Consider the following 112,175-nt stretch of genomic DNA (forward strand, 5'->3'; position numbering starts at 1 on the left):
ATGACGGTTTTCTCCTCTATAAATATGCATTTTCTAACACTCAACACCTGCTCTGTCAAGCGAGGACGAGTAGGCAAAACTTGCAAAAATTATTTCTAAGGCAAGTAAAGGCTAAATAGGCTCGAAGCCTGTCGAGATGATACAAGTTAAAAGTTTGCCTTAACCTGCTCTGCTAGGCAAGAATGAGCAGGCAAAGTTTACCAAAATTATTCCAGGGCAAATGAGGGCTTAAAAGACTCACAACCTTCTCGAGGCAGAGCAGGCAAAAAATTGGTAAAAAATCTATTCTATCAAACGAAGATGAGCGGACAAAGCCCATGAAATAATCATTAGGGCCAACAATAAGTTTTAGAATATCGGAGTTGGTAAAGAAGTTAAACATTCAGAAGACAAAACAACAATTCATACAAGTCTTCTTGAGCAAAGTATTAAAATGAAAAGTAGAAAACAGAATTTATAAATGTTTCAAAATATGTGAACAAATGAAAGTTTGCAGTTCAAACATGAAATAAAATTCATGGATTTTGGGAGGAAGGCTCAACTACTTCTGCAAGGGAGGAATCAACAATCATAGCCGAGGAAGGATTAGTGATCCCAACAAGGGCAAGGGCTACCTCCACAGCTGCATCTGGCGTTTTGTCCCTTATTCCTTTTTCCTACTCTCAGCACCCGGAGGAGTCCCATCTTGGCCTTTGTTTGGTTGATTTTGCTAAGCCATATACTTGTTTACACTTGCTTCAAGCTTGTCTATCTTCAGCTTTGGATATTCCTTCTTAAGGACAGACATAATGCAGTTATAGCTAAAAGCAAGCCTAGAGTCGTACTCCTCATCCATCCGGTCCTCCATGTTATTGACCTTATCTTTCAACTTAGTTATAAGCAATTTCAAAGATTTAATTTGCTCTTCATGCGCTGATTTCTGAGTATCTCACTCACTTCATGCAATGTCAAGATCAGATTCCATCTCTACAACCTCACGATCGAGTTGAATGGACTTGGACTCAGTGAGAGCAATTTTCTCCTCAAGGTCTAGAATCTGCTTATGCAGTTCAAGCAATCGCTCCTTTGAACGATCAGTTGCCTCAACTTTTTTTCTTCAAGTCTTAAATCTCTACTTGTCATCTCTTCTTATGGCGAGAAGCCTTGAACTTATAATAAGAGGCTGTTGTAGCGGGCTAAAAGGTAGTTTTTTGGATGGAGCCTCCCATCTCAGTAAGGGTTATACCCTCAAACTCTTTTACAAACGTGAACCCCATCACCCTGGCATATTCCCTTTGGTATATGGCCAAGTAATTGTTTTGGTCTCGGGATAGAGGTGACGAAGTTCGGTTGGTAGAAGGGGTAGCACTCTCGGGGTCTTCTAGCGAGATTTTTCACCACCACCCTTTTAGGCCGGAGAGGGCGGCAGAGTTGGTGGAGGAGCGCTGGTCGGGGTGACGTTGCTCTTCTTTTGTGGGGTAGGGGCAAAGTCGCCTGAACCACGAGCATGTTTCCTTGCCATGGCACCAAGGATCTTGTTATCTATCCCCGTAGCTATATCGATTAGGTGGGACTCGATGAGACTTGTTGACGTCAAAAGGCTTTTGCACGTACAAGCGTTGACTAGGGCAGTCTGAACTTTGAGTAACAATTCCTCCTTGATGTTGTAAATCATGCTCCAATAATCTAAAAAACACAGTAAATGGTAAGAATGAAGGCATGAGGCGTGAAAAATAATAAATGACCTGGGGTGCAAAAACGCGTGGGGACATGAATACTACCGCCACCCAATTGAATCACCTGACCCTAGTTTCCCTCATCAAAGAAGAATTTGGTCTTCCATTTTTTACATGAGGTAGGAAAGTCTGTGATGGATTTTCTCTTTGTAGAGCTCGACATGAAATAATACCAGCCCACGTCTTTTGGGTTGTTTCTTAGTTGATGTAAATTCTTTATTTCATCAGTGGTAAGCTTTCAAGGTTCACACCTAGCCCACAGCACAAACAAGCCTGAAAGTACCCTCCATCTGTTTGGGTTTAATTGACTAGGAGCCAAATGTAGGTCACTCAATAACTTCGCAAAATAAGGTTGGAGGGGCAATTTAACTCATAACTTGAAACACTTCAAGTATAAGGTCACGTAGCCTTGAGGAAGTTGACTAGGGACATCACTTTTTCGGGAATAACGAGATGGATGTTGTTGGGAATACGATAAAGGTTTTTCAATTTGTATAGATCATTTTGTGTGGTGCTGTACTTTATAAAATCGATGGGATAAGAATTAGCTTCTATCCTGTGGCCAAGGTTTTTTTTTTTAGCTGGTTAGATCGGCTCGGTGCCACTTTCCACATTATCACTCTCTTCATCATGACTTTCTACCCCACTCGAGCTAGGACTTTCGTCGAAGCTCGACGTTTGTCCACTTTTATTCCCACTAGGTTCGTGACCAGAAGGTGGTGGAGTAACCTCTAACGATGGTTACCTAAGAGTGCTCTTAGTATTAGAGGGGTCTACATCACTCGGGGAAATCTAGGGGTCGAGGAGAGTCTCTCTTAGCATATAGAGGTATGAATCTATTTCTTCATCATCTTAATATAGATAATTTTTCCTTTTCATTTTAACATGGAGAAAACTAAAAACAAATCCAAATACTCGAACAAGAAAGCACAATACAAGACAAAATAATAACAACCAGAAGTTAGTTCAGAGGGCAATACCTGGGATGGTTTAAGGTTAATAGAGTCACTGTCACAGCGAAAACAGCAGAAGAAAGAGAGTCTCCGGCGTAAAAAGGGTGCTTGATTTCAAGTTAAAAATCTCAGTAGAAAGTGGAAGAACAAGTTTAATGAAGTCCTCGATTTATGGATTTTATGAAGGAAAGAGAAAAGAAGCGTTTAAGTAACGCATGTGTCAGTTTAATCGAGAGCAAAGAAATCACCATTTCAAATTTTAAATACATGGTGTAGGAAGTGCCACGTCGCAAGCATTTAAAATGATATGACAAGAAGTCAGATTGGTAGTGTACTTGAGAACATAGGTGTCTGCTCTATACACATTGCTCTTGCAGCTATATACCACCCGGGCAACCAAATAATTTGAGAACGCCACCTCGACTTCGCCAGATCATGATTAGAGCTAGATAACTTAACCTGCATTATTACCATAATTGTCTCCTAGTTTCTAGTCTTAGCTCGCTCCACTCACAATACTAGAAACTAGGGGGACTGATGTTTAGGTGATTAAAAGAGCACCAGTCGTACATGATTCATTTGGTTGGGTGGAATCTCCTCTACTATGTTTTGATGAGTAGATACAATGGCACCATAGCCCTCTTCGGTGTAAGCTATAGGTCAACAAGACAAATGTACTTAAAAATTGGGCATGATGCCATATTAAGGCGGCAGCTTCGCCACGTCCAAACCATTCGAGGGAGGCACGATAACCCATGCACGATTTTCGCAATCCATTTGATCTATGATGGCTCGAATATGGAGGACTTGGGGGGATGTTCAAGACACAAAGGGTCGTTGCCTATAAAACCCCAAAAAAAGACAGGAAAGGGAAAAAGACAAGAAAAAAATAAGGGGAAACTCTGCTATTTTGGATTCAGAACTCATTTTCATAAAGCCTTTAAAAAAATTTTCCTTCATTTAACAATTGTTAGCTTGCATAGATTTATAATCCAACGTTTTTCCTGAAACCCTACATACTGACTTAAGCATCGGAGGGTTTTCGCCGAAAAAACTACTGGCGCTTCTGATCAATTTCTATAAGTATAGGTCATAAGAGAAGGAACGAGGTTGGTTGTGGTCGCAAAATTCGCTCGTCAGGGGAAGGAACGAGCAACATAGTGCCCCAACCAGAGCTAACTTGATCGTTGAAGAGACAACCTGATCAGCCCTACAACATGACCAGATTTCTGCATCAACAAATATATAGTTATATTTCACTATAGCCATGTTTGTGTGAATGTGGCTTTTGATTGTGATATGCTGATTAATGATATAATTGCTTGATTTCTTGAGTGTTTGATATCTATTATTGCTTGTTTGTCATGACTGTAATGATTGAGTTGGATTTTACATTTTATTATTATAGATGAAGAACAATAATATTGCCAACTCTACTGAAACTTCCAGTAATGCACAACTTATTAAGGCACATTGGGATGCAAATACTCTAGTTATATTTTGTGATTTGTGTATTTCGGAATTAGAGGTAGGACGTTGCCTTGGAACTCATTTTACTAGTGTTGGAAATTATGGAAAGATTTTATGGGGAAAGAAAATGGTCTAGGATGGAATCCCATATTAAAGACTATTGATGCTTCTGAAGAGTGGTGGCAAAAGAAAATAAAGGTGAATGCTGATTATTTTGCCACAATATTTTTTTACTATATATAAAATTAGTGTTTAACTTCATACAATGTACATATACAGATGTATCCCAAGGCAAGCAAGTTTCGTAAAAGAGGCATTGATTAATAATTAGAAGGGAAGTTGGACAGGATGTTCATGAACACTGCCGCCACCGGAGAGCATGCTTGGCCACTTTCAGCTGACATCCTTCCATATGAAAATAATGAAGAGTTAGACAAAAATGTCATTCCATTAGAAAGTAATGGTGATTCATATGAGTTCACTGATCAATTGGAATTTGACAAAGGTATTGAAAATTTTGAGAAATTGGTGGATAAAAGAAATGTTGAAATACGTAAGATAACAGATAAAAGGGTGAAGAAAGTTAAAAAGGTTGGATTAGGAGGGGCAAAGGTAGGAGACGATACGAAATTATCACAACATATTGACTGCCTTATAAATGTTGTTGAGGATAAAAAAAATGATACCGTCTGCTGTAGTACTCTTGAAGTGATGCAAATGGTTGAATCTTTACCTGGAGTGGAAGTTGGAAGCGACTTATGGTTATTTACCACTCTACTCTTTTTATCTAAAGAGAAGAGAGAGATGTTTTCTGTCACGAAAGACAGAGACGATGCTTAAATGGCTTCATTTTGAGAAATCACCGACTTATAATCTTTGAAACATGTTATTGTAGTAATCTTATTAGATAATGCTAGATTTTCCTTTAGGCTTTTAGATTTTAGTTTCTTTTAGGAATAAGGTGCTTTATGAACAATTAATTTTATGATACTGTTTTCATACTACTTTTCATCAGACATTAGTTATAATAATAATTATGAATGATTTTTGTAATTGTTTATAACATCATTTTATCTTTACTTTTAAAAAAAAAAAATTGTTGCATGTTTAGTGATACTTTTTAAATAATTGTTTATAGGTTTATTTTAGAAATTGATACATCTGATGATGAGGTGTTCGACCAAATTGTATGCGTATCTGCACTTCTTATAGAAGACTATTATCTCAAATATATTTATAAACAACCATGTATGAAATCTATACAAACTGGAAATATGTGGTTGAAGGAAGTATTAGAAGGAAATGATAATCGATGCTACAGGATGTTTAAAATGGAAAAGGCTGTATTTTTTAAAATTATTTGCTGATCTGGAAACAAATTATGGGCCACAAGGTTCAAGAAGAATGGGCGCTGCTGAGAGTTTAGGAATGTTTTTGCACACTTTGGGACATGGGGTTGGAAACAGGTTAGCACAAGAACGATTTCAACACTCAGGTGAAACTATCAGTAGATATTTTAGCCAAGCATTAGATGTTGTATGTATAACGGCAATTGATATAATAAAGGCAGAAGATCCTGAGTTTAAGGAAGTTCCTAAAGAAATACTGAGAGATTCAAGATACATGCCCCACTTTGAGGTAATTAAAAAAATGTATTTAATTTTTGTTTTACAAAGTTACATATTAGCAATGAATATGTTTTCATGCTATTATCAAGATTGTACTGGTTCTATAGATGGTGTGCATGTTCTTGCCACAATATTCCTAGAAGATCAAGTACCATATATTGGTAGAAAAGGAATACCGACTCAAAAAATAATGGTTGCATGTAGTTTGATATGCAATTTATTTTTGCACTTGTAGGTCGGGAAGGTAGTGCACATGATGCAAGGATTTTTCTAACAACCCTACAATGAATTTTCCAAAGCCTCCCAAAGGTGTTTTGCTTTTTTTTTTTTTAAATTTTATTTCTTAAATATTTAATATTTTCTTTACAAAGTATTTAAGTTGAATTAAAATTTAATCTTTTAAAATATTATTATACAAATTCACATGTTTTTTATTCAACAGGAAAATATTACTTAGTGGATGTGGGGTACCCCCAAATTAGTGGTTTTTTAGGTCCATATAAAGGTGAAATATACCACCTTCCAGAGTTTCGCCAAGATACTAAACCCATAGGTTATCAAGAAATATTTAATCATGCTCACTTATCACTTAGAAGCATTATTGAACTCGCATTTGGAGTATGGAAGAAAAGATGGAAGATTTTAAGAGATATGCCCAGCTATTCGTTTTCCAAACAAGTGAAAATAGTCATTGCAACCATGACATTGCACAATTATATAAGGAGACATGTGCAACGTGATCTTCATTTTGACAATATTGAAAATTATCCTACTTCAATCTTTGATGAACGAATAAAAAGAGGCAATAATACTTACGAAGAGCATCACAATACTAATGGCTCTGGATCCCAAGAAATGAAAAATTTGAGAAACTTTATTGCAAAAAAATTATTGTAAATGTAATACATATTGCTTTTGGTTTTATTTGGATTATGTATAAGTATGAATTTTTATCATATTTATGTAACAGATTATGAAGTTCTTTAGATTTTTTAATTGAGTTTTTTTTAATGTAATTTTATATGTTTATGAAAAAAAAAGATATGTCTAAACAATTTATTAAACATACTCTAAAAATAATAAGTAATTAAAATTTATGTCTATTTTAGTCATTATATAATAAAACAACACGTTTGTAATAAAATTTACTAAACGCATATATTTTACTTTTCAAACTCACAACAACCGCAACAATACAGTTTACTAAACACTAAGCTAATCAGCAATTGATTTTAACTGCACAACACAAGCAGGTTATTTCATCATTCTCCGCAATCTCAAACTAGCCCTTAAATCCACATGAAAATAAGGACTAATAATCCCAATAGATTTGGACTTATTTACTAATTCTAATAGCCAAACATGACATAGGATAAGATTAATTTTTTAGTCCCAAAATTAAATCCAACCCCGCAACTTATCCATGTTTTTGGGAGAACTTTTTTTTTATATAAGCTCTGAAGATGTTATTTTTTCCCCCCTTTTATTGCTCTTTGCCACGTGGTGTATTAGCATGACACACGAGTTCACTCAAAAATCAAAGAATCAGAGCCAATTAGAAATGAAAAAAAGGAGCAAAAATAAGAAATTGAGGTTGAGAGAAATAAAGGAAAATAACTAAAAAAGAAAAAGAAAAATTAAAATGGATAAGGAAGAAAGGCCGAGGAGAGGGAGAATTAAAAAAATAAAAATAAAAAATGGTGGGTTTTTAACTTTTTCATACTAAAAAAGGAATACTCTTAACATCTTTATTTAACTTAAAACAAAAAAAGTTATTGAACACCCTTTTTTAATTAAAAAGAAAAGTAATTACGGATAATTTATATTGAGAAAATATTTGGGGTTAACTTTAGTTTACCCCAATAATTATTTTTCTTATTGTTAGATTTCATTGATATGGGTATAGATTAATTATAAGAAAAGGAAATGTGCACAAGAGAATGATATCATATTGGTTGCTATAAGGTCCACTGGGTTACACATAAGATATTCGAATCTGATTAATATAGAATAGTAGAATTGAAACGTAGTTATTATGACCACGCCTTTTCCCTTCCGGCAAGAAATTTCGGTGCCAAATCCTTTAAATTTGGTTCAAGTATCAGTGTCATTGACTGCTCAGTGGACTTGTAGCAGTCTGCATTATTAGGCATTTGTCACTAAGGGTGCGTTTGGGATTGAGGTTGGTCAGCTGTAGCTTAAAAGCTATAGCACTAAAGTGTTTGGTAAACACTAACTGCTGTAGCTTTTAATCTATGTTGATATGATTTTTCACTTGTATAATATAAAATTTATTATATTTTTAATAATTTTATCAAAATTATTATTTAAAATTTATATTTACTATATATTATTAACTTTTGTTTCATAATTACAATTTTTTTTTCACAGCAGCTGTAGCTTAAAAGCTATAGCACCTCAATCCCAAACACACCCTAAAATACTTAATGTAAGCCCTACGGAAGGAAAATGGACTCAGTTGCCTGCTTCATGCAAATAATTGTTGACATGTTTGCTTGTTTGATTAGGTGAAAAAGATAAATTTGTATCATTTTAGCAAAGCACTACTCACGAATCGAGAGACTGGAAGAAACAAAGGCCGATGATAGAGAGAGACCCAAAAAAAAAAAAAAATTAGAGAACAAAAATGTATTGGATATCTAAAATGAAATACTATAACTTAGAGGGTAACAAAATTTTCTGAAGTTTGAGAATTTATGTTTTAATTAGATATGTGTTAATTTTTGTATCACTCATAGCCGATAATTTTTGAACCCTTAAGAGATGTTTCCAAAACAAAGAATCCATGTGAGTCAAAATTGAACCGCAGTTAATTTTGGATATATGAGTTGGATTGCTTTAAATTTGCACAGGAAAGATATAATATATTATTCTAAATACATTGATTAACTTATTTATTTACCTGATGATGGTTGAAAATAATCAAAATGACGTAAGTAGTACATTAATATTTATTTTATACGGATCTTATTTTTCCTTACCTTACTATCATCCTTAATTAGGGGTGGCAATATGGGTCAAAATTCGTTTATTCGATTCAATTCAATGCGAATTAAGTGGGTTTGGGTTTGAAAAAATTGATTCGTTTAATAAATGGGTGAATTCGATTCGATTCGCTAATTAAACGAATTGAATGCGGGTTTGAAGATTTTGATTCGTTTATTCGTTCAGGATTCGTTTAATAAATGGGTCATAAACGAATCGACCTGTTTGTTATTCGTTTAATTAAATTACCTTTTTATCTTTAAATTTATTTGAAAACTTTTTAAAATATGAAGGTTAATATTGTAATTTTAAGCATAACACATAAAGCCAAAAGACCAACCCTAATTTTACACTTCACACGCACTTTTCCCTCATCTCCTAGCAACTCAGGCGCCACAACTACATTTTGCAATCTCTTTCCCTTCATTTCCTTCTCCAAATCCTTTTCTTTTTCTTTTTAATTTTTACATCCAGCAAGTGCTACGTTTTGCCACTGCTCCAAATCCTTGGATTTGTGTGAGTGTGATAGGTAAAGTTTTGTCTTATTTAATTAGTATTTCCTTAAAAATACTACAAATTTGTATATATTTGATATTTTGAAATTTTGAAATTTTACAATGATTATTATCAATATTGCAATATGTTAAATTGTTAATAACATTTTTATTTACTTTTTGGTGTAGGATTTTTGTTTTCAAGGTGAAAAAAACAAATGAAGAGAATTAAAGAAATTACCTTATTTTATCATATGAATTTTAATTATTGTTATTTGTATTATTAGGGATTTGTAATTTGGTATTTAGATGACTGCATAATATGGTTTGAGTTACTTGTATTTTGTTGTGGGATGTTAAAATTGTGATTTTTTATATTTTATTTTGCTTAATTTTGTTTATTAATTATATTTTTCTAAACGAATCCTGATTCGATTTGATTCGGTTCGACTCGTTAAGGATAAACGAATAATAAACGAATCAAACCGAATATTCGTTTAATAAACGAATCGAATCCGAATCCTGAAATTTCAATTCGTTTAATAAACGAATTGAATCCGAATCTGTAGAATTTTAACCCAATTCATTTACAATTCGACTCGAATTCGATTCGTTTATTCGTTTTGCCACCCTTATCCTTAATGCCATCGGCCACAACACCAAAGTCCTTGACGTTGAAAACTCAGTTGGTTGCATCGATACCTTTTACCGAAGTAATGAACAAAACTAGTATTGAAAATGCTTGCTAGGAGTAGGAGCTGAAGCCCATTTTATGACTGATTGAAGTGAAAGTGATTGTATATTCTTATAAATTTGAGCAAACTTTTTTATTTTTTTTAATGGTAGATCGATCATTGTAGAGAAATTTATAAGGCAGTGCGAATGCAGTTCCTTCACTAATTTTGAATCTTCTATTTAGGATTTTAGGCTTTTAAAAAAAAAGGAAGAAATAAATAAACATGTCTTGTTTTAGTATTACTTTTGTAACGACCCGCCCCAAAGCTCACCCGGGCAAGTCAATCTAGTCTTATGAAAACGAACTTGATAATAATCTAATTAGTGAGAATTCTGCTGAAAATTCAATAGAGTTTCCTTTATAAATATAACACTCTCAATCTGCAAATATGAATATAACACTGCCCAAAAAAATTCAATATACAACCAAGTTCAATGATCAACATCCTCAACAAAAATACTGAATTTTACTCCAAATATCTCCAAAGTGTCAAAAGATTATATTATAACTAATATTAATATACATCAGTTTATTCTTAATCCCAAAAGAATAATATAACAAAATTGTACAATCCCAAAAGAGTGAGATGATCAGGATGTCCTAACAAAAATCATCTATATCTTTTAACACCATCACATATGGGCAAGACTCAAAATATATTTACACTTGATGGGTGGGTTGGGTGTACTTGCAACCTCCTGGTGGGGGAAAATATAATAAAAACTGGATAAGTATAAAACTCAATGAGCTTAGTGAGTGGATAGTAATTTTTGAAAATAAACTCATACTTTAAAAGAAATAATCATATCATTTCCAAACACAATTTCATCAAACCATATGCGAGAAACCAATAATAAATAATTTAACATTTAAATCATATTACTAACCTTGAAAAACATATATAATATCGTACCTAATAACCACGGAATCATATCACAATATCATATAGAATATATAAATCTAAAAATCGTCACCAAACAAGTACCCAAGGGAATAATCTCGTCGTATCTAGACCTCAACGGACGAGCAATGATGTATTATTTAGGTACCGTCATGCCTCGGAGCTACACGAATAGACAAGGAAATACCATTTCATATCTCATCATACATGTGCATGCATAATCTAGTCCCCAAATGACAAAAGCGCCAAGCACACGGCCTAAAGCCTCTGTGTGTACTCAAACAGGCCCCAAAGGCCTATATCTCATATGTCTCATCTGTATGTCAGTATCTATCTGTATCTCAATATCTATCTGTATCTCAATATCCGTATCTCTGTAATCATCATACTGCATGCATAAGCCCCCAAAAAGCAAAAGCTCCCAAACACACCACCCAAAACCTCTATGTGTGTTCAGATGGGCCCCAAAGGCCTCTCATCTCATCTGTATCACAGATTCACAGTATTTAGAGGGAAGGGTATTGTCCAATGATTTTAAAAACAATCTCTATACTCATATTTATATACATTCTAATCAATACTTTAAATCATACCTTTCTTTTCATTGTCACATCTAAATCCACTTTTCTCATCTTTAAGATACTATCATATTTTATTCAAGTTGATACAGAAAACCATTAACCAAACATTTTAATATAATATCAATGCGTGAATAAAATCCATTTCGAGAAAATTATTAAATCAAAACATTTAAAATACTTATTTCGCAAACATGCTTTACTATCATAATTAACTATGAAAATATGTTTTGTATATTCAACTCACAGTGACGATGCTCACACTCGGTTATCGTCCACGCCCGCGGACTGGTTCTCGCTCACGGATCCTCCCAAATCAAAGAAACAATATAATTATTTTCCATAAATCGAAATTATGACTAAATTTATGCAATAAAACCGAAACGAACATCTACCCATAATTTACAACTCCTGCGTCGATAAAATTACTAAAATACCCTCGAGTCTGTAAATCATTAAAATACTCTAAAATCATAAATCACCAAATTACTCTCGGAATCGTAATTACACCTGATCCTCAATTTTAGGAATTACTAAAATATCTACAGGTTCAGAAATTACAAAATCACCCTCAAAATGTGAAATTACCGAATTACCCTCGTGGGTCAACGGTGACTGGAATTCAGTCAACGTTGGCCAAGAAGCACATGTTAGACACTTTTGGCCACGCTGAGTTCAGTGGTACCTGCAGTGAACTCTAACGCGCGGTGACGGCATCAGAACTTAGCTCAACAACCGCGAAACTCTAACAATTGGCTGGCGGCGAAACAATGACTCCCGGTGGTTGTGGATGGTCGGGAATTAAAGAAGGCGTCATGAGGAACAAAACTGAGGTGGTGGCGTGGTCAAATTCCGGTAGAATCAACGGCGGTGGTGACGAGTTTTGGCTGCGATTTCTCAAACTTGAAACGGCGGCGATAAGCGGTAATGACGGCTTGGGTATGATCAGCGTCTCACGGGCTTCCGATTGATAGCTTGCTAGACCGGTGAGGTGGCCGGAATCGTGAGATGCAATCGGGTCAGGTTCGTGGGTCGGGTCGGGTTTCAGGTCGGTTTACAGCTTCTTTCACTCTCTCACACGTGTATATATGTTCCTCTGTTTCCAGCTGCATCTTTTACTTTTATTTACTTTTTAACCGCCTCACCCTTTTTTTTTCCCCACACATCTTACAACTTTGGGTCCTTTTTTTTTTCCCACAAATGTTACAACTTTGGGAGTAACTTCCTTATAATATAATGGTGGCTGTAAATTGTTTCTTTGGTCCATAACTTACATATTTCACAATCCAATTCTCGCTTTATACGGTTGCCATTTCAGGGACAATAATATCTTTGATCATATATCTCTAGCTAGTTGGGTCTCCTAATTTTTCTTCGTGAAATAAGTGAACCGAGAGCCGCTAGCTACTCCAATTTCTATAAGGATTTTGTTCAATCAAGTAACAATTTATCTATTCGAAAATAATCTTTCATGTATTATAACTAAAATTACAACTAAAAATATAAAAAAATAATTATAGAATTGAAACGGATTTGTAGTATTTGTCAATTAGCTGAGACAAGGCTTTTACAATCTTTTATCACACGTGTGTTTATAGATAAAAAGAATTTAATTACATATAATTTTTATTTTTAAAACCTTGGAATTCAACGTAGTTAGGATTTTGTATTTTGTACTTTCCCAACTTGGGTTCGGGCAACTTAATATCCGGAGTCCCAGTAGCACTAGCACAAAGTAGTCATTCATAATCATTAACATAAGTAAGTCGGATCCACACATATCGTTATACTGATCATCGTCTAAAGTTCTAGCTAAATTATATATTTAATTAACTCCCTCTCTAGATACTTCGATTTTGGTATACTGGATTTTGATTTCGATTGATCTTGAAGATGGCGGATGAACAATCAACAGCAACCAGCACTAATGCATTGAGGATCAACTTTATATCAGAAGAACAATTGGATGAAGCCAAAAAGACAAGAGGCGAAAGAGTTGAAGAGGGACAGCACAGAGAGACAGGCCTCTTCACGAGATACTGAACGAGAACAAAGCCAAAAAGAAAAAGGATCTCGAGGACCGCCGGAAGCACAAGCCTCCGAAATTCTTGGACGAAGACGAGGCCCAGTTTCTTGACGGATGGGAGTCGTATAAGAAGGAAAAAGAGCGGCGGCTTGCTGACGAAGAGGCCCTGGAGCTTCGGCGTTTTAGGGCAGCCGTGGCAGCACAATGTGTTGCTTCCAAGGAAACATTAATAAGCCATGACGATGATCATCATCAACAAAGAGTAATTATTGGGAAGAAGAATCCAGCGTCTCGTCCCTTGAGCTCGATTATGAAAGTGATGCCGCTGGCAAAGAAACCGAAGAAAGATGTTCAGATTGTGGCAGCAGAATCGTCTTCAGATACGATGAAAAAAATTGATGCGGCAGAAAAATCTCCGGAACCTGCAGTGCTGAAAAGAAATAGGGGTGATGCTGATCATAATAAATGCCCTGTAACAGTAAGTCTGGTTTCATACGGTTCTGATAGCGAAGATAATCATTGATTAGCATAATATTTGTTTATATTGTTGCTAATATTCTGGAAAGCTTTTCCTTCGTTGTTCTTCCCGTAATCAATTAGAAATATTAATACATAATATTTTTCTTTACTGATTTTTTTTTTTGATATTAATCACAAAGTATCCTGGGGAGGGCCCCAACTGTGGAAGTCACCTTTAAGCCTGTACCACAATCTAGATTAGAAGTCTCCTCTCGAACTGAGAGGCACAAGTTCTCTCAACAAATGAGACTTCCCTGTGACTCGAACTGGGTAGCAAACTCAGTCAAACCACTTAAAGGGACTCCATTGCCAGTGGAGCCAACACTTTGTTGGTATTTTTTTTTCGTTACTGATATTACAATCAGATTCTACATAAAATCTATGAATCACAACTTAGATTTTCAACCCACATTAATATTTGAGAAATACGTATTGTACTTACATTTTATAAAGGAAAGAACTGTCTCTACTCAATTTGTTCTTTAATTAACTCAATCAAGTAGTTGGTTTTTTTTTTTTTTTTTCTGTTGCAACTTGCAAGTGACAAGAAAGTCCACATGGCTTATATTTACCATCTTGATGCATTTTCTTTTATTTATATTGTAAGAGGTGGTTAATTTTGGATTACTCTTTTGTGAAATAATAATTTTCGAAATATTCTCAAATTTATTGTAAATCTCAACTTTCCTCCTATTTTTCTAAAGAAAGCAAAAACAATTTCGTTAACCCACTCTCATTTTTCACTTATCAGTTTGGGAGTGTTTTAAAGATTGTTATTTCACAAGAGAATATTTGAAAACTTAACCATATTAAAATTATTAATACAATACTTTCTAGTTTATAATATCCCTAAAGATTTCATTCTAAGTAATATGGTGGTATTCTAAGTAAAGGTAAAATAAAATTTCTCATTCTAATAGATAAATGACATATGACTTAATAAATAGGTTAATTATAAAGATGAATAAAATAAAAAAAATTATAAAAGGTTATTCACATTTTTCTCACTTTTGTTGAAATATTACACCATGGTGCAAACTGACATAAATTGTCACAAAGTTATAAGAATCATAAAATTACAAACCAACATGTGGGAATTTATTAATTTGGAGAGTTTATGACTGTACAAGTTCAAATGTTGATTGAGAACTTATATGGTATTATTGATATTAAGTGAACCTCACGGATTCCCATGAAATTATCCCTCACAATTAATTATATGAATAGAAAAATAGCGAGCGGCCGGCGGTGCTGGTGCTCGACAGGAGAATGCGATGACGCCTCTTTTGTTCCAAACCATTCTCCATCAAACCAGAGTGGGGCTTAGCCAAGCAACAAGCCAGAAAGTCCCAACAAAAATGGAGGCTCTCTCAAGAATTAGCTTCTTAACAAACTACACTCACTCTCATTTCCCAATATTCTCTCCACTTCCTCATACCCAGAAGCCGCTTTCCAAGAAAACATCACCAACATTCTCTTCTTCTCTCTTAAGAACAAGCAGTCGTCCAGGTCAGTCACCACCCCTTTTTTGTGACGCTTCTAATGCTACCCAGTCAATTCCCATTCCAGTTTTTATGTTTTTATTACTTCTCAGTGTGTGAAGTTGCTGAAGAGGATGTTCTGCAAATGTTCTTTAAAGATAGAGAATTGAATGGTGACTTTATTTCCAAAACTTCTGATATGTTTTGGCTGATGGGGGCTCTGAAATTTGTTGACTTTGATGCTGATGCTGGGAAATTTGCTGACAATTCTGAACAAGCTCACCAGGGCTTACTTGATTCTGATTCATAAGAATGTATCGTATTCTTCTTTCTTTCTGTTTTTTTTTTTTTTTTTGGGATATGCAATTGCCAATTAGAATTTCGCTTCGTGTTCTCTGTAGTGGTATAGAAGTATGATAATTTCAAACAATTCTGGTTTATAGAGCATCTTTCTCGGTACTTTTTGTGGTTCTTAGAGTCTCTTAAGTTCTGACTTTGGAGTATGGACTCTGGAATGGTTCTGTCACTAATAATGCAGCAATTTAGCTGTTTCAATGAGAAATCTTCCGAAATTATTTATTTATTTAGTTTCATGAGTGTCAAATAAGAAGTTACTGAATAATGTAGTTATGCCAAGTTGGGGGGAAAAAAACAAATTGATTCATTCAATATCTTGAAGGATTTTCAAACTTCGCCAAGCCTGTGTTCTGTTAGAATTAGCAGTAGCTTGTATACTCTCCTTTCTAGGCTTTTATGAGAAATAAATTACCGCCCAAGGTGCAGCTCCTTATTACAATTGAGGCTTAGACTGGGGTAGAACTGGTGTTTATAGAAGGAGGACTCATTCGGTCCCAGTGTTGTTAAAAAGCTCCATTGAAATTTCAAGCAGTTGACGATGCAGATGCTTTATTCTGATCTCTCATATATCACCTCTTCAGCATTAAACTGTGGCATCAACTCCACTCTTGACGCATTTATGAATTAAAGTGTGTACATATTTCCATACTGGTTTTAGCTACTCTCTGCTTTAAGGCTCCTCAATTTAATTGCTAAGTGTATGACATTCTGTTTGTTTTATTCTGGTGTCTTAGGTGATTTAGTTTGCTTGTGCTTTTATTGATGGTACTAATATTTGTAGGTCATAGAAAGTGACAATGATGATGGATTTTTGAAATTACTGAAAACCCATGAGTGGCTATTAGGTGACAACTCCGCACCAATAAATAAGAAACCTTCTGCTAAGGTATGCTTTTTCTTGGCTATCATTTTATTATAATGGGCTTGCTTGTAAACACTCTTTCCCATCTCTTCATCCTTCTTCCCTCCCTTTCTCCCAATTTCAGCAAAGTATGGGAATTTGTTTTAAGTTTTATATCTGCAATTTCATACTGCTAACCAATGCATGTAAATACAGGCTTTGCAGGATGACAGTGAAAGAAGGAAGAGACTGAACCTTCTTAAATATGAAGCTGTATGATACCTTTCTTCAAATCGGTATTTCTCATGGTTAATTGGTTGTTGATGTGATGTCAATGCCTGAAATTGGGATCTTTCTGTTCAGTTCTAGCTCCATTATTTCTTTTAAAGTTAGATTCTCTTTACATTTGAAATATAAATTGTTTGTAGTTATCTAACTAACTTTGAAAAAACTGATTAATAAATGAACATATTGTATAAATATGTGCAAGGGCGGACTGGTTTCTCTCCTTTTGGTTCTAGGCCTATGATTTCATTATATTTAAATCTGTAACTTTAATCTTGTGAGCTGAATGAGCTGATGCTCACCATGTGAATGTATTTTGGTTAAAGGTTGTTCATATTTTTCTGTTGGCAAATGGCATTTCAAGAGATGTCTGTTTTCAAATGAAGCTGCAAATTTGGTTACCTAAGCTTCTGTTTTGAAACCAATATTTCTCCAATTGGATCTCCAAGTAACCAGGATAGGACCTAAGGGATTCAGTTTTATGTTAAAGTCAGTAATAGAACTAAGGGTTCGCAGACTGGGTATGTTCCAGGATGCTTTTATTTTTATATTTATATTTGTTGGTTTTGAAAACTACTGTTGGAGTCCTACCTATCTGCTTAACTTTTAGTGGAGCTAGTTTGATCAAGCTGTCTTGTATTTGGATTTTCTGATGTGTTACTTTCATTATTAGAACATTGAGTTTGCTTCTTGTTATAGCAATGTTCCTGTTATGTTTGATTTACATGCCTTGCATGCGAGGTACGTGTTAGATTCTGTAGTCTTAGGCTCTTATCTCTCAGCTTGAACTTTTAGGTTGTGTTATTACCTAAAAGCTAGCTTCTGCAACATAGTACCACAAAAGCTGTTTACGATGCTGATTTTCGTACTTTGATCTTGCAGCTGAAGAGGGAACTGATGCTCTTGTCAGTTGGCATTGGAACTGCCTGGAGTGGGTATTGTTTGATAACGCTCTCAGTCCAGGTAATATCTCACAGAAAAGTAAAGCACCAGTATTTCAAGTTTAAAAAATGTTTTATATCAGACCTTTCTCTAGCCTCTTTAACGGAAGTATGGATTAGAAATGAATATGAGGATTTGGTGACAATGGTTCAAACCTACTTTTTATTATATTTTTATATATTTTCAGTATTTGACTTTACAAATTGCAACAGAGTAGGCAAATTTTTTTTTTCTTCCCTACTCTATTGGAAGGATTCACTTTTTTTTTTTTTTTTTTAAATGTAAAGTAAGATATTCATGAAATATTGTAAATTTTGGGCTTACATAGAAATGACCTTGTTAATTTTACAGGCGGCTTTAGCTATGTGGTTGGAGTTCTTTTCAGGTAAGCTGATGTTTTTATTTTTCATATATTTATTTATGGTGTTTTTTGATGGGAAACATAAAACTTTTTATTAAAAAGAAAAACATTACAGAAAGTGAACAAGGAGTCCACAAAGAAAGAACCCCTAAAGATCACAAAAAGTCTATACAGTTCAATGCTGATAATATGACCAAATAATTATAGGATCTATATGACTAAATGATCTCATAACAAAAACAAATCCAAAGCACTGAGCTAAGTGAACACCGCTTCCAGTTTAGACAAATGAAGAAGAAAGAAGAATCTCGAAATTCCTTTCTAATGACGCCCAAAGAAAAGCTAGTAATCCTACTCTTTCCCACAAAAAGATGATGTCTTCCTCAGAATCTTCAAAGCGTCCTTCAATTTCTTTCAAGCCAATTCACCAAATAAGTGGACATAACTGAACATTTCTGTAACACTCTAGCTTCTCCCACCCCCCACCACCCCTCCTCCCAAAAGCATAAATAATCTCTGAAAGCTGAAAAATGCTAGAAGCTGGAATAACTTAAGAAATTCTAGCTGCCTGAAAAAATGACCACCATTGTGACAATGCAAAAACAGATGATTTGTACTTTTGCCATTTCTTTGCCCCAGATAAGCACACATTAGGATTCGTCTTTGAATAATATAGTTTACCTGAAGCCAAGGACCAGACAGAAAGTGGAACTTTTATTAGGGTCTTTAGCATTCCGAATCACTGGGTAAGTTGATCTATTTTCACTAAGGTTAATATCTGTTTTTTATTTTTTTAGAAGAAGGTTAATATCTGTTAAATTAATATGTTGGTGAGTCGGTTGTCAAATTGTAAGCTCGGTGCTGAGTCCTAGTTTTTGAGCTATGATTCAAATGAAAGGTCTATGAATAATAGCAATAGTAAATAGTGCAATCAGTTATCTAAAAGAATGGTAGATTCTGCTGCCAATAATACCAATATACCTGGTGATTTGGACGGAACTTTTTGATCCAACCTTTTACCTGCCAATAATGTAAAAATAAGTGTATAGAGATATTATAATGCAAGGAAGCCATGATAATGTAAGATGTAAAGTTTCCACCAAAAATTACTGTTAGTCGTCCACAGGATTTTTTGGCCTAAAAAATCAATAGCTGGAGAAATGGTCCATGGGGATAGATATCTTCTATAAAGTATTCTCAACTTAGTAGACTCCCTTGAGTGTTTTCTTTGTGGAGGAGTTATCTTTATTTGGTCTAATTGGGACTCCAAAGCGCTCAAAGAATTTAAAGATATAACTCATTTTCTAGTTTAGGGAAGCGAAAAACTCCGAGAACTCGAGCAGTGCTTTTAGCAACTTTTTTGACAGAAAACTGAAAAAAAGGTTTATTAACAGCAGGAGACCATCTGTTCTTATTACTGATCCTAATTCTGGTAGTTTAACAAACCTCATTTCCAGTGCAGTTGCTTGTACCTTCAGCTCTTATTCCAACATGCAGACCGTCTGTCCAAGGAAATGGTTCCTCAGATTTTCATGCAAAAGAAGTCCAAGGAGTACAGATTAAATCTTCTGCCCCCCTTTTTTTTTAAATTTAATGGCATCTTTGTAGCTAAGTTGTTTTCTGTCTCCTCCTTGCATAAGCAAACATTTCTTTTTCTTTGGTAGAATTGGAATAAGAAGCGAGGACCTTAAGTACTTCTTAGAGAGATCATTCAAGGGAAGTAGCCTTGCTCTTTCATCTCCAAGGCTTGTAATCCCGGCTACAATATATGGTTTGTGGGTTCTGTCTCATCGGTATTTTGCCAATGCCTTCTTTGATTTCCAGGTAGCAATTAAAATAATTTTTAGTGTTGTCTGCGGCTGTTTGTATAAGTTTTCAAATTGATCATGAAGCCCTAAAATTGCTAACATAAATTGTGTTTATTAATTTTCCCATTATCGCAGATTGTTGCAGCCATGTTTGGCATGCTTGTATATAAGGCTGCCGCACTTGTTCAAGTTTACAGAGACAATGAAGACTTGCAATTGGTATTTCCAGAAAATGAGGAAACTTCAAGTGACTGAAATTATCCATATTAGTATTCTCTTGGAGTATTTCATCTTGATTCTGAAATATTTTCAAGCAGAAAGTACTTCCCAAAGACTAATTTGTATGGGCTACCATCAAGCTTCTAGTGGAAAAAGCGCCCAAAAAATCTAAGTGGAATGATTCAGTTTCTCGAATAGCTCTATGGGCCAATTTGACTGGTTAAATTTGAACTTCAGAGACTTGTAGGCTACTATCAGGCACGTCTTCCAAACTCCTACAACTTTTATGCCAATCTTTTAATTGCCATGAGATGATGACTGCTTGAAAAAAAAAAAAAATTGTTGTTATGATAGATGATATGGAACCATCCGAGTTTGTAATACTTGCACAGTTTAGGGCCTTTTAGCAAGATAAGGTTGATAAATTTGAGTTATCAGTAATCATTTGTAATGGGATGTCAGTCCTCAAAATTGTTTGCGAGAGTATGGGTAAACTATTAGCATGTATGCGGCAATAATTTGAATTACAAATTTTGTGGCTCAACTGTGATTTTAGTGACTCAACTGTGATTCCTCTTGAAAGCATCCTTCACCTTGATCTAGTCTTCATTAGATTCAGCTCTATGTTTCTCTGATTGCACGAACAAATTAGCAATGCAGGATGAAGTTTATCTGATGAAAGAACAATTTTCTTTAAGAGGAAGAAACATAAATTTTATATAAAAGACTGAACTATCAAATCAACAGCTCTCCCATTTAGTTCTATTACTTTTGCATTTAATTCAAAAATCTGGACCCTTGCTAAGTTGAGCTAATTTGTGAAACTTGGTTTGAAAATTTGTAAAATTTTAGAGGCCGCCAATGTAAAATCCTTCCCCTCTATTGTATAACACTTCATTTCTTATCTGCAGTATATAGAACAATAATTTTAAAAAATTACATAAAATAACACAAGGGAAAACATGAAAAAATCTAGTAACATTTTCTTACAAAGTAGCAAAATCTATCCACAAAGCCATCCAAGAAATGACCGTACTTGTATCTCCATCTCCTGTTGACAAGTAGAGGGCCAATGAAACACCAAAAACCCACCACAAATCCAAGTGCCATGCTTGCGTACAACAACCAATCCACTTCATCTGCATCTTCATCTTCGTTTCCATTTCCATTCGGAACTTCAGGTGCAAAAGTATTCTTCTCTGTACAATCAGGAAGTGGCGCTCCACAGAGATCATTACCGGAAAAACAAGATGCACCAAAGCTTTGCAACTGAGTGCTTGAAGGAATTTGCCCAGACAAGTCATTTTCTGACAGGTTCAAGTGATTAAGAAATGATAAACTTGACATACTTTGAGGAATCCTACCAAAAAGTCGATTTGTTGAGAAATCAAGGGATTCAATTGATCTCATATTTCCAATATTCTCTGGAATTTTTCCTACGAAAAAGTTGTGTGATAAATTCAAGGTTTGCAATCCTTCAAGATTTGTCAATTGCATAGGTATTTCTCCTGAGAAATTATTCTTGGAAATATCAATGCTTCTTACCAAATTAAGAATGGAGTTGTATTCAACCAAAAGCCCTTTTGTCACAACGGATGCGTCCTCAAAGACAATATTGCCTCTCGTAACAAAGTAATATATAGCGTTTTTCTGATTAGATGAGTTTATTGTCGCCATAGCGGTGAAGTTGTTGATACATCTCGGTATGGTCCCTGAGAGATTGTTATGTGCAACATCTAAAATCTGTAGAAAAGTTAGATGACAAAGTTGAACTGGCAAAGATCCATGAAAGTTGTTTGATCGAAGATTGAGAGTCAACAATCTTGGAAATCTTTCTCCCACCCATGTCGGAATGCTGCCGAAAAAGTCATTTTCTCCAATGTCAAGAGATATCAAACTCGAACAATTCTTAAGTGACACGGGAAATATTCCAGCCAATCGATTATTGCGAAGGTGCAGTGACCTAAGAGAACTTAAAGTTCCAATTGAGATTGGAAGGTTACCAGTAAAGTAATTGTCATCTAAATTCAGCACCTGCAAATGAGGCCAATTCATCCAACAATCTGGTATGTCTCCAGAAAAGTAATTTTTTGAGAGTTTGAGAGAAATGATCACCGACTTATTATCCCCATTACATATTAAATGAATAATAGACCCCGATAAAGCATTATTAGAAAGATCAAGTAAACCAAACTCGAAAGGTTGATAAGGCAATGGACGGTGATCAAAATATGGAATAACACCGTAGATTTGATTGTTTGAGAGATTCAGCTCCTGATAATGGGAAGAATTCCAAAACCAACGAGGAATAGTATCTGTAATTCTTGTGTTGGATATGTCTAAGAAAGACAAATACTTTTGTGAATGAAGCCACGATGGAAAATGAGGCCCTAAATGACATGACCTCAATTGCAATGTTTCGAGTTGAAAAGGAGGAACCCAATTTGGATTGAATTTCAAAATTAGAGAGTTTCCAGATGCAGAAAACCAAGTCAATTTTGTTAGATTGACAAAGTGAATTTCAGAAAGACTCGCATTCAACTTGTTGTTAGACAAGTCTAGATATTCTAAGTGTGAAAGTTTTCCCAAAGACAATGGAATAAAACCGTTCAACATGTTATTAGAAAGATCTAGTTTTTTCAAAGAGGAAAGCTCTCCTAGAGCAGGTGGAAGTGGACCGAAAAGAGAGTTGTGTCCCAATTCAAGAGTGTGCAGACTTTTAAATTGCAGGAGTTGATTTGTCAAGTGACCAGAAATTTGACAAATGCTCAAATCCAGTGACTCTAGTGCATATGCACCGCAGGAAGAGAAAGTATCTAAGACTTGTGAGAAGTCTTGACTCAAATCGATTAACGAGAGGTCGACTGATGTCAACTTACAAAGTCTTGCAAATGAGGTTGGAATCTTCCCTCCAAGTTTAGAGTTTCCAGAAAGGTCGAGTGTTTCGATAGAAGTCAAGTTTTCTAGACCAACTGATGAAATCGTACCTTGCAAGGAATTCCATGCAACAGAGAGGAACTCGAGATCATTGAACTTAGACAACCAGCCTGGTGTTGTAGAATTGAAATAGTTGAAACGTAAATCAAGATGTCGAAGAGATGTCAAGTTTCTTAGTCCGATGGGGATTTGACCTTGAAACTGATTAGAGCTCAGATCAATAAAGACTAAATTACGGAGACCGAAAACCCAGCTGCCATATTGAAACAAAGAATTATCAAAATTGTTGATTGCAAGATGAAGGGCTTTAAGGGAGGAAAAATTTGCGGATAACAGCGGAGGAAAGTGACAGAGTTGGCATTTGGTCAGCTTTAATACTTTTAAAGAAGGGAGTGAATTTGTGACAAGTAACCAATCAGAGGCTTTACTAAGGTTCATTTGACTCAGATCGAGATGCTCTAGCATATAAAGACCAGATAGCCATGAAAGACTGTCAACGTGTAAATCATAATTACTCAAAAATGTCCCACTGAGATCAAGATATTGCAGATTAGAGAGATTTCCAAGTTGGAGAGGAATCATTCCGGCAAATTTGGCTCCAGAGAGATTGAGGTATCTTAGGTTCTCAAGAGAACCAAGATATTTGGGAATTTGGATCCCTTCAAAATCATTACCGCTCAAGTCCAAGTGAATCAAATGCTTTAAATCAACCAGAGATGGATTTACCTTACCACCCAGCTTTGACCTCTCGTAATTAGATCCAGCTTTGACCTCTCGTAAGTCACCTCCAAGATAACTAAAAGGATTTTGGAGGCTGAGCTGAAGGACATGACCGGTGATGTTGCTACAAAAAACACCAGCCCATTTACAGCAATCTCCATCACCAGTATTCCAAGAGGCAAGACGGTTGGAAGGATCTATGAGATCTTGTTTCAACTTTAGAAGCGCTTCTCTCTCACTGTCTATGCAACCCACGTAAGAGTTGCCGTTGCAGAAGCTGATGTTGATCATGGCAGCTACAACAAATAACTCAAGGAAAAGAATGGCAACCGAAACACTCATGATAGTTGATTTCATTTCTGTCGATAGAAGTTATATTAATTAATTATAAGAAAAGGAAGTTTGCTTTGCAAGAATATGTTATAATATTGCTTGATATTTATATTGTCATCCTCTGTTTGCCCATATATAATCAACTTGGAATAGTATATTTGAAAATTATTAATGACCTCACTTTCTCTGCAAGAAATCTCCGTGCTCATCACTTTCAAACATCAAATCTTCAAAGTCATTAATTAACTGCTTGGGGTTGGTCCCCCAGGCAGGTGGACTTTCAAATTGCATTATTAGATTGAAAGATTGTGTCACATTTAACATAAGCTCCGCGGACTCCTGGAAAATTTTCGAGGAAAATCAATTTAGCTGTCTACGTCGTGCAGATTGATAAACTGTTTGCTTGTTTGACTGATAATCATATCCGGTAAATAAATTAGAGGATAATAGATTTATAAAGTTTGAGAATGATTCACCATTTTTTTTTTTAAACATTCTACTCTTTTATAATGGCAAACGAGTGGAATTATTAAGACCCTCTAAAATTATTCTAAAACTCTTATTTTATTATAATTACATTTAGGAAAAAGGCACCTACTCGTTTAAGATTTTAAGAAATGGTCATACTAACCTTCATATTTTCAATAAGGATACCAAGACTTCATTTTGACTAAGGTGCTCTATTAACTCAAAAAAATTAACTCCAATGTTTCATTATAAATTGAAGAATAATATTAAAGTAAATGTATAATATATACATTTAAAATAATTTCAATATTTAAAAAATATTTGAATACTTTACAATCTTATAATATATTAAGCCAAATAAATAGAAGCATAATATTAAAATAAATAAATCAAAATTTAAGTTATTTTCAATATTTTATAAAATAATTTTAATATTGTTAATAAATTAGATACATTTTATTAATTGTAAAATTTATTTAACCAAAGATATATTTAGAACTTCTATAATAAATACAAATTATGATTCAAATATATCATAATTTATATGTTGAAAATTATTTTGTATATTAAAAAATTTTAATATTATTTGACTAATAGACAAGTTAAACTATTTAAATTATATTTATATTTATTAAAAAAATTAAAGCTAATTTTTTTAATTACTATTTACTAATGGTATTATAGTCAAAAGAAAGATTTGCCAAGGTTGAATCATTTGCTGCAACTCAAGAAAAGCCAATAAAATTCAGTTTTAGTTCCCTTACTAGCACAAAACCAATTGAATCAAATTTGTTTCTCTCTCTCTCTCTCTTGTAGTCTCATCTATACAGTTAATTTGCTCAAACTTGTTTTCTTTTTTAAATTTGATTATTTTTAATTTTGGAAGCTAGTGTTTTTTATTTTTGTTGAGAGAGCATATTTGAAAAAGGAGATTATTTAAAAAAAAATGTATTTTTGGCATTAAAGGCAATATAATTGGAAAAAAATTTTAAGATGATTTTGGAGGGGCCATATATTATATACAACATAGTACAAGGGTGGGATATTTCCACCCAATTATTTGTATAAACCCATCCCACTTCTAAAAAATATTTATAATAAATACACATTTTTCTAATAAATAAAAATCAACAAAAAAAATAATGTAATTAATCAATTAAATCGTTCTTATATTTTTTTTCTTAGTTGTTTTTTACCATTAAAGGAGCTTTAATATAAGTTCTATTTAATTATTTTGCTTTATGACATAAAATGACCCATTGGGCCAAAAAAAAATTTGTTCTTGTATCTAATACTTTAGATACTTAATTTTGTGACTTATAATCTAGCTTCTTAAATGAAGCCTAATAATTTTCAACATTTTACATGTAAATGACATAAATTTGACAGCCTAATAATTTAATGAGTATTTTCTCATAAAGACATTATGCCAGTTTAATTAAAAATAGTCAATTTAAATTTAGGTTTAAGTAATCTTATTAGTCCCATATAAAAAAAACTAAGTTACAACAAAATAAATTAAGATAGATTTAATTGATTAATTCTTTTGAATTCTTCTTTATTTGAAATTTTTAAAAATAATGAAAACTTTTTGTAATTATTTTCTAAAAGTGGGGTGGACATCATCACCCATAATACACATGTCCATATAAAGAGAGTTAACACATAAAAGTCGTATAAATAAGTTCAAATAGCGCCCAACACAGAAAATTAAACTAATCCAAGCTTCTTTTTTTTGAATTAAAGTAATCAGGGGGTTGAAAAAAGAAACTTGGTTGAAAAAAAGAAACTTTGCATAAATACGCACAAACTATAAAGTGATGTGGTATGAAAATTGTGATTGAATAAAGCAAACGGGCAATGTTATAACTATTAATTTTTTTGTACCAAACTACCAATTGATGTGACATTATATGAGTGGTTAAATGAATACATCACCAAACTTATTTTTATTATTTTATATTTTTATTATTTTATATTTTTATTTAACTAATTCTTATGTCAAAGATTTACAAATGGGTAATTTCTTGATTTTGGCATGATATGGCAAAGCAGCAAACATGCATAAGAAAACGAAATGTGCATAAGAGAATGATATCATATTGGTTGCTATAAGGTCCGCTGTTTATTCATACGATATTTCCAATCTAATTAATTTAAAATTGAAATGTATTTATGACCACACCTTTTGCCTTTTGGCAATTTTTCCGTGCCCGATCATTTCGAATTCTGGACCATCATTTGAAATTTCCGTGTCATTGACTGCTATGGTTCCGTAAGTGGACTTGCAATTAGCCTGAAGTACTAGGCATTTATCACTAAATCACATAACGTGACTTAGTTGCCTGCTTCATGGGAAGAGTTGGTGACCTGTTTGCTTGTTTGATTGAGTGGGAAAAAAAAACAAAAATTTGTTTCATTTTATCAATCATTCAAGAATCCAGGGACTGAGAGCAAACTCGGAACTGTAGAAAACGAAGAATATAGAAATTGAGGTCCCGAGAAATAGAGAGTAAAATAGATAAAGAAGAATCGGAAAAGAACAAGCTAGAAAAATTAAAATGGAAGAAAAAAAGGCCGAGAAAAGAGATAAAAATAAATAAAAAGACTAGAGAACAAAAATGCATTAGAGGATTAAAATGAAATAATGTAAATTAGAGGGTAAAAATATTTTTTGACGTTCGAGAATTTATGTTTTAGCCTTGAGTGGAGTTATTTAAACTCACCAATTTCTTCTCTTTGCCTTCTTGTTTAATTAAAATATTAATTATCAAATTAATTTTGATAAAATTACCTAATTAACCTCTATTCTCTCTCTCTCTCTCTCAGCTCTAATCAATTCTTTCGATTTTCTCGTCTACAAATGAATGTGAAATCTCATAAATAATTGAAATTAATTTTCCTATAGGCTATAACCAATGTCAAATCAAGGCTTAGTGGCTCGAACCGCTTCAAGACTAGGGTTCTCAGGGCCAAAGGGGTTTGCATGCTTCGCTTAGAAATTTTAGAGGCTGAATTACTAAACTCAGCAAACCATTTGGCTCACTGATCTTATTCAAAAGCTCTTTGACCAACAGCTTAATAATAATAAGTTAATAACTACTCTTTCTTCAATTTATAGGAACAAATCCACCATCCAAAAATGAGTATCAAGAATTTTAAGTAACCACGAAAGCAACAAATTTTTTGTTTTCCTATAAATCTGTGTAAAGTTACAAATCTTTGCTTCAAATTGAAAATAAAATTAAAAAATCGCAATTCAAATGCCACAAATAAAATGTAGTGGAATTTATGAAAAAAAAAAATCCATGGCCAAAGAGAGTGAAACCATAAGTTTTTAATTTGCAAAAAGTGATGTTGAGGGAGAACAAGCACTGTAAGAAAGAGAAGAAAATTAATGGGCAATTTTAAGATTTTAAAATTTTAATAATTATTATATTTTTATGATGGGTGTAAAAAACAATTTAGTGGTTTCAAATAATCTCATCTTTAGCTTTTAGTACAGACATAAGTTCTTTTATCACTCCTAACTGTTAATCTTTTAACCATACAATTAAGAAAAGTTTGCAAAGCAAAGAATCCATGGAAGAGTCAGAATCAAACGAGTGGAGACTCTCAAGATTTTTTTTTCCCCAAGTTAATCATAAAAATATCATCGGAACTTTCAATTTGCATTATTAGATTGGAAGATTGTGACACATTAATATAAGTCGAACTCGTGGATAATTTTGGAGGAAAATAAATTTAGCTACCTACTTCATGCGAATTGACGACCTGTTTTCCTGTTTGATTGCGTATCAAAAAAATGGAAATTTATTTCATTTTCAAGCATTCAAAAGAATCGAGAGACTGAGAGCAACTTAGAAAAGATAAAAGAGGAAGAAAGTAGAAATTGAGGTCGACAGAAATTATAAAGAGTAAAATAGATAGAGAAGGAAAGGAAAAAATTAAAATGAAAGAAATAAAGACCGAGAGACAAAGAGGAAAAAAAGAAGTTATCAAAATATGTATTGGATGGTTATAATAACATCGTAAATTAGAGGGTAATAGATTTATAAATTTTGAAAATTTAGTTGTTATAGTTCTCACTGTTAAATTTTGAACTCTATGGAGAAGTTTTAAAACAATCAATCCGTGATTATTCAAGATTCGGTTGCAAGAGCGATACACTTTTTATTTTTTATTTTTTCATTTTGAGTAGCACTATTGGGCCTTCAATAATCCTTATTAAGACCCCTGTTTTTTTTGGTTCTTACAACTTAAACCACATATGAAATTACTTTAAAAGACAAATAAAATTCTAATGAAAATCATGTAGACTGCACAATTCTCTTCTATGAGCCCATTTAAAATAACGGGGAAAAATATTCAAAATGAAAGAGAGAAAAAAAATTAAGTAACAAAGATTTGTTTATGTAAAACATAAAATGGTCCACGAAATTATTTTCATTAAAGTGGGGTTATTTAAGCCCACAAAATTTCTTTAAACACCCATATTTTTGTAGAAAATTTTATATTAAATTATCGGTTAACAAAATTATTAATAAATAGGTAATACTGAAATGATTTTTTATTTATATTTTTAGTCTTTAATTTTAGCTGTCAATTTTTTTTTTCTGATAACAGAAATATGCCAGGATAATTATGAGAAATTAGATTCAACGTAATTAATTCATAATTGTAGAACTAAAAAAGTATATAAGACAACACCTATCCCTTTCGGCAAGAAACTAACCTCGGGAGGAAAATGGAGAGCCTGAGAGCAAACTAGAAATGATAGAAGAGGGAAATAAATAGAAATTGAGGTCGAGAGAAATTATAGAGAGGCAAAATAGATAAAGAAGAATAGAAAAAGAAATAGAAAAAAAAAAAAGTGGAAGAAAGAAAGGACGAGAGCAGTGGTTAAAAAAAAAAAAAATTGTTAGATGGTTAAAATGAAATACTGTAAATTAGGGGGTAACAAAATTTTCTGATAAATAAAACGTAACAGTTCTAATAAAAAGAAACTTCATACAACTATATATTAAATGTCAGAGATCCAATAGCAAGTTGTAAGTATCTTAATTAGCTAAATTACACTTTCCACTTCTCTTTTTTTTACATTTTAAAAAATATGTTAAAATCCACAGGCCAAAGTATCTTCATTCTAGATTTAATTTTTTTAATGCCTGTCTGAAAATTTTTCTCTATAAAAAAATTTCTTTATAGTTTTCACGACGCCTAAAATACTTTGTGCAAGGACAACAAATTACGTTTCTTCACTTTCCATTTATTTAATTTGAAATTGAGTTATTCGTTTTGCGAATCAAAGATATTGTACAAAAAAATTGTGCTGCTGGTCCAGCAGAGACTTTCTGATCCAGCAGAGACTTTCTTATTTTGTTGGTCAAGAGATTTCATTGGCCCATGCGATTAACTTTGGTCTAATTGGTAGGCTAAGTAGACAATGAATAGAAATTGTCAAGACATGAAGCCCTCAAACTACTAACAGTACTAGTGTTTATTCATTTGTATGCATATTGGTTCCTCTTATTCCCAGCTTGTTCCCGCCAGGTTTGTGCATAAGGCTGCTGCTCTTGTTCAAAAGTTCAGTCACGAAACGAAAACGTTATTGAACTTGCTTGAAAGAAAAAATTAGGAATTTTTTAATTATAAATAGAGGAATCCCTCACTATGTGCATATGCGAACTACAGCATCCTGAGAATATATTGAAGGGTAAAATGGGTAGGATCACATACTACACTAACTTAACAAGATTTTCAAGTGCAACCAAGTATAACTCCAAATACTGTAAGAAACAATAAAGGAAAGAATTCTTAAAAACCAAATTAATGCGGACACTTTGTAAATACTGTCACCATCTCATGCAAGAAGTTCATGTGCGTCTTATACTTAACTCAAATTCAGTCAAATTGAGGTTAAAGCTTAAACCAGTCGCAAAACAGCAGATCCGATGGGTGAGCTGCGTGCTGCGTCGATGACAATGGTTGTGGCTGCATTGGTGACTATGGGCTGCCTCTATGTCTACCGTGCCGTCTTCGATCATTAGTGCTGTCAGCTACCACTTTTCTTTTGCATTGTGTGTGTGAAAGAAGAAGAGATTTGTTCGTAGTCGTGTGTGCTGTGCGTGTTTCAATTTGATTGTTTTTTGTTATATTTTGGAATGGCTAATTACAAGAACTAACTCAACACTTCAACATTTAATTAATCAAGATGGAATTGAAACAAGATTGATAAAGATCGGAGTAAAGAGCAGAAAAACAGAACAAGATTTCAGAGAACTAGATAACAGATTTGAAGGAAAAATTCACACTCTTTCATTCATTAAAACTGAGTACAAAGTCAATCATAAATGAAGAGAAGATTACAAGAATTATGTGTGTAGAATAATTATTCTAATTGGAGAAGAAATGAGTGAGAAAGAGCTTATATATAAGATGCTACAAGCCAGCTTCACCTGGAAAATTTCCAGAAACCATATAACGAACTTTAACAATCAGGCCACGTCAGCAGATATTTACAAACACATCCTTCAACTGAATGCAATCTGCACAATGAACCACACAACTCTCACTTGATTTCACTTTAGTCCCCAAAATCAGTTAATCACATCTCCACACCCAGTGGCGGATTTAGAAAAATAATTCACCAATGGCTAAATTAAATAACAGCAAAATATAAAAACTGAAACTTGAATATATAAAATTTTTGATAACACATTTACAATTGTTCTCTACGCGATTTCATATTCTGAAAACGTTGTGCAATAGACTCATTATCAACACTATTAAATACATATTTTTCTACATAAACAATCGAATTATCATTTATCCATTCATCTCCCATCCGATTCCGAAGTTCATTCTTCACAAATTTCATTGCTGAAAATGTTCTCTCTACTGTGGCTGTAGAAACTGGAAGAATGAGGCTATTTGATAATTTGACATGGATTATTTAAAAAATTATTAATTTTTCTTTTAAACAAAAAGGGGTAATTCTTTTTTCTTTTTTTTTCAGTGGGGGCTTGAGCCCTCGTTGGTCCTACACTGCATCCCCTCTGTCCACACCTTTTTTTTTTTAAAGTTCTAGTGAAATGATGCCATTTCATATTGTGAAACGATGTCGTTTCACTGATCTAGAAACGACATGTCCTTTTTATCGTTCTACATAGGATGACATATTGTTTTATATGGGATGACATGTAGTTTTATATAGAACAACATGTCATTCTTTATAGGAGTTTCTTTTATCTTAAAAGATTAGATTACCCTTATGATGTCAGCACTTACAAACGGCAACTAACGGATTAATGGTTGACAGATAATTTTTGTCAACTTAAAGTGGACGATTGATACACCCTTAAAGTGTTATAATATTTTTAATAATATAATAAATTTAAGACATATGAATGATAATTTCTAAAAAAAAGAAAAAAGACACTTCATTGATCTACTGTGATCCTACTGAACTCTTAAAGAGAAGAAAGTGCAGTAGAGATGCCTGGGCTTAACTTCATCAAATGCTGATGTGCAATTAACCCGTGCGAGCTATATAATAAATTAACTCTTTTGAATTATCTCCCTCAATTATATTTGGTACTTCCAACAAATACAATAACAGATAACTTGTAAAATCGAGCAATACGAAAGCCCTTTAGAGCCAAAATCTTCAGTTCCCCTTGTTTGGACATTGGACCTTCTTCACTTTGAGGCGTTTTTCGCAACAAGTCCACAACGTAACGCCCACTAGATCACCCGTATACTGTAAAATTTAAATAAATAAAATGAAGTGTGAATCCAACGAACAAGTGACGTCTCCAAATTAACGTGAGAAAATTATAGAGCAACAAGCATCGGAATCTCAGTAAGAGTGAGTCGCACTGTTATTAACCAAACAAAACAAAAAGGAAACAAAACACTCTCTGTCAAGTGTCTCTCTGATCGCAATTAATTTTCTATTTTAATTATTATAATCACCAGATCAAATCGAAAGGAGCCATAATATTTATTCACCGATTTAAGAAACAATCTCGTTACCTTTTATTAACCCTAGATCAAAATTCACAAATGGCTCATCGAAAAGCTCGAGAGCGCGACATGCTGGACTCCGTCTACTCGATGCTAGCCCTCGTCTTCATACTTGTCGCTTGCGTCGAGCTCTGTGACGCCGCCACCGTTGTCGACGTCTATCGTCTCATTCAATACGACATCTCCGGCGTCCCGTTTGGATCTCGGCTGGCGAGCCTCAATCACCACGCCGGCTCATTTTCTGCAACCCTGGAGAAGACGGGATCGTTTCTGTAGTAAAGATCCACGGCCGAGATTATCTCTTCGGTGACAAGTAAGGAATCATCATCATGAATGCGTTTTGCGGGTTGTTTTTGGCAATCAAGAAGCGGGAATGAGTGAGAGAAAAAAGACCGGTGACCACCTCCGGGGTAAGAGGAGACGAGGTTTCGTACACGTGGGTCGTTAGAGGAAGGCCACGTGGAGGAGCAGATATGTTGCCAGAGTTTTTCTTGTGCACATAGAGAGTGTAGATGAGATGAAGTGCAAGCTGCGGCAGCAAGAGTTTGGCCGTCGAGTCGGGTTAAGATATGAGTCTCGATGATGTCGGGAAGCAACGTTGTGATGCCTTGATGGCTTGTAAATTTTGTGGGACAAGGAGAAGAAGCCATTGCTTCTTAATTTGTTACCTCAAAATGGAGTTTGAATGTTGGGTTCATTTATAAGCAAAAGCGTTAGGCCTAATTGGTCTAATAAAAATGTTGAAACAAATATGTGTATATGACAAAAGATGGATCAGTTTTAGAAAATGTTATTCTTTGGTTAATCCAATCATAGGATAAGTTGTTGATTCGCTTTAATGTAATGAGCAAGATTTATGAATTAAATTCTAAAAGTCAAGGTTGGTAGGCTATAGACAAATGCATAAAAGATAGAAAAGGGGAATTTCCAGGCGGTGGATGAAAACAGTCGACGTTTTTCTTCTTCTTTTTTTCTCTCTCAATCTTTTAGATTTAAAAAAGAAAAGATTTATGAGCCTTGAGGCGTGTGGTCTGAGTGTTTTTTAAGTAGATTTATTTACCTAATCACTTGAATTCAAGTAATGAGAAAGTAGAGGGCTAAACATTGACTTAGGTTTTGTTCCACCCCCTAAAAAAAGTAGAGAATCAAAAAACGATATGAGATTTTTCATACTGTCTACCTCTTAAAAGATGCAAAAAAGAGATATTGCAGTTTATCAAAAATTTCGTGTTGTTTTAAATTTTTTTCCATAAATACAAAGTACAATCATAAGATTAGAGCACTCTTTGAATAATTTTCAAGTAGTTTTTCTGTGATGGGGAGATAAAAGCCTAAAAAAGTCATGAATCTATAGACTTTTTTATTTTTCTTTTAAAAATATCTGTCAGGGATCTACTTTTCTTGTCAATAAATAATAAAATGAAAACTTAGAATAAAACCTTTTTTCAAAATTATAAAAAAAAAAAAACTACTTTCATTTTTTTTTTTCTGGTTTGGAAATTGGAAGTCTAATGAAGTCATCGTGATTGATTGTCACTACCTGTAAGACATCATAACGTGTGAGTTGTAATAATTCCATTAAAAAAGAAACAATGAGAAATATAGTGTTGTTTTTCTTTCAGTACTCTGGTGCAAGGTATTCATTGCCATGACGTGGCTTAAATTTAGTGAATAAACAATTCTATGCAAGAGTGATGCCACAGTTACATAATTGGGATAAAAGCCGTTAATACATTGTTCGTATTCAAATGGCGCGATTAACATACTGTATTATAATATTTTGTATTATATTATTTTTAATGTAAGTATATTGTATTATTCTACATTACATTAGCACTGTATTATAATAATATTGTACAACGTTTTGTGCTATACTGTATTATATTAATTTTTTTTGTAATTAATTTAAATTATAGAAGTCTCAAATTTTAAAAATTTAACATTATTTTTTAGTATAATGTTAAAAAATATCATAATTTTCATAAAGATTAAAACTTATAGCCTTACATTTTCCGCAACATAACATTTATTTTTTAGTATTTTCTAAATATATAACATGTGAAACAAAGATTGAAGTAAATAATTTAATCAAATAATATCTAAATAATATCATAACGTAATAATATTTAATAATAATATTATTTTATTAGTATTAGTTTTAAATTAATATTATTTAAATTTATTCATATACAAATATTTATTATTAGTTATATTAAATTGTTAAATAATAATCAATTTTTATATATTCATTATTATCATATAATTAAATAATGTAATATTATGTTATATTTTTATTTTTATATATTATTTAAATACTTATTATTAGTTATATTAACTTATTAAATATTAATCAATTTTATATATTAATTATTATATAATTAAATAATACATTATTTGGTCATATTTTTAATATAATAAAAATTAAAATATGAATAATAAATAATAAATTTATTAATTTATGTTAATATTTATGATTTAAAAATAAAAGAAAATAAAAATTAATATTATATAATATTATATTAAATGAAAAAAATTATATTTATTTATTAAAAAAAGTAAAAGCAAAACAGTAATGCAACAACTGCTGCATTCACTAAACCTCGACTTTGCATTAGCACACCCCCTTTAACCCATTACAATTTCTTTTCAAATATAGTCTTGCTATTAAGTTAATATGTACAGTCTTTTAATTACCCCATAATCCTATAATTCAAACACATCCAAAGTGATGAACTGAGACAAGCAAAGCAAAACCAAATGATTTCAACATAATTGGTATGATAAAACAATTATGTTCTACATAAAGTTGTGGTTCTGGCTTATTGACAATCATTCGAGCAAATTTACTTCCGAGAAACGTGTAACACGAGGGTGATTCCCACATTGATGATACATACAATTGAGGTCTTGGCCACTGTGAAATTGCAGCACATAGCAACAATGGCAAGCAATAAATTGCAACCCAGGCTAGCATTCCATTAAAGTCCAGAGATGGCTGGACTCGAGAAGCAAAATGGGATGCTAAGCATCAGAAACCCTTTGAAAAGAAAAGCAAGTTTCACCGTCAAAACTTACCTGAGTACACCTGAGAGTTAAGCTTCTCAAAGAATAGTTATCAGACTCAATAAGAGATGAAGAGTAGCTCAACTGAAAGAGTTTCAAATAATTCACGCAGCTCCATCACAGTATAATCAATCACTCATCACCCCAAGTTGATGGTCCACCCAATCCAACTTCAGGTTCCTGAGACAATTGAACTGTCAGACCCATACCCCTGTTTTTAGATTTCTTCTTCTTACCAGAAGAGGTAACTAAGCCATCAACTGAGTTGAATTTAGAAGCTTCATTAACCATATTGTTGTCACCATCAAATCCGGGATTTCCTGCAATATTGGCAGAGAAGAGCTCCGAGAAAGCGGTTTCTCCATTGTCAATAATGTCAAGTTCTCCTTGTTTCTCCTTTGACCGTTTCTTCTGTTTCTTCCTAAATCTCTTATCATCATCGTGAACTTGAATGCCTTTGTTTGAGAGATTTTCACTAGTTTTTCTTCCCTTCCGCTTCAGATCTTTCTCCATTTCAACATCTCCAGAACCATTTAGATTGGCATCTTTGTTTTGACCAGGCACAACGCCTCCAGAGTTCTTTGCATCGTCAATAGCATCAAGCTCCCCTTCTTTCTCTTTGGACTTCTTTTTCAATTTCTTCCCTGCTGCTGAATCACTTTTGCTCCACTGAATTTCTTCATTTGAGAGTTTGTCATTTGTTTCTCTTGTGCCACCTCTTTTCTTTCCCATACGAACTTTTATCGTGTCATCAGAATTATTTGAGGAATCATTAACTTTATCAACTATATTGTCCTTTTCATTTTTGGTGATTCTATCTATTGGTCTAGCATTGAAAATACACAAGTTTGGCAATAGAGTTTTGACCTGCAACAATATTGGACATAGATTAATCCAGCTAGAAGCAGAATTCTGAAAGAGTATTAACATGATAAAATGATTGCAATATTACCTTCTTTGCCAATTTATCATATTCAGCTACAGGGTTTCCTTGTAGATTGAGGTTATTCAGGCTAACCAATGACTTTAGCACCTGCTATTCAAGCATGTTGCCATTAAGCATGGTGAGAAAGTATATAGAAAAAACTTGATGAAAACAAATATAAAAGAAGCAAATATTTCAATGCCTCACCTTCAATTCTGACCATCTCGTGATCAAGTTCTTTCCTAAGTCTAAATTTTGAAGCTTCTTATTAAAAGCCAACTCGGCTGGAAGTGTCTAGGCAATTAAGAGAGCGAGACAGAGAAAGACAACATAAGAAATGAACAAGATATCAATCACAATACTAACAAACCAAAAATAATAATAATAATAATAATGAATTTGAGGACAGCGTGCTATCATAATACGACCAGTGGGTACATGATTTACCTTAATGTCATTGTGAGCAAGTCGGAGTTCTTTCAATTCTGTGCAAGACTTGAGCGAAGAACCAATAATCTGAACTTGGCAGTTTGACACAGAGAGAGCTGGAGCCAGTTTTGATTAACAGCCTTAGCAGCAGTCTATATTAGCTAAAGGCAATTAATGACCAAAGCATTGCTTGCCTTTGTAATAGCTTTCATATTGAGCAGAGAATCACCAATTTTGCGAATTGGATTTCGAGAAAGAACTGCAGGACAATCCCCAACGCCAAAGAGCATGATTCAGGTTCTACGGTCTTAATGGTAAAACAAACTTTTATCCAAGAATCAACTTAAATTCCAATATTGACTTGATCTGAACAAAGTATCATCAATCATGAACATGTAAAATCAAAAGGAATTGCACACGAGTTTGCTATCCCCTCAAAATCACACAGGCTTTCTCTCTACTGAAAAGTCCTAGAATAGATGTTCAACCATGCCTTCACCACTCCTTTAAACCAAATCCTAGAACAGGTAAAATTAATAGAATTAAAGAATATTGGCTCTAAGAAAAATGTAATTTGTTACTTCTCAAAGAATTACAGCTCTTATTCCTCTCCCATTTTCACCAAAGTTCTATATAGACAACAACACTTGAATAAACATAGGCTAGAGCATGTAATGTCAATCTACCAACAACGACCAGCCAAATGAATAAATTTTATCAAATACAACGAAGTGTGAACTTGAAGAAATAAGAATCCATACCAAGAGTGTTCAATTCCTTCATCTGATCAAGCTTGCATATTGAAACAATCTCATTGTCTGCACAACTCCAAAAAAGAGAAAAAAAAAAGGTTAAAAAAATAAATGATTTCCATATATTCATATCATCAACTTACAAAGAGGGTGCTGCACTTAGGGTCTAAATCTCACCATTCAGAATTAAAGCACGTAAGCTCACAACAGACGTCACGTCATCCATCGATCTAAGCTTATTTTTGCCCACATTCAACACCTGAACTTCAAAGACAGAACAAGGTGAATTTAAATAATCCAATTAGCTCATCATTTCCAAACCTAAACGACTTCAAACAACTAGTTTAGTTCCAGCAAGTGTCCCAATGGACAATCATAACAAACGGATAAAAGATTTCGACCAAATCGCCAGTAACAATAAGCATTGAAACCTTCTCATGGGAAAACAAGAATCTCTCATAAGCAAACATTTAAAAGTGTAAAAAATGTAAAATATCATGAACAAAGCAAGGGAATGACACTTACAGTGGGCTTAGAGAGTCCTTCGATTCCTTTTAAGCTTTGCAATTTGTTTTGCACAAGTGATAGCCACTTCAAATTCACGCAATGCTTCAACCCCTACAAATAAAATTAAAAAAAAAAAGAAATTTCAAGCCAAAAATGATAAAGGCGTAAATTTGTTACTGGGGTGTCGGAGAAATGAATGAATGGTAGGTACCTCAAGAGAAGTGAGGTTGTTGGAGCTAAGGTCGAGTCTCTCCAAGTTGTTGAAATCGGTCAAGCAAGAGACGTCGGAGAGAGCTTTGTGAGTGAGACTCAGAGATTTTATGGAATTGGGATCGCAAGTCTTGTTGTCCTTCAAAATTTGCTGGGTGCTCAATCGTGTCATGATTTGGCTTCTTCTGTTTAGTCTTTGAGAATTCGCTAAACCCTTGCTTTCAAAACCTCTTGCTGCAGTGCAAGGTTTATCCCTAAACTCTCAATCAGTGTATGTACCGTTCTCGTTTGACGTCAACCGACACGTCGTTTCTATGTAATTCTTTTGTCGAAACCAAATGGAGTTCATTTTAGTAAAATTTACAAATATGATCCAATTCTTAGGCCAATTCACAAAAAATAGCTCAACATTTTTCTCTCTTTTTTTTTGGTCCGGATCACAATGCCCAAAAATATATTTTGTTAGACATTTTTTTTTTATTAAGTTTGAATGGAAACAAGAAGTCTCCCCATTAAATATCATACTCTTAACCCTGCTATTATTAATTGAACTTGAGTCATTGTGAGCACAAAAGACATTCATGGGCAATCGAACTTCGCCCAAAGGTATGTATGTTATATTAACTCTAGACATCCTACATGTCTAAAACTATCTAAAACTGTTCTTTATTAGCAATGTAGGATGAACTAATGAAGGGACATTCATGGGCAATCGAACTAATGAAGGGACAACAATATGTCATTCTAAAACTGTTCTAAAATTGCGTAATTTTAGAGGGCTCAAATGTCCACTCCCCCCTTTTATTGTAATGATCGAGTGACATTACATCTTCGGTCCTAAAGTACATAATATAACAAACATTCAGACACGGAAAAGTCTAGTAACATCTTCTTACAAAGCAGCAAAATTCATCCATAAAGCCTTCCAAAAAATGACAGTACTTGAACCTCCATTTTCTGCTGACAAGTAGAGGACCTATGAAACACCAGAAACCCACTACAAATCCAAGTGCCAAGCTTACATACAACAACCAGTCCACTTCATCTTCATCTTCATCTTCGTTTCCATTTCCATTTGGATCTTCAGGTACAAGAGGATTCTTCTCAGTACAATTAGGAAGTGGCGCTCCGCATAGATTGTTGCCGGCAAAAGAGTATGCATCGAAGCTTTGCAATTGAGTACTTGAAGGAATTTTCCCTGTCAAGTGATTGTTGGACAAGTTCAGGTGACTTAAAAATGACAAACTTGACATACTTCGGGGAATTTCACCAGAAAGTTGGTTCGCTGAGAAATCGAGGGACTCAATTGATTTCATATCACCAATTTTCTCAGGGATTTTTCTGGTGAAAAAATTGTAGGACAAATTCAGTGATTGTAATCCTTTAAGATTTGTCAGTTCCATAGGTATTTCCCCTGAGAAATTATTTTTCGAAATGTCTATGCTTTTTACCAAATTCAGAATGGAGCTATATTCAACCAAAACCCCCTTCGTCACAACGGATGCATCCATCTCAATCAGTATTGAAGATGGGTCCGTCGTCGCCATAACAGTGAAGTTACTGATGCATCTGGGTATGGCCCCTGAGAGATTGTTATGTGCAACATCTAAAATTTGTAAAGAAGTTAGACCACAAAGTTGAATTGGCAAATAGCCGTGAAACTTGTTTGACCGAAGAATGAGAATTGACAATCCAGAAAATCTTTCTCCCATCCATGTTGGGATGTTCCCGACAAACTCATTTTCACCCATGTCAAGAGTTACCAAACTTGAAAAATTTTGAAATGACTCGGGAATGAATCCAGACAATCTATTATTGCGCAGGTTCAATGACCGAAGAGAACGTGAAGTTCCAATTGAGGTCGGAATACTACCGGTAAGGTTATTATTACCTAAATTCAGCATCTCCAATTCAGGCCAATTCATCCAACAATCAGGTATATCCCCAGAAAAGTAATTTTTCGAGAGTTGCAGATGAGAAATGCTCTTTAACCCATTACATATTAAAGGAAAAATGGACCCCGAAAAACTATTATTAGAAAAATCAAGTAAGTCAGGTGAGTTAGGTAGAAGAGGCGATTGACGGTAAGAAAGATTTGGAATCTCACCGTAAATTTGGTTGTGAGAGAGATTCAAGTACGTATACTGGGAGATGGAATTCCAAAACCAACGAGGAATAGTATCAGAAATTCTTGTGTAGGATATGTCCAAAACAGACAAATGCTTTTGCGAATGAAGCCACGATGGAAAATGAGGCCCTAAATGACATGAGCTCAATAGCAATGCATCGAGTTGAAAAGGAGGAACCCAGTTCGGATTTACTTGCAAGATTAGAGAGTTTTTAGATATATAAAATGAGGTCAATTTTGTTAGATTGACGAAGTGAATTTCAGAAAGAGTTCCATTCAACGTGTTGTTCGACAAATCCAGAAGTTTTAAGTGTGATAATTGTCCCAAAGACATTGGAATAGCACCATTCAACAAGTTGCTGGACAAATCTAGATGTTCTAAGTTCAAAATTTGTCCTAGAGACAATGGAATAGAGCCATTCAGCCTGTTTTCGGAAAGATCTAGATCTGTCAAAAATGTAAGTTCTCCTAAAGCAGATGGAAGTGGACCTGAAAGAGAGTTATCTTTCAATTCAAGAGTATGCAGACTTTTGAATTGCCCGAGTTGATTTGTCATCTGACCAGAAATGTGACAACTGCTCAAAACCAGTGACTCTAGTGCATATGCACCACATGAAGAGAAGATATCTAAGATTTGTGATAAATCTTGACCCAATTTGACATATGAGACGTCTATTGATGTTAACTTACAAAGTCTTACAAATGATGTTGGAATCTGCCCTCCAAGTTCTGTATTGGAAGAAAGGTCGAGTGTTTTGATAGAAGTCAAGTGTTCAAGACCCATCGATGAAATCGCACCTCGCAAGCTATTACCTCTAAGAGAAAGGAACTCAAGATCATTAAGCTTAGACAACCAGCCAGGTATTGCAGAATTGAATTCATTAGAAGATAAATCAAGATGCCTAAGAAACGTCAAGTTTCCCAGTCCAATGGGGATTCTACCTTGAAATTCATTATCGCTAAGATCGAAAAAGTCTAAATTACGAAGACCAAAAACCCAACTACTATATTGAAACAGAGAGTTATTAAAATGGTTTCCAGAAAGATCGAGGGCCTTAAGGGAGGAAAAATTAGCAGAGGATGACAAAGGAAAGTGATGGAGTTCACAGGAGGACAACTTTAATACTTTTAAAGAAGGGAGTGAGTTTACCTTCAGTAAACCGTCAGAGGATTTACTAAGGTCAACCTGACTCAGATCGAGGTGCTCTAACAAGAAAAGACCAGATAGCCATGAAAGACTTTCAACTTGTAACTCATTATAATTCTTACTGAGATCAAGATATTGAAGATTGGAGAGATTTCCAAGTTGGTAAGGAATCACTCCTGCAAATTCGGCTCCAGATAGATTTAGATATCTAAGGTTCTTAAGAGAACCAAGATATTTGGGAATCTGAATTCCCAGGAAATCATTATCGCTTAAGTCCAAGTGAATCAAATGCTTTAAGTCAACCAAAGAGGGGTTTATCTTACCAACCAGCGTTGACCCCGTGCCAAAATTAGGATCAGGATTAGGGTTTCTGAGGTTGAGCTGAAGGACATGGCCGGTGAAGTTGTTACAAACAACACCATCCCAAGCACAACAATCTTCATCCCTAATATTCCAAGAGGCAAGACGGCTGGAAGGATCTTCGAGATCTTGTTTCAACTTTAAAAGTGCTTCTCTTTCACCGTCTAAGCAACCCACGTAAGAGTTGCCATTGCAGAAGCTGATGTTGATCATGGTAGCCATAACAAACAACTCAAGGAAAACAAGGGCAAAAGAAACACTCATGATGGTTGATTTCATTACAGTGGATAGTGATGAATTAATTATGGGGAAAGGAAGTGTGCTCCTGAGAATGTTAATATATGCTTGATATTTATAATGTCCTCCATTTGCCCATATGATACGTTCATGATTGTCCTCTGTTTGCCCATCTGATGCGTTCGTGACGTCCTCTATTTGCCCATATGATACGTTCATGATTGTCCTCTGTTTGCCCATCTGATGCGTTCGTGACGTCCTCTGTTTGCCCATCTGATACGTTCGTGACGTCCTTTGTTTGCCCATTTGATACGTTCGGTTCAATCTAATTTGGAATATTATGTTTGAAAAGTATCCATGACTTCGATTTTCTGCAAACAATTTACATGCTCATTACTAGGATCATTAAGTCTTTGAGAAAAACTGGAGTTTTTAAGGTCGTTAATTAAGATTTACTAACTCAATTAATTTGCAGCCATGTAATGTGAATGATAATGAACTAATTTGTCCCACTTCTTTTTTTTTTCTTTTTTACATGCTAACTCTGGTTTGTATCATTGAATGAATATAATCGATCTCACAGTTTTCTTTTAACTGGGGTATTTTAAAGTAATCTATGCGTAAAACAGATTGGACGTCCTCAGGACTTGCTAATATTTAGAAGTAATGGTATTGAGGGGGAAAAAAAAGTAATTTACACGTCGAAGTCAAGCGCAGGCACCCACAATTTTTTCATTGTTCATTTCAAGTGACTAATTTTATCCCAATGAATATTGAATTGAATATATTTATATTAATCAATGGGACAAGTTAAGCAGCCTCAATTTTATAGACAATTTTAACACTAATTTTGAACCTTTCGATTAAGAAAGAATGAATGGTGAGGATTACAATTCAAATGGTGAGGATTGCAATTCAACTAGTTTCATTAATAATAATGTTCACTCTCCTTTAATAGATCCTTCGAACGGGTTAACAATGCATTTTTCTCCCTCACTATTTTTTCTTCTATTTTCTATCTTTTTGAAGTGTTGAATGCAAGTTGGTGTCGAATTTGGGGAATCGATAATGAACAAACCTACCATCATTTTAAGTTTATAAGGCTACATTATTAAAGTGTTGGATAAAAGTTTAGTTAATTTTATTTCACATTTATATGATGAAAAATTTAGTTATCTTCACTATTTTTATTAAAATTATTTATTTTAACCATATACTATTCACTTTTATTTTATAATTATAATTTTTTTTACACCGTCGTAATACCAAACAAAACCTCGATAGATATGCATTATTCACAAGCTATAAAACTTTACCCACTGTAGCATACGATTTTGCATTCTAAAAGTAGCTGTCTAATTTTATTAAGAATCATGATTCTTAAAAAAGAAAACTCCATGATCAACATCTCTAGAATCATTTGGATTTTGGATGACCATCTTTGTTTTGACGAGGCACGGGCCTCCAGAGTTCTTTGCATCACCAATAGCATCAAGCTCCCCTTCCTTCTCTTTTGATTTTCACTCACCAATTTCTTCCAGCTGCAAATCAATTCCGCTCTGCAGAATTTCTTTCATTGAGAGTTTGTCATTTGATTTTCACTTACTATTTGAGGAATCACTAACCTTATCAACAACATCGTCCTTCTCATTTTTGGTGTTTTATGATAGGCCTCGACGCTCATCAAGGGTACCTAAGCCTAATACCCTGTATCAAGGATACACATGAGCTGCTGCATGAGATCTTGGTAGCTGAAGGGACACATGTGCACTCCACTAGTTTTGCGGATGGACTTGGTCTCCAAAGAATCTTCACTTGCTGATTTTATGTTATTTGATTTCTTATTATTTGAATTATTGTTATTTGATTTAGCTGTTAGTTCAAGAGAATAAGTCAGCCTAGAATCAGCCAACAATCACGATCAGTTGAGATTGTTCTGGCTTAATATTGTTCTGAGTATAAATAAGCTCGAACAGCAAGAATAAAATTGTTCAGTATCAATTAAATTCAATTACTTGTGGTTATTCTCACCCTAAGAGAAATCTATCTTAATTAGCTTTGACTGGGACCACATCATTTTATCTATTGGTCTAACATTGAATATATGCAAGAGTGGCTTTCTTTACCTGCTATAATATTGATTGATTCCAGATTAGTCCTGTTAGGAGCAAAAATCTACAATTGAAGAACCATCATTACCTTCTCTGCCAATTTTTGATATTTAGCTACAGTGTTCCTTGTAGATTGAGGATTAACTAATGAATTTAGCACCTGCCATTCAAGCATGTTGCCGTTATACATGGCAAGAAAGTATGTATATATATAATAAAATAAAAACTTAATGAAGAAATATAAAAGAAAAAATTTTCATGCTTCACTTTCATTTCTGAGATCTTGTGATCAAATTATTTCCCAAGTCCAAATTTGAAGCTTCTAATAATAAGGAAACTCGGCTAGGAGAGTCTAGGCAAGCCAGAGAGTGAGATGGAGAAAGACAACATAAGAAATGAACAAGATATCAATGACAATATTAACAAATAAAAAGAATATATATAATGAATTTGAGGACAGCTGGCTATCAATAAAATGACCCCTGGGAACATCATTTACCTTTTTGTCACTATAAGCAAGTCGGGGTTCTTTTAATTCAGTGCACTACTTCAGTGAGGAACCAATAATCTGAACTTGGCAACTTAAGAGAGAGAGTTGGGTCCAATTTAGATTAACAGCCTTAGCAACAGTCTTTCAAAATATTAGGTAAAGACAATTGATGATCAAAGCATTGCTTACCTTTATAATAGATTTCATATTGAGCAGAGAATCGCCGATTTCGCGAATTGGATTTCGAGAAAGAACTGCAGAAGAATTCAAAATGCCGAAGAGCATGATTCAAGTACACCATGGTCTAAATGGTAAAACAAACATTTATCCCAAGAACTGACTTAGATTCCACTAATGACTTCTTTTACTGGTCTGAGAGCAAAGTATCATCAATGAGAAAATGTAAAATCAAAAGGAATCGCACACAAGCTTACAATATCCTCAATCAAACGTATAGCACTAGTAGAGCAGTAAAGTCAATGTCATTGTCAGACTATATATATATATATCATTTTCAAGTGCAAGCTCCCTCATTTTTTTTTTAGTATGGACATGTTGTTAAATCATGCGGTTAATACTATGTTTGCACCGATTTTATTCAACTGTACGATTTAACAGCATACCAGCATGAAAAAAATGAGGATGCCCACACTAGAAAAGGAATATAATATGTATGTGTGCAGAATCGAAATGGGTTGGAATAAGAATGAGTTAGAATCGGAATGGGAAATGGTAATTCGAATAAATTGTTTACATTAACTGTAGGAATCGGAATCGAAATGAGTTGTATTATTATTGATGTGATTACTTAATTTGGAATCGAAACAAATTATTTAATAAATTATTAAAATACCCTTAGTTTATTATTGTAAATATTATTATTTATTACAATATTGGTTATATTATTAAAAAAAAAGAATAATAACAAAAATAATATTATCATCATTGTTTGTTCTGTTATTATTATTCAAAAACTTATTGTTAATAACAATAAGAAATAATAAAAATGTTATTTCAATAATGATAATGATAAAATTAATAAAAATGTTATTTCAATAATGATAATGATAAAATTAATAACAATTTCAACAATTGACATGTCAATTGTTATTAATTTTATCACTATCATTATTGAAATAACATTTTTATTATTTCTTATTGTTATTAGCAATAAGTTTTTGAATAATAATAACAGAACAAACAATGATGATAATATTATTTTTGTTATTATTCTTTTTTTTGATAATATAACCAATATTGTAATAAATAATAATATTTACAATAATAAACTAAGGGTATTTTAATATTTTATTAAATAATTCGTTTCGATTCCAAATTAAGTAAGCACATTAATAATAATGCAACTCATTTCGATTCTGATTCCTACAGTTAATGTAAACAATTTATTCGAATTATCATTTCCCATTCCGATTCTAACTCATTCTTATTCCAACCCATTTCGATTATTGATTAGTAAACACACCGTAAGTGCATACACCACTAAGTAAGCAGCATCAAAGGGGCATGTGTGTTATACTTCTGTACAGTTCAAACAATTTATCACACGCACTCATCAAACACCAATTTTATCACTCATTCAAGTCTAAATCGTTATCAAACAGCAAACTTTTTAGGTATATTTGGAATGTTATGAGATTTTTTCGTATATTAAGAGTAATTTTCTAATCATATTTCATTCTTCTTATTGCATATGTACATGCTTTACTCTACATGCTTCCAAAGAGCCATATAATAAAGTTTGAAAAAAGCATGTCGTACATTAAAAAATAGAAGGAAGACGAGCCGTACGTTGATGGCAAAGTGGAAAAGAACAACAATTCATCTATTTTCAAGTAAAGCAAGTACAAGTGAAGTCATTAATCTCAATGGAGACCCTCGTTTGGTATATGCGGGATATGATATTTAATATGTACTCACTCCTAAATTTAGTATACAGTAATGAAAAATAACAAAATGTGTATATATAAAAGATGAAGAGTCTGGAGATCTAGACGCAAGTAGCTGGGATTTGCTTTCCGAAGAGAGTTGGTTTAACATTGGAACACAAAGATGTCGTTTCAGGACCCTCAACCTTAACATTAACGCCATTATACACCCAGTTTATATTCCCAATCCCAATATTTTGGCATGGAATCTATTGGCTACACACAAGACTAAACGACAACCTTGTTAGCTGAAGTGCCACGGATGTTATTGAATCTCACATTGCTGGTCTTCACTTGCGAAGGAACCTGTAAAATATCAACGGCAGGGCATGTAATCATTAGCTGTCAAGTTATAACTGAGCGGTCTGCTTTAAAAATTAAGCTGAAGCATAATAGTTTGAGAGATGAAAACTTAACCATATTAAAATTATTAATACAATACTTTCTAGTTTGTAATATCCCTAAAGATTTCATTCTAAGTAATATGGTGGCATTCTAAGTAAAGGTGAAATAAAATTTCTCATTCTAATAGATAAATGACATTTGACTTAATAAATAGGCTAATTATAAAGATGAATAAAATAAAAGAAATTATAAAAGGTTAACTTTTATTGAAATATTACACCATGGCGCAAACTGACATAAATTGTCACAAAGTTATAAGAATCATAAAATTACAAACCAACATGTGGGAATTTATTAATTTGGAGAGTTTATGACTGTACAAGTTCAAATGTTGATTGAGAACTCATATGGTATTATTGATATTAAGTGAACCTCACGAATTCCCATGAAATTATCCCTCACAATTAATTATTATGAATGTTCATGTACCTTTATGTTACATTTATTATATGGGCAATACAGTTGATCTATGACGATGGGATTTTCCACATTGTTCGTGACAATGTCTTCAAAAGCGAAGTTGGAAGCGATTCCAACGTGAGAATCAGGTCATGTTTTAACTCTAACCCCGTTACTTGTGCCTGTGAAGGTACAGTTCCTCACAGTCAATCCAACAACTTCTTCATCGTTTATACCCTTTCCCAGGCTACCAACACTGATACCATGTCCTGGTCCGCAAAAGACGTCAGACACCAAAATATTTTTACTGCTTGACCAAGAGAGACACAGTCATCACCGGTGGCTATAACTGAATGTGATATCTCACTCCCATTTGAACTTCCAATATGAATTCCTTCAGTATTAGGACTATCCGCGTGTGCTGTGATTTTAAGGTCATTTAGCTTCAGATTGTAGCAACCCAAAATGTTAATGTGGAAGTATCTGCTATCAACAGATTTTATTCCAGTAATTGTTGAGTCGTTCAAGAAATTGAATCGTATAGACTGTCAATTAGACACCAAAGTAATATTAACTAATTATTTCATCTTGTTTTCATTAGCAGGGTTAAAAAAAGAAGAAGGAAGGAACAGAGCATTGTTAACGAGACTTACTGTGGGAAGCTGGCAATCGGAGTTTTTGTGGCATTGATTTAGTGGACATGCAGTTTCGCCTTGGCCGTGGAATGTTCCTTCGCCAGAGAGAGTGAAGTGTCTGAGATATTGAAAAGAAATCCAGCTTTGTTTATCTGGTAGTTTTGCTAGGCCAGCGGGTGCCTGGGCAAACCCTTGAAGTAGAAAGGAAATTGGAGCTTTGCAGGGGCCTTCAAATTCGGCAAAACTCACTAAGTACTTTCCCGGTGGAACCAATACTGCGCTTTTTATTCCATCCCAGTTGCAGGCTTCTCTCCAAGCAGTTTCAAAAGCCTATATTAAACAAACAAGAACCAAATACTTACTATTTAATTAGTAAAGCGACGACGTTCTCAAATAAGGCTTTCATTTCATGCTGTTGTTTAGCAGCTGTGGCTACTAACTACTAAGCTGCGGATCTTATTTTTCTTACCTTACTGTCATCCTTAATGCCATCGGCCACGGCACCAAAGTCCTTGACGTTGAAAACTCTGTTTTAGCATTATTTTGGGAGTAACTTCCTTATAATATAATGGTGGCTGTAAATTATTTCTTTGGTCCATTGATTTCTTCGTTATAGTAACTTTCACTATCCTGTTTTTAGCAAATTCTACAACTTACATATATCACAATCCAATTCTCGCTTTATACGGTTACCATCTCAGGGACAATAATATCTTTGATCATATATCTCTAGTCGGGTCTCCGAATTTTTCTTTATGAAATAAGTGAACCGAGAGCCGCTAGCTACTCCAATTTCTATAAGGATTTTGTTCAATCTAGTAACAATTTATCTATTCGAAAATAATCTTTCATGTACTAAAATTACAACTAAAAATATAAAAAAAATTATAGAATTGAAACGGATTTGTAGTATTCATCAATTAGCTGTGACGAGACTTTTACAATCTTTTATCACACCTGTGTTTATAGATAAGAAGAATTTAATTACTTATAATTTTTATTTTTGAAACCTTGTCATTCAACTTAATTAGGATTTTGTATTTTGTATTGTTCAAACTTGGGCTCGGGGAACTTAATTTTCGGAGTCCCAGTAGCACAAAGTATTCATTCATAATCATTAACATAAGTAAGTCCACACATATCGTTATACTGGTGATCGTCTAAAGTTCTAGCTAAATTATATTGTTGGAGGGAAAAACAGGAAAGATAGGAAAATGCCACATGTCGACGAATGGAATAATTTTAGTGTAATCCGAGATACCCCGCATGATTAAAGGTACCCGACGTAATTAGAGGTACCCAAGATAATTAGAGTTACCCAGCACGATCAGAGGTACCCTGCATAGATTAGGGTACCCCATATAATTAAAGGTACCTCATTTAACTCTAGAGTAACTCGAGGTACCCTACATGGATCAGGATACCCCATATAATTCGAGGTACTCGATAGATTGGATGCAAGAGAACCCTTCGAAAAAGTCTGTCATGAGAAACGTCTCCACCTCTTAAAAGATAATATTCGATTTTGTCAGAATTAGGAATCAAAAACGTCGTACTAAGAGGGGGGGACAGTCGCCTGTCACCTCTGCCAAAAGTGAAGGACAATGGTCCTCAGCTGCCTACCCGACAGCCCCTGCAGACGTACCCTGGACCACTTTCCAGAGCGCGCCACGTTTTCAAAGGATGAGTGACACCGCGAACATGCACATAACGACCCAAAAATCATAAAAAGGTAAAAAGACATTAGCCAAAAAGGATACGCCACGTGGCAACTGAGGTACTCCATATATAAAGATATCTAGGTTTTATTCTCCCTGATGTTTTTATCATTCACTTACACTCCACAAAATAAGCTTTCTTCAACCTTAAACTTTGATTTACAGAGGGCTGGCAAGCTTTCTTTGCCATTAAAAAAGCTTGAGTTTGCTAACTTGAGCATCGGAGTGTGAACGCCAGGGTACCCCGGCTTCACCTCTAACCTTTATTTCACTGTTTTGCAGGCGTGGAGCTCATTTGGAAGGAATTTTTTCTTAGTTCTGACATTTCTCCATTGTTACCACTCCCTCTTCCCTTCTCACCTCCCCCAAATTCCAGATACACCGCACACAACAAACCAGTGAGGTACCCCGTCAACCCTAAAAATACAAATTCATTGTTATAGATAGGTTTAGCTTTTCCTGTTAAGAATGAATCCATGTCAGCAGCTGAGTCAGCAAAGATTGCTGAGTCATTCACCATATCAGCAATTAGTTACATGTGCAGCACAACTCTTAGAAGTTGTTAATGATTCCCGCCAATAGTTTGTTACAAGCTGTTAAGATAATTTCCATACGTTTGTTGCTGTAGAATCTTCTAGGCTCGATTATATAAAGCACGTAATTCCTCATTTCAGTTTAATAATAATAAATGAATTCAGTCTGATAATATTTTCTCTCTCGAGCTTTAGAATTTTCCTTTCAACCAAACACTTTCTTTTCTTTAACTTGGTATCAGAGCCATTCTGTTTACAAAGTGATGGCTTTTTCGAGCTCGAATCCTTCAGCTCATATCCTTTCTGGAACTTCCTTTACCTTTACCACACCAATCAAACTTGATCGCACAAATTATACAATCTGGAAACAACAAGTTCTCTCTTCAATTCGTGGAAATGGTCTTGAGAATTACATTGATGAATCTAAGCTCTGTCCAGATCAATTTCTTCCTAATAGATCTAGATCTGGTGAAGCAAGTGGAGAAGGTTGTGAAAATCCAGATTATGTTGCATGGAAACGTCAGGATCAGCTTCTACTCAGCTGGATCATGTCCTCAATGAGTCTTGAGATTCTTAGTCTCGTGGTAAGCTCTCAAACTTCTCTTGAGCTATGGAAGAAACTTGAAAAACAGTTCGGATCAGAATCAATGGCTAAGAAAGTTCATCTTAAAATGCTTCTTAGTAACCTAAGAAAAGGATCTGTGTCTATGACTGAATATTTCACAAAACTTAAAACTATCTCTGATGGTCTTGCTTTAGCTGGAAGTCCTCTCAGCAACACTGGTCTAATTACTCATCTTATCACTGGATTAGATCATTCATATTATCTTGTAGTTGTTTACATTGAAGCAAATATGTTGACCATGGATCTGAGTGAAGCCTATGCTACGTTGTTGACACATGAGGCTAGGCTTGATAATAGTAAGAATGTTGACAGTAAAGAAGTTAAAAACAACTTTATGGCTAATGTAGCTCAAACTGAGAATTTTCAAAAGAAAGGGAATGGTAATAATCAAAATAACTGGAACAAAAATGGTGGAGGTAACTGGAATCAGAATTCTGGTGGTAGAGGTGGATATCAAGGCGGATATCAAGGTCAAGGAAGAGGTAATTGGAATGGTAACTGGAATCAGAATTTTAATGCTGGCAGAGGCTTTGCTGGTGGTTTTAACACTGGTGGAAATTTTAATAATGGAGGTTTTGCTGGTAACTTTAACAATGGAAATGCTAATGCTGGTGGTTTTGGCAGAGGTGGTTTTGGGGGTAATAGAAAGAACTTTGCCCAGGGAGGTGTTATGTGTCAGATTTGTTTTAGGTTTAACCACACTGTTGCTGAGTGTAGAGACAGGTTTAACAAAAATTTTGCTCCAAGCTTTCCAGTTCAAGGCTATCATCGAAATCAGGGACCAAAGTCAGCTTATATGGCTACATCTGAGGGAGTTGCTGATCAAGGCTGGTACCTTGACAGTGGAGCTACCCATCACCTTACCAACTCAGTTCAGAACTTAACTGATGGTAAGACTTATTTTGGTACCAATTCTCTACTTGTAGGAAATGGCCAAGGTCTTCAAATCACACATATTGGTAATGCATGTTTGTATACCTCTTTTGGTGCATGCATTCATCTTCGTGATATTCTATGTGTTCCTAAAATTACCAAAAATCTTATAAGTATCTCTAAGCTTCTTTCTGACAGTGATATAACAATTGAATTCTCATTTGATGCCTGTTTTCTAAAGGACAAAGTGAAGGGAACACTACTGGCTCAGGGGATTGTTGAAGGTGGGCTGTATAAGCTACTGTCATATGGAGAGTCATTTTCTTCTGATACATCAGTATTCCAACCAAGTTCAATGGTGTCAGTTTTTTCTTCTCAGCAAACTTGTGTTGATCCTTTGTTTGAGAAAATAAAGTCTAGTTCTCCAGTAAGCTTTCATGCTTCAAGCAATGTTTCAGTCAGTCTTTTACATAATAGACTTGGTCATCCAAGCAAGCATGTTGTTCAAACTCTCTTGAGAAATAATTGTATAACATTTATTGGTGATAATAAGCAAAAACTTGAATTCTGTAATGCATGTCAACTTGGCAAATTACACCAGTTTCATTTTTCAGCAACTGACATCAAATCAAAATATCCTCTTGAATTAATCCACACTGATCTTTGGGGACCAGCCTCTGTACTTTCTATGGAAGGCTATAGATATTACATTTCTTTTGTTGATGATTACACTAGGTACTGCTGGATCTTTCCTCTTGTGCTAAAATCAAATGCTTTAGGTACCTTTAAAAACTTCAAAACCCTGGTAGAAAAACAGTTCAGTTTCCCTATCAAAGCTTTACAATCTGACATGGGGGGAGAGTTCAAGGCCTTTATTTCTTTTCTTCACCGAGAGGGTATCCAATTTAGGCACAGCTGTCCTCACACACATCATCAAAATGGTGTGGTGGAAAGGAAGCATAGGCATATAGTTGAAACAAGGTTAACTCTTCTTGCTCAAGCCCAAATGCATGTTTCTTACTGGTGGGAAGCTTTTCACACAGCTTCTTATCTTATTAATCGAATGCCAACCACAGTTCTAAACAATCAGTCACCTTATCAAAAGTTGTTTCAGCAATTACCAAATTATGACTTCCTTAGAGTGTTTGGCAGTGCTTGTTATCCCTTACTCAGACCATATAATCAACACAAACTTGACTTCTACTCTCAAAAGTGTTTGTTTATAGGTTATAGCCCTCTTCATAAGGGTTACAAATGTCTAGATAAAACAGGGAGAGTGTTCATTGCCATTCATGTTACATTTAATGAGCATGAATTTCCTTATTCTGAATTGTTTCTCTCTTCTGATTCTTTATCAAAGTCAGTTCAAATTTCTTCTCCTTCATTCTGCATTCTTCATGACAGTAGCTCATCACAACAGCCTTCAACATCATCATCAGTTCCAGCAGTATCACCAACACTAAACTCCCTTTCCTTACCACATATAAACACTCCTCCTTCACCACTCTCTTCAAATGCTCATTCTCATATATCTAACCAAAACTCACCAGTAGCTCTTCCTCAACCATCCTTGCCAATAGTTTCTGCTCATCCAATGGTTACAAAAGCCAAAGCATGAATTTTCAAGCCTAAAACATATCTTACAGCCACACAAGATGTTAAACCAGCTAGTGTCAAAGTAGCCTTAGCAGATCAGAAATGGTATATGGCAATGACAGATGAGTTACATGCCTTGAGGAACAATGAAACCTGGACTCTTGTGCCAGCTGAGTTAGCAACCAAAATTGTTGGAAACAAATGGGTGTTTAGAGTTAAGTATAATCCAGATGGAAGTGTTTCAAAGTATAAGGCAAGATTAGTTGCAAAAGGTTTTCATCAAACCTATGGTGTAGACTTCTTTGAGACTTTCAGCCCTATTGTAAAGCCTTGTACCATCAGAATAATTTTGAGCCTTGCAGTGATAAACCATTGGACCATAAGGCAGTTGGATGTCAATAATGCATTCCTGAATGGTGTACTAACTGAAGAGGTTTTCATGCATCAACCTGAAGGATTTATTGATTCTCAACATCCAACTTATGTTTGCAAGTTAAACAAAGCTTTGTGTGGTCTTAAGCAGGCACCTCGTGCATGGTATGACAGATTAAGAGGCTCTCTGCTGCAGTGGGGCTTTCAAACCTCTCGGTCAGATACCTCTCTGTTTCTTAAGCACACTGGTTCAGATATTTTAGTCATTCTCATCTATGTAGATGACATCTTAGTTACTGGTTCTAGCTATGCACAAATAGAAAAGATTATTGCACTTCTTGGCTCTGAGTTTGCTCTTAAAGATTTGGGTGACTTCAACTATTTCCTTGGTTTAGAAGTTACTCCATCAAGTGCTGGGTTACATCTTTCTCAAACAAAATATGTTGGAGATATCTTAAAAAAGGCTCACATGCTTGACAGCAAAGGCTGTAATACTCCAATGAGTGTAGCTGATAAGTTGTACAAAGATAAAGGGAAGTTGTTTGAAAATCCTTCACTTTACAGAAGTATTATTGGATCTCTTCAGTATGTAACTCTGACAAGGCCTGATATAGCCTTTACTGTCAACAAGTTAAGTCAGTTTTTAGCTGCTCCCACTGTGCTTCATTGGCAGGCCTGCAAAAGGGTACTTAGATATCTTCAGTGTACAGCTACCTATGGGATTCAGTTCTACAATTCAAAGTCTTTTTCCCTCACAGCCTTCTCAGATGCAGATTGGGGTTCAGATCCTGATGACAGAAGATTTGTTGGACGCTACTGCATCTTTCTCGGATCCAATCTTGTTTCCTGGTCATCAAAGAAACAAAATGTTGTTTCTCGGTCATCAGCTGAGTCAGAATATAGAGCCTTAACCTTGACAACTTCAGAAGTGTTATGGATTTCATACTTGTTACAGGAGCTCAGAATACAGCTAACCAACACACCTGTTCTGTATTGTGATAATTAAAATGCAGAGGCTCTGGCAAGTAACCCAAAGTATCATTCACGAACCAAGCACATTGAATTGGGCATTCATTTCGTGAGAGAACACATTGCCAAGAAGGAATTTGCTGTTGAACATGTGTCAAGCTCAAATCAATTGGCAGATGTGGTTACTAAGCCACTTGGCTTTGATCATTTTGCTTATATGAGAGCTAAGCTCAATGTCTGTCCAAGACCTTGAGCTTAAGGGGGCATGTTAAGAATGAATCCATGTCAGCAGCTGAGTCAGCAAAGATTGCTGAGTCATTCACCATATCAGCAATTAGTTACATGTGCAGTACAACTCTTAGAAGTTGTTAATGATTCCCGCCAATAGTTTGTTACAAGCTGTTAAGATAATTTCCATACGTTTGTTGCTGTAGAATCTTCTAGGCTCGATTATATAAAGCATGTAATTCCTCATTTTAGTTTAATAATAATAAATGAATTCAGTCTGATAATATTTTCTCTCTCGAGCTTTAGAATTTTCCTTTCAACCAAACACTTTCTTTCCTTTAACTTTTCCTACTCCCAAAATCTATCGAAAACATATATGTTTAATTAACTCCCTCTCTAGATACTTCGATTTTGGTACCCTGGATTTTGATTTTGATTGATCTTGAAGATGGCGGATGAACAATCAACAACAACCAGCAGTAATGCATTGAGGATCAACTTTGTATCAGAAGAGCAATTGGATGAAGCCAAAAAGACAAGAGGCGAAAGAGTTGAAGACGGGACAGAGACAGGCCTCTTCACGAGACACTGAACGAGAACAAAGCCAAACAGAAAAAGGAACTCGAGGACAACCGGAAGCACAAGCCTCCGAAATCCTTGGACGAAGACGAGGCCCAGTTTCTTGACGGATGGGAGTCGTATAAGAAGGAAAAAGAGCGGCGGCTTGCTGACGAAGAGGCCCTGGAGCTTCGGCGTTTCAGGGCAGCCGTGGCATCACAATGTGTTGCTTCCAAGGAAACATTAATAAGCCATGATGATGATGATCATCAACAAAGAGTAATTATTGGGAAGAAGAATCCAGCGTCTCGTCCCTTGAGCTCGATTATGAAAGTGATGCCGCTGGCAAAGAAGCCTAAGAAAGATGTTCAGTGTGTGAAGCAGAATCGTCTTCAGATACGATGAAAAAGATTGATGTAGCAGAAAAATCTCCGGAACCCGCAGTGCTAGCTGAAAAGAAATAGGGGTGATGCTGATCATAATAAATGCCCTGTAATAATAAGTCTGGTTTCATACGGTTCTGGTAGCGAAGATAATCATTGATTAGTATAATATTTGTTTATATTGTTGCTAATATTTCTGGAAAACTTTGCCTTTCGTTCTTCTTCCCGTAATCAATTAGAAATTGTTGAAATGAACTCAAACTCGTCAGAACAACTTGTCGTCTTAAAGTTGTAGAGATGAGTGACATGTCGTTTCAGCTAATCAAAGATCCAACACCGACGAATTAATGATGTCGTTCAAAACCTTAAGCACTCACGTGGTGAACACATGCCTGTTAAAGCTTAAACGGTGTGGCTTGATGTCGTTTAAGGGAGGCTTTAATTTGCACGTGAGAAGCTTGTGATTAGTTAGTTAAGGCTGTTGATTTTGGAGGGAAACTTCTGGATCTGTAACGCCAGCAACAACTGATATATATATGCTGGTTCTGGTGTAATCTTGTATCATCGAGGAGAGAGTGATAAGGAAGCCATAGTGAGAGTAAAGCTCTGCTGAGTGTTCCCTGTATTGCGAGTTATCATTTCTGTAACCTTGAAGCTTAATAAAGTTGCTCCCTGAGTTGTTTTCTCCAGTGGATGTAGACACCCTCAAAGGTGCTGAACCACTTAAGTTTTTGTGCATTCTTGATTCTTTGAGCTGTGTTTCTTTGATCTGGTGATTGTTTTTTATTAGCTTAGTTTTTGTTCTTAAATCTTGGAGTCTGAAATAGGTCTTGGGGTGTGATTAATCCAGTGATATTAGGGTTATTTTCACAACAAAAATATTAATACATACTTAATTTTTTTTTGGTTACTAATATTAATATCAGATAATTCTTGAAATTATTCTACATAAAATCTATGAAGCACAGCTTAGATTTTCTACCCTCATTATATTTGAGAAATATCTATTGTACATACATTTCATAAGGGAAAGAACGGTCTCTATCCAACTTGTTCTTTAATTAACTCAATCAAGTAGTTTGTTTTTTTTTTCTTTTCTTTGGAAAGTGACAAGAAAGTCCACATGGCTTGTATTTACCATCTTGATGGATTTTCTTTTATTTATATTGAAAGAGGTGGTTAATTTTGGATTACTCTTTTATGAAATAATAATCTTCGAAATATTCTCAAATTTATTGTAAATCTCAACTTTCCTCCTATTTTTCTAAAGAAAGCAAAAAAAATTTCATGAACCCACCCTCATTTTTCACTTATAAGTTTGGGAGTGTTTTTAAAGATTGTTATTTCATAAGGGAATATTTGAAAACTTAACCATATTAAAATTATTAATACAATACTTTCGACTTTGTAATATCTCTAAAGATTTCATTCTAAGTAATATGGTGGCATTCTAAGTAAAAGTGAAATAAAATTTCTCATTCTAATAGATAAATGACATATGACTTAATAAATAGGTTAATTATAAATATGAATAAAATAAAAGAAATTATAAAAGGTTATTCACATTTTTCTCACTTTTGTTGAAATACTACACCATGGTGCAAACTGACATAAATTGTCACAAAGTTATAAGAATCATAAAATTACAAACCAACATGTGGGACTTTATTAATTTGGAGAGTTTATGACTGTACAAGTTCAAATGTTGATTGAGAACTGTTGAGCCTTGATCGAATTTAATCAACCAAGATTCCCCAAGACTGCTCTAAACACTCTGATGCTTGACTAAGAAACAAAATAAAAGATACACAGAAGAAGCTAAAGAACAGCAACAAACGAGAAAACAGTTTAAGTGGTTCAGCCTGGAGATGGCTTACATCCACTGAAGAACAGAGCAACAATCTTTATTCAATCACCAGGAACAAGATACAAGTTTTAAGATGAAATTACAAGCATCACACTTCCTGATTCCGTATCCCTTAAGTCTATATATACACGCTTAAGAGAGCCCAGAAAATCCCCCCACCAGTCAGCTCTCCTCTGTCAATAAGACCCAGATTTTCCCGCTCTTGTAACAGAACATAACGACCTCTGAGCCACGTGTTTGCTTCACGTTAAATGCAGGCTCTAAAACGGCACTCAGCAAAGTCGTATGGATAAGTGGAAGCATGTGATGGCCACGTGCTTCACTTACTCACAGATAGATGAATGAACATCTTGTCATACAGCTTTGAATGATCTTAACCGACCAGTCGTATTCCGTTCCAATCACGAACTGACATGTCGTATGGATTTCTGGAAATCAGTTTCAGAGCTCACACTTCAACAATCTCCACCTTGAGCTTGAAACCCTCATGAACCTGTTACTCTTCTCTTTAACTGTCTGTCACTTATTTTTGACAGATTCCTGCTAATTCTAAGCAAAGCTTGAACTTAGCAGTTGTCACTGGTTTAGTCAGTATATCTGCAACATTTTTATCTGTATGGATCTTCTGCAGCTTCACAGTTGCTCTTATCACTTCCAGCCTTATGAAATGCAACTTGATATCGATGTGTTTGGTCCTCTCATGGTGTGTCTGATTTTTGCTCAGACATATTGCACTTTGGCTATCACAGTTTATCACTATTGACCTTTGATCAATACCAAGTTCTTTAAGCATTCCTTTAAGCCAGATGGCTTCTTTAACTGCTTCTGCAGCAGCTGTGTATTCAGCTTCTGTGGTTGAAAGTGCCACAACACTCTGTAGTTGAGCTTTCCAATTGATAGTGCAGTTGTTGAGTGTGAAGAGGTATCCTGTAAGTGATCTTCTTCTATCCAGATCCCCAGCATAATCTGAGTCCACATAACCAACAATCTGACTGTCATCTTGTCTTGGTCCTCCATACATTAACCCATATGTTGCTGTCCCATTTAGGTATCTGAGAATCCATTTTACAGCCCTCCAGTGTTCCTTCCCAGGGTTTGCCATATACCTGCTTACAACACTCACAGCATAGGATAAATCAGGCCTAGTTAAGACCATAGCATACATCAAGCAACCTACAGCACTTGCATAAGGTATATTTATCATGTCAGATATTTCAGCTTCTGTTTTTGGACACAACTGATCTGATAATCTGAAGTGAGGTGCTAAGGGTGTTTGAACTGGCTTTGAGTTTGCCATTCCAAACTTGTCAATTACCCTTCTGATGTATTCTTCCTGACTGAGAAACAAAGTACCAACTTTTCTATCCCTGTGTAGCTGCATTCCCAGAATTTTCTTTGCTGGACCAAGATCCTTCATGTCAAACTCTCCTTTAAGCTTCTGTTTCAGGTCTTCAATTAAGCTCATGCTCACACTGGCAATAAGCATGTCATCTACATACAATACCAGATAAACCATCATGCCTGAATCTTCTCTGAAGTAAACACAACAGTCCAAGTTACACCTATGAAATTTCTGCTCTAACATAAAGCTGTCAAACCTGAGGTACCACTGCCTTGGGGACTGTTTGAGTCCATACAGAGACTTCTTCAGATGACAAACCCAGTCAGCCTTTGATTTGTCTGTGAATCCTTCAGGCTGAGCCATTACTATGTACTCTTGTAATTCCCCATGTAAGAATGCTGTTTTTACATCCATTTGTTCTAAATGCATGTTGTTTACAGCCACCAGTGACAGGATGATTCTTATAGAGGCATGCCTTACTACAGGTGAAAAAACCTCAGTAAAGTCAATCCCCTCCTTTTGAGTGAAGCCCTTTGCAACAAGTCTGGCTTTGAATCTCACTGGTTCCACTCCTGTGATACCCTGCTTGAGTTTGTACACCCATTTGCATCCTACCACTTTTTTCTTGTCTGGTTTTTCCACAAGTGTCCAGGTGTCATTCTTATATAAAGAATCCATTTCTTCCTTCATGGCTTTCAACCACTGGTCTGCATTCTTCCCTGAAACAGCTTCCTTGTAGGTTTTAGGTTCATCATAATCCAGTTCATGGGCTGCTGTTAATGCATATGCAATTAGATCTGCATATGCATACTTCTTTGGTGCCCTTATCTCTCTCCTTTCTCTATCCCTGGCCAGCTGATAATCATGCAATGTTGTTTGTTTTTCTGAAATTCCATCAGAATCTTCTGCATCTCTTTCTTCATCCTCTGATGCCTCATATGAAGTTGTATCTCCAGATTTTCCAGTAAGCTCCACCTTAATCTGATCTCTCAGTACACCAGTGTCTTTGTCTGAGTTTTCAAGCTTCTGCACATAGCTCTTAAGCATTTCTTGCTCATTGAAAACCACATCTCTACTGACTATGCACCTAGGTGGTTTTAGATCAGTACACCAGAGCCTATAGCCCTTCACACCCTCTGGATATCCAAGAAAGACACATTTCAGAGCCCTGGGCTCAAGCTTTCCTTGCTTTATATGTGCAAATGCAGGGCAGCCAAATATCTTTAAATCAGAATAGTTAGCAGCTCTGCCTGACCACATTTCTACAGGTGTTTTAAAGTCTATGCCACTGGATGGACTTCTATTGACTAAATAGCAAGCTGTCATCAGTGTTTCAGCCCATAGGGACTGAGGAAGTTTAGAGTGAATTAGCAGACATCTTACTTTGTCCATGAGAGTTCTATTCATCCTCTCAGCAAGTCCATTTTGCTGTGGAGTGTGCCTTACTGTCTTGTGTCTTACAACTCCATTCTGAGCACAGAAATCATTAAACAATTGATTGCAAAATTCTAAACCATTATCAGTCCTTAGCCTCTTGACTTTTCTACATGTTTGTGTTTCTACCAGTGCTTTCCACTGCTTAAACTTCTCAAAGACTTCAGTCTTACTCTTTAAGATATACACCCAAACCATTCTAGAATAGTCATCAATCAAGGATAGGAAGTATTTAGCTCCACCTAAAGAAGTTGTCTGTGCTGGTCCCCACAGATCAGAGTGGATGTAATCTAAGGTTCCTTTGGTCTTATGCACTGCAGTTTTGAAGCTAGTTCTAGAGGATTTTCCTAGGACACATACCTCACAGAACTCAACAGGACCTATCTTATCATCCCCCAAGACTCCCTGTCTTTCTAATATCTTCATCCCTCTTTCACTCATATGCCCTAATCTCATGTGCCACATTAGTGTTTTGTTTGGATTCATGCTAGTTGAGACACTAACATCCCCTGTAATGGCTGTCCCTTGCAGCACATACAAGCCATTATTCTTAGCCCCTTTCATTATCACCATGGACCCTTTGATTATCTTCATAACCCCAGATTCCATTTTAATGATACAGCCTATTTGATCAAGGATCCCTAGGGATATTAAGTTCCTTTTTAGCTCAGGAACATGTCTTACTTCTCTTAATTCCCTAATCACCCCATCAAACATCTTAAGCCTAATGGTTCCAAGTCCAACTACTTTACAAAGTGAGTTGTTTCCCATCATGACTTCCCCACCATTAAAAACTCTATAACTGGAAAAAAGATTTTTATCAGGGCACATGTGATAAGTGCATCCAGAATCCAACACCCACTTACCATTGGTTTGAGTTCCAGTGACTAGAAGAACACCAGCTGAGTCATAGCCTTCATCATCCTTTTCATCTGATGCAACAGCAGCATCTCCATTCTTCTTGGGTCCATCTCTATCCTTGTTCTTTCTCTCTGGACAGTCCTTCTTGAAATGTCCCTCCTTGTGGCACTGGAAACATTTCAGATTTTTATTCTTTGACTTAGATTTGCTGCGTTTTCTATTCTTGTTACTGTAATCCTTCTTCTCTGGTCTACCCCTTGCTGTTAAGCCTTCTCCATCTTTTACTTCTGACTTCCTTGTAACCTCTTTTGAGCTGAGAGAGTCTTTCACATCAGCCATGGTTATTGACTGCCTTCCATATAGCAGTGTGTCCACGAAATGTTCATAGGAGGGTGGGAGAGATGATAACAAGATTATTGCCTTGTCTTCATCTTCCAGTTTCACATTGATATCTTCAAGATCAAGAATGATCCTGTTGAAGTGATCAATATGATTTGCCAGAGAGCTACCTTCCTCCATCTGCAATGTATACAGCCTCTTCTTGGTGCAAAGTCTCTTGGTTAGGGACTTCTTCGTATATAGGTCTTCTAATTTCTTCCAGAGGCCTGCAGCAGTTGTTTGATCCCCCACTTCCCTCAGAACTCCATCTCCCAGACTCAAGATTAAGGTGCTATGAGCCTTGTCTAATGCCTCTTGCATTTCTTCTTCACTGAGCTTGCTAGGCTTCTTTTCAGATTTTGGATCACCCAATGTTTCTTCAAGCCCTTGGTGAACCAACAAAGCTCTCATCTTGAGTCTCCATAGATGGAAGTCATTCTCTCCAGTAAATTTTTCTACTTGAAACTTAGAGGTTGCCATTTCTTGGAACAAGAATCAGAGTTGTTGGGCTCTGATACCAATTTGTTGAGCCTTGATCGAATTTAATCAACCAAGATTCCCCAAGACTGCTCTAAACACTCTGATGCTTGACTAAGAAACAAAATAAAAGATACACAGAAGAAGCTAAAGAACAGCAACAAACGAGAAAACAGTTTAAGTGGTTCAGCCTGGAGATGGCTTACATCCACTGAAGAACAGAGCAACAATCTTTATTCAATCACCAGGAACAAGATACAAGTTTTAAGATGAAATTACAAGCATCACACTTCCTGATTCCGTATCCCTTAAGTCTATATATACACGCTTAAGAGAGCCCAGAAAATCCCCCCACCAGTCAGCTCTCCTCTGTCAATAAGACCCAGATTTTCCCGCTCTTGTAACAGAACATAACGACCTCTGAGCCACGTGTTTGCTTCACGTTAAATGCAGGCTCTAAAACGGCACTCAGCAAAGTCGTATGGATAAGTGGAAGCATGTGATGGCCACGTGCTTCACTTACTCACAGATAGATGAATGAACATCTTGTCATACAGCTTTGAATGATCTTAACCGACCAGTCGTATTCCGTTCCAATCACGAACTGACATGTCGTATGGATTTCTGGAAATCAGTTTCAGAGCTCACACTTCAACAAGAACTTATATGGTATTATTGATATTAAGTGAACCTCACGGATTCCCATGAAATTATCCCTCACAATTAATTATTATGAATAGAAAAATAGCGAGCGGCCGGCGGTGCTGGTGCTCGACAGGAGAATGCGATAACGCCTCTTTTGTTCCAAACCATTCTCCATCAAACAAGAGCGCGGCTTCTCACAGAGCATAAATATCCTTAATCTTCAAACAAACAATTTAGCCAAGCAACAAGCCAGGAAGGCCCAACAAAAAATAGAGGCTCTCTCAAGAATAAGCTTCTTAACAAACTACACTCACTCTCATTTCCCAATATTCTCTCCACTTCCTCATACCCAGAAGCCGCTTTCCAAGAAAACATCACCAACATTCTCTTCTTCTCTCTTAAGAACAAGCAGTAGTCCAGGTCAGTCACCACCCCTTTTTTGTGACGCTTCTAATGCTACCCAGTCAATTCCCATTCCAGTTTTTATGTTTTTATTACTTCTCAGTTAGTGAAGTTGCTGAAGAGGATGTTCTGCAAATGTTCTTTAAAGATAGAGAATTGAATGGTGATTTTATTTCCAAAACTTCTGATATGTTTTGGCTGATGGGGGCCCTGAAATTTGTTGACTTTGATGCTGATGCTGGCAAATTTGCTGACAATTCTGAACAAGCTCACCAGGTGGCTTGCTTGATTCTGATTCATAAGAATGTATCGTATTCTTCTTCTTCTTCTTCTTCTTCTTTTTTTTTTTTTTTGGGATATGCAATTGCCAATTAGAATTTCGCTTCGTGTTCTCTGTAGTGGTATAGAAGTATGATAATTTGGAACAATTCTGGTTTATAGAGCATCTTTCTCAGTAGTTTTTGTGGTTCTTCGTCTCTTAAGTTCTGACTTTGGAGTATGGACTCTGGAATTGGTTCTGTCACTAATAATGCAGCAATTTATCTGTTTCAATGAGAAATCTTCCGAAATTATTTATTTATTTAGTTTCATGAGTGTCAAATAAGAAGTTACTGAATAATGTAGTTATGCCAAGTTGGGGGGGAAAAAACAAATTGATTCATTCAATATCTTGAAGGATTTTCAAACTTAGCCAAGCCTGTGTTCTGTTAGAATTAGCAGTAGCTTGTATACTCTCATTTCTAGGCTTTTATGAGAAATAAATTACCGCCAAAGGTGCAGCTCCTTATTACAATTGAGGCTTAGACTGGGGTAGCACTGGTGTTTATAGAAGGAGGACTCACTTGGTCCCAGTGTTGTGAAAAAGCTCCATTGAAATTTGAAGCAGTTGACAATGCAGATGCTTTATTCTGATCTCTCATATGTCACTCCATTCTTGACGCATTTATGAATTAAAGTGCGTACATATTTCCATACTGGTTTTAGCTACTCTCTGCTTTAAAGTTCCTCAATTTAATTGCTAAGTGTATGACATTCTGTTTGTTTTATTCTGGTGTCTTAGGTGATTTAGTTTGCTTGTGCTTTTATTGATGGTACGAATATTTGTAGGTCATAGGAAGTGACAATGATGATGGATTTTTAAAACTATTGAAAACCCATTAGTGGCTATTAGGTGACAACTCCGCACCAATAAATAAGAAACCTTCTGCTAAGGTATGCTTTTTCTTGGCTATCATTATATTATAATGGGCTTGCTTGTAAACACTCTTTCCCATCTCTTCATCCCTCTTCCCTCCCTTTCTCCCAATTTCAGCAAAGCATGGGAATTTGTTTTAAGTTTTATATCTGCAATTTCATACTGCTAACCAATGCATGTAAATACAGGCTTTGCAGGATGACAGTGAAAGAAGGAAGAGACTGAACCTGCTTAAATATGAAGCTGTATGATACCTTTCTTCAAATTAGTATTTCTCATGGTTAATTGGTTGTTGATGTGATGTCAATGCCTGAAATTGGGATCTTTCTGTTCAGTTCTAGCTCCATTATTTCTTTCGAAGTTAGATTCTCTTTACATTTGAAATATAAATTGTTTGTAGTTATCTAACTAACTTTGAAAAAACTGATTAATAAATGAACATATTGTATAAATGCAAGGGCGGACTGGTTTCTCTCCTTTTGGTTCTAGGCCTATGATTTCATTATATTTAAATGTGTAACTTTAATCTTGTGAGCTGAATGAGCTGATGCTCACCATGTGACTGTATTTTGGTTAAAGGTTGTTCATATTTTTCTGTTGGCAAATGGCATTTCAAGAGATGTCTGTTTTCAAATGAAGCTGCAAATTTGGTTACCTAAGCTTCTGTTTTGAAACCAATATTTCTCCAATTGGATCTCCAAGTAACCAGGATAGGACCTAAGGGATTCAGTTTTATGTTAAAGTCAGTAATAGAACTAAGGGTTCGCAGACTGGGTATGTTCCAGGATGCTTTTATTTTTATATTTATATTTGTTGGTTTTGAAAACTACTGTTGGAGTCCTACCTATCTGCTTAACTGTTAGTGGAGCTAGTTTGATCAAGCTGTCCTGTATTTGGATTTTCTGATGTGTTACTTTCATTATTAGAACATTGAGTTTGCTTCTTGTTATAGCAATGTTCCTGTTATGTTTGATTTACATGCCTTGCATGCGAGGTATGTGTTAGATTCTGTAGTCTTAGGCTCTTATCTCTCAGCTTGAACTTTTAGGTTGTGTTATTACCTAAAAGCTTGCTTCTGCAACATAGTACCACAAAAGCTGTTTACGATGCTGATTTTTGTACTTTGATCTTGCAGCTGAAGAGGGAACTGATGCTCTTGTCAGTTGGCATTGGAACTGCCTGGAGTGGGTATTGTTTGATAACGCTCTCAGTCCAGGTAATATCTCACAGAAAAGTAAAGCACCAGTATTTCAAGTTTAAAAAATGTTTTATATCAGACCTTTCTCTAGCCTCTTTAACGGAAGTATGGATTAGAAATGAATATGAGGATTTGGTGACAATGGCTCAAACCTACTTTTTATTATATTTTTATATATTTTCAGTGTTTGACTGTACAAATTGCAACAGAGTAGGCAAATTTTTTTTTTCTTCCCTACTCTATTGGAAGGATTCACTTTTTTTTTTAAAAAAAAATGTAAAGTAAGATATTCATGAAATATTGTAAATTTTGGGCTTACATAGAAATGACTTTGTTAATTTTACAGGCGGCTTTTAGCTATGTGGTTGGAGTTCTTTTCAGGTAAGCTGATGTTTTTATTTTTCATATATTTATTTATGGTGTTTTTTGATGGGAAACATAAAACTTTTTATTAAAAAGAAAAACATTACAGAAAGTGAACACGGAGTCCACAAAGAGAGAACCCCTAAAGATCACAAAAAGTCTATATAGTTCAATGCTGATAATATGACCAAATAATTATAGGATCTATATGACTAAATGATCTCATAACAAAAACAAATCCAAAGCACTGAGCTAAGCGAACACCGCTTCCAGTTTAGACGAATGAAGAAGAAAGAAGAATCTCGAAATTCCTTTCTAATGACGCCCAAAGAAAAGCTAGTAATCCTACTCTTTCCCACAAAAAGATGATGTCTTCCTCAGAATCTTCAAAACATCCTTCAATTTCTTTCAAGCCAATTCACCAAATAAGTGGACATAACTGAACATTTCTGTAACACTCTAGCTTCTCCCACCCCCCACCACCCCTCCTCCCAAAAGCATAAATAATCTCTGAAAGCTGAGAAATGCTAGAAGCTGGAATAACTCAAGAAATTCTAGCTGCCTGAAACAATGACCACCATTGTGACAATGCAAAAACAAATGATTTGTACTTTTGCCATTTCTTTGCCCCAGATAAGCACACATTAGGTTTCGTCTTTGAATAATATAGTTTACCTGGAGCCAAGGACCAGACAGAAAGTGGAACTTTATTAGGGTCTTTAGCATTCCGAATCACTGGGTAAGTTGATCTATTTTCACTAAGGTTAATATCTGTTTTTTTTTTTTGGAGAAGAAGGTTAATATCTGTTAAATTAATATGTTGGTGAGTCGGTTGTCAAATTCTAAGCTCGGTGCTGAGTCCTAGTTTTTGAGCTATGATTCAAATAAAAGGTTTATGAATAATAACAATACTAAATAGTGCGATCAGTTATCTAAAAGAATGGTAGATTCTGCTGCCAATAATACCAATATACCTGGTGATTTGGACGGAACTTTTTGATCCAACCTTTTACCTGCCAATAATGTAAAAATAAGTGTATAGAGATATTATAAAGCAAGGAAGCCATGATAATGTAAGATGTAAAGTTTCCACCAAAAATTACTGTTAGTCGTCCACAGGATTTTTTGGCCTAAAAAATCAATAGCTGGAGAAATGGTCCATGGGGATAGATATCTTCTATCAAGTATTCTCAACTTAGTAGACTCCCTTGAGTGTTTTCTCTGTGGAGGAGTTATCTTTATTTGGTCTAATTGGGACTCCAAAGAGCTCAAAGAATTTAAAGATATCCCTCATTTTCTAGTTTAGGGAAGTGAAAAACTCCGAGAACTCGAGCAGTGCTTTTAGCAACTTTTTTGACAGAAAACTGAAAAAGAAGGTTTATTAACAGCAGGAGACCATCTGTTCTTATTACTGATCCTAATTCTGGTAGTTTAACAAACCTCATTTCCAGTGCAGTTGCTTGTACCTTCAGCTCTTATTCCAACATGCAGACCGTCTGTCCAAGGAAATGGTTCCTCAGATTTTCATGCAAAAGAAGTCCAAGAAGTACAGATTAAATCTTCCGCCCCCTTTTTTTTGAAATTTAATGGCATCTTTGTAGCTAAGTTGTTTTCTGTCTCCTCCTTGCATAAGCAAACATTTCTTTTTCTTTGGTAGAATTGGAATAAGAGAGAGGACCTTAAGTACTTCTTAGAGAGATCATTCAAGGGAAGTAGCCTTGCTCTTTTATCTCCAAGGCTTGTAATCCCGGCTACAATATATGGTTTGTGGGTTCTGTCTCATCGGTATTTTGCCAATGCCTTCTTTGATTTCCAGGTAGCAATTAAAATAATTTTTAGTGTTGTCTGCAGCTGTTTGTATAAGTTTTTAAATCGATCATGAAGCCCTCAAATTGCTAACATAAATTGTGTTTATTAATTTTCCCATTATTGCAGATTGTTCCAGCCATGTTTGGCATGCTTGTATATAAGGCTGCCGTCCTTGTTCAAGTTTACAGAGACAGTGAAGACTTGCAATTGGTATTTCCAGAAAATGAGGAAACTTCAAGTGACTGAAATTATCCATATTAGTATTCTCTTGGAGTATTTCATCTTGATTCTGAAATATTTTCAAGCAGAAAGTACTTCCCAAAGACTAATTTGTATGGGCTACCATCAAGCTTCTAGTGGAAAAAGCGCCCAAAAAATCTAAGTGGAATGATTCAGTTTCTCGAATAGCTCTATGGGCCAATTTGACTGGTTAAATTTGAACTTCAGAGACTTGTAGGCTACTATCAGGCACGTCTTCCAAACTCCTACAACTTTTATGCCAATCTTTTAATTGCCATGAGATGATGACTGCTTGAAAAAAAAAAAAAAATTGTTGTGATGATAGATGATATGGAACCATCCGAGTTTGTAATACTTGCACAGTTTAGGGCGTTTTAGCAAGATAAGGTTGATAAATTTGAGTTATCAGTAATCATTTGTAATGGGATGTCAATCCTCAAAATTGTTTGCGAGAGTATGGGTAAACTATTAGCATGGGTAAACTATTAGCAGAGTATGAGTAAGGGTGATAGCTGGGGGCTCGACATTGGCCAGAGATTCCAACAGGTCGAGGAAGAATTATGCTAGATACGCCATGACCAGCAAAGAGGTATTCTTCAACACCCCAGCAGCCAAACGAGCAAGGGTCAGGCAAGTGCCAATCATGTGGACGGATGAAGATGAGGAAGAGATTCTATACCCCCACGAGGATGCTTTGGTCATCAAGGTTACGGTCCTTAGCAAGAAGTTTGACCGGATATTGATTGATACAGGGAGCTCAGTTGATGTGCTATTTAAGTCAACTTTGGAGGAGATGGGAATAGCAGACCGGAAGTTGGAATACACCAATACCTCCTTAAAGGGGTTCGGAGGGGAAAAGCTGGTCCCTCTGGGTGTGGTCGAGCTGCCTATCACGATTGGGAGCTCCCCGACGGAAAGGACAATGATACTGGACTTTGTGGTGGTGGATGAAGAAGGTCCTTACCAGATGATCCTAGGTCGACCGTTTCTAAGGATGAGCAAAGCGGTATTGTCCATCCATTATCTGGCTCTCAAGTACTGGGTGAACAGGGTAGTTGGTGTGGTACGAGGGGACCAGAGAATCGCTAGAAGCTGCTACTCCTTGGCAGCAAAGGAGGCAATGCAGATAACATCCCTTAACACCCGAGTGGAAAGCAAGAAGGGCAGACAAGAACCTGTAGAGGAGCTGGAGACAGTAAGCGTGGGACCAGAGAATCCGGGAACGACGATCAGAATCGGGTCGAAACATAAGGAAGAGCAGAAGCAGGAGTTAGTGAAATGCTTACAGGCTCATGCAGATGTGCTCGGTATTGAATCTTGATCTACTAATGGAAAAGAGGGATCAAGCAGCCAAGCGATCAGCCATTTACCAGCAAAGGGTTGCTCGGTATTATAACCAGGACGTGAATGTATAGCAGTTCAAGGTTGGAGATTGGGTGTTAAGGAGAGTAAATCAGAACACGAAAGACTCGACTCAAGGAATGTTCGGTCCAAATTGGGGGGGGCCATATAGAGTCAGGCAGCTAGTTGGACCAGGAGCCTACAAGCTGGTCCGCATGGATGGCCACGAGGTGAAGCGCCCATGGAAGGCAGCACATCTCAGGAAATATTTCCAGTAAGAGTTGTTAATATTTTCAAGTTCTTTCTGTTCGTATTTGCGATTATTTATTTTATGTCCAAAGCAAGTTCATGTAAAATCAAAACCTGCAATTAATGGAACGTCGAGGAATGTCATTCACTTGAAACTGTGATAGATCATCTAAGGCATGCAAAGGCTCACCAAGTCTCAAAGCCTGTTTTATGGCGAGACAGAAGCCAAGCATGCCAGGATCTGCTCGGCCACGAGAAGGCTAGCAGAATCCCAAGCTTTGAAGAAATCATCTAAGGCATGCAAAGGCTCGACAAAGTCTCAAAGCCTGTTTATGGCGAGACAGAAGCCAAGCGTACCAGGATCTGCTCGGCCGCGAGAAGGCTAGCAGAATCCCCAAGCTTTGAAGAAATTACCTAAGGCATGCAAAGGCTCGACAAAGTCTCAAAGCCTGTTTATGGCGAGACAGAAGCCAAGCGTGCCAGGATCTGCTCGGCCGCGAGAAGGCTAGCAGAATCCCCAAGCTTTGAAGAAATTACCTAAGGCATGCAAAGGCTCGACAAAGTCTCAAAGCCTGTTTATGGCGAGACAGAAGCCAAGCGTGCCAGGATCTGCTCGGCCACGAGAAAGCTAGCAGAATCCCAAGCTTTGAAGAAATTACCTAAGGCATGCAAAGGCTCGACAAAGTCTCAAAGCCTGTTTATGGCGAGACAGAAGCCAAGCGTGCCAGGATCTGCTCGGCCGCGAGAAGGCTAGTAGAATCCCCAAGCTTTGAAGAAATTACCTAAGGCATGCAAAGGCTCGACAAAGTCTCAAAGCCTGTTTATGGCGAGACAGAAGCCAAGCGTGCCAGGATCTGCTCGGCCGCGAGAAGGCTAGCAGAATCCCCAGGCTTGGAAGAAATTACCTAAGGCATGCAAAGGCTCGACAAAGTCTCAAAGCCTGTTTATGGCGAGACAGAAGCCAAGCGTGCCAGGATCTGCTCGGCCGCAAGAAGGCTAGCAGAATCCCAAGCTTTGAAGAAATTACCTAAGGCATGCAAAGGCTCGACAAAGTCTCAAAGCCTGTTTTATGGCGAGACAGAAGCCAAGCATGCCAGGATCTGCTCGGCCACGAGAAGGCTAGCAGAATCCCAAGCTTTGAAGAAATCATCTAAGGCATGCAAAGGCTCGTCAAGTCTCAAAGCCTGTTTATGGCGAGACAGAAGCCAAGCGTGCCAGGATCTGCTCGGCCGCGAGAAGGCTAGCAGAATCCCCAAGCTTTGAAGAAATTACCTAAGGCATGCAAAGGCTCGATAAATTCTCAAAGCCTGTTTATGGCGAGACAGAAGCCAAGCGTGCCAGGATCTGCTCGGCCGCGAGAAGGCTAGTAGAATCCCAAGCTTTGAAGAAATTACCTAAGGCGCAAAGGCTCGACAAAGTCTCAAAGCCTGTTTTATGGCGAGACAGAAGCCAAGCGTGCCAGGATCTGCTCGACCACGAGAAGGCGAGCAGAATCCCAATCCTTAAAGAATCAAAGGCATGCAAAGGCTCACCAAGTCTCAAAGCCTGTTTATGGCGAGACAGAAGCCAAGCATGCCAGGATCTGCTCGACCGCGCGAAGGCGAGCAGAATCCCCAATCATCGAAATATCTTCTAAGGTATACAAAGGCTCATCAAGTCTCAAAGCCTATTTTATGGCAAGACAGAAGCCACGCGTGCCAAGATCTGCTCGACCGCGCAAAGGCGAGCAGAATCCCAAACATTGAAGAATCTTCTAAGGCATGTGGCAAAACCATATACCAAGCCAGAGCCAGCTCGACCAGACGAAGACGAGCAGACTCTCGTAATTACAACACAAGAGAGTAATCAAAAACATTTCTATTAATTTGTTAATAATTAACAAAGCAGATAATCTTCACAAACATTGTTCGTTACAATACAAGAAACATGTTTAAGAAGACGATGGGTCCGCAAGCCGAGCAGCCTCAGTCAGCTGGTCCACCTTAGGTGCTGGGGGAGTATCTTCAGTTGGGTCTGGGGGGGTACTCGCCTCACCAGCATCAGCAGGGATTACACGGGGAGGAGAGTTTTCCTCCTCTATCACCATTGGCGCCACCTCTTCGGCATCCTCCTTTGCAGCCTCCTCGTCCATATGTTCGGTGACACCGGCTGCAAGGTCGTCCATCTTTAGATCAGGATGCTGCTTCCCGAGGACGGCCATGATGCAGCGATAGGAATGCCGAAGTCCCTGGTCGTACTGGTTGTCAGCCTCCTTCTCCAAGTTCTCGACCTGAACCCGATGGGAATCGCGGAGGGATTCGAGCTGAGCCTCGTACATAGCCTTCTGCCTTTGAAGATCCTCCTTGACCTTGGTCAGCTCCTCCTCGAGGCCTTTTCCAGTCCTACGTGACCAAGAACCGCTAAGTTTCTACTGTTGGTCCATTACATTACCCAACACCAGAAACTGGGGGACCGGTGTTTGAGAGAAATACGTCGACGAGACCAGGCATGATGAGCAGATATCTGATGGCAGAGTTCTGCGAACCGGTGTGTCCCGTAAGAGCCTGGTATCCTGGGGAGCATGAGCAGAAATACCCTGCTCATCCACGAGCACGTTAGCCACGAGTCCAATCTCCTGTAAGAAGCATAAAGCCATTCCTGCTGTATTCCTGCTAAGGGTTGATTCGAGGAGACCCGGTCAACGGCAGTTGGCGAGACGTGCCTTCCTATCCGAGAATCAAGGCACGAGGTCCATCTCCATTCACCCATCATGAAGATAATAGGACATCCACATCCGAGCGTGGGGAGAACAATGGGCGTAAACTGCGGAAGACCGGGACTCAGAGGAAGCCTATAAAAAGGTAGCCAACGAAGGTAAAAGGGTTAGATTTTTTGCTATTTGAACTAAGAAAAGAGAGAAAACAACCTAACAGCCATAAGATTTGTGGCAAGCGTTCCCCGAACCTTCATATCTGACTTGAGCGTCGGAGGGTTTGCGCCAGGAAAACAACCGGCGTACTCTGACCTGTCTGTGTGCGCAGGAACCTCTGGAGAAGAAGCTTTACGAGGAGAGATCCTGGTCGTGGTGAAGTTGATAGAGCAGAGACCCTGGTCGTAGAACGAGGAGAACCAGAATCTCGCATCAACAGGTATATATATAAGATGGGTGCAAGCTAGTTTCGTTGGTAAAGTCTTTCTTTTTTTTTTTGTAAAAAAAAATAGGTTTGAGATTTGAACTCTAACGACATAAGTGAGCAGAAAATTGAATTGTTTATAGACTATAATTAAAAACAAAAGTGTATATAATAACAAAAATGCTACTTTGTTCAGAAAAAATACTGCTTGAAATTCTTTTGGCAAAGCCAAATATGGGCAAAACCAAAATGACCTGTTTTCGTACCTTGCTTGCAAGAAAAAATTTCCGGTAATATTTTCCAAGCAAAGTATCATTGTTGACAGAAAAAGATGAGGCAAGTTTCTAAGGTTTGCTCAAATAGTTATATAGGCTGCATTAGTTTTAAAATAGTCACACAAATTACTTCTTTTTCTACTACTATAGTCAAAACTTTCCTAATAAACATAATTCCAATAGTACTATGCATGTGATAAATAATAAAACATTTTTTTTAATTTATTTTGAAAATTAAACAAAATTATTTCATTATCATTTATTTATCCAAAATATTTACTACATGCATGCTTGTGAAATATACGTCAATTGTTTCACGCTAGCTAGCATATGTGAGGTTGCTCGTAGTCGTAGGACATATAGGCAGCGTTTACTTTTTGGATTGGAGTGGGAATCCTAGGATTAGGAGTGTGGAGTGGGAGTGAGAGTAAGTTGTTTACTTGCACTGGAATAGAAGTATGGAATGGAGATCATAATCCAATTTATGTGTTTACTTTGTCTTGGATTGGGAGTAAATAGTTTCAAATTACAATTTTATATATCCTTATGTAAAGAATTATAGTTTTTAATTACAAAGTTAATAAAAAATATATTTAATGAATAAACATTTATTTTATTATATTTATAAATTTATAATAATTATTAATATTCTTAATTATGAACATCACAATTTTTTTTAAATTTTAATTATATAAATTAAAAATTGTTGATAAGGGCAATATAAATGAAATATTCTTACTATTAACATAGTATGAAATTAATATTTTCTTAGAATAAACTATTTATTAGTATTAATTATTAATATTAAATAAATATAATACTATTATTTTTAAATAAATATAATAATATTATATTTTCAAATAAAGATTGTATATAGTAATATTATTAATTCTCTATTAATATAATAATATTATTTTTAAGTAAATTAAACTTAGAATCAAACCCAATTATTATTTAGTTAAATATAATAATATTATTTAAATGTTTATTAAATATAGTTATACTAAATTTAATAAAAAGAAGGGTAAATATAAAATGAAACATTATTTTATTTTATATAATTATATTAAATTTATTAATATAATATTATTTAGTACAAAATTAATATTTTCTTAGAATAAACTATTTATTATTATTAATTATTAATATTAAATAAATATAGTACTATTATTTTTAAAATAAATATAATAATATTATATTATTAAATAAAGATAACATATATTTATTAATTCTCTATTAATATAATAATATTATTTTTAAGTAATTTTAACTTATAATCCATGTAAATTATTATTTAGTTAAATATAATAATATTATTTAAATAAATATAATTATAAATTATTTTATTTTATTAAATTAAATTAAAAACAAATGGTAGAAAAGGAAGAGGTGGGAGTGGGAATCTCACTTCCCACTCCAAAAATGGATGGGGCACATGGAGTGAGATTTCCAATCCATCTCTATTTTGTTGAAGTATACACTGGAGTGAGAGGAATCCACACTCCTCACTCCTCACTCTCACTTCAGAAAGTAAACACTGCCTATGGCAACTTTATATTTTCTATTCAAACACATTCAAATTAATTTTTATTCTTATAAGTTCTAATCACTTGCGTGAAACAAAGTAATTAATTAACAATAAACAACTACGTATATATATACACATCTTCTTCTACACAGTACTATGACTTTATATATGTCATTAACAATTCTTGTTCTCTTATCTAAAACACTTTGAATGCCCAAAAAGCTGCGAGCACTACAAGCCCACCGGCAAGACAAACATTATTCAATACCCTTTCTGCCCTTTCCTTTTTCTCTTTTCTATCAATTTTCCTCGTCAAAAATTCCTCATACCTCACTTTCACTACCTCTCTCCTCCCATTCGTTCTCTTCCCACTCTCCATAACCCCTTGCAAAATTACCAAACCATCCTTCCCACTCAAATTCCTCCCCTCCATATCCTTCATTTGCATGTTCACTTCTTTCACGTATAACATTTCCTCTCCTTTCTTTCTCCTTCCCCCAAGTGTCACCATCACCTCACACTCCACGCACTCCCTCGCCGGAAACAATCCCCACCGTTGATTACCACCTGCGGGGATCATCACCGCATACTTCACGTGCAATTCACGTGTCAACCAGTCTTGTCGCACGGAAACCGGCCACCGGCTGGATAAGTTCACCGCCCGGTTTCTGCTAGAATCGATTATTATCCAACTCAATGTCAAGTTCTTTTCAAGCTCTTCAAACAGAATATTTGCTTCACTCACAAAGGGTATTTTTGTCGGAACGGAATCTTTCGCGTCGACCAGGTCAATCCTGAACGGTGGGAACTGAAACCAGCCGGTTACTGTCTCATTTTCTGCAACCCTAGAGAAGACGGGATCGTTTCTGTAGTAAAGATCAACGGCCGAGATTATCTGTTCGGTGACAAGTAAAGAATCATCATCATGAATGCGTTTTGAGGGTTGTTTTTGGCAATCAAGAACCGGGAATGAGTGAGAGAAAAAAGACCGGTGACCACCTCCGGGGTAGGAGGAGACGAGGGTTCGCACACGTGGGTCGTTAGAGGAAGGCCACGTGGAGGAGCAGATATGTTGCCAGAGTTTTTCTTGTGCACATAGAGAGTGTAGACGAGATGAAGTGCAAGCTGCGGCGGCAAGAGTTTGGCCGTCGAGTCGGGTTAAGATATGAGTCTCAATGATGTCGGGAAGCAACGTTGTGATGCCTTGATGGCTTGTAAATTTTGTGGGACAAGGAGAAGAAGCCATTGCTTCTTAATTTTTTACCTAAAAATGGAGTTTGAATGTTGGGTTCATTTATAAGCAAAAGAGTTAGGCCTAATTGGTCTAATAAAAATGTTGAAACAAATATGATAAAAGGTGGATCAGTTTTTGAATATGTTATTCTTTGGTTAATCCAATCATAGGATAAGTTGATTTGCTTTAATGTAATGAGCAAGATTTATGAATTAAATTCTAAAAGTCAAGGTTGGTAGGCCATAGACAAATGCATAAAAGATAGAAAAAGGGAATTTCCAGGCAGTGGATGACAAAGAACCAAGGACCTACATTCACAAACATTTCATTAAGAAAGGAATAACAGTCGACGTTTTTTTTTTCTTTTCCCTCTCAATCTTTTAGATTTAAAAAAAAAAATTATGGGCCCTAAGGCGTGTGGTGGAGTGTTTTTTAAGTAATTTAATTTAATTAATCACTTGAGTTTAAATAGAGAGGAAAGTAGAGAATTGAAAATTGATTTAAACTGTCTCATTCTCTACTTTTTAAAAGATAAAAAATATATATATACCGTAATTTATAAAAAATTGTGTTATTTTTTTAATATTTTTTTCTATAAATACAAAATACAATCGTAAGATAAGAGGATTCTTAAAATGATTTTCAAGTAATTTTTCTTTGATTAAACCTATGTTTTGAGGGGGATAAAAGCCTAAAAAGTCACGAATCTATAGACTTTGTCAACTTCCCCAATCTTTTTTCTTTTTCTTTTAAAAATATCTGTTAGCGATCTACTTGTTTTGTCAATAAATAATAAAATGAAAGCTTATAAGAAAAAAAATTCATTTGTATAAAACCTTTTTTTAAATTAAAGAAAAGTACTTTCAATTTTATTTTTTTTTGGAAGTCTAATGAAGTCATCGCGATTGATTGTCACTACCTGCAAGATATCATAACGCGTGAGTTGTGACCAAGACCTTATCCTCTCAGGAAAAGTGGATGAAAATGTTTGCTCCATGGAACACATCAACGTCACAACACAAGTTGGGATATTCTTTTTTAATTCACTTGTAATAATTCTATTTAAAAAAGAAACAAAGAGAAATATTGTGTTGTTTTTCTTTCAGTACTCTGGTGCGAGGTATTCATTGCCATGACGTGGCTTAAATTTAGTAAATAAACAATTCTCTGTAAAAGTGATGCTACAATTACACAATTGGGATAAAGGGCGTTAATACATTGTTAGTATTCAAAAGGTGCGTTTGGCATACTGTATTATAATATTTTATATTACATAATTTGAATATATATGTATTATATTATGCTCCATTACATTAATACTGTATTATAATAATATTGTATAATGTTTGTTGGTACACTATAATATATTATTTTTTTGTTATTAATTTAAATTATATATTTAGAAAATAATATTTTTTAGTACCTACAAAAGTACTAAGTATAGAAGTTTTAAATTTTAAAAATTTAACATTATTTTTTACCATAAATTTTAAAAAATATCATAATTTTTCATAAAGATCGAGACTTATAACTTTACATTTTTGGCAACATAACATTCATTTTTAAGTATTTTCTAAATATATAATGTGTAAAATAAAGATTGAAGGATATAATTTAATCAAATAATCTCTAAATAATATCATAACGTAATAATGTTTTATATTATTATTTTATTGGTATTAATTTTAAATTAATATTATTTAAATTTATTCATATACAAATATTTATTATTAGTTATATATTAAATTATTATTTAAGTAATTATTATTAGTTATATTAAATTGTTAAATAATAATCAATTTTATATATTAATTATTATAATATGATTAAATAATATAATATTATGTTATATCTTTATTTTTATATATTATTTAAGTACTTATTATTAGTTATAGTAACTTATCAAATATTAATCAATTTTATATATTAATTATTATATAATTAAATAATACATTATTTTGTTATATTTTTAATATAATAAAAATTAAAATATGAATAATAAATTTATAAATTTATATTAATAATTATGATGTAAAAATAAAAGAAAATAAAAAATAATATTAAATTAAATTAAAAAATAATATTTATTTATTATTATTTATTTTTTTAAAAAAGCAAGAGCAAAACACTAATGTGGCAACTGTCGCATTAGCTAAACCCGACTCCGCATTAGTATACCCCTTTTAACCCATTACAATTTTTTTATAAACACAACTTTGGTATTAAGTTAATGTGAACTGTATTTTAATAGCCTGTGATCCTATGATTCAAACACACCCAAAGTGATGAACTGAGACCAGCAAAGCCAAACCAAATGATTTCAACCACATAGTTGGGATGACAAAACAAGAATGTTCTACATACAGTTATGGTTCTGGCTTATTGACAATCATTCAAGCAAATTTACTTCCAAGAAACGTGTAACACGAGGGTGATTCCCACATTGATGATACAGGTACAATTGAGGTCTTGGCCACTGTGAAATTGCAGCACATAGCAACAATGGCAAGCATTAAATTGCAACCCAGGCTAGCATTCCATTAAAGACTAGAGATGGCTGGACTCGAGAAGCAAAATGGAATGTTAAGCATCAGAAACCATCTTAAAAGAAAAGCAAGTTTCACCGTCAAAACTTATGGAGTACACCTGAGAGTTAAGCTTCTCAAAGAATAATAATCAAACTCAATAAGAGATGAAGAGTAGCTCAACTGAAAGAGTTTCAAATAATTCACGCAGCTCCATCACAGTATAATCAATCACTCATCACCCCAAGTTGATGGTCCACCCAATCCAACTTCAGGTTCCTGAGACAATTGAACGGTCAGACCCATACCCCTGTTTTTAGATTTCTTCTTCTTAGCAGAAGAGGTAACTAAGCCATCAACTGAGTTGAATTTAGAAGCTTCATTAACCATATTGTCACCATCAAATTCAGGATTTCCTGCAATATTGGCAGAGAAGAGCTCCGCGAAAGCGGCTTCTCCATTGTCAATAATGTCAAGTTCTCCTTGTTTCTCCTTTGACTGTTTCTTCTGTTTCTTTTTAAATCTGTTATCATCATCGTCAACTTGAATGTCTTTGTTTGAGAGATTTTCACTGGTTTTCTTTCTCTTCGGCTTCAGATCTTTCTCCATATCAACATCTCTAGAACTATTTAGATCGCCATCTTTGTTTCGACCAGGCACAATGCCTCCAGAATTCTTTTCATCATTAATAGCATCAAGCTCCCCTTCTTTCTCTTTTGACTTCTTTTTCAATTTCTTCCCTGCTGCAGAATCACTTTTGCTCCACTGAATTTCTTTATTTGAGGGTTTGTCATTTGTTTCTCTAGTGCCATCTCTTTTCTTTTCCGTATGAACTTTTATCGTGTCATCAGCATTATTTGAGGAATCATTAACTTTATCAACTATATTGTCCTTTCCATTTTTGGTGATTCTATCTATTGGTCTAGCATTGAATATACCCAAGTTTGGCAATAGATTTTTGACCTGCAACAATATTGAACATAGATTAATCCAGCTAGGAGCAGAATTCTTGAAAGATGATTAACATGATAAAATGATTGCAATATTACCTTCTTTGCCAATTTATCATATTCAGCTACAGGGTTTCCTTGTAGATTGAGGTTATTCAGACTAACTAATGACTTTAGCACCTGCTATTCAAGCATGTCATGGTGACGAAGTATATAGAAAAAACTTGATGAAAACAAATATAAAAGAGACAAATATTTCAATGCCTCACCTTCAATTCTGACCATCTCGTGATCAAGTTCTTTCCTAAGTCTAAATTTTGAAGCTTCTTATTAAAAGCCAACTCGGCCGGGAGAGTCTAGGCAATTCAGAGAGTGAGACAGAGAAAGACAACATAAGAAATGAACAAAATATCAATCATGATATTAACAAACAAAAAAAATATAATGAATTTGAGGATAGCCTGCTATCATCAAATGACCACTGGGTACATGATTTACCTTAATGTCATTGTGAGCAAGTCGGAGTTCTTTCAATTCTGTGCAAGACTTGAGCGAAGAACCAATAATCTGGACTTGGCAGTTTGAGAGAGAGAGCTGGAGCCAATCTTGATTAACAGCCTTAGCAACAGTCTTTCAAAATAATAGCTAAGGGCAATTAATGACCAAAGCATTGCTTACCTTTGTAATAGCTTTCATATTGACCAGAGAATCGCCAATTTTGCGAATTGGATTTCGAGAAAGAACTGCAGGAGAAACAAACATTTATCCCAAGAATCAACTTAAATTCCAATATTGCTTTGATCTGAACACAGTATTATCAATCACGAACATGCAAAATAAAAAAGAATTGCACACAAGTTTGCTATCTCCTCAAAATCAAACAGGTTTGCTCTCTGCTCATAAGTCTTTTGACCATGCCTTAACCAACCACTCCTTTAAACCAAATCCTAGAACAAGTAAAATTTATAGAGTTAAAAATTATTGACTCTAAGAAAAATGTAAATGTTACTTCTCTAAGAATTACAGCTCTTATTCCTCTCCCATTCTCGCCAAAGTTCTATATAGACAACACCACTTGAACAAACATAGGCTAGAGCAGGTAATGTCAATCTACTAACAAACATCAGCCAAGGAACAGATTTTATCAAACACAATGAAGTGTGAACATGAAGAAATAAGAATCTGTACCAAGAGTGTTCAATTCCTTCATCTGATAAAGTTTGCATATCGAAACAATCTCATTGTCTGCACAACCACCCCGCCCAACAAAAAAAAAAGGTTAAAAAACGAACTGATTTCCATATTTTCATATCACCAACTTACAAAAAGGGCGCTGCAATTAGGGTCTAAATCTCACCATTCAGAATTAAAGCACGTAAGCTCACAACAGACATCACCTCATCCATCGATCTAAGCTTATTTTTGCCCGCATTCAACACCTGAATTTCAAAGACAGAACAAGGTGAATTTAAATAATCCAATTAGCTCATCATTTTCAAACCTAAACTACTTCAAACAACTAGTTTAGATCGAGCAAGTGTCCCAATGGACAATAATAACAAACGGATAAAAGATTTCAACCAAATCGCCAGTAACAATAAGCATCGGAACCTTCTCATGGGAAAACAAGAATCTCTCATAAGCAACCATTTAAAAGTGTAAAAAATGTAAAATATCACGAACAAAGCAAGGGAATGACACTTACAGTGAGCTTAGAGAGTCCTTCGATTCCTTTTAAGCTTTGCAATTTGTTTTGCACAACTGATAGCCACTTCAAATTCACGCAATGTCTCAACCCCTTCAAATAAAATTAAAAAAATAATAATTAAATTTCATGCCAAGAAATGATAAAGGCGTAAATTTGTTACTGGGGTGTTGGGGAAATGAATGAATGGTAGGCACCTCAAGAGAAGTGAGGTTGTTAGAGCTAAGGTCGAGTCTCTCCAAGTTGTTGAAATCGGTCAAGCAAGAGACGTCGGAGAGAGCTTTGTGAGTGAGAGTCAGAGATTTTATGGAATTGGGATCGCCAGTCTTGTTGTCCTTCAAAATTTGCTCGGTGCTCAGTCGTGTCATGATTTGGCTTCTTCGGTTTAGTCTTTGAGAATTTGCAAAACCCTAGCTTTGAATGTCTCTGCTTCCAGGGTTTATGTCTAAACTCTCAGGCAGTGTTTGTTCGTACTCGTTTGAGTCAACCGACACGTCGTTTCAATGTAATTTTTTTTCAAACCTGAAGGAGTTCATATTAGTGAAATTTACAAATATGATCCAATTGTTAGGTCAATTCACAAAAAATAGCTCAACTTTTCTCTCTCTCTCTCTTTTTTTTTTTTTTTTTTTTTCTCATGGCCGAATCACAATGCCCAAAAATATGTTTGTTATATATTTTTCCTTTAATTAGGTTTGAATGGAAACAAGAAACCTCCCCGTTAAATATCAAACTCTTAACCCTTTTATTACTAATTGAACTTGAGTCGTTTTAAGTACAAAAGGCATTCACAAGCAACCGATCTCTACCTAAAAGCATCTATGCTATATTAACTGTATACAGTTTAAATAATCTATGACACACAGTCACTCAGTCATAAACAATCTAGTTTTTCCATGTCTTTATCACTGGCACCAAACACAATTTTCTTCACTCATTGAAGATCTAAATCATTATCAAACCCCAATCGTAAAAATATTAGGTTTGTGTTTCGGAATTTTGTGAGATTTTTTTTAAAAAATACAAATTTAATTTAGAGAAAATGTTTGTAAACTATCTAAAATAGTTCTTCATTAGCAATTTAGGATGGACTATGAATGGACAACTCTTATTTTTTACCCTCGGAAACGAAGAAACATAAATTTTATGTAGAGATTGGACTGTAAAATCAATAGCCCTCTTGAGTCCTGCTGAAATTCATTTAATCTCGACGCCTGCTTAGTTGATCTAAATGCTGAAACATGGTGAAAAAACAGTGTAATTTTGGAGGGCTCCAATGTCCAATTCTTTCCTTTTATTGTAATGATCGAGTGACATTGCGTCCTGGACTCCCAAGTACATAATACAACAAACATACAGTCACGGAAAAATCTAGTAATATCTTCTTACAAAGCAGCTAAATTCATCCATAAAGCCATCCAAAAAATGACAGTACTTGTGCCTCCATCTTCTGCTGACAAGTAGAGGACCTATGAAACACCAAAACCCCACTACAAATCCAAGTGCCAAGCTTACATACAACAACCAGTCCACTTCGTCTTCATCTTCGTTCCCATTTCCATTTGGATCTTCAGGTACAAGAGGATTATTCTCATTACAATTAGGAAGTGGAGCTCCGCATAGATTGTTGCCGGCAAAACAAGATGCATCGAAGCTTTGCAATTGAGTGCTTGAAGGAATTTTCCCAGTCAAGTGATTGTTGGACAAGTTCAGGTGATTTAAAAATGACAAACTTGACATACTTTGGGGAATTTTACCAGAAAGTTGGTTCGCTGAGAAATCGAGGGACTCAATTGATTTCATATCACCAATTTTCTCAGGAATTTTGCTGGTAAAAAAATTGTGGGACAGATTTAGTGATTGCAATCCTTTAAGATTTGTCAGTTCCATCGGTATTTCTCCCGAGAAATTATTCTTCGAAATGTCTATGCTTCTTACCAAATTCAGAATGGAGTTATATTCAACCATAGACCCTTTCGTCACAACTGATGCATCCACCACAACTTCACTTTCATCCATCATTGCAATGTAGGATATCGCATTCTCTAGAATAGATGAGTCCGTCGTCGCCATAGCAGTGAAGTTACTGATGCATCTGGGTATGGTCCCTGAGAGATTGTTATAAGCAACATCTAAAATTTGTAAAGAAGTTAGGCGACAAAGTTGAATTGGCAAATCGCCATGGAACTTGTTTGATCGAAGAATGAGAATCAACAATCTAGAAAATCTTTCTCCCATCCACGTTGGAATATTCCCGACAAACTCATTTTCGCCCATGTCAAGAGATACCAAACTTGAACAATTTTGAAATGACTCGGGAATGACTCCAGACAATCTATTATTGCGCAGGTTCAATGACAAAAGAGAACTTAAAGTTCCAATTGAGGTCGGAAGACTACCAGTAAGGTTATTGTTACCTAAATTCAGCATACTCAAACCACGCCAATTCATCCAACAATCAGGTATATCCCCAGAAAAGTTATTTTTCGAGAGTTGGAGATAAGAAGTGATCTTTAACCCATTACATATTAAATGAAAAATGGACCCCGAAAAACCATTATTAGAAAAATCAAGTATGCTAGATGGGGGAGGTAGAAGAGGCGATGGACGGTAACGAAAATCTAAATTTGGAATCTCACCGTAGATTTGGTTGCTAGAGAGATTCAAATACTTATACTGGAAAATGGAATTCCAAAACCAACGAGGAATAGTATGTGAAATTCTTGTGTTTGATATGTCCAAAAAAGACAAATGCTTTTGTGAATGAAGCCACGATGGAAAATGAGGCCCTAAATGACATGACCTCAATTGCAATGTATCGAGTTGAAAAGGAGGAACCCAGTTCGGATTGACTTGCAAGATTAGCGGGTTACCAGATGTAGAAAATGAAGTCAGTTTTGTTAGATTGACAAAATGATTTTCAGAAAGTGTTCCACTCATCCTATTGTTGGACAAATCTAGATATTCTAAATGTGAAAATTTTCCCAAAGACAATGGAATAGAACCATTCAACAAGTTGTTGGACAAATCTAGGTATTCTAAGTTTAAAATTTGTCCTACAGACAATGGAATGGAACCATTCAGCCTGTTTTTGGAAAGATCTAGATATGTCAAATATGTAAGTTCTCCTAAAGCAGATGGAAGTGGACCTGAAAGAGAGTTGTTACGTAGTCGAAGTCTGTTCAAACTTTTAAATTGCCCAAGTTGATTTGTCATGTGACCTGAAAATTGACAACTCCTCAAAACTAGTGACTCTAGTGCATGTGCACCGCATGCAGAGAAAATATCTAAAACTTCTGATAAGTCTTGACTCAATTTGACAAATGACAGATCGATTGATGTCAACTTACAAAGCCGTACAAACGATGTTGGAATCTTCCCTGCAAGATCATAATTTAAGGAAAGGTCGAGAGTTTTGATAGAAGTCAAGTTTTCTAGACCCATCGATGAAATTGTGCCTAGCAAGGAATTATGTTGAAGAGAAAGGAACTCAATATCATTAAGCTTAGACAACCAACCGGGTATTGCAGAATTGAATTCATTATAAGATAAATCAAGATGTCTAAGAAACGTCAAGTTTCCTAGTCCGATGGGGATTTTACCTTGAAATTGATTACCGCTTAGATCGAAAAAGACTAAATTATGAAGACCAAAAACCCAACTGCTAAATTGAAACAAAGAGTTATTAAATTGGTTTTTGGAAAGATCGAGGGTCTTAAGGGAGGAAAAATTAGCAGAGGATGACGGAGGAAAGTGATGGAGTTCACAGTAGGACAACTTTAGTACTTTTAAAGAAGAGAGTGAGTTTGTGACAAGTAACCAATCAGTGGCTTTGCTAAGGTCAGCGTCACTCAGATCGAGGTGCTCTAGCAAAGAAAGACCAGATAGCCATGAAAAACTTTCAACTTGTGACTCATAATTCTCACTGAGATCAAGATATTGAAGATTAGAGAGATTTCCAAGTCGGTAAGGAATCACTCCAGCAAATTTGGCTCTAGAGAGATTCAGGTATCTAAGGTTCTTAAGAGAACCAAGATATTTGGGAATTTGAATTCCATGGAAATCATTTCCGCTTAAGTCCAAGTGAATCAAATGCTTTAAGTCAACCAAAGAGGGATTTATCTTACCAGCCAGCTTTGACCCCGTGCCATTATTAGGATTAGGATTTCCAAGGTTGAGCTGAAGGACATGGCCAGTGAAGTTGTTACAAACAACACCATCCCATGCACAGCAATCTTCATCACGAATATTCCAAGAGGCAAGACGGCTGGAAGGATCTTTGAGATCTTGTTTCAACTTTAGAAGTGCTTCTCTCTCACTGTCTACACAACCCACGCAAGGGTTGCCATTGCAGAAGCTGATGTTGATCATAGTAGCTATAAAAAATAAGTCAAGGAAAACAAGGGCAACAGAAACACTCATGATTGTTGATTTCATTGCTGTGGATAGAAATTTAATTAATGATAAGAAATGGAAGGTTGCTTATGAGAAAGTTATCATTTTGAATGATATTTATAATGTCCTCTGTTTGCCCACCTGATATGTCCACGATGTCCTCAGTTTGCCCGTTTGATGATTTGGGTTCAATCTAATTTGGAATACGATGATAATCAAGTCTTCGAGAAAAACTCAACTCTTCGAGGTCATTAATTAATTAACTTCTATGGGTTCCTCTGGGTGGACTTGTAATTTACATTATTAGAGTGAACAAATGTCACACTCGTGTCATTAAGCCACTTAACATAGTTAATTTTGAACAAAAGTTGTTTACTTGCCGGCTTCATGCAAATATCAACAGACGATACGCTTGAAGTATGATATTCAAGTTCGTGTCGATCTTTGGATTAGTTTTCTTTTATTATTATTATTTAGCCGGCAACCTAACCCCACTCTAAATCTCTTATTTTCATCACAACTGCTTTACTAACTCAATTAGTTAGCAGCCACATAATGTGAATGATAATGAGCTAATTTGTCCCACTATTTTTTTTTCTTTTTTTATGTGCTAGCTTTGGTTTGGATCATTGAACGAATATTTTCAGTCACACACTTTTCTTTTAACTCGGCTATTTTGAAGTAATCTATACGTAAAGCAGAACTTGGACGTCCTCAGGACGTGCCAGTGTATAGAAGTAGTGATATTGAAGGAAAAAAAAAAGGTAATTTATACGTCGAAGTCAAGAGCCGGCATCTACAATTTTTTCACCGTTCATTTCAAATGACTAGCTAGTTTATCCCAATGAATACTGAATTTTAATATATTTATAATAATCATTGGGACAAGTTAAGCAGCCTCAATTTTATCGACAATTTTTACACGAATTTGAACCTTTTGATTAAGAAAGAATGAATGGTCGACGTTACAATTCAATTACTTTCATTAATAATATTGTTCGCTCTCCTTTAATAGTTCCTTTCAACGTGTTAACAATACATTTTTCTCCCTCTTTCTTTTTAAGTTTGTAGGGTGGTTGGACAATTGTAACTTTAAATCTACATTATTAAGTGTTGGATAAAAATTTAGTTCATTTTATTTCACATTTATATGATGAAAAATTTATAGTTACCTTTATTATTTTTATCAAAATTATTATTTAAAAATTATTTTCACCATACGCTATTAACTTTTATTTCATAATTATAATTTTTTTTTTTACACCAATTGTCTCAATACTAAATAAAACCTCGACAAACCATTGACATTAGGTATGCATGGTTCGTAGGCTATAAGACTTTACCCATTGAAATGTAGGATTTTACGTACTAAAAGTAAGCTGTCTAATTTTATTAAGAATCATGATTCTTAAAAAAGTTAACTCCATGATCAACATCTCTAGAATCATTTAGATTTTGGATGACCATCTTTGTTTTGACCAGGCACAAGGCCTCCAGAGTTCTTTGCATCATCAACAGCATCAAGCTCCCCTTCCTTCTCTTTTTATTCTCACTTACCACTTTCTTCCCAGCTGCAAATCAATTTTGCTCTGCAGAATTTCTTTCATTGAGAGTTTGTCATTTGTTTCTCTAAAGCTATCTCATTTCGATTCCTTCTGAACTTTTATCTTGTCATCAGCACTTTGAGGAATCATTAACCTTATCAACAGCATCGTCCTTCTCATTTTTGGTGTTTTTATGTATTGGTCTAGCGTTGAATATATGTAAGTTTGGCAATAGATTTTTCACCTGCTATGACATTGATTCTAGATTAGTCCTGCTAGGAGCACAAATCTACGCTTGAAAAACCATCATTACCTTCTTTGCCAATTTATCATATTTAGCTACAGTGTTTCCTTGTAGATTGAGGATTAACTAATGACTTTAGCACTTGCCATTCAAGCATGTTGCCATCATACATGGCAAGAAAGTATGTATGTAGGAAAAAAAAATTAATGGAGAAATATAAGAGAAAAAAATTTCATGCTTCACCTCAATTCTAAGATCTTGCTATCAAATTATTTCCCAAGTCTAAATTTTGAAGCTTCTAATAATAAGCAAACTCGGCTGCAGCGTCTACGCAATTCAGAGAGTGAGATGGAGAAAAAACAACATAAGAAATGAACAAGATATTAGTCACAATAATAACAAATAAAAAATATAATGAATTTGAGGACAGCTTGCTATCAATAAAATGACCAATGGGAACATTATTTACCTTTTTGTCATTGTGAGCAAGTCGGGATTCTTGTGATTCAGTGCAATACTTCAGTGAAGAAGCAATAATCTGAACTTGGCAACTTGAGAGAGAGAGTTGGATCCAATTTAGATCAACAGCCTTAGCAACAGTCTTTCAAAATATTAGCTAAAGACAAATAATGGTCAAAGCATTGCTTATCTTTGTAATAGATTTCATATTGAGCAGAGAATCGCCGATTTCGCAAATTGGATTTCGAGAAAGAACTGCAGGAGAATCCAAAATGCCGAAGAGCATGATTCAAGTACACCATCGTCTAAATGGCAAAACAAACATTTATCCCAAAAACTGACTTAAATTCCACTAATGACTTCTTTTATTGATCTGAGAGCAAAGTATCATCAATGAAAAGATATAAAATCAAAGGGAATCACACACAAGTTTCCAATATCCTCAATCAAACGTATAGCGGGAGTAGTAGAGTCAATGTTATTGTCAGACTCTATATATATATAATCATTTTGAGGTGTCGGTGCCCTTATTTTTTTTTTTAAAAAACGAACATGCTGTTAAATCTTGCAATTAATAGTGTTTTTGCATTAATTTTATTGAATTACACAATTTAATAGTGCGTCCTCATAACAAAAATTGAAGGCGTCCACACTAAAGAATGATTATATATATATAGAGAGAGAGAGAGAGAGAGAGAGAAATTTTCCGATCCAATATATATTTTAAAGTGTAGGAAAATTTGGGAAACCTTTAAAACTTTTAAAGGTTTTAGAATTTTCCCGGACTTTTTTTAACTTCAAAATTCCGGACCAAAAAACTACTATATATATATATACGCACACACACAAGGGGCATGTATGTTATACTTTTGGATAGTTCAAACAATTTACCACACACTCATAAACAATCCATTTTTTTCCACCTTTTTTTCATTTACATCAAACACCAACTTTACCACTCATTCAAGTCTAAATCGTTATCAAACAGCAAAATATTTAGGTATATTTGGAATGTCATGAGATTTTTTCGGATACTAACAGTAATTTTTCTAATCATATTTCATTCCTCTTATTGCATATGTACATGCTTTAGTCTACATACATCCAAAGACCCATATAATAAAGTTTTAAAAACATGTCTTACATTAAAAAATAAGAAGAGAGACGAGTCGTACGTTGATGGCAAAGTGGAGACCAACGACATTCATCTATTTTCAAGTAAAGCAAGTACAAGTCATTAACCTTAATGCAGGTATATGCGGGATATGATATTTGACATGTACTCATTCCTAAATTTAGTATACAGAAATGAAAAATAACAAAACGTGTATAGATAAAATATGAAGAGTCTGGAGATCTAGACGCAAGTAGCTGGGATTTGCTTTCCGAAGAGAGTTGGTTTGACATTGGAACACAAAGATGTCGTTTCAGGACCCTCAACCTTAACATTAACGCCATTGTACACCAAGTTTCTATTCCCAATCTCAATATTTGGCATGGAATCTTTTGGCTACACACAAGACTAAACGGCAACCTTGTTAGCTGAAGTGCCACGGATGTTATTGAATCTCACATTGCTGGTCTTCACTTGCGAAGGAACCTGTAAAATATTAACGGCAGGGTATGTAATCATTAGCTGTCAAGTTATAACTGAGCGGTCTGCTTTAAAAATTAAGCTGAAGCATAATAGTTTTACAGATGAGTGAATGTTCATGCACCTTTATGTTACATTTATTATATGGGCAATACAGTTGATCTATGACGATGGGATTTTCCACATTGTTCATGACAATGTCTTCAAAAGTGAAATTGGAAGCGATTCCAATGTGAGAATCAGGCCATGTTTTGACTCTAACCCCGTTGCTTGTGCATGTGAAGGTGCAGTTTCTCACAGTCAATCCAACAACTTCTTCATCCTTTATACCCTTTCCCAGGCTACCAACACTGATACCTTGTCCTGGTCCGCAAAAGACCTCAGACACCAAAATATCTTTACTGCCTTGACCGAGAGAGACAGTCATCACCGGTGGCTATAACTGAATGTGATATCTCAATCCCATTTGATCTTCCAATATGAATTCCTTCAGTATTAGGACTATCCGCGTGTGCTGTGATTTTAAGGTCATTTAACTTCAGATTGTAGCAACCCAAAATGTTAATGTGGAAGTATCTGCTATCAACAGATTTTATTCCAGTAATTGTTGAGTCGTTCAGGAAATTGAATCGTATAGGCTGTCAATTAGACACCCAAGCAATATTAACTAATTATTTAATATTGTTTTCATTAGCAGGGTTAAAAAAAAAAAGGAAGGAACAGAGCATTGTTAAGGAGACTTACTGTGGGAAGCTGGCAATCGGAGTTTTTATGGCATTGATTTAGTGGCCATGCAGTTTCGCCTTGGCCGTGGAATGTTCCTTTGGCCAGAGAGAGTGAAGTGTCTATTGAAAAGAGATCCAGCTTTGTTTATCCGGTAGTTTCGATAGGCCAGCGGGTGCCTGGACAAGCCCTTGAAGTTGAAAGGAAATTGAAGCTTTGCAGGGGCCTTCAAATTCGGCAAAACTCACTAAGTACTTTCCCGGTGGAACCAATACTGTGCCTTTTATTCCATCCCAGTTCCAAGCTTCCCTCCAAGAAGTATCAAAAGCCTATATTAAACTAACAAGAATCAAATAATTACTATTTTTATTTAGTAAAGTGACTGTGTTTTCAAATAAGGCTTTCATTTCGTGTCGTTGTTTAGCAGCTGTGGCTATTGAGCTGCGGATCTTATTTTTCTTACCTTACTGTCATCCGTAATGCCATCGGCCACGGCACCAAAGTCCTTGACGTTCAAAACTCTGTTGGTTGCGTCGATACCTCTTACCGAAGTAATGAACGAAACTAGTAGTGAAAATCTTGCTGCGAGTAGGAGCTGAAACCCATTTTATGACTGATTCAAGTGAAAGTGATTGTATATTCTGATAAATTTGAGCGGACTTTTTTTTATTTTTTATTTTTTATTTTTTATTTTTAACGGTAGACCGATCGTTGTAGAGAAATTTATAAGCTAGTGCGAGTGCAGTTCCTTCACTAATTTTGAATCTTCTATTTTGGATTTTAGGCTTTGGAAAAAAGAAAAGAAAAAGGAAACAACTTGTCTTGTTTTAGCATTATTTTGGGCGTAACTTCCTTATAATATAAGAGTAATGATACAGCCACAAACTCTTGTACAAACTTATTTTGTACAAACTGATGTGGTATGATAAGATTGATTGAATTAAATATAACTTGGCCCACATGATTTATTTTTATTAATTTATATTTTTATTCAACCAATAAATTAATGACACGTTAGTTTGTACAAAATAAATTTGTACAAGAGTTTGTAATTGTATCATTACTCATAATATAATGGTGGCTGTAAATTGTTTCTTTGGTCCATTGATTTCTTCGTTATAGCAACTTTCACTATCCTATTTGTGAAATATGAACTAAATACTTAGTCACGACATGTCATATGTTTAGTATGTGTTAGCACGACATGTCATCTGATAAGCATTTGGAACGAAACCGACATGAGCCAAAATGTCGTTCTTTGTTTAAGTAGCTCACATGCCTGGCACGTGAGCTGAAGAAACTGGTTTCTCTCTAAACGACTAAGAAAGAAGCCGTTTTGAGCATGCTTAAGCAAGACACGTTGCAAGCACGTGACTGAGGCAGATTCTGTTATGTTAGCGGGAAAAGCCGCTGAGGAAGGAATCCCAGAATCAGTTATTAAAGAGCTGGAGTTCTGGGTTTTGTGACAGACCTGAAAAATCGATAGAGGGCAAGAAAGAAGGGAATGAGAGAGAGAGTTTCGACTAAACTTGTAATCTCCATTTGTGTTTGTTCTTTGTAAACTCTTGAAAGCAATAAAGTGAAATCACAGAGTTTGTTTCCAGTGGATGTAGGCATCATTCATTTGGTGCTGGACCACTTTAATTCGTGTGTGTTTTGTGCTTGATCTATTTGTTATTCTTGAATCTTAGTGAGTTGATTTCTTCTTGGTTGGTTCTTGATCAAAACCAGTGAGTTAAGTGTTCTTGGGGTGGGTTTAGTCTTGATAGTTAGGGCTTTAAACACAACAAAGTGGTATCAGAGCTACTGCTCTCTGGCTTTAGATTCAAGAAATGGGTACCAAGATCGATCTGGAAAAATTTACAGGGCAAAATGATTTCAACATGTGGAAGATCAAGATGGAGGCTTTATTGATCACTCAAGGTTTGGGAAATGCCATCGAACCAGACTTCAAGAAAGAGGGCTACAGGGCTGTTCTTCTACTACTCCTGAACAAGCAGCTGAGATTGATAAGAAGGCAAGAAGCACAATCATTCTCAGCCTAGGGGATTCTGTGATAAGGGAGGTAGCAAAAGAAAGAATTGTTACAGGGCTATGGACAAAATTAGAAAATCTGTATATGACAAAATCTCTTGCAAATAAGCTATACATAAAAAAGAAAATGTTCTCGTTAAGGATGATTGAAGGATCATCACTTGATGGGCACATTGATGAGTTCAACAAGGTTTGTGATGCTCTGGAGACAATTGATGAAGGCTTGAGTGATGAGAGTAAAGCACTACTGTTAATCAGCTCATTGCCTAAATCATATGAGCATTTTGTTGATGCCCTTTTGTATGGAAGACAAACACTTTCTTTGGAAGAGGTTAAATCAGCTCTTGGCATAAAGAAACTGAAAGACAAGCAAGAGAGGACTGACAGTGAGTCTGGTGAGGGTTTAATGGCCAGAGGCAGACCTGAAAAGAGGGAAGGTAAAGGGAAGAAGCAAGGAAGATCTAAGTCAAAATAGAAATAGCTTAAATGCTTCCATTGTCACAAGGAAGGGCATTTCAAGAGGGACTGCCCTGAGAGGAAGTCCAAGATTAAAAATTCAAAGGATAAAGTAGGGAATGCAGCAATTGCCACAGATGAATCCAGTTATGAAACAGCTGAAGTACTTATAGCTTCCAAAGAAAATATTCAAGGTGAGTGGGTTCTTGACTCAGGATGCACTTTCCATATGTGTCCAAATAGAAACTATTTTACATCATATCAATCCTGTGATGGTGGTATGGTATTAATGGGGAATAATTCCATATGTAAAGTAGTTGGTATAAGAACTGTGAGTCAGAAAATATTTGATGGTGTAGTGAGGGAAATCACACAAGTCAGACATGTCCCTGACCTTAAAAGAAATTTAATTTTTGTGGGGATGTTAGATCAGATGGGATGTATTGTGAAGGCTGAGAAAGGTGTGTTGAGAGTGATAAAGGGCTCCATGGTCATAATGAAGGGTAACAAAAACAATGGCCTGTATGTTTTGAATGGACAAACAGTCATTGGGAAAGCAAGTGTAACTAAGAGTGGTGAGGATAAATCTAAGCTCTGGCACTTGAGGTTAGGACATATGAGTGAGAAGGGGCTGAAGGAACTGGAAAAAAAAGGGGTGTTTGGGAAAGATCAACTGAACTTTTTGGGATTCTGTGAAGACTGTATACTAGGGAAGGCTTCCAGGATAAAGTTTGAATCTGCAGTTCACACTACCAAAGAAAAGCTAGGTTACATGCACTCAGATCTGTGGGGACCTGCACAGGTAACCTCTCTAGATGGCTGTAAATTTTTCTTGACCTTTATAGATGATTTTTCTAGAATGGTGTGGGTTTATGCTCTAAAAACTAAAGATGAAGTCCTTGAAAAGTTCAAAAGGTAGAAAGTTTTGGTTGAAAACGAAACAAATCTGAAGGTGAAAGTATTAAGAATAGACAATGGGCTGGAATACTGTAACAAGTTGTTTAAGGATTACTGTGAGAAGAATGGTATTTTGAGGCATAAGACAGTAACATACACTTCTCAGCAAAATGGTCTTGCTGAGAGAATGAATAGAACATTAATGGAGAAAGTGAGATGTCTGATGATCCACTCAAAGTTACCAAAAGCTCTTTGGGCAGAAGCTTTAAACACAGCCTGCTATTTGGTCAATAGAAGTCCATCAACAGCTATAGGCTGTAAGACACCAATGGAAATGTGGTTAGGAAGGGTAGCTGATTACTCTAAGCTCAGAATTTTCGGCTGTGAAGCATATGCACATGTGAAGCAGGGGAAGTTGGAAGCAAGAGCTTTGAAGTGCTGATTTCTGGGCTATCCTGAGGGGGTCAAAGGCTACAGATTATGGTGTACTGACTTTAAACCTCCAAAGTGCATAATCAGCAGGGATATAACCTTCAATGAAGCTGAAATGTTGAACAAAATAAGGAGTTCTGAGTTTAAATAAAAGAATCCAGAAGCTGAAGATGATAAGATTCAGTTTGAGGTGGAGCATGCTGAAGATAAGAAGTCTGAAACACCCACAACAGAAGAATCAGGAGAGGTTGATGATGGATCTTATGATGAAGAAGGATCAGAATCAACTGAGAGTGGTGGTAACACTTACCAACTAGCAAGGGACAGGAAAAGGAGAACAATCAGATCACCAAAGAGGTATGCAGTTGCAGATTTAATTGCTTATGCTTTATCAACTGCTCATGAGATCAATGATGATAAACCAAAGACTTATCAAGAGGCAATCACAAGCAAGAATAGCCTAGAATGGAAAAGGGCAATGGATGAGGAAGTTAAATCCCTCATAAAGAATGAAACATGGAAGTTAATTAAGAAGCCAGAATAGAAAAAGATTGTACGCTGCAAATGGATATATAAAATCAAGGAATGGATACCTGGAGCAGAACCTAGGAGGTTTAAGGCTAGGTTAGTGGCTAGAGACTTCACACAAAGGGAGGGTGTAGACTTTACTGAAGTATTCTCCCCAGTAGTGAGGCATGCATCCATAAGAGTCATCATTGCACTTGTGGTTGTGCAAGACATGCATCTTGAACATATGGATGTCAAAACAGCTTTCCTGCATGGGGAATTACAAAGAGGAGATTATAATGGATCAGCCTGAGGGGTATGAAGTGCCTGGCAAAAGGGATTATGTCTGTTTGCTTAAGAAGTCTCTCTATGGCTTAAAACAGTCACCTAGACAATGGTACCTAAGGTTTGACAGTTTCATGGTGAAACATTCCTACAACAAATGCAGCTATGATTGCTATGTATATTACAGGGAGATAAGTGAGAGAAGGAGAATCTACCTACTGCTGTATGTTGATGATATGCTGATTGCATGTCATGACATGGCAGAGATTGATTAAAGGGATTATTGAGCAGTGAATTTGAAATGAAGGATATTGGGCCTGCAAAGAAGATTCTTGGGGTAGAAATCATCAGAAACAGGAAGATTGGAACAATGTTTCTGACTCAAAAGGATTACATTGAGAAAGTGCTGGTCAGGTTTGGTATGAATGAATCAAAACCTGTCCAAACTCCATTGGCAGGCCACTTCAAGCTTTCAGCAGCTATGTGTCCCCAAACAGCTGCAGAACAGCAAGAAATGTCAAAAGTCCCTTACTCAAATGCTGTAGGGAGCCTCATGTACGTAATGGTGCTAACTAGGCCAGACATTTCACATGCTCTCAGTGTGGTGAGTAGGTTTATGTCAAACCCAGGGACTGACCACTGGAGGGTAGTAAAATGGATAATGAGGTATCTTAGGGGCACTACAGAGTATGGATTGCTATATGGTGGAACATGAAATAAAGGAAATATCTTGGTAGGTTATGTAGACTCAGACTTTGCTGGGGATCTCGATAAGAGAAGGTCACTAACAAGATATTTGTTCACCTTGGGGGGATGTACAGTCAACTGGAAAGCTACATTAAAAAAATATAGTGGCTTTGTCAACTACAGAAGCTGAGTATACAGCAGCTGCAGAAGCTCTCAAGGAAGCCATTTGGCTAAAGGGGATGACTACTAAACTTGGAGCTGAACAAGACTCAGTTGAGGTTTATTGCGACAGCCAGAGTGCAATTCATCTCAGCAAAAACCAGACACATCATGAGAAAACAAAACATATTGATGTGAAGCTCCATTTTGTAAGGTTTGAAGTTTCCAGAGGAGCTGTGAAGCTTCAAAAGATAAATACAGAGGAGAATCCAGCTGACATGCTGACCAAGGCAGTACCCTCTGCTAGGTTCAATCTATGCATGAACTTAGTAGGAATTTGTAGGAACTGAAGCTACAAATCGTGAGGAAGAAAGCTCTGTGGAGTAGCTTGAAGTATTGAGTTCAAGGTGGAGATTGTGAAATATGAACTAAATACTTAGTCACGACATGTCATATGTTGAGTATGTGTTAGCACGACATGTCATCTGATAAGCATTTGGAACAAAACCGACATGAGCCAAAATGTTGTTCTTTGTTTAAGTAGCTCACATGCCTGGCACGTGAGCTGAAGAAACTGGTTTCTCTCTAAACGACTAAGAAAGAAGCCGTTTTGAGCATGCTTAATCAAGACACGTTGCAAGCACGTGACTGAGGCAGATTCTGTTATGTTAGTGGGAAAAGCCGCTGAGGAAGGAATCCCAGAATCAGTTATTAAAGAGCTGGAGTTCTGGGTTTTGTGACAGACCTAAAAAATCGATAGAGGGCAAGAAAGAAGGGAATGAGAGAGAGAGTTTCGACTAAACTTGTAATCTCCATTTGTGTTTGTTCTCTGTAAACTCTTGAAAGCAATAAAGTGAAATCACACAGTTTGTTTCCAGTGAATGTAGGCATCATTCATTTGGTGCTGAACCACTTTAATTCGTGTGTGTTTTGTGCTTGATCTATTTGTTATTCTTGAATCTTAGTGAGTTGATTTCTTCTTGGTTGGTTCTTGATCAAAACTAGTGAGTTAAGTGTTCTTGGGGTGGGTTTAGTCTTGATAGTTAGGGCTTTAAACACAACACTGTTTTTAGCAAATTCTACAACTTACATATTCCGCACTCCAATTCTCGCTTTATACGGTTAAGTGAAATATTTTTGATCATATATCTCTAGCCGGGTCTCCGAATTTTTCTTTATGAAATAAGTGAACCGAGAGCCGCTGGCTACTCCAATTTCTATAAGGATTTTGTTCAATCTAGTAACCATTTATCTATTCGAAAATAATCTTTCATGTATTATAACTAAAAGTACAACTAAAAATATAAAATAAAATTATAGAATTGAAACGGATTTGTACTATTCATCAATTAGCTGTGAGGAGGCTTTTACAATCTTTTATCACACGTGTGTTTATAGATAAGAAGAATTTAATTACATATAATTTTTATTTTTGAAACCTTATCATTCAACTTAATTAGGATTTTTTATTTTGTACTTTTCCAACTTGGGTTCGGGCAACTTAATATTCGGAGTCCCAGTAGCACAGAGTATTCATTCATAATCATTAACACAAGTAAGTCCACACATATCGTTATACTGATCATCGTCTAAAGTTCTAGCTAAATTATATATTTAGTTAACTCCCTCTCTAGATACTTCGATTTTGGTATCCTGGGTTTTGATTTCGGTTGACCTTGAAGATGGCGGATGAACGATCAACAGCAACCAGCAGTAATGCATTGAGGATCAACTTTGTATCAGAAGAACAATTGGATGAAGCTAAAAAGACAAGAGGCGAAAGAGTTGAAGACGGGACAGCACAGTGAGACAGGCCTCTTCACGAGATACTGAACGAGAACAAAGCCAAAAAGAAAAAGGAACTCGAGGACCGCCGGATGCACAAGCCTCCGAAATCCTTGGACGAAGACGAGGCCCAGTTTCTTGATGGGTCGGTGTCGTATAAGAAGGAAAAAGAGCGGCGGCTTGCTGACGAAGAGGCCCTGGAGCTTCGGTGTTTCAGGACAGCCGTGGAATCACAATGTGTTGCTTCCAAGGAAACATTAACAAGCCATGATGATGATCATCATCATCAACAGAGAGTGATTATTGGGAAGAAGAATCCGGCGTCTTGTCCCTTGAGCTCGATTATGAAAGTGGTGCTGCTAGCAAAGAAACCCAAGAAAGATGTTCAAAGCGTGGCCGCAGAATCTTCTTCAGATACGTTGAAAAAGATTGATGCAGCTGAAAAATCTCCCGAACCTACAATGCTAAAAAGAAATAGGGGTGATGCTGATCATAATAAATCCGCTGTAACAATAAGTCTGGTTTCATACGGTTCTGATAGCGAAGATGATGATTGATTACTACAGTATTTGCTTACATTGTTGTTATTTCAGGAAAGCTTTGATTTATTATGCCTTTTGTTGTTCTTCTCACAATCAATTAGAAATATTAATACATACTTAATTTTTTTTACTATATTGCAAATAAAGTATTACTGAAATTTATAACCAAATAATTCCTGAAATTATTTTACATTAAATCTATGAAGCACAACCAAGATTTTCTATTGTCACTAATATTAGAGAAATGTCTATTTTACTCACATTTTGTGAGGAAAATGATTGACTCCACTCAACTTGTTCATTAGTTAACTCAATCAAGTACTTACTTTTTTTTTCTCCAGCAAGTGACAAGTAAGTCCACATGGATTGTATTTACCATTTTGACACATTTTCTTTTTTCTATATAGAAAACATTAATTTCATATTACTCTTTTGTGAAATGTTAATTTTCAAAATATATTCTAAATTATTGTAAATTTCAACTTACCTTCTACTTTTCTAAAGAAGATAAAAAAGCTTTCATCAACCTACCCTCATTTTTCACTTATCTTTTGAATAAAAATGAGAGTAAGTTAAAATTTACAATAGTTTGGGGGTGTTTTAAAATTTTTAATTCACAAGGAGATATTTCAAAATTTAACCACATTGAAAATAGTAATAAAACACTTTTTTAATTTTTTGTAATATCCCTAAAGATTTCATCCTAAATAATATGGTAGCATCCATCCATTAGATGGTGGAAATGTGAAATAAGATTTTACATTCTAATGGATGAATGACATATATTAAGAACTAATACTAAAGATCAATAAAATAAAAGGAAATTATGAAAGAAGTTTATGCACATTTTTCTCACTTTTGCTGAAATATTACACCATGATGCAAGCCGAAATAAATTGTCAAAAGTTATATAACAATCGTAAAATTATTAGCCAACATAAGGTAATTTATTAATTTGGGGTGTTAACGAGTTCAAATGTTGAATTAGCAACTTAAATGGTGTTGTTGATATTAAGCGAACCTCAAGGATTCCCATGAAATTATCCCTAATAATTTATTATTATGAAAAAAAAAAATAGCGAGCTTCTAGTGCTGGTGCTGGACAAGAGAATGAGATAACGCCTCTTCTGTTCCTAATCATTCAGCATCAAACAAGAGTACAGTGACGTGGTCTACGTCTTGCAGAGCACAAATATCCTTCATCTTCAAACAAACAATTAGCCAAGCAAGAAGCCAAAAAAGCCCAACAAAAAATGGAAGCTCTTTCAAGAATTAGCTTCTTAACAAACTACACTCGCTCTCATTTCCCAATATTCTCTGCACTTCCTCACACCCAGAAGCCGCTTTCCAAGAAAACATCACCAGCTTCTCTCTTAAGAACAAGCACTCGTCCAGGTCAGCCACCATCCTTTGCCCTTTTTTGTGACGCTTCCTATGCTTGCCACTGAATTCCCACTTCAGCTTTTGTGTTTTTATTTTCTCCTTGTTTGACTTCTTAGTGAGTGAAGTTGCTGAAGAGGATATTCTGCAAATGTTCTTTAAAGATAGAGAACTGAATGGAGATTTTATTTCCAAAGCTTCTGATATGTTTTGGCTGAAGGGGACTTCGAAATTTGTTGATTCTGATGCTGATGCTGGCAAATTTGCTGACAATTCTGAACAAGCTCACCAGGTAGCTTTCTTGATTTTGATTCATAAGAATTTATTGTATTCTTTTTTAGGAATATGTAATTGCCAGTTCTAATCTCTCTTCGTGTCCCCGGTGGTGGTGTAGAAGTAGGATAATTTCAAACATTTCTGGTTTATGGAGCATCTTTGTCGGAACTGTTCGTGATTCTTGGAGTCTCTTAAGTTTTGACTTTGGACAGTGGAATTGATTCTGCTACTAATAATGGAGCAGATTAGCTGTTTCAATGAGAAATCTTCCAAAATTGCTTATTTATTTAGTTTTGTGAATATCAAATAAGAAGTTACTGAATGATATAATTATGGCAAGTGCAAAAAGAGCAAATTGATTCATTCAATATCTTGAAGGATTTTAAAACTTAGCCAAGCCTGTATTCTGTTGGAATTAGCAGTAGCTTGTATACTCTCCTTACTAGGCTTTTATAAGACATAAATTACTGCCTGAGGTGCAGCTCCTCATTACAATTGAGGCTTAGACTGGGGTAGCACTGCTGTTTGTAGAAGGAGAACTCATTCGTTCCCAGCATTGTGAAAAGGTTCCATTGAAATTTGAAGCAGTTGACAATGCGGATGCCTTATTCTGATCTCTCCTATGTCACCTCTTTTGCATTACACTGTGGCACCAACTCCATTCTTGACGCATTTATGAATTCAAAGTGCATACACATCTCCATGCTGGTTTCAGCTACTCTCTGCTTTAAAATTCCTTAATTTAATTGCTAAGTATAACTATATAACATTCTGTTCATTTTTTTTTTCTGGTGTCTTAGGTGATTTATTGTGCTTGTGCTTTTATTGATGGTATGGATATTGTAGGTCATAGAAAGTGACAATGATGATGGATTTTTGAAACTCTCAAAAACCCGTGAATGGTGGTTATTAGGTGACAATTCTGCACCAATCAATAAGAAACCTTCTGCTAAGGTATGCATTCTGTTGGCTATCATTAAATTATAATGAGCTTGCTTGTAAACACTTTATCCCATCTCTCCATCCTCCTCCTCCTTTTCTCCCAATTTCAGCAAAGCAGAGGAATTTGTTTAAGTTTTATATCTGCAATTTCTTACTGCTAACCAATGCATGTAAATACAGGCCTTGCAGGATGACAGTGAAAGAAGGACGAAACTGAACTTTCTTAAATATGAAGCTGTAAGATACTTCCCTTGAAATTAGAATTTCTCATGGTTGGTTGCTAATATGATGTCAATGCCTGAAATTGGGATCTTTCTGTTCAGTTCTAATTCCACTATTTCTTTTAAAAAGTTAGATTCTCTTTCCATGTGAAATTTAAATTGTTTGTTGTTATCTAGCTAACTAAGAAAGAGCCGATTAATAAATGAACATATTGTATAAGTATGTGCAAGGGTGGACTGGTTTTTCTCCTTTTGTTTCTAGGGGTATGATTTCATTATACTTAAATCTTTAGCTTTTATCTTGCGAGCTGAATGAGCTGATGTTCACCATGTAACTCTGTTTTGATTAAAGGTTGTTTATATATTTTCCTGTTGGCAAATGGTGCTTTGAGAGATGCCTGTTTGCAAATGAAGCTGTAACTTCGGTTACTTAACCTTCTGTTTTGAAACTATATTTCCGGTAACTGGGATAGAACTTAATAGATTCAGTTTTATGTTAAAGTTGGTAAATGCAATAGAACTAAGGGTTAGCAGACTAGGTATGGTACCTGTATGCTTTTATTTTTCGATTTATATTGGTTAGATTTGAAAACTATTGTTGGAGTCCTACCTATCTGCTTAACTTTTAGTGCAGTTGTAACATGATAGGGAAATGGAGCTAGTTTGATCAAGTTGTCTTGTATTTAGATTTTCTGATGTGTTACCTGGGTTATTGGAAAATTGTGTTTGTGCTTCTTGTGATAGCACGATTGTTGTTATATTTGATTTACATGCCTTGCGTACAAGGTACATGTTAGACTTTGTAGTCTCGGGCTCTTTTCTCTCAGCTTAAACTTTTAGATTGTGTGATAAATTAACAATGTTACTACCTAAAGGCTTGCTTCTGCACCATAGTGCTATGAAAGCTGTCTAAGATGCTGATTTTTGTACTTTGATCTTGCAGCTCAAGAGGGAACTGATGCTTTTGTCTGTTGGCATTGGAACTGCATGCAGTGGGTATTGTTTGATAACGTTCTCAGTCCAGGTAATATCTTCACAGGAAATTAAAGCACAGTATTTAAAATTTAAAAATGTTTTAATATCATACCTTTCTCTAGCTTCTTTAATGGAAGTCTGGAATTTTGCACTCTGTTATTTTGCTGAAAGCCATGATTGGGAATAAATATGAGGTTCTGGTGACAATGGCTCTAAACTACTTTTTTATTATATTTTCATCTGTTTTCAGTATTTGACTGTACAAATTGCGACAGAGTAGGCAATTTTTTTTCCCCTCCCTATTCCACTTTATTGAATGGATTCATATACTTTCTTTAAATGTAAAGTAAGATATTAGTGAAATATTGTAAATTTTGGCTTATATAGAGATGACCTTATTAATTTTACAGGCGGCTTTTAGCTATATGGTTGGAGTTCTTTTCAGGTGAGCTAATCTTTTTATTTTTCATTTATTTATATATGGTGTTTTTTGGTAGAAAACATAGAAACTTGTATTAAGAAGAAAAAAATGTACAGAAAGTGAACAAGGGGTCCACAAATAAAGAACCCCTAAAGATCACAAAAAGTCTATACAGTTCAATGCCGATCAGATGACCAAATAAGTGTAGGATCTATATGGCTAAATGATCTCACAACAAAAACAAGCCCAAAAGCTCAGAATTAAGCCAACACCCCTTACAGTTTAGATGAATGAAGAATAAAGAAGAATCTTGAAATTCCTTTGTAATGACTCCCAAAGAAAAGCTAGCAATCACACTCTTTCCCACAAAAAGATGCTTTCTTCCTCAGAATCTTAAAAACAGTATTTAATTTCTTTCAAGCCTAATCACCCAAAAAATGGCCAGAACTGAAACATTTCCATAACACTCTAGCTTTTTTATGTTTCCCAAAAGGATGAATAATCTCTGAAAGCTGAGAAATGCTAAAAGCTGGAATCACTCAAGAAATTCTAGCCGGCTGAAACAACAAACAGCATTGTGACAATGCAAAAACAAATGATCTGCACTTTTACCATTTCTCTTGCACATGACACACTAAGAAGGAGACAAGCACACATTATGATTCCATCTTTGAATAGCATAGTTTACCTAGAGCCAAGGACCAATAAAAAGTGGCACTTTACTAGGGTCTTTAGCATTCCAACTTACTGGGTAAGTTGATCTATTTTCACTAAGGATAATATTTGTTAAATTAATACATTGGTGAGCCAGTTTTCAGACTCTAAGCTCAGTGCTGAGACCTAATTTTTGAGCTATGATTCAAAAGGAAGGTTTATGAATAATAACAATACTAACTACTGCAATTGGTTGTCAGAAAGGATGGTAGACTCTGCTGTTTCGGTTACTTTGACAGAAAACTTTTTCATCAAAATTTTTACCTGCCGATAATGTAAAAATAAGTGTATAAAGATATTATAATGTAAGGAAGCCAAGATAATGTGAGATGCAAAGTTTCCATAAAAAAATTACTGTTTGTCATCCACAGGATTTTGTGGCCTAAAAAATCAATAGCTGGGGAAATGGCCTATGGGGTAGATATCTTCTATCTAGTATTCTCGACTTAGTGAACTCCCTTAAATGTTTTCTCTGGGAGGAATTATCTTTGTTTGGTCTAATTGGTACTCCAAAGATTTCAGATAATTTAAAGATATCACACATTTTCTAGTTTAGGGAAGTGAAAAACTCCGAGTAGTGCTTTTAGCACTTTTTTGATAGAACACTGGAAAAAGGTTTAGTAACAGCAGGAGACCATCTGTTCTTATTACTGATCCTAATTCTGATAGTTTAACAAACCTCATTTCCAGTGCAGTTGCTTGTACCTTCAGCTCTTATACCAACATGCAGACCGTCTGTCCAAGGAAATGGTTCCTCAGATTTTCATGCAAAAGAAGTCCAAGAAGTACAGATTAAAGCTTCTGCATTTGTTTTTTCTTCCCCTGATGGCTGCTTTGTACCTACATTATTCTCTGTCTTCCCCTTGCATAAGCAAACATTTCCTTTTCTTTTGTAGAATTGGAATTAGAAGTGAGGACCTTAAGGACTTCTTAGAGAGATCAATCAAGGGAAGTAGCCTTGCTATTTCATCTCCAAGGCTTGTGATCCCGGCTACAATATATGGTTTGTGGGTTCTGTCTCATCGGTATTTTGCCAATGACTTATTTGATTTCCAGGTAGCAATTAAAAGAACTTTTATTGTTGTCTTCAGCTGTTTGTATAAATTTTCAAATTAATCATGAAGCCCTCAAACTATTAACATAAGTTGTGTTTATTAATTTGCCCATTGGTTCCTATTTATTGCAGATTGTTCCAGCCATGGTTGGCATGTTTGTATATAAGGCTGCTGCTCTTGTTCAAGTTTACAGAGACAACGAAGACTTGCAATTAGTTTTTCCAGAAAATGAGGAAGGTTCAATTGACTGAAATTATCCATATTAGCTCTTGGAGTATTTCATTTTGATTCTGAAATATTTTGAAGCAGAAGGTGTTCCCAAAGACTAATTTCTGCAGGCTACCATCAAGCTTCTAGTGGAAAAAGCACCCCAAAAATCTAAGTGGAATGATTCATTTTCCCGGGTGGCTCTATAAGCTGACCAGTTAAAGTTGAACTTCAAAGACTTGTAGGCAACTATCAGGCATGTCTACCAAACTCCAACTTTTATCCAATCTTTTTATTGCCTTGAGATAATGCCTGCCCCAAAAAATTGTTATGATGGATGATATAGAACCATCTGAGTTTGTATTACTTTCAGGGTTTAGGGCCTTTTAGCACAATAAAGTTGATAAATTTGAATTTTCAGTTATCATTTGTAATGGGATGTTAATCCTCAAAATTGTTTGCGAGATTATGGTAATGTATGTATGTTGCAATAATCCAAATCCAAAATTTTTGTGACAACTGTGATTCCTCTTTGATGCCCTTCACCATGATCTTTTCTTAATTATATTCATCTGTATGTTTCCGCATTTCTGCATAATTATGGAAACTATCCAAGCCAAAAGGTTTTTGTTTGCTTTAACTATGTAGTTTGTACTGAAAATCATGTGTCATTTAGGAAGGGAATGATTGCAGTGTTTTTGTAGCAAAACTCAAATCACAATAGAAGATTATAATGCTTGTTCAAGATGCTTTTCTTTCCCTTTTTTGTTTTTGGACATAAAAGGAAGTCTCGCTGAATAATAGTTTTGTAAACAATCCCAAACTATTCTTGATAAGCAATTCAGGATGAATATGGATCGAGTTGTTAGATCAATAGCTCTCTGATTTAGTGTAAAATGTGTCCAATTTTAAAGGGTCCAATCTTGCCGCTTTATCGTATAATGCTTCAATTCTTGTTTAGAGGACATTAAATAACAATTTAATAGAAAAAGCATAAAACAAACAGTGATACACATGAAAAACTCTAGTAGCATTTTCTTACAGAGCATCGGAATCTATCGACGCAGCCATCCAAGAAATAACAGTATTTGTACCTCCATCTTCTGTTGATAAGTAAAAGGCCCATGAAACACCAGAAACCCAACACAAATCCAAGTGCCATGCTTGCGTACAACAGCCAGTTAACTTCATCTTCATCTTCGTTTCCATTTTCATTTCGATCTTCAGGTACAACAGCATTCTTCTCGGGACAATTAGGAAGTGGAGCTCTGCAGAGATTGTTCCCAGTAAAACTGGATGCGTCCATGCTTTGCAATTGAGTGCTTGAAGGAATTTTCCCAGTCAAGTTATTGTAGGATAGATTCAAGTGATTCAGAAATGATAAACTTGACATACTTTTGAGGAACTTTACCAGAAAATTGGTTCATTGAGAAATCGAGGGATTCAATTGATCCCATATTTCCAATATTCTCTGGAATTTTTCCTGTAAAAAGGTTGTGGGAAAAATTTAATGACTGCAATCCCGTAAGATTTGTCAGTTCCTTTGGTACTTCTCCTGAGAAATTATTATTGGAAATGTCCATGATTCTTACCAAATTAAGAATGGTTTATATTCAACCATAAACCCTTTCATCACAACTGATGCATCCTCAAAGACAGCTGAGATGCCTTCGCTTACATATGATATGGCATTATCCTGAATTCCTGATCGGATGAGTTAGCTGCTGCCATAGCAGTGAAGTTATAGATGCATCTTGGTATGATCCCTGAGAGACTGTTATGTGCAACGTCTAAAATATGGAGAGAACTTAGACGACAAAGTTGAATTGGCACAGACCCATGTTCGATCGAAGATTGAGAATCAATAAACCTGAAAGTCTTTCTCCCATCCATGTTGGAATGTCGCCAACAAACACATTTTCACCCATGTCCAGTACGTTCAAATTTGAACAATTTTGAATTGACACAGGAATTATTCCAACCATTCTATTATTGCGAAGGTTCAATAATTGAAGAGAACTTAAATTTCCAATTGAGATAGGAAGGCTACCAGAAAAGTTGTTACCTAAATTCAGCACAACCAAGTTAGGCCAGTTCATCCAACAATCAGGTATATCTCCAGAAAAATAATTTTTCGAGAGTTTGGGATATCCGTAATTGTTGTGCAACTCGTTCTCCCCCTTAAATATTAAATGGAAAATGGATCCCGACAAAGCATTGTTGGAAAGATCAAGTACACCATGGGAAGGTACAAGAGGCAATGGGCGGTCAAAATTGGGAATCTCACCATATATTTGGTTGCTAGAGAGATTCAAAGACTCATACTGGGAAATAGAATTCCAAAACCAACGAGGAATAGTATCAGAAATTCTTGTGTTGGATATGTCCAAAACAGACAAATGCTTTTGTGAATGAAGCCACGAAGGAAAATGAGGCCCTAAATGACATGACCTCAAATGCAATGTATCGAGTTGAAAAGGAGGAACCCAGTTCGGATTGACTTGCAAGATTAGCGAGTTTTCAGATATAGAAAATGAGGTCAATTTTGTTAGATTGACGAAGTGAATTTCAGAGATAGATCCATTCAACCTGTTGTGGGACAAATCCAGATGTTTTAAGTGTGATAATTGTCCCAAAGACATTGGAATAGCACCATTCAGCGTGTTACTGAAAAGATCTAAGTTTGTCATCGATGAAAGTTCTCCTAGAGCAGGTGGAAGGGGACCTGAAAGAGAGTTATCTCTCAATTCAAGAGTGTGCAGACATTTAAATTGCCCGAGTTGATTTGTCAAGTGACCAGAAATGTGACAACCGCCCAAACCAGTGACTCTAGTGCATATGCATCACATGAAGAGAAAATATGTAAGACTTGTGATAAATCTTGACCCAATTTGACATATGAGATGTCTATTGATGTTAACTTACAAAGTCTTACAAATGATGTCGGAATCTGCCCTCCGAGTTCCTCATTGAAAGAAAGGTCGAGTGTTTTGATAGAAGTCAAGTTTTTTAGACCCATTGATGAAATCGTACCTTGCAAGCTATTACTTCTAACTTCTAAGAGAAAGGAACTCGAGATCATTAAGCTTAGACAACCAGCCAGGTATTGCAGAATTAAAATAGTTGTGAGATAAATCGAGATATCTAAGAGACGTCAAGTTTCCAAGTCCAATGGGGATTTGACCATGAAATTCATTAGCGCTTAGTTTCAGAAAGACTAAACGATGGTGACCAAAAAAGCAGCTGCCAAATTGAAATAAAGAGCTATCAAAATAGTTTCCAGAAAGATCAAGAGCAATAAGGGAGGAAAAATTTACAGAGGACAATGGAGCAAACTGATGGAGTTCGCACTCGGACAACTTTAATACTTTGAAAGAAGGGAGGGAGTTTGTGACAGGTAACAAATCAGAGGCTTTGCTAAGGTTCATCTGACTCAGATCGAGATGCTCCAGCAAAGAAAGACCAGACAGCCATGAAAATCTGTCAACGTGCAGCTTAATATCACTGAGGTCAAGATATTGCAGATTAGAGAGATTTCCAAGTTGGTGAGGAATCTTTTCTGCAATTCTGGCAGCAGTGAGATTGAGATATCTTAGGTTCTTAAGAGAACCAAGACATTTGGGAATCTGAATTCCTTGAAAATTACTTCCGCTTAAGTCCAATTGAATCAAATGCTTTAAATCAACCAAAGACGGATTTATCTTACCACCCAGCATTAACCTGTCGTGGGCTTCATATGAAGAAAAAAATCTGGTAAGACTGATAAGATCAGTTTCAGTACTAGATCCGATAGAATCGATAGGATTTCGGAGGCTGAGCTGAAGGACGTGGCCAGTGAGGTCGCTACAAACAACACCAGCCCATTTACAGCAATCTCCATCACCAACCCAAGAGGCAAGACTGGTGGAAGGATCTATGAGATCTTGTTTCAACTTTATAAGCGCTTCTCTCTCACTATCTATGCAACCCACATAAGAGTTACCAGTGCAGAAGCTGAGATTGACCATGTTAGCTAAAGTAAATAACTCAAGAAAGAAAAGGGCAACGAAAACACTCATGGTTGATTTCATTGCTGCGGGTAGAAATTAATTAATTATAAGGAAAGGAAGTGTGTTTGTGAGAATATGTTATCATATTGCTTGATATTTATATTGTCATCCTCTATTTGTCCCATATTATACGTTCGGTCCAATCTAATTTGGAATAGATAGCATGTTTGAAAAGTATCAATGATCTCTTTTCTGCTAGAAATTTTCCTGCTCATTACTTTTGATCATCCAATCTTCAAAGTCATCATTTAGCTGCTTGCTTGGGGTCCCTCTCTGTGAGACTTTCAATTTGCATTATTAGACTGGAAGATTGCGGCCCATGTGGATTTAATTAGCCACTTATTAACGTTAGTCTCAGTCGTCGATAGTTTTGGAGGAAAATAAATTTTATCTGTCTGCTTCGTGCGAATTGATGACCTGTTTACTGTTCTGGTTGAGCATAAAATATGGAAATTAATTTGTATGATTTTCTTGTATTCAAAAATAGAGAGACTGAGAACAAACTTTTCTTTTTCTTTTCTTTTTTTACTAAAACAGATAAAAGAAGAAGAAAATCGAAATTAAGGTCGAGAGAAACAGATAGGAAAATTGATAAAGAAGAAAATTAAAAGATGAGGGAAAATTAAAATGGAAGAAAGACTGGCCGAGGCAGTGAGAAGCAAAGGTTATTAAAACATTTATTGAATGGTTGAAACGATATTCACAGAATAACAGATTTTTATAAATTTGTGTGTATAAAGTGAAGTGTCGTCAAGAATTTAATTTTTTGGCCTTTGTTTTTTCTTTTCTTGCTAATTTGTCTTTCTCTGATTTGAATCATTGAATACAAATTATCAACTATACTTTTCTTGGGATAATATAAATAATATAAATATATTTAAATGAATAATACGGCTGAAGAATTGCGTGCAATTGGTGTTGATTTGTGGAGTGCAAATCATAATAAACTGCTTTTCGGCTTTTTTTTTTTTACTAACATGTTAATTTGTCCTTCTTTGATTTGGATCATGGAATAGCCATACACTTTTCTCTAAATATATATAATATGAAGGTTTTTTTTTTTTTTTTTACTTTAAGTAATCGATACGTCTGAAGAGTTGCCTGCAAGTCGGTGTCGAATTTTAGAGTGTGAATTATAATGAATTAATTTGTCTTTTTTTTTTTTTTGACATACTAATTTGTCCTTCTCTCATTTGGAGGTTTTCTAAAGTAACTGATCCGTCTCAAGAACAGACTAAAAACTTTGTAACATTGACTTATGGACAATTGCTTCATTCTTCTTTTCAAGTCACTAATAACTTAATGAATAATGAATTGAGAATAAGTTTTCCTGTAAAAAATAGTATAGTATTTATATTAATTAACAGGGCAAGTCAGAGACCTAAATTTACATACAACTTTTGATTAAGAATAAATGAATGATCAAGATTACAATTTAATTTGTTTCCTTTTATTATTTTTTTCTCTCCACTAATATACCTCCTGCTTCCGAGGTGTGCACTCCACTTCTTTTTCTTTTTTTGAGTAATAATAGAAATTTTAAATTTTTTATCCCAAATTTAATGCTAAATAATATGTAATTTATTAAGCGATTGATAATTTTTTATAATATTTAAGTGAATTAATTGTATTATCTCATCAAACACTTGATGACTACCACATCATTTGGGGCATATAATTTTTTGGAATACAAAATCTAAAATTTGTAACACTTTCTCCTTTAAATTACGAAATAAGATCCTCTTCTGATCTCAAAGCTCTACTAAGTTTTTAAAAAGTTTTTATCATATGTGTTTTAATAGTAGTGTATGGATATGATATAACTTCTCAATTGTTTTTATTACTAACTCCTAATTAGTACTTGAGTCAACTTCTTACAAATTTTATTATTAGCGAGCAGACGACCGTCACACACGAGTCATTAAGCCAGGCCCGTAAATGATAAGTGTCTCAAGTAATTTTGTCTTCAAAGTCAAGGTGGTACAACTAATTGTAATTTCTGGTGCAAATTAACTTGTTCATCTCACATTATCATGGCTACCTTTGCATATACTATCTTGATAAACTGTTACATTGGACGAAAATATTTTCCGTTAAAGCAACTGAAACAGCAGAATCTATCATTTTAATAATGTGCACATATGAGGAGATGGCTTGATTTAGATTCCAAATATAATTATATATAGAAGAAGAAAATATCAAAATCATTACTTTGTTTCATCGAGTCTTCAAATACAGTAATTTATTGCTTGGTTTGGGTCCCCACGTAGAATTTCAATTTGCATTATTAGATTGGAAGATTGTGACACACTGACACGTGTGGCTTTAAGCCACTTCACATACACATAAGTCTCACTCGCGATTAATTTTGGAGGGAAAAATAAATTTAAAGGTCTATGATGGTTGATTACTCTTTCACTTTTGTGGATAGAAATTAATTAGTTATAAGAGAAGGAAATGAGCATATTAGAATATTATCATACTGCTTGTGATAAGGTATGCGCTGTTAACCCAGACGATACGTTCGGTTAATTAATTTGGAATACAGTATATTTGAAAAGTTTCTATACGATGACACTCTTGTCCCGTGCACTAGAAATCTTCGGGTTCAATGATTATAAAATAAAGTAAACACATCAATAAGTTTCGAATTCAATTTAAGAAACCTAGTGAACAGCTTATTTCGATCTCATTTTTTAATTCGAATTTCAACTCATTTCAATTCTCATTCTTTATTCTAGTTCCAAGTTGTTTCGATTCTCATTTCTTATTATGGTTTCAACTCATTTCAATTTTTACATGTTTCGATTATAAATTAGTAGACACACCACAAATGTAATTAACTCCTAATTAAAGCATGGTGCTTAATTGGACTTGCAATTGATATCATTAAGGGAAATGCTGTCGAGAATATTTACTATTTAGGAATTAGGAGCATTGTCACATGTGCATGAACGGGACGCACGTATCATAAAGCCACTTGACCATTAATGTTTGCCTTACGCGTTACTTTTGAAGGATAATCGATTTTATGGTTGTCTGCTTCTCTTTTTCATTTTTCTTTTCGTTGTTAGTGCACACCTGTTTGCTTGTTTGATTGAATATAGTACACGAAAATTTGTTTCATTTTCAGTCACTCAAGGATCAAGACTGAGCGCAAACTAGATGATAACGATAAACATAAGGAATGACATAGGTGTGTGAAAAAAAAAATGAGGAAAGGATCCTTTGATGATTTGATTATATTGAGTTTTGAAGGATCCTTGGATAAAATATACATTTTTAGTTTTACATGATCAAGATTTAATTATTTATTATATCACATTTGTTAATGAGTGTATTTACTTAGATAAAATATTGGATTACAAGAGATTCCTAATGTGAAAAATTGCTTTATTTATTTTGAGGTGATGGTGCTAAATTAACTCATACACGTAATGGTTAAAATATGTTTAGTTATTTTAACTTAAATTTTTGTATATAAACTTTGAGTCATTTATCACATGCAATTTAATAACAGATGAACTAACATCATTAAATGCTACTTTGACTATCAATATGTATCATTAGGTTGCATGAAATAAATGGTTCAAAAATTAAGTTGAAATAACCTCTCCCATACTTAATAAAAGTATATAAATAACAACACCTGCCTG

At 35.4% G+C, this 112,175-nt stretch overlaps 11 protein-coding genes and 3 long non-coding RNA genes across 23 annotated transcripts; 6 read left to right on the forward strand and 8 right to left on the reverse strand.

Annotated features, from left to right (window-relative positions):
- Positions 1-9,131: 9,131 nt before the first annotated feature.
- LOC112498543 (uncharacterized) lies at positions 9,132-9,667 on the forward strand. Its single transcript, XR_003065827.2, has 2 exons — positions 9,132-9,301; positions 9,456-9,667. It is a non-coding gene; the product is annotated as an uncharacterized LOC112498543 (long non-coding RNA).
- Positions 9,668-10,480: 813 nt separating this feature from the next.
- LOC112498542 (uncharacterized) lies at positions 10,481-11,870 on the reverse strand. Its single transcript, XR_003065826.2, has 2 exons — positions 11,729-11,870; positions 10,481-10,700 (listed from the first exon to the last, which is right to left on the reverse strand). It is a non-coding gene; the product is annotated as an uncharacterized LOC112498542 (long non-coding RNA).
- A 522-nt stretch (positions 11,871-12,392) lies between these two features.
- LOC127899072 (uncharacterized) lies at positions 12,393-14,135 on the forward strand. The gene is made up of 2 exons (XR_008050885.1): positions 12,393-12,529; positions 13,375-14,135. It is a non-coding gene; the product is annotated as an uncharacterized LOC127899072 (long non-coding RNA).
- A 1,124-nt stretch (positions 14,136-15,259) lies between these two features.
- On the forward strand, positions 15,260-69,043 carry LOC102624420 (uncharacterized). Of its 6 annotated transcripts, XM_052431810.1 has the most exons (10): positions 15,260-15,535; positions 15,621-15,791; positions 16,644-16,750; positions 16,922-16,978; positions 17,873-17,953; positions 18,284-18,317; positions 68,019-68,113; positions 68,225-68,383; positions 68,503-68,586; positions 68,685-69,043. In XM_052431810.1, exons 1-10 carry the CDS (start codon positions 15,301-15,303, stop codon positions 68,703-68,705), a joined length of 1,044 nt encoding a protein of 347 aa, XP_052287770.1. In that variant the 5' UTR covers positions 15,260-15,300; the 3' UTR covers positions 68,706-69,043. The 6 variants fall into 6 exon arrangements, with proteins under 6 accessions (XP_052287770.1, XP_052287774.1, XP_052287769.1 ...); XM_052431814.1 differs by having other exon boundaries at positions 15,261-15,535; positions 15,621-15,821; positions 16,646-16,750; positions 68,503-68,758; XM_052431809.1 differs by having other exon boundaries at positions 15,261-15,535; positions 68,503-68,758.
- On the forward strand, positions 18,325-20,879 carry LOC127899071 (uncharacterized). Of its 3 annotated transcripts, none has more exons than XM_052431818.1 (4): positions 18,325-19,039; positions 19,751-19,845; positions 19,958-20,117; positions 20,237-20,879. In XM_052431818.1, exons 2-4 carry the CDS (start codon positions 19,808-19,810, stop codon positions 20,354-20,356), a joined length of 318 nt encoding a protein of 105 aa, XP_052287778.1. In that variant the 5' UTR covers positions 18,325-19,039; positions 19,751-19,807; the 3' UTR covers positions 20,357-20,879. The 3 variants fall into 3 exon arrangements, with proteins under 3 accessions (XP_052287778.1, XP_052287777.1, XP_052287776.1); XM_052431817.1 differs by having other exon boundaries at positions 19,756-19,845; XM_052431816.1 differs by having other exon boundaries at positions 18,325-19,845.
- Positions 21,154-24,422, reverse strand: LOC107177495 (receptor-like protein EIX1). 2 transcript variants are annotated; one of them, XM_015531353.2, is made up of 2 exons: positions 21,311-24,395; positions 21,154-21,225 (listed from the first exon to the last, which is right to left on the reverse strand). In XM_015531353.2, exons 1-2 carry the CDS (start codon positions 24,332-24,334, stop codon positions 21,169-21,171), a joined length of 3,081 nt encoding a protein of 1,026 aa, XP_015386839.2. In that variant the 5' UTR covers positions 24,335-24,395; the 3' UTR covers positions 21,154-21,168. The 2 variants fall into 2 exon arrangements, with proteins under 2 accessions (XP_015386839.2, XP_052287766.1); XM_052431806.1 differs by lacking the exon at positions 21,154-21,225 and having other exon boundaries at positions 21,589-21,756; positions 21,866-24,422.
- Positions 35,552-38,991, reverse strand: LOC102624132 (uncharacterized). Its single transcript, XM_006481442.3, has 9 exons — positions 38,694-38,991; positions 38,501-38,593; positions 38,153-38,234; positions 37,985-38,041; positions 37,414-37,482; positions 37,242-37,339; positions 37,002-37,088; positions 36,822-36,902; positions 35,552-36,736 (listed from the first exon to the last, which is right to left on the reverse strand). Exons 1-9 carry the CDS (start codon positions 38,862-38,864, stop codon positions 36,002-36,004), a joined length of 1,473 nt encoding a protein of 490 aa, XP_006481505.1. The 5' UTR covers positions 38,865-38,991; the 3' UTR covers positions 35,552-36,001.
- A 6,275-nt stretch (positions 69,044-75,318) lies between the features above and the next one.
- Positions 75,319-76,368, reverse strand: LOC107177531 (probable F-box protein At2g36090). The gene has a single exon (XM_015531421.3). It carries the CDS (start codon positions 76,366-76,368, stop codon positions 75,319-75,321), a length of 1,050 nt encoding a protein of 349 aa, XP_015386907.2.
- Positions 76,369-78,647: 2,279 nt separating this feature from the next.
- On the reverse strand, positions 78,648-82,025 carry LOC102617206 (protein phosphatase 1 regulatory subunit SDS22-like). 2 transcript variants are annotated; one of them, XM_052431808.1, is made up of 10 exons: positions 81,734-82,025; positions 81,537-81,629; positions 81,189-81,270; positions 81,020-81,076; positions 80,510-80,574; positions 80,330-80,425; positions 80,101-80,187; positions 79,931-80,011; positions 79,515-79,844; positions 78,648-79,469 (listed from the first exon to the last, which is right to left on the reverse strand). In XM_052431808.1, the coding sequence occupies exons 1-10, from the start codon at positions 81,902-81,904 to the stop codon at positions 79,113-79,115; spliced, it is 1,419 nt and encodes a 472-aa protein (XP_052287768.1). In that variant the 5' UTR covers positions 81,905-82,025; the 3' UTR covers positions 78,648-79,112. The 2 variants fall into 2 exon arrangements, with proteins under 2 accessions (XP_052287768.1, XP_052287767.1); XM_052431807.1 differs by having other exon boundaries at positions 78,648-79,844; positions 81,734-82,024.
- An 882-nt stretch (positions 82,026-82,907) lies between these two features.
- On the reverse strand, positions 82,908-85,984 carry LOC107177491 (receptor-like protein EIX2). The gene has a single exon (XM_015531348.3). The coding sequence runs from the start codon at positions 85,971-85,973 to the stop codon at positions 82,908-82,910; it is 3,066 nt and encodes a 1,021-aa protein (XP_015386834.3). The 5' UTR covers positions 85,974-85,984.
- Positions 85,985-89,700: 3,716 nt separating this feature from the next.
- LOC107177490 (exopolygalacturonase-like) lies at positions 89,701-90,199 on the reverse strand. Its single transcript, XM_025100105.1, has 2 exons — positions 89,897-90,199; positions 89,701-89,778 (listed from the first exon to the last, which is right to left on the reverse strand). The coding sequence occupies exons 1-2, from the start codon at positions 90,197-90,199 to the stop codon at positions 89,701-89,703; spliced, it is 381 nt and encodes a 126-aa protein (XP_024955873.1).
- A 7,630-nt stretch (positions 90,200-97,829) lies between these two features.
- Positions 97,830-98,294, forward strand: LOC107177489 (uncharacterized). The gene has a single exon (XM_015531346.1). It carries the CDS (start codon positions 97,830-97,832, stop codon positions 98,292-98,294), a length of 465 nt encoding a protein of 154 aa, XP_015386832.1.
- Positions 98,295-99,376: 1,082 nt separating this feature from the next.
- On the forward strand, positions 99,377-104,989 carry LOC127899070 (uncharacterized). The gene is made up of 9 exons (XM_052431815.1): positions 99,377-99,674; positions 99,779-99,951; positions 100,782-100,889; positions 101,058-101,114; positions 102,042-102,122; positions 102,484-102,518; positions 103,904-103,993; positions 104,105-104,264; positions 104,395-104,989. The coding sequence occupies exons 1-9, from the start codon at positions 99,533-99,535 to the stop codon at positions 104,512-104,514; spliced, it is 966 nt and encodes a 321-aa protein (XP_052287775.1). The 5' UTR covers positions 99,377-99,532; the 3' UTR covers positions 104,515-104,989.
- Positions 104,990-105,494: 505 nt separating this feature from the next.
- LOC107177488 (receptor-like protein EIX1) lies at positions 105,495-108,477 on the reverse strand. Its single transcript, XM_015531344.2, has 4 exons — positions 107,526-108,477; positions 106,341-107,195; positions 105,866-105,953; positions 105,495-105,738 (listed from the first exon to the last, which is right to left on the reverse strand). Exons 1-4 carry the CDS (start codon positions 108,475-108,477, stop codon positions 105,495-105,497), a joined length of 2,139 nt encoding a protein of 712 aa, XP_015386830.2.
- Between the last annotated feature and the right edge of the window lie 3,698 nt (positions 108,478-112,175).

The sequence above is a fragment of the Citrus sinensis genome, chromosome 8 (assembly GCF_022201045.2).
Source record: "Citrus sinensis cultivar Valencia sweet orange chromosome 8, DVS_A1.0, whole genome shotgun sequence".
NCBI lineage: Eukaryota > Viridiplantae > Streptophyta > Magnoliopsida > Sapindales > Rutaceae > Citrus > Citrus sinensis.

What these genes read in the sequence shown, in the direction of transcription:
- LOC102624132 (XM_006481442.3), bottom strand. Translation starts at nt 38,864, where the DNA reads ATGACACGATTGAGCACCCAGCAAATTTTGAAGGACAACAAGACTTGC. An exon ending in GAAAGCTATTACAAAGGCAA is followed by an intron (nt 37,340 to 37,413) that starts GCAATGCTTTGG and finishes AACTGGCTCCAG; the next exon opens with CTCTCTCTGTGTCAAACTGC. An exon ending in TTGCTCACAATGACATTAAG is followed by an intron (nt 37,089 to 37,241) that starts GTAAATCATGTA and finishes TTAATTGCCTAG; the next exon opens with ACACTTCCAGCCGAGTTGGC.
- LOC107177488 (XM_015531344.2), bottom strand. Translation starts at nt 108,477, where the DNA reads ATGGTCAATCTCAGCTTCTGCACTGGTAACTCTTATGTGGGTTGCATA. An exon ending in CGAGTTCCTTTCTCTTAGAA is followed by an intron (nt 107,196 to 107,525) that starts GTTAGAAGTAAT and finishes ACTCTCTTTCAG; the next exon opens with GTCCCCTTCCACCTGCTCTA. An exon ending in TCTGGTAAAGTTCCTCAAAA is followed by an intron (nt 105,739 to 105,865) that starts GTATGTCAAGTT and finishes CAATCTCTGCAG; the next exon opens with AGCTCCACTTCCTAATTGTC.
- LOC107177489 (XM_015531346.1), top strand. Translation starts at nt 97,830, where the DNA reads ATGCACAAGCCTCCGAAATCCTTGGACGAAGACGAGGCCCAGTTTCTT.
- LOC107177490 (XM_025100105.1), bottom strand. Translation starts at nt 90,199, where the DNA reads ATGACTGTCTCTCTCGGTCAAGGCAGTAAAGATATTTTGGTGTCTGAG. An exon ending in ATAATAAATGTAACATAAAG is followed by an intron (nt 89,779 to 89,896) that starts GTGCATGAACAT and finishes AATATTTTACAG; the next exon opens with GTTCCTTCGCAAGTGAAGAC.
- LOC102617206 (XM_052431807.1), bottom strand. Translation starts at nt 81,904, where the DNA reads ATGACACGACTGAGCACCGAGCAAATTTTGAAGGACAACAAGACTGGC. An exon ending in ACGTGCTTTAATTCTGAATG is followed by an intron (nt 81,077 to 81,188) that starts GTGAGATTTAGA and finishes GTGGTTGTGCAG; the next exon opens with ACAATGAGATTGTTTCGATA. An exon ending in ATATGAAAGCTATTACAAAG is followed by an intron (nt 80,426 to 80,509) that starts GTAAGCAATGCT and finishes GATTGGCTCCAG; the next exon opens with CTCTCTCTCTCAAACTGCCA.
- LOC107177531 (XM_015531421.3), bottom strand. Translation starts at nt 76,368, where the DNA reads ATGGCTTCTTCTCCTTGTCCCACAAAATTTACAAGCCATCAAGGCATC.
- LOC127899071 (XM_052431816.1), top strand. Translation starts at nt 19,808, where the DNA reads ATGGTTCCTCAGATTTTCATGCAAAAGAAGTCCAAGGA. An exon ending in ATGCAAAAGAAGTCCAAGGA is followed by an intron (nt 19,846 to 19,957) that starts GTACAGATTAAA and finishes TTTCTTTGGTAG; the next exon opens with AATTGGAATAAGAAGCGAGG. An exon ending in ATGCCTTCTTTGATTTCCAG is followed by an intron (nt 20,118 to 20,236) that starts GTAGCAATTAAA and finishes CCATTATCGCAG; the next exon opens with ATTGTTGCAGCCATGTTTGG.
- LOC107177495 (XM_015531353.2), bottom strand. Translation starts at nt 24,334, where the DNA reads ATGAAATCAACTATCATGAGTGTTTCGGTTGCCATTCTTTTCCTTGAG. An exon ending in TGGATAGATTTTGCTACTTT is followed by an intron (nt 21,226 to 21,310) that starts GTAAGAAAATGT and finishes TATATACTGCAG; the next exon opens with ATAAGAAATGAAGTGTTATA.
- LOC127899070 (XM_052431815.1), top strand. Translation starts at nt 99,533, where the DNA reads ATGGAAGCTCTTTCAAGAATTAGCTTCTTAACAAACTACACTCGCTCT. An exon ending in ATAAGAAACCTTCTGCTAAG is followed by an intron (nt 100,890 to 101,057) that starts GTATGCATTCTG and finishes ATGTAAATACAG; the next exon opens with GCCTTGCAGGATGACAGTGA. An exon ending in ACTTTCTTAAATATGAAGCT is followed by an intron (nt 101,115 to 102,041) that starts GTAAGATACTTC and finishes TTGATCTTGCAG; the next exon opens with CTCAAGAGGGAACTGATGCT.
- LOC102624420 (XM_052431809.1), top strand. Translation starts at nt 15,301, where the DNA reads ATGACGCCTCTTTTGTTCCAAACCATTCTCCATCAAACCAGAGTGGGG. An exon ending in CAATTCTGAACAAGCTCACC is followed by an intron (nt 15,792 to 16,643) that starts AGGGCTTACTTG and finishes ACTAATATTTGT; the next exon opens with AGGTCATAGAAAGTGACAAT. An exon ending in ATGCAAAAGAAGTCCAAGAA is followed by an intron (nt 68,114 to 68,224) that starts GTACAGATTAAA and finishes TTTCTTTGGTAG; the next exon opens with AATTGGAATAAGAGAGAGGA.
- LOC107177491 (XM_015531348.3), bottom strand. Translation starts at nt 85,973, where the DNA reads ATGAAATCAACAATCATGAGTGTTTCTGTTGCCCTTGTTTTCCTTGAC.